General features: G+C 40.4%; 4 protein-coding genes and 1 pseudogene across 6 annotated transcripts; 4 read left to right on the top strand and 1 right to left on the bottom strand.

Annotated features, from left to right (window-relative positions):
* Nucleotides 1-16,732: 16,732 nt before the first annotated feature.
* FBXO45 (F-box protein 45) lies at nt 16,733-34,417 on the bottom strand. The gene is made up of 3 exons (XM_032406811.1): nt 33,772-34,417; nt 25,470-25,826; nt 16,733-21,449 (listed from the first exon to the last, which is right to left on the bottom strand). The coding sequence occupies exons 1-3, from the start codon at nt 34,090-34,092 to the stop codon at nt 21,264-21,266; spliced, it is 864 nt and encodes a 287-aa protein (XP_032262702.1). The 5' UTR covers nt 34,093-34,417; the 3' UTR covers nt 16,733-21,263.
* A 75-nt stretch (nt 34,418-34,492) lies between these two features.
* WDR53 (WD repeat domain 53) lies at nt 34,493-46,397 on the top strand. Its single transcript, XM_032406158.1, has 3 exons — nt 34,493-34,557; nt 40,591-41,086; nt 45,777-46,397. Exons 2-3 carry the CDS (start codon nt 40,607-40,609, stop codon nt 46,371-46,373), a joined length of 1,077 nt encoding a protein of 358 aa, XP_032262049.1. The 5' UTR covers nt 34,493-34,557; nt 40,591-40,606; the 3' UTR covers nt 46,374-46,397.
* Nucleotides 46,398-53,477: 7,080 nt separating this feature from the next.
* Nucleotides 53,478-54,195, top strand: LOC116633553 (annotated as a pseudogene).
* Nucleotides 54,196-68,302: 14,107 nt separating this feature from the next.
* Nucleotides 68,303-72,743, top strand: SMCO1 (single-pass membrane protein with coiled-coil domains 1). Its single transcript, XM_032406210.1, has 3 exons — nt 68,303-68,485; nt 71,711-71,860; nt 72,284-72,743. The coding sequence occupies exons 1-3, from the start codon at nt 68,436-68,438 to the stop codon at nt 72,726-72,728; spliced, it is 645 nt and encodes a 214-aa protein (XP_032262101.1). The 5' UTR covers nt 68,303-68,435; the 3' UTR covers nt 72,729-72,743.
* A 7,456-nt stretch (nt 72,744-80,199) lies between these two features.
* Nucleotides 80,200-123,713, top strand: RNF168 (ring finger protein 168). 3 transcript variants are annotated; one of them, XM_032406808.1, is made up of 7 exons: nt 80,201-80,539; nt 80,884-81,220; nt 99,865-99,941; nt 106,939-107,118; nt 109,114-109,235; nt 117,729-117,810; nt 120,112-123,713. In XM_032406808.1, the coding sequence occupies exons 2-7, from the start codon at nt 80,920-80,922 to the stop codon at nt 121,054-121,056; spliced, it is 1,707 nt and encodes a 568-aa protein (XP_032262699.1). In that variant the 5' UTR covers nt 80,201-80,539; nt 80,884-80,919; the 3' UTR covers nt 121,057-123,713. The 3 variants fall into 3 exon arrangements, with proteins under 3 accessions (XP_032262700.1, XP_032262699.1, XP_032262698.1); XM_032406807.1 differs by having other exon boundaries at nt 80,201-80,663; XM_032406809.1 differs by lacking the exon at nt 106,939-107,118 and having other exon boundaries at nt 80,200-81,220.
* The last annotated feature ends 5,437 nt before the right edge of the window (nt 123,714-129,150 follow it).

The following is a 129,150-nucleotide window of genomic DNA, read 5'->3' as shown; positions in this document are numbered from 1 at the left end:
GGAGAAGATATTCGCAAATGACATATCAGATAAAGGGCTAGTATCCAAAATCTATAAAGAACTTATCAAACTCAACAGTCAAAAAACAAAAAATCCAGTCAAGAAATGGGCAGAAGACATGAACAGACATTTCTCCAAAGAAGACATCCAAATGGCCAACAGACACATGAAAAAGTGCTCAACATCACTCAGCATCAGGGAAATACAAATCAAAACCTCAATGAGATACCACCTCGCACCAGTCAGAATGGCTAAAATGAACAACTCAGGCGAGGATGCAGAGAAAGGGGAACCCTCTTATACTGTTGGGAATGCAAGCTGGTGCAGCCACTCTGGAAAACAGAAGCTAAAAATAGAACTACCCTATTGACCCAGCAATTGCACTACTAGGTATTTATCCAAAGGATACAAAAATAGTGATTCGAAGGGGCACATACACCCAGTGTTTATAGCAGCAATGTCCACAATAGCCAAACTATGGAAAGAGCCCAGATATCCATCGACAGATGAATGGATAAAGAAGATGTGGTTTAAATATACAATGGAATATTACTCAGCCATCAGAAAAGAATGAAATCTTGCCACTTGCAACAACGTGGATGGCACTAGAGGGTATTATGCTAAGTGAGATAACTCAGAGAAAGACAAATACCATATGATTTCACTCATATGTGGAATTTAAGAAATGAAACAGATGAACATAGAGTAAGGAAAGGAAAAAGAAGATAAAAACAGAGAGGGAGGCAAGCCACAAGACTCCTAACTCTAGGGAACAGAGGGTTGTTGGAGGAGAGGTGGGTGGGGGGATGGATGGGGTAATTGAGTGATGGGCATTAAGAAGGGCACTTGATATAATGAGCACTGGGTGTTATATGCAATTGGTGAATCACTCAATTCTACCCCTGAAACTAATAATACAGCATATGTGTTAACTAAATTAAATTTAAATTAAACATTTTTTAAACAAAGAATCTAAATGCATGAAAGGAGGGTGAGGTTGGGGAACTCAAAATACCACGCTTTATTCAGAGGGGATTTGGACATGTTATTGATGTTGGGGATAGACTAAGTATTCGGAACTTCAGAACCCCCCAACCATGAGACCATGCTTCTCTGAAGGTTAAATTGCACGCTGAACTGTCAGGGGAAGGATTAACTACTACATTGGCGGTACCACCACAGCTCCAGTCCAGGGCTTCTGCTCTACAGTGTCTTTGTACGACTTAGAAGGCATGCTCATCCAGGGCGCCTGGGTGGCTCAGTTGGTTAAGCGACTGCCTTCGGCTCAGGTCATGATCCTGGAGTCCCGGGATCGAGTCCCGCATCGGGCTCCCTGCTCGGCAGGGAGTCTGCTTCTCCCTCTGACCCTCCCCCCTCTCATGTGCTCTCTCTCTCTCCTCTCATCCTCTCTCAAATAAATAAATAAAATCTTTAAAAAAAAAAAAAAGAAGGCATGCTCATCCAGCCAGACACAACCCCCCGGTAAAACAGGGGGTTTAGCCTTCACTCGTCCCCTCTGCAGTAACCCAGCACAACTGTATGGCATGGTGCTCAGCTTGGCAGAGGCTTTGGCCCCTGGGCCACGTGACTGGGAGCACCCAGCTGAGGGACCCAAAGTCTCAGGGACATTAGTCTGGGTCAAGAAGGGATAATATGCTGAGGAAAAAAGCAATGACTGGCCAAGTAGGCTGGCTCAGGGCTGTGTAGCCTCCCAAGAGCAGGGCAAGGATGAAGAAGCCCGAACATTGGTCTGATTTTAAATATAGATTAAGTATTAGATAATTATAATTAATTTTGCTAGGTATTATATTTTGATTTCAGCTCTGCTGGAAAACAGTCTTTTTTTTTCCTAAAGGTTTTATTTATTTATTTGAGAGGGCGAGCACATGCAGGGGTGGGGCAGAGAGAGAGGGAGAGGGAGAAGTAGACTCCCCACTGAGCAGGGATCCCGATCTCGATCCCAGGACTCTGGGATCATGACCTGAGCCGAAGGCAGACACTTAACTGACTGAGCCACCCAGGCGCCCTTGGAAAATATTCCTATGTTTTAAAGATATATACTGAAGTATTTAGGAGCAAAATGTCATGATGTCTTTAAATATACTTTTAAATATGTTAGCAAAAATTAATAAAGTGAGCTGAATGGGGAAAAAAATCTTCCCAGAAGACACTAGGCACACAGGAGGAGGAAAAGGCAATATGTCAAGGTTGTAGTAAACATCAGGGTAAACCCCAGGCTCTTTGGCAAGGAAAGAGCTCACTAAGGGCATTGTTCTCAACATTTCCTTCCCACTGAAGTTCCTGTCCTGACTCCCTTTAGGTTTGCGAGTTTCTGAGAAACTCATACTCTTATCAGGATCTTCCCGGGGTTGGGGTGGTCAGCCTGGAGACCCAGGCATCTGAAGGGCTGACCCATGGAGAGAGGGCAGGAAGGACGGCAAGAAGCAGATTTCAGCTTGATAAAAGGCCAAACGAAGCTGATTTCTTGGGGAAGCAGCCAAACTCCCATCTCTGGAAGGATCAAGCACAGGTTGGAAGACTTGAGAGGACTGGCCTTGACTTCTACAGTCCCTTTCAGCCTCACATGCCAGGACCCAGGGAAGGGCTGTGTGAGGCCAGAGGCGTCAGAAGAAGCAGAGCTGTAGGAAAGGAGGGGCCAGGGCGGGGCCAGGCACTGCCTGAGGGGGGGGGGGCGGGGGGCCTCGAGCTATTTCTCTGGTTTCCCTCCTGGACCCTGCCTCATAGCGCTGCTTCCTGTTTCTCACAATCTGGAGAAGCCAATTTCCTCAGTGGCTGATTTCATTTGATAAGGAAAGGGAGGGGAGTCCAAGCTAAGCCATCATGGGGCCTGTCCTTGAGCAGAAAAGGGAGTTCAGTCTTTCCAGTTCCTACTCCCATCCCATTGGGCCCCCCCCCAAGGAGGAAGAGTTAGGGGAGAAGTTGCAAGCCAAATTAGCACAAGGTTTGTTTTGAACTTTGCAAATACTGTATTTCAAGAATGGGGACCACCTGGGTGGCTCAGTCGGTGAAGCCTCTGCCTTCGGCTCAGGTCATGATCCCAGGGTCCTGGAATCGAGTCGTGAGTGCATCGGGCTCCCTGCTCAGTGGGGAGCCTGCTTCTCCCTCTGCCTCTACCCCTCCCCCCCCACTTGTGCACACCTGCTGGCTCTCTCACTCTCTCTCTCAAATAAAAAAATAAAATCTTAAAAAAAAAGAATGGGGACCAGCATATTTTCTAGCTCTGGTGAGGACAGAACAATACAGATCAGGTCAACAAAGTGGGCCCCAGGGCCATTTTGTGCTGGGCTTAGATGGGATATGATGAATAGAGGCTTTCCTTCCCTCAGAGCATTCAAAACCTTCAACTGCAGCCAAAGGGCAAAAATAAAATATGCAGACTCACCGTAAAACATACTTAATTCTGAGTTACCAGGAGAGGATATGGAATTTCCCTGGAAACACCTAACAAACAGACTATCTGCCACATTTTCTCTTATCCATCTGGTGTAGTTTAGGCTTAGGTGAGGGGCAGGGAAATGGTCTGAGACTAATGACTCTCTGGTGGTCTTGTCTAGACCAGAATTCTAGAGGTAGATAACCTTATTAGTCTCTCTTGGCCACGGGGCGGGGGGGGGGAAGAAACCCGTCCTCTCAGAGAAGGCTAGAAACCAAGTCCCTAGAAATAGTCCCACTCTGTTCTGTCCTGTCTTGCCTCTTGATAGCCCTGGAAACTTCAAGAATCCAATTTGTCCCAATACCTCATTCTGTGCCCATGAAACAGGAGCCAAAGAACTCTTGAGGAAGAAATAGTCATGATAAATGATGTTTTGAAAGATTTCTATTGTTTATAAAACCTCATCATATCATTATCTTACGTGACTATCTCAGTTCTGGGAGGCGGTTACAGACGGACAGCACTATTAACTTCATGCGCAGATGAGAGAACTAAGGCTCGAAGGTAAGTGATTGGCCAAAACCACACAGCAGGAAAATCAGCATGTGGTTTGTGGCCAAGTGCCACCAGGCCCGAGGTGATAAACTCCCATGTGCTTTCTACTCCCCACACCGTCTCCACTGTAACATGCCAGGGTAGAGATACTGTAGAAGCATCGGCACCGTGGGTTTGGGGGGGGAAAGCAGGGAGAAGTTTCTAGAGTCACATTCTTTTGGAATCCCTGCAAAACTGTCCCTCACCAATGTGCTTTGGTCCCCAGCCCCACACGTTCTGTTCCCCAGGATGCCTTCCCCACATGACATGTAGGAGCAGACCAAGCGACAGGCCAGACTGCAAGTGGGTGCCCACACTCATCCTGTCTCCGCAGAGGATCCAGCAAGTGAGTGGAGATGTGTAAGAGAGTGTCAGAGGCCTACGATTAGAGGTGATTAAAGTCTTGAAGAGAAATGTGATCCTTTTGGGGGGAGGCGAAGAGCTAGAGGAACCGGGGGCTTTGCCCTCCCACTCTCTGCATCTCTACTCCCAGAGTTACTGGGTGTCAATAAGGTGATTATGTAGATTGCTTAATAATCATAGCAGCGGGAAAATGGAGGAAATGAAAGGACAGGAGAAAGAAAGCTGGAGGAACTAGAACTTTCATGGGCAAAAGCAGAAGATAAAGAATTAGGAAAAGAAAAGAACAAAAAGTCAGGTCCTCAAAACTATTGAGAGCATCCTCCTCCCTCCAGAAGAAAAAACCCGTCAGCTTTACAGAAAACATGGTGTTTGTGGCTTAACCCACACAGGGTGTGTGTTTGGCTCTGAAGTGGAACTGAGGAACTAGTTAACTTTTTCCACTCTAGGGGTTTCCTCCTACAAGCTCCTCCCCACAGGGCCCCTCACACCTCCCCCTCCCCCTAGCACCTGAAGTGTGTCACTGCTGCCCCCTGCTGGGAGAACCCTGCTGGACACGGGGAAGAGGGATGCCTTTGGAGGGTGGCCCCTTTCCACATCCAGGGTCATTTAAAATACTCCAAGGGGTAGGGGCACCTGGGTGGCTCAGTCGTCAAGCATCTGCCTTCAGCTCAGGTCATGATCCCAGGGTCCTGGGATCGAGCCCCGCATCGAGCCCCGCATTGGGCTCCCTGCTCCACAGGAAGCCTGCTTCTCCCTCTCCCACTGCCCCTGCTTGTGTTCCCTCTCTTGCTGTCTCTCTCTCTGTCAAAAAATAAATAAAATCTTAAAAAATAAATAAATAAAATAAAATAAAATACTCCAAGGGGTAAGCAATAAAACACAGTATCTTAAATACAGAAACACACTAATGCAGAAAATGTCGAAATGTCTGGCTTATAATAAGCATACAGGCCTGTTAAAAGAGGTCAAGGCAGAACAAGGAGAGATCGCCCCCTGAGACCGAAGGATTTTAATGAGGTCTAAACCACCCATCTTCTCCCTCAGGCCTATCTGAAACATATTAACCTTCCTAAAGCACAGTGTTTATTGTGTGGGGGAAATGCCCAGATTTTATTTTCTAAATACCATTCCCTACTAAAAGAAACCAGGGCTTCTTGCTAAAACAATTAGACTCCAGGTCTGGAATGGGAAAGGTGCAAGATGAACCTAGGACACCTTGTTATGCCAAAAATTTATCCCATATGTGTTTAAAATGACACATATACAAGGTTATTTACTACAGCATATCTGTAATAAGGGAAGACAGGGAATAAGATAAATGACCATCAATAGGGACTGGGTAAATAAGTGATGGGTCATCCATACGATGGATACCATGCATTAGTGTGAAAGTTTGTGTGGGGATTTAGTGTGATGATTCTGGAATCAGACTGCCTAGCCTAGAGCCAGGCTCTGCTACTTTCTAGGTTTGTGACCTTGAGCAAGCTATTTAAACTCTTCATTGCCTTAGTTTCCCCATCTAGAAGAGGAATAATAACAGTGTATATCCCATAAGATTGTTCTAATGTTGCTGAAAATGAGGTCATCATAGATAAACCAGTAGAATTTTTATATAGTGTTAATAACCAATGAAAAATGTAATGGGAAACAAATTTCATTCTTAATTTAAAGAAACCAGACACCTTAGGTACCTCTAAGGAAGAATACCTCTTTCCTACTTGTAAGATTTTTATCCATTTGAAAGGAACTCTGCTGGTGGGGCACTCTGTCACCCTGCCCTTTACTCATTCTGCTCCTTGGAGGACAGGGTGACATTAAATAGCACATTTAGGAAGAATAATCTGGGCATGCCAGGCTCAGTTCTGTTTTTCTTCTTCTTGGGGAGCAAACTGCTGACAGTGTCCTATATATAGCTGTATCTATTAGATTATTTGCATACATCATTTGAGCGCCTACTAATATTTGTTGGCTTGATCTACTAAGCACTTGGTTATCTAACCTAAAGGCACATCCTCCAACCTGGTCTCTATCAGCAGTAAGGGTAATATTCTGGCCTCCCAGATACTACTCCTAAAAGATGGTGAGATATACCATGATCATGGATGAGAATACAAATTATCATAAAGATAACAGTTCTTCCCAAAGCTACTAGTTCAATATGTATATTGATTTATACTTTCTATATTTGTTTATTCATTTATGTATTTATTTTAAGTAGGCTCCATGCCCAGAATGGAGCCCAATGCAGGGCTTGAACTGACCCTGAGATCAAGACCTGAGCTGAGATCAAGAGTCGGACACTTAACTGACTAAGCCACACAGGCATCTCTCTATTTTCTACTTTTAATACAAATCACAACAGAACTTTCAGGTAACTTGGCAAGCGAGGTCTAACATTCATATGGAAGAGCAAAAGGGCTAAGAATAATCAAAACAATTTTTAAAAATTACAAGTTTGATGGAGTTGCTCTTTTAAAAATGATCGTAAGACTGATTATAAAGTAAGAATAACTAAGAGTGGATGGTTTAGCCTATGTGTAGATAAATAGACCAAAGAAATAGGACAGGGTCCCATGCATATATGGAAAATTGGTAAGCGCAGAGGGGGCATTGCAAGTCAATGGAAGAAAGCATAAACCCTTCAATAAGCAGCAATACATATTAATCACATCGTTTTAAATAACGAAACTACTTTCTCCATAATAAAAATATGTTCTAGGTAGATTAAAGACCTATATTAAAATTGTTTAAATCCTCTCCCTTTGTACTACAGAAAGAACAAAAAGCCTCAAAATACTTTTTATCAAAATACCTTTCAGAGCCCATGATGCAAACTCATCACAATGTTAACTAATACACGCTCTGGGTTAGAAAGCCTATATTTAATAAGCTCCCAGGGCCAAGGTGTATAGCAGAGAGATAAACCAGCTTTTCACCTGAATAACCATGCTGAGCCTCTCTCAGACAGCCTAGCAATAAATTGACTCTTCAGGGAGGGCTGCAAAGCCTCTGGTCTATAAATTCTCTGAATTATTAGGCTGTTTCTAACACATTTCTCATGCCAGGAAGGCTGACCCCTTAATCACAAAGCCAGCTTGGTCAGACGATCCTGATTCCTCCATATTCCTTCATAAACATGTGTGGCAACAGGAAGTCTGCAGTCCTTCTGCACACAGTGCGTGGTGTGTCCAGCTGTGCCTGGCCTGAGTGCACTTGCCCATGAAGTGGTCAGAATCTGGGGTACCACATACATCCCCTTACACCTGCAGGTTGAAACGTGCTTATATCGGGTATTATCTGTGGGTTTTGCCCTCCTCCCTGTGATAAACAGAAATAATGCTCATGAGAGTAATTGGTCCAAATATTTGATAAACAATTAGGCAATGTCTAGCAAAGGTGAAGCTGAACATCACCCATAACCCAAGAGTGCCATTTCTAGTAAAATATTCTAGAGAGATGATAGTATTTGTATAGAATATATCCCAGCTTTGTTTGTACTAATAAAAAGTGGGAAACAACCTAAATGGTCATCAACGGAAGAATAAATATATTGGAATATATTTGTAAAATGGAATACTATACAGTAATTTACAATGAATTAACAGTTCTACGTTCAAGTTTGGATAAGTCACAGGATATAACATTATAAAAGGACATAAGCGGTATTATATTTGTATAGTTTGTAAATATGCAAACTATAAGCATTCTTTATGGAATCATGCATATGTAGAAAACAAACATGGGAATGAGAACTGTCAGAATCTGGAGGGGAAGGGAAGGGAAAGGAATCAAATCACAGGCAAGGGCATGTAGGAGCTTCAACTATATCAGCTTTTTGTTTCTGGGAAAAAATTATCTGGAGCAAATATGGCAAAAATGTTAAGATTTGTTAAAGCTGCACGGCAGGCACAAGGGAGTTTGTTGTTATTCTCTTTACTCTTCTGTTTATTTCAAAGATGTCAAAATTATAAAGGAATAGTCACAAGGTAGAGAAACTTCAAGCACGTATCAGGAGCAGGGGATACCGAGGGGAACCAGTGCAGTCACAGAAGCCTAGGGAGGCAGTGAAATGGATTTCTTTTTTAAGATTTTATTTATTTATTTGACAGAGAGAGAAAGAGAGCACACAAGCAGGGGAAGCAGTAGAGGGAGAGGGAGAAGCGGCTTCCCGCTGAGCGGGGAGCCCGATGCGGGGCTGGATCCCAGGACTCCGGGATCATGACCTGAGCTGAAGGCAGACGCTTAACCGACTAAGCCACCCAGGTGCCCGAGCAAAATGGACTTAAAATTGGATGGAAGAGAGAAATCAACCTTATAATATTTCTGACATTTGGGACATGAATATCACCAGAGATTAAAAAAAAAAAAATTATTTGGAAGCCTTGGTAAAAAAAAAAAAAAACACCCAAATTACTATAGATTCTACAAATAGTTAAAAGAAACAAGGTTTTAGTGAGCTGATCATTTGACAAATTGATGAAATGCTCTTAATCACTTAGTGTTCAATGATTTGATGTTTAGCAAATTGAAAGATGTTTAAACAGTATTCATCCTTTAATAAATATCCTTTGCTCAGATGACACTTCCATGAGGGCTGCCTGGATTGAACCCCTTGCTTCCCCCAAAATGCCTTGTTCTTCCTTTGAAGTTCCACAGCATTCTCTCTGCACTTCCCTCGGGCCAGTATCATTTTCTGCCACATGTTTGTTACAGGTATTTGGACAGGTCTTGGCTTCCTTGCAGGGCCATGAGATCCCTGAGGGCAAAGTTTTATTGTCTCTGCCTGCCTGATAATGTGGCACCCATGGTAGGTCCTTAGTAAGTACCTGAACAGAGGAGAGGAGAGAGACCAAGAACTCTAACCGACGAAAGAATCAAGTAACCAAAAATGTCTGCTTTTTTTCCAGTGTGCAAAGTGAAGGATGTTTATAACAGTCCATGCCTTGAGTTTAGGCTACAAATTTCTGCTGTTTCAACATTTTGTCCTCTTGGGCCGTTTCCTTTGAGATGAACTTCTGCCAATTTCTACCTTCAGGCTCAGCCTGGGGTGCCAGCGAGGTGCTCTCAGAGGAAGCAAAGCCAGAAAATGTGATGAGAACTTTTCATGCCAGGCACGGACAGCGGCAGATGAGGAGTGCTTGGGCGGGGGGGACCAGGAGCCCAGCCAGCCTGCTATCAGGATGCTACACAGAAAAGCCACGGGTCACCAAGGCTGCTGACAGTCAGGACCAGACAAGAGGCCTCTGGCTGGCTTTTAGAGTCACCAGATTTAGCAAATAAAAATACAGGACACCCGGTGAAATTTGAATTTCAGATAAGCACCAAATAATTCTTTAGCATAATTGTTATCTCATGCAACTTTGGTGGGGGGCATGCTTAAACCTAAAAAATGATTTATCTGAAATTCAAATTTCACTGGGCATCTTGTGTTTTCTCTGGAAAGCCAGACATAGGCCAGGGATTGTGTAGTTATTGCTGATTATAATTAATAGGCAGACTAAGAGGGATTAGTTCGCAGAGGTGAGGAGGGAACCAGAGAGGAGGTAGTCCAGACCCTGAATGGGCCTTCGGGATAGGGACTATGTCTCCCAAGCCTGAAGAATAAAACATCTGTCAGTGTGTCCAGTCCCTCCAGGCAAGCCAGCCACCACCCCCGCTCACGTCTGCCTCTCGAAGAGCACCCCCCTGGTGATCTGTTGACTGCTTGTCTGCTTCCCCCTTGAATGGATAGTGACCAAGCTTTTGAGGCAGAGATCTGGGTTCAAATCCAGATTCTGAAATGTAAAGCTGTGTGACTTGAGCTGGTCACTTATCTGCTGAAAACATCCGTTTTTCTCTCCTATAACAGATTTGGGGACACAAATGGAGGGTGAGCTCTTGATTAATTATCTACACCAGAGGCTCTTAAATTTTTTTCTTACTGTTAGTCATGATCTGATGGAAAGAGATAAGAAAGCCTCAGTCATCATTTTCCACCAGTGGCTGCTGATAAGGCCCCGAACGAGAGAGGCACAGTGGGCAGGGCCTTGGGGTGCTCTTGTCACTTAGCAGATCTTGTGCTTCCTCTCAGGAGGGGCCCCTGCAGGGAAGAGCCCTGAACTCCTCATGGGGTCCGGAAGGAGGGCAGGCCACAGCAGGTTGTGCAATCAGGGGACACATCCAGGTTTGGGCAGGGAGGAGAGTCCTGAGGATGTAGCAGGTCCTCTTGAGCCCCCTCTGGGCAGATGTCTGGCTCCATCTTCCTATAAGAGCTCCTTTTCTATGTCAAAACCTGTAGCCTGGGGCGCCTGGCTGGCTCAGTCGGTTAAGCGTGTGCCTTTGGCTCAGGTCATGATCCCTGAATTCTGGGATCGAGCCGCATTGGGCTCCCTGCTCAGCGGGGAGTCTGCTTCTCCCCTGCCCCTCACCCCATTTGTTCTCTCTCTCAATCTCTCTCACGCGCACACATGTACTCTCTCTCAAATAAATAAAATTAAAAAAAAATTTTTTTAAGTTTTTATTTATTTGTCAGAGAGAGAGCACAAGCAGGGGGAGCAGCAGACAGAGGGATACAGGTCTGAAGTCTGCCGTCAGAAGAGGGGCCCTCAGTAGAAGCCAACCGGGCTGGTGCCCTGATCTCAGACTTCCAGTCTCCAGAACTGTGAGAAATACATTTCTGTCATTCATAAGCTACCCTGTTCATGGTATTTTGTTATCATAGCCCCCTCTGACTAAGACCCTGTCCTTTCCCTAAACTATTTCCTCAGTTTACCACATCACCAAACTCCCCTCTAGACTGTGACCCTCACTTCAGTGCAGTGCCCCCAAAGCAACTAAAATTAAACTCTGGGGTCTTCGGAAAAGAAACCAATGAAGTATGTAAGTATCATGCCCTCAAGAGAGGGCGTAACTTATTAACAATGCCATCACCCCCATTTTTAATGCTCAAAATGAGCAGCTTGTGAGCAGCAGGATGCTAATGACCCAAGATGAGCCAAACAAAGAGCAGATCACTGAACTGGCTTTCCTTTGAATTTCCAACCTCACCCTCCTTTACTCTCTCTCTTACACAGGGAACAGAAGCTTGAGGCAAGAAGCACAGTTTCTTTTTTCTAGGTCCAAAAGACCTGAGCTTTTTATTCCTGCCTTTGGCGTAGCAGACCAGCTCCTGCCGAAATGCAGCCCCTGCTGCCCAAGCGGTGTCTGTTCCTCCTCAGAGCTGAGTCTGGCCCCAAGAAGTGGGTCCTCTCCCTCCCTTTCAGCCTCCTTTGTCTTTTTGTATTCTTGGATTCCTTAAGAATGCTACTCTTTACATGGCCAAACTTTGAAATAAAACCACGCTTGTCAGTGTCTGTGGAGTACCCAGCCTCTCTTCTCTGTTACTGCCTCCCACCGACCACCTCCACCAGCCAAAGGGACTCAGACGGGGATCCCAGCAGCTTCCCAGGTGCTGTGTGAACCCGCTTCCACCCCTTGACCACAGCCGATGGGACTAGCAGTGGGAAGGGGCGTCCCTGTCTTCAGAATTTGATATTAGGACGAAGAGTCCAATCTTGTCCTGGGTTGATCTCTTAAAAGGAGGAGATGTATTGGCAACTATTTTTCCACAATGTGGACTGTGTAGAAGAGAAAGTTTAGGCAGAGTGCTGTCTCAGGGACAAGGAAGAGGTGATACTCCCAGACTCTTGATGACTTTCCATTGTCTTGTCCAAGTCTCTCGTGAAGTCCAACTATATTCTTGCCAATGACCTCTGTGAGATAGCCATGTATCTCTATAATTAACTCCTTTTGCTTAAACTACTTCAAGTTTCTGTTGCTTTAAATATTTTTTAAGTGTTTCCTATTCCCAATTTTAGGACCAAATGAGTTAGAAGTTGTTTTACACACACACACACACACACACACACACACCCTACAAAAAAAATTGCTTTTTTTCTCATAGTTGGTTCCTAATGATAGTTACCTACTGTAGACCAGCTCAGTAACAATATTGAGAAATGTACTGAATGCGTACTATGTTCCTGGCACTATTCTAAGCCGCTCAATGTGCCTTTCCTTCCATCCTCACAACATCCTTTAAAGGAAGTAGTACTATTCTACACATTTTACAGATAAGGAAACTGACGCACAGAGAAATCAAATGTCCTCCTCAAAGTAACACAACTAGTAAGTGGTAGTATTGGGTTTGAATCCAAGCAGTGTTGACTTAGTCACTATACTACGCACTTTCCAAACATTACCAATGCAACCTGACAAAAGACCTCCCAACAAATCTATCACACCCCTAAAATTGTTCCTGGCCCTTGTTCCAACAAACCACCAGACACACCATCAAAGTTGTCTCCACAGAGAAATATCAGGATCAGTAAAGAGAAAACTTACCAGGTGTACTAGTTTTCTAGGGTTGCTACAGCAAAAAAGTGGCTTTGACAACGATAATGTACCATCTCACCGTTCTGGAGGCCAGAAGTCCGAGACCGAAGTGTGGGCAGAACTGGTTCCTTCTGAGAGCCGTGAGAGAGGAGTCTGCTCCATGCCTCTTTCCTAGCATCTGGGGCTTGGCTGACAATCTTTGGCATTCCTTGGCTCCTACTGCATCATACCAGTCTCTGCCTCCCTCTTCACATGGTGTTCTCCCCATGTGCATGTCTATGTGCAAATATCCTCTTTTTATAAGGACACCAGTCACATTGGATTAGAGGCCCACCCTACTCCAGTATGACCTCAACTCATTACACCTGCAATGACTCTATTTCCAAATAAGGTCATATTTGGAAGTACTGGGGGTTAGGACTTCAACATATGAATTTGGGGGAGCCACAACTCAACCCATAAAACAAGGATTTATTATTTCTTTCCTGTTGCAATTTTTTTTAGTTGATGTAATTATTTAATGACACAGGAAAGTAATGTTATGTAACAAGCTGGTTACAAGTAGGGGGTAGAGGATGACTTCACTTCTGATAAAAAATTTTAAAGTTTGTATACAAAACATTGGATGGCTATGTACGAAGATATCGACAGTACTTACTACTGTTTTGTGATTAAATATTCTTCCCTTTATTTTTGTGTATTTTCCTGCTGCAATCTTTAGTGACTCTATCTCCTTTTTTTCAAAGTGGTAAAAAGTTTGATTCTAAGATGGACAAACCTCAGGTGCAGCTTTTCAGTTTTGGTTTAACACTCATATTTCATTGCTACTCTGATTCAGGAAGGATACCAACTACACTGTCCCTGAAAAAAGTCCTGATAAGGACACTGATCTCTCTCTCTTTTTTAGATTATTTTATTTTAAAGAGAGAGAGAGTGTGTGTGTGTGTGTGTGCACACGCACGAGCACGGGCAGGAGGAGCAGAGGGAGAGAGAGAGAGAGAATCTCAAGCAGATTTCACACCAAGCATGGAGCCCAACAGCACTCTCCATCCCACAACCCCTAGACCATGACCCAAGCCAAAACCAAGAGTTGGATGCCCAAGTGACTGCACCACCCAGACACCCCAAGGACACTGACCTCTTTTAAATGACTGCATAAATGTAGCTCACCAAGGGTCATAGAAGGAACAACAGAAGAGATATTAGATCCCTTCAGTACTAGTTCTGGCTCTGCCAGAGATTTGCTCTCAGCATATGGTTAGTTGGTTTTTGTTTTTGTTTTTGTTTTTCAGTATGTATTTTCCTGGTCATAAAACAGAGATTTTGCCTCTACTCTCAGGCTCCTCAAAAATCAGTCCTGACTGGTGATCTCCTAGTTCAAGGGAGAATTACCTGGGAACTTAAAACAAAACAAACTGATACTGATGCCTGAGTGCTTCCCCCATGCCATCAAATCTCATTTGCCTGGGTATCCTACTTTTTAAAAGCTTCCCAGGTATATAGTCTTTTGATTGTGATGGATGCATACAGATGTCAAAATTATCAAAGTGGGATGCCTGGGTGGCTCAGTTGGTTAAGGATACCAACTACACTGCCTTCGGCTCAGGTCATGATCCCAGGGTCCTGGGACCGAGTCCCGAATCGGGCACTTTGCTCAGCGGGGAGCCTGTTTCTCCCTCTGCCTGCCACGCCCCCTGCTTGTGCTCTCTCTCTCTGACAAAATCTTTTTTAGATTTTTAAATATTTTTAATCTTTTTAAAGATTTTATTTATTCGTCAGAGAGAGAGAGCACAAGCAGGGGAGGGGCAGAGGGAGAGGGAGAAGCAGGCTTCCCGCTGAGCAGGGAGCCCGATGCGGGACTCGATCCCAGGACCCTGGGATCATGAACTGAGCCAAAGGCAGACGCTTAACTGACTGAGCCACCCAGGTGTCCCAAATAAATAAAATCTTAAAAAAAACACAAAAACTTACCAAACTGTACACTTTAATATGTATAGCTTATTGTATGTCAATTATATCTCAACAAAGCTGTTTAAAAAATTAAAAGCCATTCAGGTGATTCTAGTGGGCATCCTAAAATGAACACCATTGAGCTGGGACAACCTCCTCAGTTGAGCAGATTAAGAAATGGCCCTAGACGGGAAGAAGTCGGCTTGGGCATCATGTCATGGCTGGCAGCACTGCCAGCACTTAGAACCTATGACTCCTGACTACTGCAGCGGTGTTCTCGCCTGAAAACCGAAATGATAGGACATTTACAAATTTAAAAGGGGGCATCAAAATTTTTGAAGGGCTAGGATTGTTTCTCAGAGATGTAGGGCACACAAGAGCTAAAACAGAAAACCCACCACCAGTCTTTACCTGATAGAGTCGCCATTTGGAGGGGCAGTGGGTTGTCTTTTCAGTGTCTTCTCACTCTGCCCACGGGGTTGTGGGGCTCTGTGGGGCTAGCAGAACCAGTGAGGAAAGCAACGTGTCAGCAGCTCCCGCTCCCTGTTGGCTGCCTCTCTAACTCCAGACTTCGTAATTCCCATTGCTTTTTCAGTATTTCCATCTCAGATTCAGTGTGTTCAAAATGGAACTCATCACCTTCTCCTCCAATCTATTCCTCCTTTTCAATTCCTTATCTTAATAGAATGCCACAATTCTCCCAGATATCCACACCAAAAAGAGAGCACGACATGGGGCCTGATCTCACGACCCTGAGATCATGACCTGAGCTGAAAGCAAGAGTCAGATACCTAACCGACTGAGCTACCCAGGCGCCCCGATTGTGAACAACTTTAAAACAGCCCATGTTTAGGGTGGCTCGGTGGCTCAGTCAGTTAAGCAGCTGTGCTCGGCTCAGGTCATGCTTCTCCCTCTCTGCCCCTCCCCCTTCTTCATGCTCACTCTTTCTCTCTCAAAATAAATAAAATCTTAAAAAAACAAACACCAGCCCATATTTTTGTTTTTCTCATCTGTACATCCCTAGGACCCAGCAAGACCCTGGTACATACATATAGGTGCATAAAATTATTTCATGAATTTGGACTTTCTTTTCTGTTTTTGTTCTTTCTAAATACTGAGTAGGCGACCAGCACCCAGGTGGGCAGGAAATCTCCACAGTTTCAGAAGCCATGGGTCACCTGTGGCCACATAAAACCAGAGTTGGTCTAGGGAGTCACTATTGCTTCCCCGTGGCTCCATAGGCACTTAAATTCACTATTCCTGTAAAACTGTGCTTGGAAGGCTAGATGCATCTGGCGGCTCCCCAAAACTGTGTATCTGTCTCTGCTACTCACATGCCGTTCAGCAAGCAGCCATCTGTCCACACCCTTTACTGCTCTAGGCCATTTGGTCATTAACTGTTATCACTCTGGCCTGTTGAAGGAGGAGAGAAATCACTGACCACTCACATTCCAGCCTTAAAGCATCTTTTCCTTCCTTAAAGGTAAAAGTGACCAACAAAGGGGCACAAATGAAAGACCTTTTAAACACTGTTTGGAAAATGTGAACAGGTTAGCTACACTACAATAAACAAAGATATCTGGCCTATTTCCATTACAATATGCCTCTAATTAATCTAACTTTAGATATTAGCATTAATAAATTACTTCAAGGAGCCTTTCTCAAGGGAGATAGGACCTCAAAACCTATTCCCATTACTCAATCTTATCTCTAATTTGTTTATAAAGGAAAAAAGGCAGCAGAAATAGAATTTTTTTGAAATACAATATAATTTACTAAATATCATACAATAGACAGACAGGACTCGATTTCCCTAAACTCTTTCTTATATGTTTTCTTGTCTAAAAAGCAACAGAAATTAAGGACTGTCAACAGGTAACCTAAGGAGAACTCCCTAAATGAGTCTTACTTCCTAAGTCACTCATCATGAAATCCTATATACACAAGCTAATTAACAACACTGTCCAATTCTGAAGGACTATTTCTTTTAAAGAACCATACACTGAAGAGGATAGAACATGCCCTAAATAATATTTTAATGACTACATTAAATAAAATGCAGATGGTTCTGAGGGGGGGAGGATCCAAAAAGGAAATTAGGACAACAGACAGTAAAGCTCTCCTTAAACAAAAAAGATAAATACAGAAATTCTATACCTACTTTTCTTTTTAGGAAATTAAAACCCTTTGTAAAATTTGAACCTGTTAAAAAAGGTTGATGAGTCAAGCAACTTTTAGCAACATGATCAACCAATTCTCATTTAAGCTTTTGGATCACAGGAGCAATTTGTTCAGCCACGCTTGCCTCTTGTAACTCTTGGCAAACATTATCAAACCTACCTGGGGTGGAGGTGATAGGAGAACAGGATCCTAGTGAATTACTATTCCCTGTTCACCTTCCATTCTAAACATGGGAAATGTGGATTCCATTATTAAAAGACATGCAGTTTATACATAAATTCCATCACCAAATTGGCTACTAAGCTACCCCAGTTTTCCTTTCCGACCAATAGACATAAAAGTTGTTTTAAATGTAATCAATCACAGGTGGTTAATGTTTTAACTTTTTATTAAGAAACTAAAGCAAAACAACAGAATTTCAAAAAAATTAAAATACAGAATTCTAATTTTAATTCTAAACAAATAGGAAATCTACACCAAAAACTAAATCAGTTTATCAGTATTTAAGAATAAAGGGGAATGGCTAAAATGCATTCACAGTCATTATTTCTTCCTTATTAGCCTCAGATTTATATCCCTTTCCTTAGTGCTTCCCTTCAACAGGATACAGAATTTCTTTCTCATCTATCTTTTGTTATAGTCTGTAACCTCAGAGCAGCTTTAGTCTGCCTACATAATTCTCTGTTCCTTCAGCAAATATGTGAGCACCTGCCTATTGGGCTTAGGTGATGTGGGCATAAAGATGAATCCATCAGAGATCCTGTCCTAAGATGTTTAGAGGAGATAAGACACCAACAAATAATAAATATAAATTTATATAAGGTATAAAGTAATATAGCATGAGTTAAGTATAAATATAAAAATAGGGAAATTTCAAGGAAGAAAAGATTACATTCAGCTAGAGAAATTAGGAATGCTTTATGAGGGTACTATTTGGATTGGTTATGGACTGTTCCTTCCAGGAGGGTTTCAGAGGGGTCCTGATGATGATGGTGTTGATTTCCAGAAAGGAATCTTTAAAACTCTTTACATTTCTAGTTCTTCAAAACTGTTTATTTTTTTTAAAAAGATCAAAAAATATTAGTATTATAGTCTATATAAACAGCAGTTTGGGGACTTAAATCAAAAGTTAATTGTAACACCTATTATATGGTTTAGGGCTGTTATTTTCGCAACTCTCTTTCCCAGGTCAAATCATATCTAAAAGGCAGAAGATGCCTAATCACTGAGCCATGACTTTTAAGTATTCAATTGGGCAAAACCTACTTGCTTCAGGTGCTTTATAAAATCTATAAACTTACATAAGAATGAAGATGAAATAAATGGCTTAATATTCAAGTAGATAATGAAAAAAATAATGGTAACTATGAAATAATGTATTAACCACAGAACTCCTTGTATGAAAAGTTTTAATGAATCATGAGCCATTGGCCATTACAGACTTTAAGCCTCAATATTTCTTTCCTATGTAGAACCAGGTAATTAAAACAGCCTATCTCAAGTATGACAGAAGACCATAGTATGAAGAATAATATTGTTTGTTTACACATCTGCATGCTTCCCTAAAGTTAAGAACCAAAGAGAATGCTCCGTTTCCCAAGTCAACAAAATAAATTCAATTACACATTTTCCTTTCCTGATCATAGTTTTAGTTGAAATACAACCAATACTACTTTGTCTTTCAGTAACACATTTTATCCATCATACAAGTATTTCCTATTATTTTCTCCTTTCTCTTCAATATGCTTGTGAGGTAGTGAAGGGAGGGAGCAAGGATTTTTTTTTTTAATTTTGCAGATGAGAAAACTTAAGGTGAATTTAAAACTCAACCTTAGCAGCATGCTGAAATCAGCCAGGAAGTTTAAAAAAATCCTTATGATCATGTCATATCCCAGACCAACATCAGAATTTTAGGGTATGGGACCCAAGCATCAATATTTTTCAAAATGCACATGACTCCAAAGCACAGCTAAGTTTGAGAACCACTTGTCTAGATGATTTATACTTAACCTTCAGGTGCAACTGTCTTCTACCTGAATGCTCTCTCAGCACCAATGAGAGAGATTCCTTTTCCTTAAACATTGTAACGGTTTAATATTCTCTGTACAACAACTAATGGTCTCCAGTAATAAAATATCAGGTTATAAATGAAGGCTCCTCATTCCCCTGATGCTCATTCTAAATATGAACCTCCATTTTATAAAATTTGCAAATAGCATATTAGAGAATTTAAGTCTTTGAGATAAGAATGGCTTGTTAAATATTTAAGCAATTATTTGATTCTAGGTTGAATGTGCAATAACCATGTGTTTCTGTTTTCCATTCAGCACCTTCAAAACTTTGTTACAAATGAATATTATACTAATAAGACAATATTATACTAATAAGACAAAACAGAAGTTATAAACAAAACTCTCAGCAAAAGCTCTTGGAATTGGCTATATCACTCCCTGAAAAAAAAACCAAGCACATAAGGGACTTTATTGTCTTATCATTTATCAACCTTCATCCTGAACCAGTTCTTTTCTTCAAATTTTAAACTTTGCCAAATTGAGTTGTTCTGCACCAAGAAAAATCAATTTCTATAGCAGCTACATTCTCTAACACATTTAACATATAATTTCACTCTGTACTATTATTAAATATGGTTTCCAGGTTTCTTCTTGACATGGATATTGAAAAGGATCTTTAACAGATTTCAACTGTAAGCAACATACCAAATACACAATAAATATTTGTAAACCTGTCAGGTGGCAAAAATAAATCTTTGTTCATGACTGAAATCCCCTGCTTCATAAGAGTATTGATAATCTTAACTCTCAAGGAGCAAGCCAAGAACTCCAGCCAGCTGCTTACTGTCTGTCCCTAATTTGATTAGATTTAAAACAAAATTACACACAGCAATAAGCTGAAAGGCAAAGAACCACCTGCCTTAGTCAATTCTTATCACAAAGATGCATCTGAAACCATACATTTATACTTTCATACAGAAAGATGATGTTTGTTTCTCTTATAACAAAAGAAAATCTCAGCTCGTGTATGTTATTATTAATTCAAGAGTATTAGTGAAATTAGATTTATTAGTCAAAAACTCAGATTAGGAATTAATGTCAAGCTCTTCTATAAGGAAACCTTCAAAATATTGCCAACCTGAAGTTTTCATTTTCAGCACAAGGTATTTTATTTCAAGTCCCATGGGGGCAATTATCTATAATGAGATTAAGAACATTCTTAACCTGGGTTCAGGCTGGCACTGTTTCAGATGGGTGAGTAAACATTTTCTTGATAACCCCAATGAAGAGTTTGAGGCTTAGATTTGTTGCCATGATGTAAACAATATGAAATTTAAAAAAAATTATAGTATCTACAGCATTATAAAGTTACAAAATAAAAGGACCATTAATTTTTTTCCAAAGGTCTGTGACTAACAGCTTTCATATTTGAGGCCTGTAAGAGCAAATGGCAATGTTCTATATTGTTATGAGACACTTTTTCAAAAGGCCAAAATATAAAACCAGATACTATAAGATGCACATTATTGTTATTACTACTGACCTATGTATGATTAGAAATAAAATTTGCCTTCCCTCAATCTTAAACCAGGACACTGAGGGGTCTTTACAATAATTTTGATTGTTAAAAGAAAAAATACCAGACTGTAATAGCTATGGAAACTGTAAACCAAATTAATGTAAAAATGAGCCAATTCAACACATCTCCTCTTAAAATCCTCTTCTTTGTAGTTACCTAATTTTCCCTAAATGTTATTCTAATTTTGTACCATGTAGTGGTTTTTAAGAAATTGAACTAGAACAAAGCAACCCCTTTGTCCTGTTTTGTTTTTTTTTTACAGTTTTTTTACACACTTATTATATATACAACTTTTAAAATAGCTGCACAATTTTACATCTCACTGTTAGAGAAGTGCAGTCCAGGCAGACCATGCTTCTCAATATATTAAAAATATTAAATAAAACCCAACCAGTTTCATACTTTTCTAATAGTCAAGCTGGCTGGAAAAAAGGGTCTGGAGAAAAAACAGGCAGTTGTAAAACAGTATCAGTCTTTCTTCACAAACACACTACTTAAAAATCTTGCTATTTCCTTATCTTATCCCTTTTATAGCATCTCTAAAATCTCACCTTAAAAGTTGGAAATGACACATTGCTAACTTAGAGACAAAATCTGTTGCAACATGCATATGTCAACTGCCCACTCAACCAACTGCAACCCTGAGGATTTTTCTGGCCCAGTACAAAGAGGAAACACTAAGATAATCTCTGCCATAGAGTTGCTTCTCCAGTTAACAATTTCGTGTGTTTTTCAGGATGTTTCTTGGGCATGCATGTATGACACTGTCACTTCATGATTCTACTTTCCACAAGCAGATATCTCCTCCATTCTGTCTTTCACCCCAAGAAAGCGACTGTCATCCATCCAAAGGTTTTCCAAGGTAAACCAAAGTCACTTCTGTGTTGCCATATACAGCAGAAACTGCTGGATATAAGCAGACCTTTGGAAGTCCTCTAAAGGCAACCCCCAGGAACTCATATCCACGTTCAAAAGCTAAAGTCTTATCTTCCATGTCCAAGATGACGCGAATTCTTTCTCCTATCTGCAAACACACAACAAAAGGAGGTTAGAAGGAAACTCACCAAGGGCATAGCTAGAAGAAATAAGATACAAATCAACAAGTTGAAAATATTAAGAATATAAAGAAATTATTAAGAAATTAAGAAAATATTAAGAATATAAAGTTATCTGGAAAAATGATCAGAGAAGTTTTCTGGTCAGGGAGAAACATCTAGAAGAAACAACATACATCAACTTCATAACAAGTGCTTGTTTTGCTAACATTTTTTTTAAGATGGGATCTACATTTGGGGCGCCTGGGTGGCTCAGTCGTTAAGCGTCTGCCTTCGGCTCAGGTCATGATCGCAGGGTCCTGGGATCGAGCCCCGCATCGGGCTCCCTGCTCCGCGGGAAGCCTGCTTCTCCCTCTCCCACTCCCCCTGCTTGTGTTCCTTCTCTCGCTGTGTCTCTCTCTGTCAAATAAATAAATAAAATCTTTAAAAAAAAAAAAAAAAAAAAGATGGGATCTACATTTAATAACAAAAATTTAAATGTTCCCCCTGAACAGGTCCCAGATTTTATTTACTCTTCATTTAAAGGCTTTTCTTAAGAAGTTTACTGCTAAAATCTGTAACTTGGTACATTTTACCAAAAAAAAAGCTATCTAACCTTTTCAAATTATTACACTATATTACAACAGAGTATTAGTCATATAAAGAAATATAATTTTGATATATGCTACAACATGGATGATCCTTGAAAACAGTATGCTTAGTGAAATAAGCCAGACACAAAAATATAAATATTGTATAATTCCACTTATATAAAGCACCTGCAATATTCAAATCATAGAGTCAGAAAATGGAATAGAGGTTACCAGAGGCTGGAGAAAAGGAGAGATGGAAAGTTATTGTTTAAAGAGCACAGAGTTTGTGTTGGGGAAGATGAAAAAGTCTTGGGTATAGATAGTGGTGATGGATATACACATTGTATTAATGCCATTGCATTGGACACTTACAAATAGTTAAAACAATAATGTTATGCATATCTTATCACAATAAAAAGTTACTGTAATAAAAAAACACTTACATAACCTTTAAAGTTCACAAGCAGTTCTACATATACTGTGGAACTTATATAATCATGAAGAGCCAAATCTGACTATAGATTCTAAAGAAGCAGAATAAGCTTATTAGTCATTTTATGGGCCACTGCTCTGAAACACCTGTTTGTTATAAAAACAGCAGCACTGATTGTTAAACTAAAGCAGAAGCACAATATATCCAGCTTTTTTCCCACATGGAAAAGTAAGCAAATAAGGATGTTTTATTTTTATACTATGAACCTACAAAAGGTTGTTTCATCTATACACTTGGAAGCAGAAAGTCCTAACATTTGCAATCAAAAATCAGAATTTAATACTTCCCAATTATATTAATTCCTGCTGTTGTTGTTTCTTTCCTTCATTGTATTTCCTGTCACGGACAACTACAAACATCTGCTTCTTTCTTCCCTTTGCCCAACTCACAGATTAACTTGCACCCCATTTTATGGACCTAAAAACATCATAATCACCATCACCACTATTGCCACCAACAAAACAAACAACAAACAATAGAAATGAAAAGTTAATATTTTGCTGGGTATTCATTTTGTGGTTTATTTGTATTATCTCACTTAATCCTCCCATCTATCCTAATATTTATCCTTATTTTAAAGAAGATGGAAACTAAGATGACAGAACCACTCCTGGTGAGATTTGCAAGTTTGCTTCACCTTTGATTGAGTGTACAGCATGCATACAGCACAGGGAGCAGAAAGCAGAAGTCTTACTAGCTTTAGGTGTCAGAGGGCAAAACTTGGGAAATGGCAGAACAACTGGAAACTTAGAGGAGGAACTCCATAAGCAACAGAACCACAAAAAGGATGAGCCCCAAAATCCAAGAATAAACTACCCAAATCATTGTGTGATCACTGTCTTACACAGACACAGGGGAAATTCCCACAGAATCAGGCTGGAAAAGTAGCAGCTAGAAGCCAACCCCCTTCCCCCAAAAAACTGACAAAGACCTAGCTGCTGTACACCATGGGGGAGACAGAGTTTACAGTTTGAAGAATCCAGGCAACTTAACTGCCTACTAGAACATCTACACTTTTCAGAAAAACAAAGTGATTTCTAGAAACAAAACATTCCAGCATTACTACTACATATTATCTATAATTTCCAATTTTCAATTTAAAAATGACTGGATATGAAAAGAAAAAGTACAACTCATACTCTGGGGAAAAAAAGCAGTCAATAGAAACTGATTCTAAGTATGCCTACATGTTGGATTTGGCAGACAAAGACTTCAAAGTAGTTATTACAAATATGTGCAAAGAATTAAAGCAAAATCTAAATTGATAAACGGACAGAGATTCTCAATAGAGAAATGGAAACTACAAAAAAGAACAAATGACAATTTTACAGCTGAAGAGTAAAATAACCAAAATTCACTAGCCTGGGTTAATAGAAGAATTGATAGGTAAGAAGAAAGAATCTGTGAACTTGAAGATGGAGCGATTATCTGATCCAAAAAACAAAGAGAAAAAAGTTTTTTTTTTTTAAGATTTTATTTATTTGACACAGAGAGAGAGAGAGAGGGAGTGAGAGCACAAGCAGGGGGAGCAGCAGACGGAGAGGGAGAAGCAGGCTTCCCGCTGAGCAGGGAGCCCGATGCGGGGCTCGATCCCAGGGTCCCGGGATCATGACCTGAGCCGAAGGCAGACGCTTAACGACTGAGCCACCCAGGAGCCCCAGAGAAAAAAGATTTTTTTAAACAAGAACATAGCTTCAGTGATAGAAAGACAATGACAACATCAAGCAGTCCAACAACTACAATAAATGTAAATGGGTTAAACACTCAAATCAAAAGGCAGAGATTATGAGACTGGGTTAGATAAAAAGACCCAATTATATGCCCTCTAGGAGACCCATTTTAAACACAAAGACAGATTGAAAGTAAAAGAAGAGAGAAAAAGAGATACCTTGCAATAGTAAGCATAAGAAAGTTGAAGTTGCTATATTAGCATCAGACAAGTACTGAAATCTCCAACTGTACTTGCTAATTTTCTATTCCTTCTTTCAGTTCTGTAAGTCTTTGCTTCATGTGTTTTGGAGCTCTGTTATTTAGGTGCATACATGTTTACACATATATCTCCCTACCTTGTTATGTCTCCCTACCTGATTAACTCTGTTATCATTATGAAATGACTCTAATAATATTCCTTGTCTTTAAGTCTATAATTCCTTAAAACTTCTAATTTCTTATCAGATTATTGTGTTTTAAACTCAGCTGACTCTATGGTAATCATATGACTTTTACAAATAGGAACTATAATTTTGACCACAGAATCAAGTGAGTATGGCATAAAGCTAAGATGAAAAGAATAAAAAAATGCAGTAGTTTGCCTGAATTTGCCTGTCTTATAGAAATCGCTGACACCTCCAGAGGCCTTGAATCCACAGATTAATGAATAGCAGAGGGTATGTGTGTGCATGTGCACGGTGCATTTGTGGGAGTAAGAAGTCTAGAAAAAGTCGATTTGGATGTGCCATGATATAGGAAAGATAACAATCTAGAGCACAAGCTGGGAAACTATGGTCGTTGGGCCAAATCTTGCCTGCAGACCATAAATAAGGCTTTACTGGAACACAGTTATGCTCACTCATTTATATATCATCTACGGCTGTTTTTGTACTATAACAACAAAATTGAATAGCTGTGACAGAGACCACATGGACCGCAAGGCCTAAAGTATTTACTACCCACCCTGTACAGAAAAAAGTTTGCCAACTCCCAATTTAGAGCAAAGACAGATTGCTCAAGGTCAAATATGTATCAGGAAACAAATATGGAAGTACTAAAAGATTATTAGAGTAGCAAAGAAAGGCCAGTTACACTATTTATTTTAAATTACCAAAAAGACATATAAAGCTGCTATATAAAACTTTGTAAATTTAAAACAAATCAAGGCATGATTTAACAAAGGCCCACAACTGAGAAAATACCCCGTTTCTCACCTGATATTTTGGTGCATTGTTGCACTGTGGAAAACTGCCATTGACTTCTCCATTATGTAGTAGATTATTGTCCACCAGATTCCAGCCCCAGCTCTGGTCATCACTACCCAGTAATGCCACATAACCTTGGCATTGCATGGGGGCCCGTTTTGTGGCAATTCCAATCACTGCCACAGTGCCCAGAGGGCCTTCCCACCACACTTCCCATGCATGGCGGCCCTCACTGAAACCAATCTTGGTCCTTGCACCATCAGTACTCTGAGCAATGGGGTTTCGATGTAAAGTAAAGCCATTTTTCTTAATGTAGACATTCCTGGAGCAGTCATTAGTGCTGAAGGCATGTTGGAAAGCACGTACCTGAAAAGATGAAAAACAGACCAAAGAAATAGAAATTTGATTTTTCTTAAACATTAAAAAGTACCCAAACTTTAGGGGCACCTGGGTGGCTCAGTCAGTTAAGCATCCAACTCTTTTTTTTTTTTTTTTTTAAATTTTTTTTTAAATTTTTTTTTAAGATTTTATTTATTTGCGAGAGAGACAATGAGAGACAGAGAGCATGAGAGGGAGGAGGGTCAGAGGGAGAAGCAGACTCCCCGCTGAGCAGGGAGCCTGATGTGGGACTCGATCCCGGGACCCCAGGATCATGACCTGAGCCGAAGGCAGTCGCTTAACCAACTGAGCCACCCAGGCTCCCATAAGCATCCAACTCTTGATCTCAGGGTCGTGAGGTTGAGCCCTGGGTTGGGCTCCATGCTGGGGGTGGAGACTATTTAGATTCTCTCTCTTCCCCTCCCTCTGCCCCTTCCCCACCCCACCCCTACTCGTGTGTGCTCTCTCCTAAAAAAAAAAAGTACCAAATTGTAGGCCTTTATGCTCCATGTTTTTAAACAATAAAGTGATAACTATAAGTTTAAGTCACATTGTTTCATTACTGATCTTCATTGATCAAAATTCTGAACTGTAGTATTTCTCTAAATCCATTTCTTAAAATATCAAAAGATATACACAAGAATCCTTATATTTTAGAGATAGTACTGAAATGTTTACAGATGACATGACCTCAGAATTGCTTTGAAATATCCAGGGCTGGAGTAGGAAAGTGGGTGGGGTAAACGTGAAACTAGACTGTCCATGAAGTAATCACTGGTAAAGCTTGGTGACAGGTTTGGGAGGTTCCTTAAACTATTTTCTCTAGTCTTGTTTATATTTAGTATTTTTATATCAAAAAGTTAAGGGATGTATAGTTTTCATGTTGGCAATGCTGCCATAAAAAATATTTTAATAGAGAACTTAGTCATAGCAGCTCTAAAGTTTATGAAAAATTTTAATAACCACAAATTATGTTAGATCCTCAGCTTCCTTGCTAGTTATTACTCAGACATTGAGACAGCACCACTCTCATTTTACCAAATCAAATAACTCCGTAGATAGCATCTAATTTCAAACACTAGAGTTTATAAAGAGATAGTCATTAAGAGCAGCCGCCATTGATAGGACAGATGAGTTGACCTTCACTAACCAGTTTTTTAAGCTTCCAAAATACAGTACTAAAATCTCTACTCTGTACAAATAGTAAACACTTCTCATGCTTTAATAATTTAAAGTTTTTGATTTGGGGGAGGGAGAAAAAATAAAGTGCTTGATTTGTATATTTTCTGAAAATTCCTTCTTTATTCAAACTACCTCAAAGAAGCCAACGGCTGGGGGCCTATTGCTTTAGTTAACCTGAGCCACCAACTCCAGAATCATAGATTTCAGCATTAGGAAGGGCCTCAAAGGGACCTAGTGCAACACAGGGTTGAGGACATGGACCTAAAAGTCAACATCTAGTTAGAGCAAGAACTCCAAAGAGAAGTCAGGTACCCCTTCATCCAGTGTTCAGTTATCATTAGCCAGTACCTCACTGCTTCACTGTTGCACTGCAGAGCACAGACAAAAACAAACAAACAAAACCCCTGCTTGATTTAGAAGGCTGTAATACTGAAGTATTTCTAAATTTTTTCCTATCTGTTCCTACTTTTAAGCACATAAAAAAATCAGAACATAAGATTAAATGGGGGAGTAAAATGTCCCCAAAATATTAAGTATTAAAAGACTCAAGAGGGTTTAACAACTAAAATATAAAATACTTTATAAAATCTTCATTAAAAAATATTTAACTAATACTTACCTATGTCTATTCCCCAATTCTTGTAAATACCAACTGTTTTTTCTCTATCCTTCTTCTCTTTGTCACAAAGATACTGTTGCCAGCCTCTTCTTCAAACTTCTGACTTCTTCCTATTACTCTGGACTGATCTTTCTTCACCTTACTCTTTTCTGGTGACCATCCTACTTCTGCCCCCTAAAACTCTCCAGAACTCAGTCCTCAACTCTCTACCTAAATCCTTTCCAGACCTATCTTTCTAAAAGAGCACCTCTATTACATTTCATCCCAGTTCAATAACCTTTGATGGTTCCATACTAACTACCATATCAACTGTGAATTATTCTTCCTGGCTTTCAAAGCCCTCTAGGTCTGGTTCTTCCTACTTCCCTTTCTAACTTCATGTCATTCTCCCTGTCTGTAATACACCTGCTTTCCTCCTCCAATATATCCTATATCCTCTAAGACCAGATCTAGTCTTGCCATCTCTATGAAGGTAGCCTTTTTTTTTTTTTTTAAATATTGTATTTATTTATTTGACAGAGAGAGACACAGTGAAAGAGAGAGCACAAGCAGGGGGACTGGGAGAGGGAGAAGCAGGCTTCCCGCCTAGCAGGGAGCCTGATGCGGGGCTCGATCCCAGGACCCTGAGATCACGACCTGAGCCGAAGGCAGACACTTAACGACTGAGCCACCCAGGCGCCCCTCTATGAAGGTAGTCTAACCAGAACCACCCAATCCCCAGTTTCTCTCTCCTAAATTCTTATCCATCATAGTTGGCACCAAACAACATTTAAGTCTGTATCCAACCCAGGATGCCTGGGTGGCTCAGTTGGTTAAGCATCTGCCTTTGGCTCAGGTCATGATGATCCCAGGGTCCTGGGATAGAGTCCCACATCCGGCTCCTTCCTCAGCGGGGAGCCTGCCTCTCCCTCTGCCTGCCGCTCCCCCTGCTGGTTCGCGCTCTCTCTCTCTCTCTGACAAATAAATGAATAAAATCTTAAATAAAAAAAAAAGTCTGTATCCAACCCAACCACTTGATGCTAGTAGAAAATATATTGAAAAACAACAAGAACAACAACAACAACAACACTAATCTTAACTAAACTGATCAAACTTCTCTCAGTCTGGAACAGAAGGGCATGTTAAGGAACACTATGGGAATGAAATCTGCAAAGTCCAGACTGAGGGAAACAAGGTAAACAACTTGGTTTCTTCAACAGGTTAAGTTGGCAGGAATGGGAGTTAGGGGAGATGGAGGCTGAATTTGTTGGCTAAAATAGCCTTAAGAGATATATCAACTGTTTGCCATGAGAACCTTATATAGATCTTGATTAAACTGAGAAATAAGACTATAACATTTGACATTTATGAAACAATTGGAAATTTGAACACTGTATCATTTACATTAAGGAATTATTGTTAATTTCTTTATACTTCATTGATATTGACATTGTGATTAAGTGTCCTTATCTTTTCAATAATTTTTTGATAATTTTTCTTTTATTTATATCCTTATCTTTAAGATAGTTTTTCATCTGAAAAATTCAGATGAAATGGAAAAATAGGGGTGCCTGGGTGCCTCAGTTGTTAGGCGTCTGCCTTCAGCTCGGGTCATGATCCCAGGGTCCTGGGATCGAGCCCCACATTGGGCTCCCTGCTCAGCGGCAAGCCTGGTTCTCCCTCTCCCACTTCCCCTGCTTGTGTTCCCTCTCTCGCTGTGTCTCTCACTGTGAAATAAATAAAAAATCTTAAAAAAAAAAAAAAAAGAAATGGAAAAATATGCAAATTAATAAATAAAAACAATCTATAGTTCCTGTCTCACAGTCTCATGCATAATCTAAATTTTACATTATATGGCAAAAATGGACAGGGAAAGAAACAACAAATGTTGGAGAGGTTGTGGAGAAACGGGAACCCTCTTACACTGTTGGTGGGAATGCAAGTTGGTACAGCCACTTTGGAAAACAGTGTGGAGGTTCCTCAAAAAGTTAAAAATAGAGCTACCCTATGACCCAGCAATTGCACTACTGGGTATTTACCCCAAAGACACAGATGTAGTGAAAACAAGGGCCATATGCACCCCAATGTTCATAGCAGCAATGTCCGCAATAGCCAAACTGTGGAAAGAGCCGAGATGCCCTTCAACAGATGAATGGATAAAGAAGATGTGGTCCATATATACGATGGAATATTACTCAGCCATCAGAAAGGATGAATACCCAACTTTTACATCAACATGGATGGGACTGGAGGAGATTATGCTAAGTGAAATAAGTCAAGCAGAGAAAGTCAATTATCATATGGTTTCACTTATTTGTGGAACATAAGGAATAGCATGGAGGACATTAGGAGAAGGAAGGGAAAAATGAGGGGGGGGGAATTGGAGGGACAGATGAACCATGAGAGACTATGGACTCTGAGAAACAAACAGGGTTTTAGAGGGGAGGGGGGAAAGGGGAGGGGTTAGCCTGGTGATGGGTATTAAGGAGGGGGCGTACTGCATGGAGCACTGGGTGTTATACGAAAACAATGGATCGTGGATCACCACATCAAAAACCAATGATGTACTGTATGGTGACTAACATAACATAATAAAATTTAAATAAATAAATAAATAAATTTTACATTATAACAAACAACTTTAAGACCTACTTTAGGATCTAGATCTAAAAATTAGAGAATATGTTATAGTTAGACGCTAAGTATGACTGAAATAATTGATGTTCCTTGATGACATATAAAATATGAACTTTTAAAAGGAAGACAAATCCTAAATAGACTGGCAACAATACTTTCCAGTTTTATGCTATCCCATGCCTGTTCCCATCCTCCTCTTAGTTACACAGCCTCCTTGGAAATCCTATCTAGACTTTCTTCTTCATCTCATTCACTCCCAGTCAGCTGTCCACCTATGTGAATTTGTTCTCTGCTATAGCTCTCCCAGACATCCTCTTCTCTCCTCTACATATTTGTTCAGGTCTTAAGTACCTCTGGCATAGGTACTAAGGCCTGCTCTGTCCAATTCATGTTATGGCCTAGTTTTTCTAAAGCACAACTCTTATTTGTCACTCCTCTGTTCAAACGTCTATGATTTACGATGGTAGAACAAAGCCCAAACTATACAATGAAGCCTATAAGCCAAGAACATCCATGATATATCTGGTTTCAACTTACCTTTACAATCATATTCCCCACTTCTTCAATTCAATCTCACTAGACCCTTTTATATCTTTAGCCTTTCCTCTACGCTCCAAACTCTTAACAGCTGCCCATCTGAAATCTCTCGGATGTCTCAAAAACACTGTAAATTCTACTCTACCAAAATTTTATTCACGGCTATTCCTCCTAAATCCAGCCCAGGTGATTCCCATTATATAAGTGCGATATCTAGCAGTCATTCTTAGCACCTCCCTCTCCCTCACCGCTATTTCAAATCTATTTGAAATCTATTGCCAAGTCCTGTAGATTTTACTTCCTAAATCTTTCCTAAATTTCTTCCCCATCTCCTACACTACCCACTTCCTAACTGATCTACCCATATTTCTAAGGTCCTCCTCCAATCTGTTCTCTATACCGAAGTCAGAAATAACCTCTTAAAAATGCAAAAAAAAAAAATCACACCACCAATCCCCACACTCCTAATCCCCTCTTGCTTACAATTCAAAATGGCTTCCCTATAGTTTGGCGTCAGTCCACCTCTTCCATCTTCTCTCAAACCTGTCTCACCTTTGCTCTCTATGATCCAGCCACACTGATGTGTTTTCTATCCGTCATACTCATCAAGTTCCCTCCTGGAAGGCTCTTTTCTCTCCCCTTGGCCTTACTGTTCAGGTTTTACTCCATGTACTATATCCTCGGAGAAAGCCTTCCTTGACCTCCCTACCTTGTTCAAATCCTCCATTACTGACATTCAGAGTACTGTGCACCTCTCCTTCATAGTACCTACCACAGATGCAATTTTATAACTGTGATTATTTGATTAATATCTATCCCCCGCCCCCCACTAAACTGTAAGCTCTATAAGCAAGGCATCCATTTGAATTTTGTGTCTGTTTTTATTTACCATTGCATTTGCAAAACTGAGCACAGTGCCTGGCACTCACATTTTTTAAAATAAAAATATATGCTGTACAAAGCCTTTGCTTTTCTCTTGTCTTGCATTTGCTCAGGGTATTTCTTCTTAGTAAAATGTTCAAATCCTCCCTATCTTTAAAATTCAGCTCAAATACAACCCTAACCTCAAACCTTCTCCAAGCCTCCACTCAACTTGTACATCTCTCCTTTCACTGAAATTCTAGTGTGTGTGAATATATATACTTCCAGTATATACTATTTATAATATCTCTAACAGGAGCAATTTCTATCATGTGTTAGTTATTTCTATACATTTTTCTTCTCCTCTACTTGACTGAGGACTTTCTACTAGGCTATCTGACTTCTTTTGAATTAATCTTTTTATTCTCAAGACATTCAAGAAAAGTTCTGCAACATCTGAATGAACATATGAGTAGTACAAGTTTACAATACCTATCATGCGTGTGGTAGAAAGACATATAAAGTGTAAAAAACCTAAGAAACCTAAAATATCTCTGGAAGGATACAAAAGAAACAGGTAACACAGGTTGCCTCCAAGAAGGGAAACTAAACTGGGTGGCTGGCAGACAAGGGCAAAAGGAAGACATTTTGCTGATATTATTTTACTTCTTCTGCATGTTGACTCACATGAACACATTACCTAACACATATTGTTATATGAATCTTTACTCATGTAAATGTATCTATTACAGACCAATTACAAAAAGTTCTTAGATGAAAATAAGTAAAAACAATAAACTTTATAAAAAAAATTAAAACTAAATAAAATGTATGAAGACTACCTGTTTTTAGGCAAAGCAGGACAAAACTGCAATGTTCTGCGCTCTACTACATAAATTACAACTAGTATCCACTGAGCATCCACCATGTACAAATACTGTCCTAGTAAATTAACATGTTACTTCACTTAATAGAAAATTTAATAACTGACATAGATAATGGCAATATTCCTTACCATATTAAACTAAAACCTCCTTTGTTACAGAAGAATAAATTTTACATCTATTTCACATGGAAAAATAAATTTACTTCTTACTCTGACTCCCCTCCTTGGCAGTCCAGTTTGAAAAAGGGTATCTACCCTTTTTAGTTATTAATGTATTTTTTTATGTTTACCACATTCTAGGGCAGACTTCATCCTCTCTCATATATGCTCCCAGTGACTGCTATACTGAATAGCTGTTATCCATCCAACTGAATTCAAGCTTCAGGCCTTTGTTTATATTGCCTGAAGAATTTTCTCAACCCTACCATTACCTGCTACTTGACAGTTTTATCTGTATATGAAGAAGGCAGGAATATGCCCAAGAATCTAGGAGGCAAAAAGGCAGCAAAACTGGAATCAGCACGTTAGATGACAAATGGAACAGAAGAGGCACACCACCAAGGTGGAACTATGAAAAAGCTGGCAGGAAAGTAGCCAATAATAGTGGCACAAGGCAGCATTGGGACGGTTAAGTGGTGCCCATGGGGGAAGTGGGGAATGTTCTATTAAAGCCTGTATCTTGAAAGTTAGCAGAATGTCTAGGACCACACTCACTTATAAGCCTGAAACATAATGGAGGGAATTAGAGAACTTAGGAGAAAATAGGGGGTAAAAAAAAAAAAAAAACAGTTAAAAATCAGAGCCTGGAAAAGGTGAGGTGAATGTGGGATGAGAGCAAAGATCTTAGAAACTAAGCCGGTGTTAAGGCAGCTGAGATGATCTAATAAAAAATAGGGTAAGAGTATTGAAAGGTACAATAACGGGGAGTGGGGGGTCTATCTTTTTGGGAGAAGACTGTGGAAAGTGGAATGAGTGGTGGAAACCAGGAATTGCAAACTATCTGGTCCTTTAAAAAGTGCATCTCGGAAGTGGGGTGGGTTAAGGAGCAGAACTTCAAAGAGAAGAGGATCTTTACGGAGGGGGGAGGTGAGGTAAGGTACTGACTGCAGCCGTGCAAAGGCGGGATGGTGAGGTGAGACGTCTGACTCAGAGCTTAGATGAGAAGCACTGAGACTGAGAGCGGCGCAGAGAAGCGGGACTGGGGGCAGCGGCGTGGCCCGGGGCTCCCTCACCTTAGCCTTGTAGCTGGGCAGGTTGCAGAGGATGTCCGTGCGCAGAGCCTCTTCGGCCAGGCTGCGGGCGCAAAGGCTCCGCCACACCTCGCTGTTCTCATCACCGTGCAGGCAGCGGTACCAGTGCTTGCACACCAGGGCGCAGTTCCTCAGCTCGGACAGCTCCAGGTAGGAGAACACCAATTCCAGCACCCGGCTGGGCAGCCGGCCCCCTGCCCCCGCGGATCCGGACCCGGAGCCCGAGCCGCCGACCGCGCCGCCGCCGCCGCTACAGCCAGCGCCGCCGGAGGCTGCCCCAGGCCCCGGGGCTGGCGCCGCCATCGCCTCACCAGCCGGCCCAAGGGCCGCCGCTGCCGCCGCCGCTTCCCCCCGTCTCTGCTGGGGAGGCCAAGCCTCGCCTTGAGACCGGAGCACCTCGCTCACCGCCCCTTTCACAGCCAACCACCGGCCCTCCACCACTCCCGCCCCTGCCCGGGGGCGTCCGCCGCGCGCCCCGCCTCACTGAGGGCAGACGCACGGGCCGCACGGGCGTCCCCCGCCCCTCCTCCCCGGCTCAGCGCGGGCGTCGGAACCGCCGGACTCGCACGGCCTCCCCGCGGCGCGCCCGTGGCTCCGCCATACTGGTTGAGGGCACGAAGCAAGGGCGCACGCCCAGCTCGCTCGCGGTTCCTCTCGGCCCCGGATGTGACTGTTTGGCTGAGGCGCCCCGCGCCCAACCCTACATGGGATTGGGCGCCCACGGGTGAGGTCATCACGAAGCGCCGAGGAGGGAAGCGGGAAGCGCAGGTATGAGGCTGGCCTCTGTGGCTTTGTGGCTGTCCTCTGGTGCCTTTTCCTCTTTTTGATCTAGTGCTCTCGCGTCGGCCTTCTCGGGCCCCTTTCCCTGTGAGGTTTCCCTGTGTCATGTCTCTGCTTCAGACTCCAACCTAACGCATGAAACTTCCCTCTCCTTGCTAGCCAGTTCCTAGCTCCGCCACCTTCGGCTTGAATTGGATCTTCTTCCTTTACTTTCGGCAGCTGAGGTCGTCTTCTCCTGGTCAGACCCTTTTGTTCTTTATTGGTAGTGGTACTTAATCAGAACATGTGTCCTAGCGTGTATTCGGCAAGTAAGGTCGTCATTTGAATCACCCCCACCCCCCGCCCAAATGTTTGGATAGCCTGAAAGTGCCGTGTAATTGCTGATTAAGTACTCCATTTTTTGGACAAAATGTAGCCTTTCCCAGTCTTTCCTACTAACCCGATTAGTGGGCGGATCAAGGCAGCGTGTTTTTATATAATTAGACATTCCAATAGGGAGAATGATGTGAAGGCTGTAATTATAGATGATTTCTTGGAAGAGAAAGAATTTAAGCATTATTTGGTCATACTGCATTTTCCTAGGTGGCCAAAAGTTTTCTGATAGCCTTTAAAGAATGCTTAGTGAGAGAAAATACTAACCATCATGTGAACAAGGCACTGGTAGGGTCCTTTACTCGGGTTTTATATAATTTTCAAAACAACTCTGAGATAATTATAGCGTTCACAGATTTCCGTAGTAGTTAACTCCACTGTCTTGCCTTTATGTAGTAAGAAATCTTCCCAGTAGTTCCCCTGCTGTGTATAATACATTTCTAGTTCTCCATTAAAAACAACAGCAATTATCTTCTCTACTCTCTGGTAAATGGTGTTTGGTTATTATTTGCTAGTTCCTTCTTCCCAGATGTTTTTTTCTCCCAGCTTAGTAACCCAGATTCTTTCCTTACTAGTGCTGATGCCACAGGCCTTCAATCATTTTGGTTGCTATCCAGCTTCTCCACATCAAGACCAACTTTGGAAAACCCAAACATGTGAAGAAAAGTTGACTTATACTTACTATAGTGATAATGATTACTACCTTATATTATTTGAATGGTAGTGTAATCTCAGGCTAGGGAGTTTTATTATTCATTTTTCAACTTTCAACTATAGGACATCCAAGGAAGGAGGTCTAGGTTTGTCTGGGAAGGCACTTAAATTTCTTTTAAATCTTTTTTTTTTTTTAAGTAGGCTCCATGCTCGGTGTGGAGCCCAATGCAAGGCTTGAACTCACCACGCTGAGATGAAGACATGAGCTGAGATCAAGAGTCGGATGCGTAACCGACTGAGCCACTCAGGTGCCCTGGAAAAGATTTTCTTTGTGACTAGGTCCTTTTCTTTCTACAGATCACCCTCCTGACCTTGCCCCTCCCCCTTGCACTTTGACTATTCAGAACTTCCATCTTTGCCCTCCACCCTTTCTAAAACTGCTCTCAAGATACCCCACCCTTCGCTGCCCACTCCATGATCTCATTAGGTTTTGAAGGAATCTATTATCTAATTAGAGTAATTCACAATAGGACATGATTAATTGCTGTGCTTTAGACATTACCCTTTAGACGTTACCTATGAGAAGAGAAGTTTGTTGACCTGATACCTGAATATGGAGATAATGGCACTTACCTATTTCTGGTAGGCTTTCCAGTCCCAGTAGGAGAAAAACAAGAAACAGTGGCTTGACAACTCATTTCTGAAAAATTGTTTTCATTTAACCCAGATTTAATTACATTTTTTTCCCACTGCCTTCTACCACAGTAGTCTGTTGTTTAATAGTTTTTGATGGTGGTCTTTGATGTTTTAAGTAATAACAATTTTAATTTTGTAGACTAAACATGTGATTTGGGGGGCTCTGGTTGACTCAATGATTAATAGTCTGCATGAGATAATAGGTCTCCATTTTTATTTTTCTGACTAGGTTGGTGATCAGTAAATATTATCCATGTGATGTAGAGATTAGAAGTTTAATTTGTTTAAGAGGTGAAGGTAGAGCTGACCTTGTTCTTGTGAGATTAATAGATACTACTGGTTCCATTATGGAAAATTTTATGGGAACAGTGTTGTTATTTATAATAGTTCCTTTAAGTACAAAATCCATTTATTGCCTAATTTCTCACACTTTGGGGTGAGCTTAACCAAATGTGTCTTTAAAATTGAATTAATCTTTTCCATTAAAAAAAATTATATTCAGAAGAAAATGCTAAAACTTTGTCTGCCAGTCAGCATTTACTTAGGTCCCCTGTGGGTAGATAATGTGATGGAGAAACAGAAGTACAAGAAACCCTATTTCATTCGTGTCTTAGATAAAACCTAAAATCCCAGTAGGGATCCAAAACCTGTATGCACACAAAATCCTAAAGCTGTAGAGGGCAGACTTCAGGACTTTAAAGTTGATTTCACTGTAGAAAAACTAAAACTAATGTAGGAAATAAGTGATCAGATCTCTAAAGAAAGGAGTTAAAATTATTTGTAACTTAAGTGGCTTTTTCAATGGTTACTACAAACTTCGTATTTTAAGGTAGTATATTATCTATATTATATGACAAGTCAGTAGTCACCACAGATGGCAGTCCCTAGGCCTAAATATTGTTAATACCTTTCATTTTAAATTGTGCTAAGTGTCCTTTTTTCTTGGTTTATCTTGAACATTTGGCAAAAGTTTTTTATGGTAGAAAATTAACTACTATTTCATTACTTGTCAGCAAAAATCCAACCACCAGAGTTCCCTGTCTTTACCTCTCTCTGAGTCATTTCCTCTCCAGACCTCTCCTTTAAAACTTACTTGCTTCGGTCTCTAATTAGTTTCCTCTGTATTCTAATTCAGTGCTTCTGCTGAAATAAAGTTATCTTTTTGTCTTTCCCATTTTGTCGTCTTTATGAAAATTGCTGTATATGATTTTGTGACCATGTTTCTGTTACTCCCCCACCCCTCTGTTACTTTGATTACCGAAAGATTAGAGGTTTTTTAGCAGTCTAGTTAGTTATTTTGTGTATGTGTAAGTGCCTAAAAATGGGAGGAAATAAGCTTTGTGTCGGGAATAGAAACTTTAGGCAGGTTGCCAGTATTTTAAATTATTTTTCAAAACAATATTAGGAAATTTATCTGTGCAATTGGATTGAATTCAGGTATCATATCTGAAAATATGAAAGCAACTATGGCAGTTTCTCACTAGAGAAATTCTCCCTTGGCTTGTGAAATGAAACATTAAATTTGTTCAGGTAGATTTGCTTGCTTCCTTTTGTCTGAACAGTTAGAGTTACATAAATTGCCCTTATTTCGTTTTTTTGCTTTACCCAACAGACAGTTGAGGCAGGGTAGAATTATGTGGCAATTTCATTGTATAAGTCTGGGATGCCTAGTATATCAGGAAATCTAAATTTTGTACATAAGTACAAAGTATGTAAGTATGTAAGTACAATAAGTACTGTTAAGTGTAAGTGGGTAATAAGGTAATTAAAAATGTGTGAGTAGGGGCGCCTGGGTGGCTCAGTCGTTAAGCGTCTGCCTTTGGCTTGGGTCACGATCCCAGGGTCCTGGGATTGCGCCCCGCGTCGGGCTCCCTGCTCGACAGGAAGCCTGCTTCTCCCTCTTCCGGGAAGCCTGCCTCTCCCTCTTCCACTCCCTCTGCTTGTGTTCCCTCTCTCACTGTCTCTCTGTCAAATAATAAATAAAATCTTTAAAAAAAAAAAATGTGAGTGGGGCGCCTGGGTGGCTCAGTCGTTAAGCGTCTGCCTTCGGCTCAGGTCATGATCCCAGGGTCCTGGAATCGAGCCCCGCATCGGGCTCTCTGTTCAGCGGGGAGCCTGCTTCTCCCTCTCCCACTCTGCTTGCTTGTGTTCCCTCTCTCACTGTCTCTCTCTGTCAAATAAATAAATAAAATCTTTAAAAAAAAAAAAAAAAAATGTGAGTGTGGGGTGCCTGGCTGACTTAGTCAGTAAAGCACGTGACTCTTGATCTCAGGGTTGTGAATTTGAGCCCCATGTTGGGTCTAGAGATAAATAAATAAACTTTAAAAAATAATAAAAATACCTGAGTACATTTAAAAGCTGTAATGAATTATTTGTGGCTTTTGGTTATTTTCTGCACTTTCAGAGAATACTAACAAGTTAAAAACTATTGTCAAGTGGAATTGTTAGAAAATTGTCTTCGTTATTTAAAAGTTTGGGATCCCTTTACATTGGATCCCATGTACAGATCCTAAGGGCTAGATGACTTTGATCAAATTATTTAACATTTCTGAAACTCAAGTTTTATCTTTAAAATGGAATAATACTAAACAGAAGGGTTGTGTTGAGAATAAAGTTAAATAATGTACTGAATTAGTCTCTGGTGGTAAAACCCAAGGATCTACATTTTTAACCAAATCCCTGGATGATTATTGGTGTAGTATTCTCAAATTTTAGTGTACATCAGCATCACCCAGAGGACTTCTTAAAACACATGGCTGGGCCCCAACCCCAGCATTTCTGATTCAGTTGGTCCAGGGTGGTATTGGGCAATTTATATTCATAAGTTCCTAGGTGATGCTGCTGGTCTGGAGGCCAAACTTGGAGCATCACTGGTGTAGATCTATGATGCCGCTTTGACCAGCCTAATAAAAATAGGAAAAGTGAGGGGCATCTGACTGGCTCAGTCAATGGAGCGTGCGACTTTTGATCTTAGGGTTGTGGGCTCTACACTTTGGGTGTAGAGATTACTTTAAAAAATAAATCTAAAAAAAAAATAGAGGGTGCCTGGGTGGCTCAGTCGTTAAGCGTCTGCCTTCGGCTCAGGTCATGAACCCAGTGCCCTGGGATCGAGTCCCGCATCAGGCTCCTTGCTCAGCAGGGAGCCTGCTTCTCCCTCTCCCTCTGTTGCTCCCCCTGCTCACTCTCTCTTGCCCACTCTCTCTCTCTCTAACAAATAAATAAATAAAATATTTTTTAAAAAAATAAAATAAAAAAATAAAAAATAAAAAAAATAGAGAAAGTGATAGTGGTAATATTTGTTGAACACTCATTATGTACCAAGCACTATTATATGTGCTTTACATATATTATTTAATTTTCTATGATCCTATAAAATGATGCTATTATTAATACCCCCCCCCATTTTATAGAGAAGGAAAATGAATCACAGAGAAGTTCAGTAACTTGCCCAAAGTCACCCAGCTAATAATAGGTAGTAAAGCTATTCAAACCCAGAGAATCTAGCTCCAGAGCTCTTTCTCTAAAACGTTCAGATAAAAGATATAACCTGATGATTGAGCAGCTCTTTTAAAAAGTATTATTCCTAATTTAAATATATAATGTTTATTCCCTTTTTTTAAGATTTTATTTATTTACTTCAGGGGGAGGTAGAGAATGGGGGGCAGAGGGCAGAGGGAGAAGCAGGCTCCGCTGGGCAGGGAGCCTGACATGGGGCTCGATCCCAGGACCCCAGGATCATGACCTGAGCCTAAGACAGACAACCAGCTGAGCCACCCAGGCGCCCCTATGTTTATTCTTATGTGGGCTTAACATCAAATGCTGGAAGACCAGGTTTGCCTGGGTCTGTGATTACAAAGAAAGCCTATTTATGGGGCTCCTGGGTGGTCAGCCGTTAAGTGTCTGTCTTCAGCTCGGGTCATGATCCCAGGGTCCTGGGATCCAGCCCCGCATTGGGCTCCCTGCTCAGTGGGAAGCCTGCTTCTCCCTCTCCCACTCCCCCTGCTTCTCCCTCTCCCACTCCTACTGCTTGTGTTCCTTCTCTTGCTGTGTCTCTCTCTGTCAGATAAATGAATAAAATCTTAAAAAAAAAACCCTATTTATGCATGTGCCAGCCAGGTACCCCACAATCCTGTGTCCAACTAAGCTTTTGTAGACTTGATCTTCAAATGTCTTTTTTAAAATTAAGTTTTTTTAGATATCTTTTAAAAATATTTAAATGAAATACTGCGTATTGCATTAGTCTGCTACCATCAGGTTCATAAATAAGAGATTATAGTTTTTCCCCCCTCCTCTTCACAGAGTCTCCTGGGCCATAATGGCAGTCAAGTGGACTGGTGGACATTCTTCTCCTATTCTCTGCCTGAATGCAAGTCAAGAAGGATTAGTGGCTTCTGGAGCAGAGAGCGGTGATCTCATGGCCTGGGGTGAAGATGGGACTCCTTTAGGACATACACGCTTCCAAGGGGCTGATGATGTTACCAGTGTCTTATTCTCTCCCTCCTGCCCCACCAAGCTCTATGCATCACATGGAGAAACCATTAGCTTACTGGATGTCAGATCCCTCAAAGGTTCCTTGGACCATTTTCATGTGAACGAAGAAGAAATCAATTGTCTCTCATTGAATGAAACTGAAAACCTGCTGGCTTCTGCTGATGACTCCGGGGCAATTAAAATCCTAGACTTGGAAAATAAGAAAGTTAGCAGATCACTGAAGAGACATTCCAATATCTGTTCCTCTGTAGCTTTTCGGCCTCAAAGGCCTCAGAGCCTGGTATCCTGTGGACTGGATATGCAGGTAATGCTTTGCAGAGAGTACTTGGGTAATTTCTAAATGAGTTTGGTAACGATCGGATTACTGATCAGGCTAAATATATCTTTGCATTTTCTGTTCTCTACTGACATGTCTTTTCTATGTATGAATCATAAGCCTTACTTCTACTGCATGTTTAATGCTAACTTGACAAAGCCTAGTAGGTTTCACTCACAAAGTAATCATTTATCCTTTAGCCTTCCTTTCTCTATGCTTAAAAGTGATAAACTCTGGAATTTGAATATTTCATTTTAATATCTTTTTAAACAAAAGAGCATGCTGAAGGCAGACGTTATCACCCACTCTCTACAAACTCTGTTTTGTTTTTGTGGGTTTTTGTTTGTTTGTTTGTTTTAATGAGGGACTGGGATTTTTTCTTACTTTAAAATTCTGTGGTACGTCAATTGAAGTATTGTGTATTGGTGATCAAGGTCAGAGCACTGCATTCAATGAGTTTTAAAAGGAACATCACAAATAGACCAAATTCAGAGGAAAGCCATCAGGAGAGTAGATATATCTAGAAACTCCATTTTGTGGGGGAAATGGAAGTGTTTAATTCTTGGTTTTCATGAGAGGAAAAAGCGGAATGTGCTAGTCTAAACAGAAGTCCTAGGGAAGCAGATTTTGGTTTTTTGTTTAAGATTTTATTTATTTGAGAGAGAGCGAGAGAGCACGAGCAATGGGGAGAGGGAGAAGCAGGCTCTCTGCCGAGCAGGGAGCCCAACATGGGACTCGATTCCAGGACCCTGGAATCATGACCCGAGCCAAAGGCAGACGCTTAACTGACTGAGCCACCCAGGCACCCCCAGACTTTGGCTTAATAAAGGAGAGCTTTCAGATAGCTTGAACTTTCCCATAGCAGATGTACTTGCTCTTAAAAGTAAATCTTGTGTCACTGGAGTGAGAATGATCATGGCTTCTCTTTGGTGAGCACTTAGTACTTGCCCGTGCTTTACATATATTAGTTTTCACTCTAGTCTCACCCTGATAGTTACTCTTTCTTTTTTAGAAATGAGACTGGGGTTTAAAATAAGTGTCCACATAGCTGCCTGAATTGAGATTCCGAACTTCAGTCTCTCTGGCTCCAAAGCCTGTATGTTTTTTCTCTGACGCCAGCAGTATCAAGCAGGAGATCATGAGGAATGTAGTAGAAAAGTTCTTGGTTTGGGAACAGGTGACTCCTAGAAAAAGAACCATTGTCTACTCATGACCTGTGTGCCCTGCACTGTTCTAGGCATTTAATCTACATTCTTAACTGTGTAAGTATCTTTCAAGAGTATGATTCCATTAATAGCATCAAAGATTTGTCTTTCTGCCCTTTTGGCCAGCAGTATTTACTACTCCCTTCTCTACCCTCTTCACCCCCTCATAAGTTAGAAATAAACGAGGCTGGTTGTTGTTGTTTTCATAATGACTGCTGTTACCCTCCCCCAGACTACTGGTATTTAGTAGGCAGAACCAGGGGCTGTCTTACAGCGCTGGGACAGTCCCGAAACAATAAAAAATTGTCTTACCAAAAATGTGTGTAGTTCCTCTACTGAGAATCATTCTACACTTGAGGTGCACAATGATCCTATGACTTGGAAACTCCTTTTCCACTCGTAGGTCTTGACCAAGCCCTTACAAACCTGCATTTTCTACCCTCGTGGTGATAACCTGCCTACTTGCTTGTGCAGAAAGACCTAACACATCCAGGTGGATATCTGTTTTAAGTAGACAGATTGTACAGTGTCTCTTTGACTAGTCATTCTTTTATCCTTAACCTATACCAGTCGTCAGTCACTGGTTCATTAACTTAGGCATGGTAGTAAACTTTATACTTCTCAGATTAGTAAGAAATGGGCATCCAGAATTTATCATTTTGCCTCCAGTTCTAGGAAAGATGATAGAGTGGCAGACAGCTGCTAGAGAACAGTATAGGATATAAATATTTTGTGAGAAGGAGATTTAGATTACTTAATTGATTTGACTCCCAAGACTTGCTAAAAATTCACTGTAGATTAATTTCTTTATTGGGTTGTGCTATAACAACAGTGGTAAGACAGCACAACTATGCCTTTAGGAAATTACTTTCCTTAACTGAAGTTGAAACTGTAATATCTTCCACAATTTACTTCTTAAAACCTGGTTATCCAGTATGATTCTAAACTTTAAGGGGACGCCTGGGTGGCTTAGTCGGTTAAGCGTCTGCCTTTGGCTCAGGTCATGATCCCAGGTCAGGTCCTGGAATCTAGTCCCACATCGGGCTCCCTGCTCGGCAGGGAGCCTGCTTCTCCCCCTGCTTGTGCTCTCTCTTTCTCTCTGACAAATAAATAAAATAAAATATTTTAAAAATAAAAAAATGAACTTTAAGAACAGCCAGCCTGTGGAAGGGTCCAAGAATGTAGGTATAGTAGTAGAAGGGAATTCTTATAAGGTTGATTTGGGGAGCGCTTTCTCTCTGAACAAATATTTTATCTCAAAGCAGGAATTGAATTATTGCCACACACAGTGTACCTATCTTTGTTATTACAGAAATTATACAAATTATATTCTTCAATCTAGATAGGTTTAAATAATTAAGCAAAGCACACTTGGAGGGGCAGGGACCTTAAAGTGATTTATTAAGACATTTGAGACTGCTTAATTTTTTTTTTAAGATTTTATTTATTTGAGAGAGAGAGAGTGCAAGCACGAATTGGGGGAGGGGCAGAGGGAGAAGGAGACTCCCCGCTGAGCAGGGAGGCCAATGCGGGGCCTGATCCCAGGACCCTGGGATCATGACCTGAGCCGAAGGCAGACGCATAACTGACTGAGACGCTTAACCAGGCACCCGAGACTGCTTAATTTTTGTTAAGTAGCTCTAAGATATGTGTGTAAAGTATAAGAATAAAATTAAATAAATACATCAGTGGCCATCACTCAAATATAGTTTTCTCTTGTAAAGACCTTTGGAAATTTAAGACCATCATATATTTCTGTGGCATACACATTGATTTTTTTTGCCCTTCCTTTCCACATCTGAAAATAAATGGTTCAAAGGTTAGTTATTCTTTCCGGAGTTTGAAAGATCACTAGTACCAACACTTAAGGATCAGGATGGTAGAAGAGGCTTTTTTTTCCTTGAAAATGATTCTTCTGTGTGGAAAGAAATGTTTTTGTAGTGAGAAAAATTCCTAAGCAGGGTCACTTGGATGTGATTGCATTCACTTCTGAACATTTGCCAGTTTTCCACTTTCTCCCCCTCTGACATATTTTAGGACCATATACCCCAAACTTTTGTATTCTTTTCTCAGTATCTCTTGCTTTCTTGCTTAGGGTGACACCGCTTGAACCAGGGGTTGAGAAATTGTAAAACACTGTAGAATCTTTGGCAGTTAGGAAGAGTAAAGTGGTATAGAGAATGTCCAGGCAGGAACAGTCTGGGAATCTTCAGTACTTGGAAATGATTCTTGGATTGGTAGAATCTGGGATGACTGTTAACACATTTAGATGATTTCAGTAAATACAAAAAAATGTTTAATCTGCTGAAAACACTTTGGGTATAGACATTAGCAAAGATGAATTGAATCTCAGGGCTCCTGGCTGGCTTAGCAGTGGAGTGTGCGACTCTTGATCTTGGGGTCATGAGTTCAAGCCCCACATTGGGCATGGAATCTACTTAAAATTTTTAAAAAAGAAGAATTAAATCTCAAACTGACAAGCTAGTAGTATATGTTAGTTAATAGCGTAGAAATTAAATATGGGAAAGAGAAGCAGGCTGGAATAGTTAGGAAAGCCTTCTTAGAGGGATAGAGACTTGAGGTAAGCCCCTAAAATGGGTAATTTAGGTAGTGTGAAAGGAAAGACAAAGCATTCCAGATTTCATTTATTTAATTGACAGGCTTTTTGACTTGAAACCGGCATAGACTAAAATTAATAAATTTCATAATCTTCAGGGCTCTTGAATGGCTTAGTTGGTTAAGCGTCTGCCTTCAGCTCAAGTCATGATCCCAAGGTCCTGGGATCAAGCCCCACATTGGACTCCCTGCTTTGCGGGGAGCCTGCTTCTTCCTCTCCCTCTGCTGCTCCCCCTGCTTGTGCTCTCTGTCAAATAAATAAATGAAATATTTAAAAATAAGATAAATTTCATAGTCTTCTATTTTACTTGCAGAGATGAGGGTACAATGACTTAAAGAAACTTAAGAATGTGGATTACACTTTAATGGGGTTGTTAATCAGAAGTTATTTAGGATCTTGTTTTCTAAATTCTACCTTACTGCCCATTGGCATCCTAGTTTTGGCACCAGGGTAGCATTCCACTGGCATATTGTGGTGCCATAGGAACTTTTAAAAATTTAATATTGTTGGGGCGCCTGGGTGGCTCAGTTGTTAAGCATCTACTTTCGGCTCAGGTCATGATCCCAGGGTCCTGGGATTGAGCCCTGCATCGGGCTCCCTGCTCGGTGGGAAGCCTGTTTCTCCCTCTCCCACTCCCCTTGCTTGTGTTCCCTTTCTCGCTGTGTCTCTCTCTGTCAAATAAATAAATAAATAAAATCTTTAAAAAAAAGAAAATAAAAATTCAATATTGCTGGAACTGTGTCATAGTAATTATTGTCAGACTACTTTGATGACTTTATTAGAAGTGGAGTAAGCATAATAGTTGAGCAAAATGGCTAAACCTCTGTTTGACTACGTAACTTTCTCTTATTTAAAGGTAATGCTGTGGAACCTTCAGAAAGCACGGCCACTCTGGATTACAAATTTGCAGGAAGATGAAACAGAAGAGATGGAAAGCCCACAATCACCTGGTCAGCTTTTAAACCCTGCTTTAGCCCACTCTGTGTCTGTGGCATCATGTGGCAATATTTTTAGCTGTGGTGCAGAAGATGGTAAGGTTCGAATCTTTAGGGTGATGGGAGTTAAGTGTGAACAAGAACTGGGATTTAAGGGCCATTCTTTGGGAGTATCCCAGGTCTGCTTTTTGCCAGAATCCTATTTGCTGCTTACTGGAGGGAATGATGGGAAGATAATGTTGTGGGATGTAAGCAGTGAAGTTGAAAAAAAACAGAAGAGTCCTACAAAACCTACTCACAGGAAGAAAACTAAAAGAGCAGCTTATACCAAGCAGGGTGGAAGCACTCATGCTCCAGTAGCAGATGAAGAAGAACATGGCAAAATTTTACCAAAGCTAAGTATTGAACATGGAGAAAAGGTGAACTGGCTCTTGAGTACAAGAATAAAGGGATACCAAAATATATTAGTAGCTGATCAAACTAGTTGTATATCTGTATATCCCTTAAAAGAATTTTAAATCCAATAAAATTATTTGAAAAACTGTAGCAACTTTTTATAGGTTAAAAAAAATCCTGATTCTTCATTCTTGTCATTCTTAATGTTTGTCATATGTGGAATAGTACTGTTCCATCATATAAATTATAAGGCATTTGGGTAATACTTTATATAGTAAATGACATATTAAAATTTGAGGGAAGAGAACTAATATTCACTGAGTAATGGCCATATACCAGCCATTTTACATGTTTCATTTCTTCTTCCAAATCCGTGATGTGGGTGATTTCCCTCATTTTATTGCCACAGTAATCGAGACTCAAAGATATTAAGTAACAAAGAATGAGGAAGATTGCAGGCATGATTACTTACCTGGAAAGGATTGTGGTTGTCTTGTCAAGCCTCCTACTTCAGGGAAGCCCACATGTGATCTATTCCAAATGTAGTCACCACATTAGTTATAACTGGTTATTTCCGATCCTAGGATGTCATAAGGAGCCTTACCAAGTTGGAAGAGGAAACCTGTTCTTGCTTGTTCTGTGTTAAGCCCAGAAGGCTTTGCTGACAATTACTTTTTGTTGTTTCTAAGAAAAGGGCTTCAGGGTCAAATCAGCTTTAGGATATTATGCAGTAGTCCAAGCTGTGGTGCTGATAGAACCAAGAATAGCCTGAAGTTATGAATAAGAAGTTCTGACTAAGAAGATAAAAAGTAGAGAAGAGATAGAAGAGGTAAAGAACATGGGGCGCCTGGGTGGCTCAGTTAGTTGAGCATCCGACTCTTGGTTTTGGCTCAGGTCATGATCTCGGTCGTGGGATCTAGCCCAGCATCGGACTCGGCTTAGCGCAGAGTCAGCTTGGGATTCTCCCTCTCCCTCTGTCCCTCCCCCTGCATGTGTACTCGTGCTCTCTCTCTCTCTCTTTCTCCCTTTCTCCCTCCCTCTCAAGTAAATAAATAAAATCTTTTTTAAAAAAAAAAGAATAGAAACCAAGATAGTATGTCAAGAGTAATTTCCTTTTCATCATGGCCTGGTTTGCTCTCTTCTCTACATGTTCTTTCTGCTTCTACTTATACTGCCTACTATTGTTTTTGGTTTTTGTTTTTTTTTAGAGCGAGAGCTTGAGGGCAAGCAGGGGGTGTGGGGGAGAGGGAGATTCTTAAGCAGACTCCATACCCAGTGTTGAGCCCAATGGAGGCTGGATCTCACAACCCTAAGATCATGACCTGAGCCGAAATCAACAGTCAGGCACTTAACCAACTGAGCCACGCAGGTGCCCCTATACTAACTACTCTTACATTCCAAGTTTTGAAGAGAATCTGGTTATCATTATCCTTGTTTGTGGAGAATTCTTTAATAAGTGTGATTTTAGTCTGAACACTTGTTCAGTGACAGAAACCAAATTCAAATTGGCTTAAGGGGGTAAAAAGTAGTTTTTTTGCTCACATACCTGAGAAGTCCAAGGATAATCCAGCATGTACTGCTGGGATAGATAAGCTGATAAGATGTGAGTCTACAGGTTCCCAACCTGTGGAAAGTCTTTCCTAGAGGTGGAGAGAGAGAATACTCAGTGATTTTGAGCCTTGAAACAACCTTACCTGAAAGAAATGTATTCCTAGAGCCTTTTTTTTTTAACTTGCAACTAAGAGTCCTGATCAATTAAGTGGGCCATCAATAAATATTGTTGAGTGATCTCACTTGGAATTTAAGGAAAGGACAATACCATCTTGGCCCTAAAAAATTCATTGGTAGGGGTACCTAGCTGGCTTAGTTGGTGAAGCATGCAACTCTTGATCTGGGGGTTGTGAGTTTGATCCACACGTTGGGCACATAGATTACTTTAAAAAAAAAATTATTATTGGCAAAGGACCTTGGCCTGAGTAATGACAGAAACAAGGTTCTAATTCCAGCACTGGGCAAGGCTCTCGTCCAATTTGGGCTTTAGTTTCCTTGAAAGTGAAGGGCTTGAATTAGAAATCCTCTAAGGTACCTTTCATGCCACTGTTAAATGAAATGAAAATACCATCATCATAATATTATGCTTATCCAATGATTCTAATATTAAAATATCAGGAAGAACTAATGCTCATGGCTAATCTCTGGCGGTTTTAGGGGGATCTTTTGAAAAATTACCCAAGTACAGCATCATTTGAGCTATTGAGTCTGAATAAATTTATGGGAATAAGGTAAGAAGTATTTAAACCAGAGTTGAAACATCAGCCCTAAACTTCTTTTGCTTGCTGATAACATACCCACTCAGACCGCTTAAGCAAAAGGGAAGTTTACTATTAGGGCATGGGGAGCAGAATTCTCTAGTTTACTAGAGCAGAAATGTAGCTTGGCTTCACTTGAGTCTTTAATGAGGTAAGCCATAAACAACCAAAGCAGCTGGGGCACCTGGGTGCCTCAGTCAGTCAGTCAAGCACCTGCCTTCAGCTCAGGTCATGATCTCAGGGTCCTGGGATCGAGCCCTGCATCAGGTTCCTGCCCAGCACGGAGTCTGCTTGTCCCTCTCCCTCTGCCCCTCACCCCTGCTCATGCTCTCTCTCTCTCTCTCTCACTCACTCTGCGCTTTCTCTCTCAAATAAAATTAAAAAAAAAAAGAAAGGGCAAGCTATGGACTGTAAATATTTGTCAAAGCTCAAAAAATCATACTTTTATGATTATAGAATTTTATTGTCACATCGGGGATTAGGGCTTCAGCATATGAATTTGGGGGGACACAAATAATGAGTGTAGATGAGGAGAGCATGAAGGGCTAATTGTGAAGAACCTAATGGGAAAAGGGGGGTAATGTTTACAGAAGAGCATATAAAATATAAACATCTAAAGGTTTTACATTATTTTTTCTTACTTGGTCTTCAAAACCTTTTATGTATTTTGTACTTACACTACATATAGATTTGGACTAGTCACATTGCAACTACTCAGTAGCTGCCTTTGCTAGTGGCTACTGTATTGGACCATGCAAGTTCCAGAAGACCTAAAATAATTATGATGGCTGGGGCACCTGGTGGCTCAGTCGGTTAAGTGTCTGCCTTCGGCTCAGGTCGTGATCCCGGAGTCCCGGGATCAAGTCCCACATCGGGCTCCCTGCTCAGTGGGGAGTCTGCTTCTCCCTCTGACCCTCACCCCACTTGTGCTCTCTCTCTTAAATAAATAAAAAAATTTTTTTTAAGATTTTATTTATTTGACAGAGAGACACAGGGGGAGAGGGAACACAAGCAGGGGGAGTGGGAGAGGGAGAAGCCGGCTTCCCGCAGAGCAGGGAGCCCAATGTGGGGCTCGATCCCAGGACCCCGGGATCATGACCTGAGCCGAAGGCAGCTGCTTAACGACTGAGCCACCCAGGCACCCCTTAAATAAATAAAATCTTAAAAAAAAAAAAATACATAATGGAAGCTGGATACAAAATACTGTATGATTCTATTTATAAGACTTTTTTTTTAAGAGTTTATTTATTTGAGAGAGAACACATGAGAGGGGGGAGGGTCAGAGGAAGAAGTAGAATCCCTGCTTAGCAGGGAGCCAGACACGGGGCTCAACCCCAGAACTCCAGGATCATGACCTGAGCCAAAGGCAGTTGCCTAACCAACTGAGCCACCCAGGCACCTCTATTTATAAGACATTTTAGAAAAGGCGAAGAAAGTAGACAAAGGTTATCAGAGGTCAGAGGTATGGTATAGGATTGATTGCAAAAAAGTGCAAGAGAACTTTTGAGGGTGATAGGGGTCATGTTCTGTGATCTTTATCATGATTGTGGTGGTGGTCACATGACTAAATATTTGTCAAAGCTCAAAAAATCATACTTTTATAATTATTGAATTTTATTGTATGCAAATTATATTCAAAATGTATTTTTTTAAAAAGGCTGCAGGCTATAAAGGTGCATTTTCTTTTTTTTTTTTAAGATTTTATTCATTTCTTTGAGAGCGCACAAGCAGGGGGAGCGGCAGGCAGAGGGAGAGAGAAAGCAGACTCCCAGCTGAGCAGGGAGCCTGACACGGGGCTCAATCCCAGGACCCTGGGATTGTAACCCGAGCCAAAGGCAGACGCTCAACTGACTGAGCTACCCAGGTGCCCCAAAAAGTGCATTTTCAAGACAAGTTTCTTAGGGCTCTTTCCAAACCTGTAACCACCAAAGCCCTTGTAAATAGAAAGTTTAGAGCTCTCACACCATTAATGTGTGTCTTGCTCTATCACTACTAATTTTTCACTTAAAATTAGGATTTTTTTCCCTTAGGTTTCACAATTCAAGTTAATGTTTTTTCTTCTTTTTTTTTGTTAAGATTTTATTTATTTATTTGACAGAGAGAGACCCAGCAAGAGAGGGAACACAAGCAGGGGGAATGGGAGGGGGAGAAGCCGGCTTCCTGTGGAGCAGGGAGCCCGATGCAGGACTCGATCCCAGGACCCTGAGATCATGACCTGAGCTGAAGGCAGACGCTTAACGACTGAGCCACCCAGGCGCCCCAAGTTAATGTTTTTTCTATCCTTTTTCTAATTTGAAAGTTATGATGTTAGAAATATTAATACAAGAGTTTAAACTGGGACTGTGTTCAACAGAAACACTTTGGTTGGTTATTCAGCAGACACCAGTCCCCCAGAGCCAATAGTCACTAAGTACAAGCATCAATAAACCCCCTCTCCAATGTTCTGTTATCAGTTCTCCAGTAACAGCAGTAGCAGAAGTTAACAGGAAGAATTTATCATGTCATAGAGTATCTTTGGCTGAAAAAAACTAATAAAATCTAAAAATGTTTTAGGGGTGCCTGGCTGGCTCAGTTGGAAGAGCATGTGACTGTTCTTGGGGCTATGAGTTCAAGCCCCATGTGGGATGTAGAGATTACAAAAGAGAGAGAAAGAAAAGAAAGAAGAAAAAGAAAAAGGAAGAGAGAAAAGAAGGAAGGAATGAAATAAAAGAAATGCTTTAAAATAAATACCAGGTATAAATAGTTTTTTTTTTTTACAAAATTCTGTAAATCTAAAATTTATAAAGTGAGAATGCACGAACCAAGGGATGCACGTAATTCAGTTAGAGAAATGTCTTATAACTGAGTCATTACTCTGCCCAAGGTAGTATCAACTTGCCAATGCAAAAGAACCTCCTCTAAAGCAGTTAGTGCCAAATTCATGTGAGAGGTAATTTAGCTTCAGCAAAACAGCACCAGCTATCACAATAAATTAATGTTGACAATTTAATTTTATTAGTTGTAATTTAGTTTGTATTTAATATGTATGTTTCTTTTCATTTTATAGTCACATAAGAGTTAAAAGAAGTTGATACCTAATGTTGCATTTGGACATATTTAAGCAACATTACACTAAAAGTAATTTCAATATAATAAGTAATTACTAATCCTAGAAGCCTAATATTTTTTTTCTTCTAAAAACGTACAGTACTCGGGGTGCCTGGGTGGCTCAGTTGTTAAGTGTCTGCCTTCAGCTCAGGTCATGACCCCAGGGTCCTGGGATCGAGCCCAGTGGGCACTCAGCGGGGGAGCCTGCTTCTCCCTCTCCTCTCCCTTTCCCTCTGCCTGCTGCTCCCCCTGCCTGTGCTCTCTCTCTCTCTTGCTATCTCTCTGTGTCTCTCTCTGTCAAATAAATAAAAAAATAAAATTAAAAAAAAACATACAGTACTCAAGCTTGAATGCATGAACATGTAAATAGAGTCCTGAAAATCTTCTTGACTGGCCTTTAGCATCTCCATGTGAGACTAGCACTAAGTGATGTTGCCGGAGAATGTGGGGAAATAGCAAGGGTGGAACCAGTAGTTTGCTGTGGAAGAGGATATTTTGGAGAAACATGGATTGCTCAAAATAAATTCTAAAATGGCCAGATAGGAAAACTAGTCACATAATCAGTAGGAGGTATTAGAGTCAAGAATGAAGCCCAAGTTTTTGGTTTCAGTGACTGGGTGGGTCCTAGGGCCATAAATCCACACAGGGAGCACAAGAAGCTGGGCAGGTTTGACTACTTAGACCTACCTTATCTGCCCAGACTGGTCCTTGCCATTCTGGTGTCATTACCATCAGCTCTCCAAAATGGCACAGAGCTGTTATTAGTCAGGAGTCTGGCTGCACTGGAGAGGCAGGGGTGATTTGGAGTATTACTGGACTCCTTAAGCCAGAGTGGGGACTAGGCAGACACTTCTCTTTCTCTTTGTTTCCCTTAAATCGCTTACTCCTAGCATTGCTTCTTTCTTAATAATACGCTCTAATTTTCTAATCGATGCTATTCATGAAGCATTACCTTTTTTGGTTCTTAGAATTTTCAATATTTTCCTTTCCTGCATTGCTCTGTAGAGATTCAGCGCCCCCTAGAGACATAGTTCATAACTTTCCTGGTGTTCACAGATTTTGGTAGCCTCAAATTAGTCAAATAACTGGATTAGTCCCTACCTGAACTTTTTTCTATTTTTTTCTTTTCTAAGTGAGTTGGACAATTATACATCTTTTTATCAACTAACTTTCTTTTTTCTTTCTTGTTAGTAAGGAATTCTTCATGGCTCTGAGTAACCATTTAGATACCAAAATTTAAAATTAAGTAGACCTCCATTTTGGAGATGGGGAAGGGAAAAAAATTAAAAGAAATAAAATTAATTTTTTGAATTTTCCAAAGTTTAAAAAACTATTTTCCAAAAATATTATTTTCCAGGGTTATAGAATCCTTGTTTGTATTTCTGAAATGTCATTCAGCTCTACTATCCTACCACATATTTTCATTGTCTATGACATTCCCATCAATGGATATGGCTGTTTCTTCAAAGGATGACTTTTCCTTCAAAGCTCTTGTCCTCTGAGACCAAGATGTCTTCATAATCTTAGCTGCAAATCAGATTCACCAATAAAGATTTGAAAAATATCTAGGTGCCCAAGTCCTATCCCTCAAAAACCCAATTCAGTACCATGAGAGATTCATTATGTTGCAGATCAACTCACCCTTCAAAAATACTAAATAATGTGGGGGGTGCCTGGCTGGCTCAGTGGGTGGAGCATGTGACTCTTGATTTCAGGGTTGTGAATTGAAGCCCCACACTGGGTGTAGAGATTAATTAAAAGTAAAATAATTAAAAAATACTAAATAATCTGAATGAAATATTTTTAAATTGATTTGTATACCTGTCAGAATGGCTAAAATAAAAAATAGTGACAACACCAAATGCTGGTAAGAAAGTGGGAGAAGCGTCATTTCCGGGCGGCACTGGACGGAGTGGCTAACGGCCTGCAGAGCAACACACCTAAGTTTTATTGTGACTACTGTGACACGTACCTCACCCATGACTCTCCTTCCGTGAGAAAGACACACTGCAGTGGTAGGAAACACAAAGAGAATGTGAAAGACTACTATCAGAAATGGATGGAAGAGCAGGCTCGGGCCTGATTGACAAAACAACCGCCGCACTTCAACAAGGGAAGATACCTCCTACTCCATTCTCTGCTCCTCCTCCTCCTCCCCCACCTCCCCCCAGTCTCCGGGCTACTCCTCGCCCTGGTATGATGCCAGCGCCCCATATGGAGGGCCCTCCCATGATGCCAATGATGGGCCCTCCTCCTCCTGGGATGATGCCAGTGGGACCTGCTCCTGCAATGAGGCCACCTATGGGAGGCCACATGCCAATGATGCCTGGGCCCCCAATGATGAGACCTCCTGCCCGTCCCATGATGGTGCCCACTTTGCCAGGAATGACCAGACAGATAAGGAGAGACAGGACCTCTTTCTATTCATTTTGTATTACTTGTTCTACTTCACCAGGAGATCATGGTGCTGTGACTCTGGGTGTTTTCTCACAGCAGGACAAGACTTGCTCCCCCTTCCTATCAAAGAGAGAATAGTTTTTGCCGGGGAGTAGTGGGACAAAAAAAAAAAAGGCAATTTTCATTTGTATTGTGAAATGTAAAAATAAAATTGTCAACTGTTTCAGTTAAAAAAAAAGAAAGTGGGAGAAATTAGATCTCTCATTTGTCACTGGTGGGAATGTAAAATGGTACAGCTACTCTGGAAAACAGTTGGGCATTTTCCTACCAAACAATATGCCAAAACCATATGACCCAGCAATTGCTCTCCTGGGCATTTAAACATATGTTCAGGGGTGCCTGGGTGGCTCAGTCATTAAGCGTCTGCCTTCAGCTCAGGTCATGGTCCCAGGGTCCTGGGATCGAGCCCTGCATCGGGCTCCCTGCTCTGCGGGAAGCCTGCTTCTCCCTCTCCCACTCCCCCTGCTTGTGTTCCTCTCTCGCTCTCTCTCTCTCTGTCAAATAAATAAATAAATAATCTTAAAAAAAAAAAAACATATGGTCACATAAAAACCTGTACATGAATGTTTATAGCAGCTTTATTCATGGATAGCCCCGAACTGGAATTAGCCCAGATTCCTTAAATAGGTAAATGGTTAAACAATCTGATATATCCATACTGTGGAATACTACTCAGAATAAAAAGGAACAAACTATTGATAAATACAGCAAACTGGATTTCATGTATTTTCAAATTAGTGTCATGAATTTGTAATATCCTCTTTTATTAGTCTTGTCATGAGGGCTTTTTTTTGCTTTTTTGTTTTTTTTAAGTAGGCTCCATGCCCAGCATGGAACCTACAGGGCTTGAACTCATGACCCTGAGATCAAGACCTGAGCGAGATCAAGAGTCAGATGCTCAACCAACTGAGACACCCAGGTGCCCCTTGTCAGGAGTTTTTATTAATATTAATAACCTTTTCAAAGAACCAATATTTGCCTTGGATAATACTATTATTTGTTTTCTGTTTAATTCCTGCTCCAATTATTATTTCCTTCATTCTGCAATCTTCAGGTTTAGTTTGCTCTTTTCCTAACACTTTGAGATGGACACTTAGCTCATTGATTTTTTAGCGCCCTCCCCAACCTTTAGCATATATGCATTTAAGGCTATACAATTTCTTCTAAGTATGGCTTTAGCTATATCCTGCTAGTTTTATGTGCCACACTTTCATTAGTGTTCTGATATAACATTTTATTTTTATTTTTTTGATATAAAATTTAAATTTTCATTGTGATTTATTCTTTGATACATGAATTATTTAGGAACAGGGCAAATATTGACACATTTCCCTCTGATATTGGAAACAAGAGATGAGAAAGATATCTCCACCATTATTTGTATTTGACATTCTACTGGAGGTCCTAGATAGTACAATATGGCAAGAAAAAAAAATAAAAGCCATAAGAATTAAAAAGAAGTAAAACAGTTATTTACAGACATGATTGTGTATTCAGAAAATCAAAGGAATCTAGAGACGAATTGCTAAAATTAAAAATGGGTTTAGTAAGTTTGCTGAATAAAAAGATAAATATACAAAAAAAATGGTAGTGTTCTTATATAACAGCAACAATAAAGGAAAAATTAAAAATACCATTTATGATAACATCAAGAAACATCAAATACTTACTAATAAATATAATGAAAAACATACAAAAACCCTACAGATAAAAACTGTAAAACATGATTGAGAAAAATTAAAGAAAATCTAAAAGAGGGTTTTATCATGTTCATGAATTAGAAGATTAAATAATATAAAGATGTCAGTGTAATTCTAATCAATCCCAGCTAGTACTGTTATAAAAATTAGGAAGATTGTTGTAAATATTATACGAAAATGCAAATGGTCTAGGGACGCCTTGATGGCTCAGTTAGTCAAGCGGCCAGCCCTTGATTTTGATTCAGGTCATGATCTCAGGGTCCTGGTATCGAGCCCCCTGTCAGGCTCCCCACTGAGTGAGGAGCCTGCTTGAGGATTCTCTCTCCCTCTCTCTCTCTATTTATTTATAAATAAATAAATCTTTAAAAAAATGCAAATGGTCTAGAATATAGAATAGCCCAGTTAAACTTGAAGAATGGAGGTGGAGGACTCACATTATATGATATGCTTATTATAAAGCTACAATAACTAAGAGTGTGGTATGGGCACAAGAATAGATAAATAGACCAATGGGGCAGAATAGAGAACAGAAATAGATATTTATGAACATGCAAACTTGATTAATGACAAACATGCACTGCAGAGCAGTGAGAAAAGGACAGTCTTTGCAATAAATGGGATTTGGTCAATTGTATGTCCATATGGAGAAGAAATGAATATTGATTCTTTACACTAATCCAAAGATTATTTCTAGGTGTGCTTCAGATCTAAATATGATAGGTAAAGTAATAAACCTTCTAAATTAAAAGAAAAAGATATTTTCATGACCTTGAAGTAGGAAAGATTTCAAATAGAAGACATCAAAATGAAAACTTTGATAAATTGGGCTACATTAAAATTAAGAACCTCTGTTCATCAAAACACATTGTTAAGAAGATAAAAAGGCAAGCCACAGAGTGGAATAAGATATGTGGGACACATATAACTGACAAAGGACTGAAATCTAGAATGAAAAAATAACTCAACTGATTAACTGATCAATTAATAAAAGAAAAAAGTCAGACAACCCAATAGAAAAATAGGCAAAAGATATCAATAGGCCAATAGACATACAAAAGGGCAATAAACATATGAAAAGGTGATCAACTGCATTGGAAACCAGAAAGTACAAGCTAAAACACACCCACCAGAATGGCTAACATTTAAAACGTTGACGGTATTAAGTGTTGAAACATGGAGTCACTGGAACTCACATACAACCGCACATGAGCATGAAAACAGGTACAACTATTTCGTAAAACTAATTGGCAGTATGTGTAACACTGACTATATGCATAGCCTATCCAGCAATTCCATTTCTAGATACATACCCAAAGGAATTCATATACCAAAAGACAGGTACAAGAATGTTTATAGCAGTATTATTTAAAATAGTTCCAAAATGGGGGCGCCTGGGTGGCTCAGTCGTTAAGCGTCTGCCTTCGGCTCAGGTCATGATCCCGGGGTCCTGGGATCGAGCCCCACATCCGGCTCCCTGCTCTGTGGGAGGCCTGCTTCTCCTTCTCCCACTCCCCCTGCTTGTGTTCCCTCTCTCGCTGTGTCTCTCTCTGTCAAATAAATAAATAAAATCTTTAAAAAAAAAAAGCTCCAAAATGAAAACTACTCTAATGTCCAACAATAGAATGTACAAGTAAATTGTGATATATTCAGTTATGGAATAACATACAGAAATAAAAAGTGAGCTAAATATTTCACTCAACATGCATGAGGGGTACCTGGCTAACTTAGTCAGTAGAACATGTGACTCTTGGTCTCAGGGTTGTGAGTTCAAGCCCCACGTTGGAGGTAGAGATTACTTAAAAATAAATAAATAAAAAAAAATTTTTTTTAAATCTTAAAAAACAAAAAACAAGCATGAATCTTACAAACATAATATTGGGCAAAAAGGAACCAGTCAAAAAATAATACATCTAGCCATGACAGAGTAACTGGTATCAGACTAAACCTCTTGTCGTACACAACTAGATAACTACAACAATGTGAAATAGTTATTTTTGTCGTCGTACCACAGGCAGCACAGGACAGTGATTACTGAGAGAAGGGGAAACAAATGAAGTGAGCCTTACAATTTCCCTAGCTTTCTTCCTGGTAGCATTTACCAAATATCAGCATAGGGAGGAGGATTCCAGGGTGCCTGGGTGGCTCGTCGGTTAAGCATTGGACTCTTGGTTTCCACTCAGTTCATGATCTCGGGGTCATGGGATCGAGCCCCATATCAGGCTCCATGCTCTGCATAGAGTCTGCTGGAGATTCTCTCCTTTTCCCTCTGTCTCTCCCCTCCCCTGCTTGCATGCACTCTCCCTCTCTCTCAAATAAATAGATAAATCTTAAAAAAATTTTTAAAAAAAGGAGAGGTGCCTGGGGGGCTCAGTCGTTAAGCATCTGGCAGTGGTTGCCTAGGGCTGGGGGCATGAAAGGAATGGAAAGTGACTGCTAGTGGTATGGGATTTCCTTTTGGGTGAATGAAAATGTTCTAAAATTAGATTTGGTGATGGTTGTACAAACTTTGTGAATATACTAAAATCCACTGAATTGTCACTTCACATGGGTGAACTTTTTAAAAAAAATCCTATAGACATTGAAAAATCAAGAAAATGTGACCTATACTCAGGAGAAAAATTAGTCAGGAGAAACAGAACTTTATATGACATATATGATAGAAGTAAATGGCATTTAAAGTCTGTTTTTAAAAAAGGTATTTTAATGTTGTCAGGATTTAAGGAAAACATAAATAAGGACAGAAATGAAAACTATAAAAAAACCGTTATGGACTAAATTGTTCCCCTAACATTCACAAATTCATATGGTGAAGCCTTAACTCCCAATATGACTATATATGGAAGTAGGGACTTTAAAGAGGTAATAAAGGTTGAATGAAGTCATAAGGGTGGGGCCCTAATCTATTATAACTCCTGTTCTTCCAAGAAGAGACACCAGGGAGGTGCATGAACAAGAGAAAAGGCTATGTGAGGAAGGCAGATAGAAATCTGCAAGCCATGGAGAGAGATTTCAGGAGAAATCAAACCTGTGACACCTTGATCTTGGACTTCCAGCCACCAAAACTACAAGAAAATGAAATGCCATCCAGCCCATATGTATTCTATCATGGTAGCTGATGTGGAAAACAGGCAGAAGGAACTGTAGATAAAATTAAATGTCCTTATAACTTGCACCCCATTGACAAATACTTGAGATAGGCAGAGTGTAACATTCTTCCACGAAACTCCCAACTGTCTTAATGTTAATGCTTTGCTGGAGGGAAAAACAACCTTAGTTTGACAATACCAAGGTCTCCAGGAACCTGTGAGTCTTCTTTAGCATGTGAAAGTCCTTTTGGAACTTCCCTTATCTTTACTTTTCCCCAACCCCAAAGTATATAATCAATAACTCCTCACAATCCCGAGTTGGCAGCAGCTCTTTCTGCCCATGAGTCCTGTCCCCATGATTTAATAAAACCACCTTTTTGGACCAAAGATGTCTCAAGAATTCTTTCTTGGCTGTTGGCTCCAGACCCCCACACTACTCCAAAAATCATATCGATAGCCACAAAAGACTAACACATATGGCTAAACCACAATTTATTTACCTACTCATCAATTGATGGACAACATTTGGGTTGTTTCCACTTTTTGGTTATTATGAATAATGCTGCTATGAACATTCATTACAAGTTTTTACAGTATGTATTTTTGATCAACCATGTTGGGTATAATTTACAGAATTAAAAATTTAAGTATATAGCTGAATTTTAACAAATGTTTACAACCATTTGTCGGCATAACTATCATAGAACCACTATCTCTCATGATAGATAAGTTTTGCCTATTTTCAGACTTCAAGAAAATAGAATCATACATCATAGCATCTTTTCTTGTCCTAAGCATAATGTTTTGGAAATTTGTATATTTTGTTGTATTTATCCATGGTAAATTAAATTTTAATGCTGAGTAATATTCTATTGTATGAATATACCACATTTTGTCAATCAATCCACCTATTGATGGAAACTTAGCATGTTTCTAGTTCAAGCTATTATAAATACAGCTGCTATAAATATTCATAATATAAATATATTGTGGATATACATTTCATTTCTCTAGGGACACATGCATATTAGTTTCTTAGGACTGCCATACCAAGGTACCATAAACTGGGTGGCTTAAGACATAAAAGAATATGTCTTAAGAATTTTCTGGAGACTAGAAGTCTGCAAACAAATTATCATCAGGGTCTGAAGCCTGTAGGAGAGAATCCTTCCTTACATCTTCCTAGTTTAAGAACCCTTGGCACTCCATGGTTTACAGCCTCTAGGAGTACAATCTACCTTTGTCATCACATGACAGTCTGCCCTTATGTGTGTCTCTCTGGGTCTCTTCTCTTCTTATAAAGACACTTATGGTCTGAACATGTCCCCCTAAAATTTATATGTTGAAACCTAACCCCAAAGGTATCAAGAGGTGGGGCCTTTGTAATGTGCTGAGGTCATGAGGATGGAGGCCTTGTGAATGGGATTAGTGCCTTACAAAAGAGACTCCAGAGAGATCCCTAGCCTCTTCCATCATGTGAAGATACAACAAGAAGGCACCAGCTACGAAACAGGAAGAGGGCCCTCACCAGAAGGCAACCATGCTGGTGCCTTGATCTTGGACTTCCCAGCCTCCAGAACTATGAAAAATAAATTCCTGTGTTTATAAGCTACCGGGTCTGTGATATTTTTTTATAGCAGCCTGAAAGAACTAAGACAATACTAAGTCATATTGGATTAAGGGCCCACCCTACTCCAATCTTATCTTTCTTATTTACGAATGTCTTTTTATTTCACCTTTAATTTTGAAGGATATTTTTGCTGATAGAGAATTGTAGGTTGGTAGCTTTTTTCCCTTTGTTTTCGTTTTAATTGTTTTCAAAGACAATCCAATTTCCCCTGCTTGTATTGTTTCTGATGAGAAATCAGCAGTGATGTTTATTTTTATTTCTCTGTATTTAATGCATCATTTTCTTTTCTTTTTTTTTTTTAAAGATTTTATTTATTTATTTGATAGAGAGAGTGAGAGAGCACAAGCAGGGGGAACAGTAGAGGGAGAGGGAGAAGCAGGCTCCCTGCCAAGCAGGGAGCTCGATGCGGGGCTCGATCCCAGGACCCTGGGATCATGACCTGAGCTGAAGGCAGACGCTTAACCATCTGAGCCACTCAGGCGCCCCTCATTTTTTTTTTCCTTTGGTGCTTTTAAGATGTTCTCTTCATCACTATCTTTCAACCGTTTGATTTTGATGTGCTTTGGTATGGTTTTCTTTTTTTTCCAGCTTTATTGACAAATAAAATTATAAGATATTTAAAGTGCACAGTGTGATGATTTGATATATGCACACATTGTAAAAGGATTCCACCCATGTAGTTAATTATCACATACATCACCTTACATATTTATCTTTTTCCAGTGAAAACATTTAATTTCTACTCTCTTAGCAAATTTCAATTATGCAACACAGTATTATCAAATACTGTCACCTTTGGTATGTTTTTATATATATATACACATACATACATACATTGCTTGGGCTTCTTTTAACTCTATGGAATTATATGTGTCATATGTCATATTTGGAAACATTTCTTTCATCAAATATTTTTTTCTACCTCCCTCCCTCTCTTTCCAGAACTCTAATATATACATATGTAAGAATTCTTGATATTGTCTCATAGTTTACTGAGGCTCTATTAATTATTTTTCACCCTTACTTCTCTGTGCTTCAGTTTAAAGAGTTTTTATTGCCCTGTCTTCAGATTCATTGATCTTTTTGTTACAGGATTTCTTTTCCTTTAGTGCCCACTGTTCTTGGTCATGCTGCTTTGAGAAATGAAAAGGTAGACCAGACAAAGTGGTGGGCAGTAAAGCAAGGTTTATTGAGTGATAGTAAAGCAAAGTTTGTTGAGTGATAATACAAAGCTCCCGAGGAGGATGGGGACCCGAGAGGGTTGCCACCGTCGTTTCTAAGTCTAGGGGTTTTTATGGGCTTGTTGGTGGGCTGTTTCAATCTGATTAACCCTTCATGAGCCTGTCATCCAATCAGATTTTTGTCATTCACCTATCATGTGGGAAAGGGTAGAGGGCTCTTTCCAGGGTGGTGTAAAATCTTTTTTTTTTTTTTTAAAGATTTTATTTATTTATTTGAGAGAGAGAATGAGAGAGAGAGAAAGAGCATGAGAGGGGGAGGGTCAGAGGGAGAAGCAGACTCCCTGCCGAGCGGGGAGCCCGATGCGGGACTCGATTGTGGGACTCCAGGATCATGACCTGAGCCGAAGGCAGTCGCTTAACCAACTGAGCCACCCAGGTGCCCTGGTGTAAAATCTTTTTAAGGGTGGTTTCCTCTTAGGGCATGTGCCCCTTGTCCCTGCCTGCCTTTCTTCCAACTATCCTTCATCATTTTCTTTCTCGTCTCTAGCTCATAATTCATCCAGTGCATTTTTAATTTCAGATGTTGCATATTTCAGTGCTAGAATTTCCATTTGTTCTTGTATTAGCCTACAAGGGCTGCCATAACAGAATACCAGAGACTGGATGGCTTAAAAACCACAAATAGTATTTGTCATATTTCTGGAGGCTGGAAGTCCAATATCAAAGTGTACATAGGTTTGGTTTCTCCCAAGGCCTCAGTCCTTGGCTTGCAGATGGCTGCCTTCTCACTGTATCTTCATCTGGCCTTTTCTCTTATGCATTCACATCCCTGGTATCTCCTTTTCTAATAAGGACGCTAGTCATATTGGATTAGGCCTCTACCCTTATGACCTCACATAACCTTAATTACCTTTTTAAAGTCCCTATTTCCGGGGCGCCTGGGTGGCTCAGTCAGTTAAGCATCTGCCTTTAGCTTGGGTTGTGATCCCAGAGTCCTGGGATCAAGCCCCATGTCGGGCTCCCTGCTCAGTGGGGAGTCTGCTTCTTTCTCTCCCTCTGCCTCTCCTCCTTGCTCTTGCTCTCTCTATCTCTCTCAAATAAATAAGTAAATTTTTTTTAAATAAAAAAATAAAAAATAAATACAGTCCCTATTTCCAAATGCAGTCACACTGGGTCTCAACATATGAATTTTGGGGGATACAATTCAGTCCATTGCACCACATAATGAGATATTATTCAGCAATAAAAAGGAATGAAATATAGATACATGCTATTATATGGATGAATCTTGGAAATATTATGCTAAGTAAAAGAAGCAGTCACAAAAAACTGTCTATTGTGTGATTCCACTTATATGAAATGTCCAGAACAAGAAAATCTATAGAGACAAAAAGTAGATAAATGGTTGCTAGTCCTTGGGCAGGGGGTGGAGGGATTAGGAGGGAATGGGGAGTGACAGCTGATGGGTACAAGGTTTCTTTTTGTAGTGATGTCAATGTTCAACATTGATTGTGGTGATGATTGCACAACTCTGGGAATATGCTTAAAACTCTTGAGCTGCACATTTAAAATGGGTCATTTATATGATATACAAATTATATCTCAATAAAGCTGTTAAAATACATACTGTATGATTCCATTTACAAAAAGGTAAAAAAAATAGGCAAGACTAACATATAATGAGACAGAGTAGTTGATGAGGCAGCAGAAGGCCAGCTGAGGACAAAGCATAAGCTGACACCCTGCAAACTGCCCCCCACCCCCCACTCCTGGGTGGGAAATGTGTGACATTCCTCCAGGAAGCTCCCAACTATCTGAATGTTTTTTTGCTTTTTTTTTTTAAAGATTTTATTTATTTATTTGACAGAGAGAGAGAACACAAGTAGGCAGAGTGGCAGGCAGAGAGAGAGGGAGAAGCAGGCTCCCCGCTGAGCAGGGAGCCCGATGTGGGGCTTGATCCCAGGACCCTGGGATCATGACCTGAACTGAAGGCAGACGCTTAACCCACTGAGCCACCCAGGCGCCCCTCCCAACTATCTTAATGTTAATGCCTTACAAGAGGGGAAAACCTTAACTTGACCATGGCAAGGCCTCCAGTCTCTTGTAGGTCCTCTTTAGCATATGAAAGTTCTTTTGAAAATCTCCCTTTTCCCTTACCCCCCCCAACTCCAAGTCACCCCCACAACCCCGGTGCAGCAGCTCTTTCCTGTCCTTTAATAAAACCACCATTTTGCACCAAAGACATCTCGAGAATTCTTTCTTGGCTGTCGGCTCCGGACCTCAGCCCACCAAACCTCACCGACATTACAAAACTACGGAAGTAGTTACCTTTTGGGAAGAGAGGGAGAGCAATCATTGGGAGGGCCCCTGAGGTCCGGGCCAATTCTGGCATGTTGGCAATATTTTATTTCTTGATATGGGCTAAAGTTACATGAGGGTGTTCACTTTGTGATAAGTCTGAAAGGAAAAGCACCATTTCCTCTCTATACTCAATACTTCTGACACCAAATGTATGGGATTTTCCACACCAAGAAATTCTCCAGTTCTTGGAAGACACTGGCGAGGTGTCCTACAACTTAATGCAATTCTAAAACTAACTCCCAAGATTTAGCGCAGACCCTGCAAGTTAGTCCCACAAGACTGTCCCTACTTCAGAAACCAATCAGAAGTCCCAAGTTGTCACAAGCACTTCTGACTGACTATAAATCAGAAGTTCCCATTATCCTCTCCTCAAACTTGATAATTTGTTAGAATGGCTCACAGAACCCAGGGAAACAGTTTAGTCATTATTACTGATTTATTACAAAAGATATATTAGGGGCACCTGGGTGGCTCAGTCGTTGGGCATCTGCCTTCGGCTCAGGTCGTGATCCCAGGGTCCTGGGATCGAGCCCCGCATCGGGCTCCCTGCTCAGCGGGAAGCCTGTTTCTCCCTCTCCCACTACCCCTGCTTGTGTTCCCTCTCTCTCTGTCAAATAAATAAATAAAGTCTTTAAAAAAATAAAAATAAATAAAAAATCAAATTCAGTAGTTAAAAAATAGTTTGGGGGCACCTGGGTGGCTCAGATGGTTAAGCATCTGCCTTCGGCTCAGGTCATGGTCCCGGGGTCCTGGGATCGAGCCCCACATCGGGCTCCCTGCTCGGCAGGAAGCCTGCTTCTCCCTCTCCCTCTACCCCTGCTTGTGTTCCCTCTCTCACTGTGTATCTCTCTGTCAAATAAGTAAATAAAATCTTTAAAAAAAAAAAAAAAAAGTTTGGAAAGCAATATGACAGGGGACCGGGAGGGTCTGGAAGATGAGCCTAGCAGATGAGATCAGGAAATAACAAAAGTTTGGACAGATAAAAGGCAATAGGCAATCGAGGATGGAGTGATCGGCAGGTATTGCTTAGGTCTACACAGACAAAAGGCAGTCAGTGGGGGGTACCTGGCTGGCTCAGTCAGTTAAGCGTCTGCCTTCAGCTCAGGTCATGACCTGAGACCCCAGAGCAGAACTTTTTACTCTTTGCCCTGCTTTAAACATTCTTCTGGGGACAGGGTTCCACAATGCCTTATTCTGAGTGAGCAGAAGACAGAGATACCAGGTTAAATCAGAGTGTCCACCATTCTCTCCTTCCTTCTCTGTTTTATTTCCTTGTCAAGGTTCTGGCCACTGACCTACCCATAAGAAAACGAATGAAGGGCTTCAGAAGAAACCTCAGCAAAGAGGAACTTGATATATAAAGTATCCTTCACTGAACTGTTAATGCCTTAAGAACAGAAGCCCAAGGGGTGCCTGAGTGGTTCAGTCAGTTAAGCATCCACCTTTGGCTCAGGTCAAGATCCCAGGGTCATGGGATCGAATCCCACATCGGGCTCCCTGCTCAGTGGGGAGTCTGCTTCTCCCTCTGCCTTCAGCTCCCCTTGCTTGTGTTCTTTCTCTCTCTCTGTCAAATAAATAAATTTTTAAAAAACAAAAGTACAGAAGCCCAAATAAAAAAGGCGTAATCAATAAGAAAAAGTTACTCCTTACAATAAGCACACTAGCAATGGAATTATTCTAGGGGAGGTTAATTTGGGACAGGTTTCTGGTTTTGGGGGTTTTTTTTCTTACCCTTTTAGCAGCCTCTCCCTATTTCCCCCACTCCCCACTGATGAGGGAGTAAAAGGCTAGCTGAAGACAAAGTATAAGCTGACACCCGGCAGCCTACCCCCACCCCCCACTCCTGGGTGGGACATGTGTGACATTCTTCCAGGAATCTCCCAACTATCTTAATGTTAATACCTTGCTAGAGGGGAAAACAACCTTAACCCGACAATGGCAAGGCCTCTGGTATCTTGTAGGTCGGTCCTCTTTGGCATATGAAAGTTGTTTTGAAAACCTCCCTTTTCCTTACCTCCCCCAACCCCATAGTATATTATCAGTCACTCCTCACAACACCGGTGCTGCAGCTCTTTCTGCCCATGGGTCCTGTCCCCGTGCTTTAATAAAACCACCATTTTGCACCAAAGACGTCTCAAAATTCTTTCTTGCTCATCAGCTCTGGACCTCACCCCACTGAACCTCACCTATATTTCAAAACCACATCACCCACCCCTGGCAACCACTTTTCTACTTTCTGTTTCTGAGTTTGACTTTTTATTCAGATTCCACATACGTGATACTCTGCAGTATTTGTTTTTCTCTGTTGGGCTTATTTCATTTAGCATAATGCCCTCAAGGTCCATCCATGTTGAAACAACAGCAGGATTTCCTTCTTTCTGGACAGTTAGGTTATTTCCATATCTTGGCTATTGTGAGTAATGCTGCAAGGAACATCAGAGTGCAGATACCTCTTCAACATCCTCTTTTCAATTTTTTTTTTTTAATATATCCCCTGAAATGGGATTGCTGGATCATATGATTTCCAGTTCTAATTTTTTGAGGAACTTTCATACTACTTTCCATTGTGAAAGGTTCTTTTCATCTGTCTGCTCTGCTGTCCTGGCTTGCTCTCTGTGGCTGGTTCCCCTCACGGTCATAAAAGGGTGATTGCTGCAGTACCAGGCATTACATGAAGATTCAACAATAGGAGGGATGAAGAGAGACCATTTCTACTATGTGTGTGTTTTTTTGTCACCAGAAAAGCTTTCTTCCCAGTCACAAAAGGACAAATAGTATACAATTCCACTTATATGAGGACCTAGAGGAGTTAAATTCATAGGGACAAAAAGTAGAATGGTAGTTTCCAGGACTGAGAGGGGAGAATGTGGAGTTGGTATTTAATGGGTATAGAATTTCAGCTGGGGAAGATGAAAATGTTCTGGAGAAGGATGGTGGTGATGGTTGGGCAACAGGGTAAATGTTCTTAATGCCACAGAACCGTACACTTAAAAATGGTAAAACGTGGCTGAGTTTTGTTTTGTTTTTTGTTTTAAGATTTTATTTATACAGGGGCACCTGAATGGCTCAGATGGTTAAGCATGTGCTTTCAGCTCAGGTCATGACCCCAGGGTCCTGGGATCGAGCCCCATGGTGGGCTCTCTGCTTCTCCCTCTCCCTCTGTTGCTCCCCCTGCTTGTGCTCTCTCTCTCTCTGTCAAACAAACAAATAAATAAATAAATATTAAGATCCTATTAAATGTTTTTTAATAAATAAAATTGTATTAAGATCTTATTAAATGTTGTTTTTTTCCTCACATGAATTTTTTGCTTAAGGCATATCCACCCATTGTTTCCTGACCACATCATGTACCTTGCTTTGTGATTTTGCGCACATTACTCCAGTTGGTAATACCCTTCTCTGTCTTCTCTGATAATCAGAGACTTACATTTCCTTTAAGGCTAAGCCCAACTCCTACCTTCAATGTTAGCATTTCTCAATTATCCAAGGCTTTAGTGACTTACTCTCTCATCTATGATTTCTATGGTCTGTACCTATTTGGCGCACAACATTTTATATACATTTTCTTTTTAAGTATATGTCCTGTCTTCCCAATTAGACTTTAAACACATTGAATTCAGGGGTCCTGTTTTATGTCTGTGTTTATTTCCTTATTTATGTATTTATATACATACGTATGTATGTATGTGTTTTTAGAGAGAGAGACAGCACAACAGAGAGAGGAGAATCTTAAGCAGCCTCCACACCCAGCACGGGGCTCAATCTCACGACCCCGAGATCATGACCTGAGCCGAAATCAAGAGTTGGACCTCTAACCGACTGAGCCACCCAGGCACCCCTGTCTGTTTTTATTTTCAATACTTAATCTAATACTAGAAACTCTCAATAAATATTTATTAGTTTCTAAGGATGGTTAGATTTTTAGCATTGATACAATACATCATAGAAGGTCTGGGGATCTCTTTAAACCTAATTTAGATTATAGTTGAATAATGAAGCTGTTAAAATTTGAGAGTAATATTTCCATCAAATTTAATCCCTGTATATAACCATATATACATTTATTGGAATACACAGAGCCACGTTTACATCTGATTGTTTTGCTATGTTGATGTACTATGGCTCATTTTACAAAAGCAAATATGTGCGTTCTAAGACACCTGTGCTCACAAGATGAGTTCTCTGGAACTATATTTGGATGTACAAGCTATTAAAAGCTTCTTGTACTGAGTGACCTTTCAGGCAGAATTAGATCAAATACTCATACTGCTGCTGCCTGTTGCTGAGTGGAAGACAGCAGAAAACCCTGGATTCAAACCTCCATTAGGTTTTTGTTTTCCTTGTTTGGTTTCCTTTCATTTTGCCTTAAGAAGATGAACAATGAGACCACAGCCCTGATATCCTTGAAGGAGGCAATGAAAAGGTTGCTAAGGGCTACAGGGAGGGAGCAAGCATTGCCTGCTTTTCTGGGAAGATGGGTAAGAGAAGAATAAAGAATAAAAATAGGCAAAGAACTATAGACATGCTAATTAGAATTCTGTCTCTGTTTAAAGTGGTTTAAGTCTTCCAGGTTAAAAATATATATAACTAAACAAGAAAGAAAAATTACTCCCAGGTGAATTCCATTCAATTAATGCATGTGCTATATTCTAGGTATACAAAATAAGTAAAATACGGTTTCTGTCCTCAAGGAGCTCAAAGCCTATACGGATAACAGAAGTATTCATAAATACTAGAATGTGATTGACCTTATGACCTTACGATGGTAATGTTCCTAAAGGGCTATGAGAACAGGAAGAAAGGATCGATTAATTTTGCCTTTTATACTAGGAAAAGGAACACTTCACAGAGAGACATTTAAGCTGGACCTTAAAGTATGAGTAAAAAGTTATGAGAAAGAAAAATATGGGAAGGAATTCTGGGGTGAGGAAAAGTACTTGGAAGCCACAGAAGCTTGGAATCGTGTGCTGTGTTCAGTCAGCTGCTAGATGTCGCAAGTGGTTAGTGACTAGGATATGAGAGGACGGGCAGAAGAAGGCAGCAAAGGGCTAAGGGCTTTATGTTTATCCTCCTGAGGATATCCAATTTCGCTCTAACTGTATCAATGGACAACATAGATAATCAGTTGAGTTACATGAACAGAATTGTGGTTTAGAGGCATATTTCTAGGGATGCCTGGGTGGCTCAGCTGGTTAAGCGTCTGCCTTCAGCTTAGGTCATGATCCCAGGGTCCTGGGATCAAGCCCCGTATTGGGCTCCCTGCTCAGCGGGAAGCCTACTTCTCCCTCTGCCTGACACTTCCCCTGCTTGTGCTTTCTTTCTCCCTCTCTCTCTCTCTTTCTCTAGTGCTCTCTCTCTCTCTGACAAATAAATAAATTTTTAAAAAATCTTAAAAAAAAAGAAGCATATTTCTAGAGGATGGATTAGAGGTAGCAGAAATTGAAAGCAAGGATTCAGTTAGGCTACTATAATCCTAGGTCAAAGTGAAAGATAGTTACTAACTGGTTTAGTGGTGATGGAGAGGAAGGGATAGTTTAGAGGCATTAATGGAGAGGAAGAAAAAAAAGCTAAAAATTATTCTGAGATTTCTAGTTCAAGCAATTGAATAGATGGTGATATCACTAACAAAACTGGGGGATTGTAGTAGAAAGCAGACTTGGATTTGCAGACATGTTGTTTAGGATTTATTTGGAATGGTGTGGGAATGCCTTTTGGTGAGAGGCTTCCCAAAAACTGTTAACCGTTGTGAACTTTTATACTGACTGACAAGCTAGAGTTTCTCTCTACAGAGTTCAACTTAGAGATGACCTATAAGCAATATAGTCTTAAAGGTGTCAAAGTGAATACCAACAGTATGCCAGATGACATTGTTTCGACATGCAAACGGAGACTGCTGCCATATTAGGTCCTGCAGGCTTACACTCCTACGAAACACCACACATTTCGTAGAGGGCCTTATCTATATGTAAATAAAATATCCAAAACAGTGAGAAAATTCCACCATAGTAATTTCTGATGATTGGGGTGTGGGGGGGATAGTTAGCAGGTTCAGTTTAGGACAGTTGAGTTTGACGTCTCCATCCAGGTGGAGATGCACAAAACACAGTTAAAGATAACAGGTCTAGAGCTTAGGAGAGATGTGGTACCTGAAGCTGAATTAGCCTTGAGATAAAGTGAGGACCAAGAAGAAAAGATGGCCAAGGACAGAACCTGGGCAACTCTGAGAGTATTCAGGTCACTGGGGACTTGGAAGCTCACGGAAGTGGTATGTGTATTTATCTATCACTTCTTTCATGAAAAACAATGTGGGGGTCTTCAGGCAAGTGAGTTGTGTTGTTTCAGTTCTCTGTGATTCAGTTTGACATAATTCTGGTGCCACAGCGCCCCCTGATGATTAAGGTTGTTCAGAGCTACCCCAAATGCCCATGTTGGGTTACACAGCTCAGCAACTCATTCACATCATGGATGTGGATCAGATGAGACGTTATTTTATTACTTTTGTCTAAGGCCTTTGCTAGGTATTAGGGGACAGGTATAAAGATGTCTCAGAAATAGTCTCTGATTCCCTCCCTCCAAAAGCTTACAATTTCATTCATGAAATGCTAACTCTAAAAATAAAGCTGGAGGTGGGGAGTGACAGGTAATGAAGGCAGTCCCTGTGAAAATTAAGTCGGCAGGGTGATCTCCAGGCAGAAAGGCTAGGGAATTCAAGCAAACAGTGGAAAGTGAGCTTATCCTGAAGGTAGGATAGGATTTGGGCAGTCAGAATAGAGAAATGCACCTTATTAAATACTGGTCCCAGCACTAGCTAGCTATGACATTAGGTTTCAATCTTTTGGAGACTCAATTTCTTTATCTGTAAAGTTTATTTATTTTTTTTTAGTAATCTCTACATCCATGTAGGGCTTGAACTCGTGACCCCGAGATCAAGAGTCTCATGCTCTTCTGACTGAGCCAGCCAGGCACCCCTCAATTTCTTTATCTGTAAAATGATAAAAATGACTGCTTCATTTCTTATGGTTGTTGTGAGAATCAAAGTAATGCTTGTATTTAAAGTACTTCTTTTCAGGGTGCCTGAGTGGCTCAGTCGTTAAGCACCTGCCTTCGGCTCAGGTCATGATCCCAGGGTCCTGGGATCGAGCCCTGCATCGGGCTCCCTGCTTGGTGGGAACCCTGCTTCTCCCTCCCCCACTCCCCCTGCTTGTGTTCCCTCTCTCACTGTGTCTCTCTCTGTCAAATAAATAAATAAACAATCTTAAAAAAAAAAAAAAAGTACTTCTTTTCTTAAAGTAGGCTCCATGCCCAATGTGGGGCTTGAACTCAAGACCCTGAGACTGAGAGTGGCAGGCTCCACTGACTCAGCCAGCCAGGCGCCCCTAAAATACTTTTGAAAATATAAAGTACAATACAAAAATCAAGACGTGGCAGATAATTCAAGTAATCAGACGATTAAAAGGTTTGGCAATATAAGGAATATAGGACGTAGGATGATGGTTAGAGAGAACGGCAAATAGGAACAACTGTTCATCATTTAAGTAGCTGCCCAAATTAATGGCAGTTATAAACAATGTATTAGAGCTTTACCTTAAGGCAAAACTAAGGTTTTGTCCCTTGTCCTAAAGTCCCGCTTGATTCTTTCATCCTATAGAGTAGACCACAAACTCCAAGCTTTAGAAGCACAGTTTAAAGAGCTGGACTGCACCAAGGATGGTCTGACCCAGAGATTTGAAGAGCATAGCAAGGCTCTGACAAGCCAGGCAGCCCAAGATGAGCTGTGGAGAGCAGTTCTGGCAACCAAGTGAGTATCCAGTGAGAAAGCGGTGGAATTTTGTGGCTTTGTGAGAGCTTGCAGTGGTCATTCTAAACTTGAACTTCAATGGATTGTGAAGAAATTATATTTTCGGAGGTCAATTCCTTCAAAAAAGATTAATTTGAGCACCCGTTGATACACCAGTCCTGCCATATACATCTCATCAGTGTCTCTTGTCTGACGGTGTCTTGCTAGCACAGAGATGGGTGACATAACTCCTCTGCTGTCGAGAAATGTGTAGTGTGAGGGGCCTGAGAACGAAGCTATCCCACGTAGTGCAGGCCCTATTCTAAAATATTTTCTAAAATACAACCGCTGGTTCTTCTCGTGGGTTTGTATCCTGATAGAATTAGCTTTATGTTTGTACATAAGGAGTTCTACTGATTAAGAAGCTCTCCACATTTTTTGTAGATTCACTTCAATGGAACTGAATATTTTATACAGCTACGTCATCGAAGTACTCATCTGCTTGCACACTCGTGTGCTTGAGAAGCTGCCAGACCTGGTGCGAGGTCTTCCCACCTTAGCCTCTGTCCTGAGACGAAAAGTCAAGAACCAGCGCGTTAGAGTCGTGTGGGAGTCTGTCCTGGAGGAGTGTGGGCTGCAAGAAGGAGATATCACAGCACTTTGTACCTTCTTTATCGCCCATGGTAACAAGGCAGAATACTATGGTGCTAAAGTGAGGCAGATGTATATCAGGGATGTCACTTTCCTGATCACTAACATGGTAAAGAACCAGGCTCTGCAGGATAGTTTGCTGAGGGCTGTGCAGGTCATTGGGAAGGGGAAAGCAGCGAGGGCCCCCGAAGAGCAAAAGTCATCCCTAAAAGAGTTGATACCATCAGTCAGAAGCTAACTTTGATGACCAAGAGATTCTACTTCTAGCAGTTTATCTTGCAAATGGAGAAAAGAAGATGTATGTACAATTTATCACAGGCTTATTTTTATAGCAAAAGTGGGGGGAGCCTTAAACAAACTATGATAAATTGATACAATGGATACTTTCTGTGTAGCAATATAAGAGAATGAAGAAGTTCTTTGTGTAACTGTAAAATGATAAGGAGTTATTACCAAGATGTATTATTTTAAAATATTTCCTATATATTGTTAAGTAGAAAAAAAAGGGCAAAAACAAACATACACACACACACACACACACACACACACACACATAAGCTAATATATCCATAAACTTCATAAGCTTCTTCTGGAGAGATACATTAGAAAGTAAGAACATTGGTTCTCTCAGGGAAAAAAATGAAGAGGCTAGGGGTCAAAGGTAGGAGGAATTCTTTTCACTGTTACTCCATTTTGTACATTTTGAATTTTGAACCATGTGAATGTACTATATACTAGAAGACAAAAAAACAATAAAAACACCTAATATATATTGTATGTTGTGCACTTTCTCTCCAGTACACTACCATAGTTATTTTACACTGGAAAGGGAACTCTTACACATTGACTATATATTAAAGTATCTATTGGGGCGCCTGACTGGCTCAGTTGATAAAGCACATGATTCTTGATCTCAGGGTTGTAGGTTTAAGCCCCATAATGGATATAGAAATTACTTAAAAATAAAATCTTAAAAAAATTTTATTGAACACCAAATGCCATGTACTAGGTGCTGTGAATAACAGAAACATTTAAAAATGTGGACCCTGTCTTCGGGGTAAAGGTTAAGTGCTTATGCATTATTTGGGCGGTACAAATTCAGATTAACCAAAATGAGGTAACATTCTGGAAGGAGTTAGGTAGAGGATTCGAAGTAATACAATATGATGTATTACCTTGCTGGCCCTCTTTGAAAATGAGCCATGACACAGCAGCTTGCTTGGTAGATAAATGCACTCAGTCTTGGAGCATCTGGCTGGCTCAGCTGGTAGAGCATTAGACTCTTGCTCTCAAGGTTGTAAGTTTGAGCCCCATGTTGGGTGTAGAGATTACTTAAAAATAAAATCTTGAGGGGCGCCTCAAGTCGGTTAAGCGGCTGCCTTCGGCTCAGGTCATGATCCCAGGATCCCGGGATTGAGCCCCGTGTTGGGCTCTCTGCTCAGCGGGGAGCCTGCTTCTCCCTCTGCTCCTCACCTTGCTCACTCTCTCTCACGCTCTCTCAAATAAACAAATAAATAATAAAAAATAAATAAAATCTTGAAAAAAATGCACTTTTTTTTCTTGTCCTCCCCAGACACACTGTTTGGAGAAACCATGCCTTGGAAGGAAGATGGAAAGGGAATTTCTCTGTCATGCTCACTTAGTCTACTGTTTTCAGTTGGCTGAAGTTTGTTCCCTGGGGAGTAACTGCCCCCCACCACTCTACTTCCAGGATGCATCACTTAAGTCCTCCCAGCAGCCAGTGGGAAGCCAGTGCCTGCCTTGCTCAGTGCAATGTTTCACTGGAGTCCAGAAGTGATAGAAAGAGCCAGAGATTCTAGAAATGCAACTGGTCAGCCCCAGGCAGAGCAAGGGACTGTGGGTCCAGAAAGTAAACAAGGCCAAGGAAATCTGAGGAAGCACATAAAATGTATCCATTACACAGACATAAATACCTGAACATATAAATTAAAATGTTAAGAGTTAAATAATAAGACTACAGTAAAAACCACTATCAGTAGGCAATACATGATTAGGTGAGTTCAGAGGAGGGTTATCACTGTGTGATTGAAGATTGAGGACCACTTCCTGGAGGAAGCACATTGAATTGATCCTTCAAGTAGGCAAAGCACCAAAGTAACTCATGAGTTAAGATTTCAAACTATGGCCTGAAAGCACAAGATCTGGATGCCAGCGACTAGATCATAGTTGAATGTTTGAAAGGATAATGGGGGGGCACCTGGGTGGCTCAGTTGTCGGGCGTCTGCCTTCGGCTCAGGTCATGATCTCAGGGTCCTGGGATCGAGCCCCACATCAGGCTCCCTGCTCGGCGGGAAGCCTGCTTCTCCCTCTCCCACTCCCCCTGCTTGTGTTCCCTCTCTCGCTGTGTCTCTCTCTGTCAAATAAATAAAATATTTTAAAAAAATAAAAATAAACAATAAAGGATAATGGGAGGGGGCTTCTGGGTGGCTCAGTCTGTTGGGTGTCCGTCTCTTGGTTTTAGCTCAGGTCATGATCTCGGGGTCATGGGATCCAGCCTCAAATCCGGCTCCACACTCAGCACAGAGTCTGCTTGAGTTTCTCTCCCTCTCCCTGTGCCCCTCTCCACTGCGCTCATGCTCTCCCTCTCTCTCAAATAAACCTTAAAAAAAAAAAAGAAAGAATAAAGGGGGGTTCCACAGGGAAAAGAAGGTTGGGACCATATTAGGGAGCTGAAATTTTAGGCTAAGGTGTTGATATCATGGACAAGTGGATTCACAACAACAGGTTTCTGAATTCACATTAAAACAAAATGAAAGCTCCCAAAACTCTCTACCAGGGCCCACACATCCTTGGTTTATCTCCATCTGAAACCATCTGGCCAACCTGAATGGTCTCAGCAAACCCAAAAGATCTTAAAGACTGTATTCACGCAGTGATTTTCTTCTCTTCCTCCACATCTATGTAACATTTCCTCAAAAACTCAGGCCTGAGTTTTTTTTCAGGTTGTTTTTTTCTTTTCTTTTCTTTTCTTTTCTTTTCTTTTCTTTTCTTTTCCTTTTCTTTTGGTTTTGTTGTTTAAAAATTTTTTCTTGGGCGCCTGGGTGGCTCAGTTGGTTAAGCGACTGCCTTCGGCTCAGGTCATGATCCTGGAGTCCCTGGATCGAGTCCCGTATCAGGCTCCCTGCCCGGCAGGGAGCCTGCTTCTCCCTATGACCCTCACCCCTCTCATGTGCTCTCTCTCTCTCTCTCTCAAATAAATAAATAAAATCTTTAAAAAAAAAAATTTTTTTTCTTATTGTGGTAAAATACATATAACAAAATTGAACACCTTAACAATTTTTAAGTGGACAGTTCAGTGTATTATATACATTCATAATATTGTGCAACCATTACTACCATCCATCTGAAAACAAACTCTGTACCCATTAAATAGTAACTTTCCCAGCCCCTGGCAACCATCATTCTATTTTCTGCCTCTTGGTTTGGTTCTTAAGTACTAGAGATCAGTCTATTTCGTTCCTGTGGTTTTTCTAGCCAAAACCTACTTTTCTTTTTTTTAAATTTTTAAGTAATCTTTACACCCAGTGTGGGGCCCAAGATCACATGAGATCAAGAGTCACATGCTCTACCAACTGAGCCAGCCAGGTGTCCCAAAACCTACTTTTTTCATAGAATTCAAAACGGTAGGATCAGGTGTCAGCACAAGAACTTAGTATCAAAGTGGAAAAACTTATTTCAGAATGCATAAAATGTTAAAATACTTTTTACCTCCTTTGTAATTTTGATTGTTCTAGATTGAAATTTAATAATACAGGAGTACACCATAAATGATGCACATGACAGCTAAGCCCCAGGATCGAGGCAGCCCTGTAGTTTGTTTTCCAAGCCCTATGAAACTGCTATAGAAATGAATGGATGGGGGCGCCTGGGTGGCTCAGTCATTAAGCATCTGCCTTCGGCTCAGGTCATGATCCCAAGATCCTGGGATCGAGCCCCACATTGGGCTCCCTGCTCGGCAGGAAGCCTGCTTCTCCCTCTCCCACTCCCCCTGCTTGTGTTCCTGCTCTCGCTGTGTCTCTCTCTGTCAAATAAATAAATAAAATCTTAAAAAAAAAAAAAACTCTCCACTGTGTAGGGATAGAGGGTACATACCTCAATATCATAAAAGCCATTTATGAAAAACCCACAGCGAATATCATTCTCAATAGGGAAAAACTAAGAGCTTTACCCCTATGGTCAGGAACACAGCAGGGATGTCCACTATCACCACTGCTGTTCAACATAGTATTAGAAGTCCTAGCCTCAACAATCAGACAACAAAAAGAAATAAAAGGCATCTGAATCGGCAAAGAAGTCAAACTCTCACTCTGCAGATGACATGATACTCTATGTGGAAAACCCAAAAGACTCCACCCCAAAATTGCTAGAACTCATACAGGAATTCAGCAAAGTGGCAAGATATAAAAATCAATTGCATTTCTATACACCAAAAATGAGACAGAAGAAAGAGAAATTAAGGAGTTTCTCTCCCATTTACAATTGCACCCAAAACCATAAGACACCTAGGAATAAACCTAACCAAAGAGGCAAAGGACCTGTACTCAGAAAAATATAGAACACTCATGAAAAAAATTGAGAAAGACAAAGAAATGAAAAAACATTCCATGAAAAAAAAAAACCATTCCATGATCATGGATTGGAAGAACAAATATTGTTAAAATGTGTATGCTACCTAGAGCAATCTACACATTCAATGCAATCCCTGTCAAAATACCATCAACTTTTTTCACAGAACTGGAACAAATAATCCTAAAATTTGTATGGAACCAGAAAAGACCCCGAATAGCCAGAGGAATGTTGAAAAAGAAAAGCAAAGCTGGCGGCATCACAATGCCGGACTTCCAGCTCTATTACAAAGCTGTCATCATCAAGGCAGTATGGTACTGGCACAAAAACAGACACATAGATCAATGGAACAGAATAGAGAGCCCAGAAATGGACCCTCAACTCAATGGTCAACTAATCTTCGACAAAGCAGGAAAGAATGTCCAATGGAAAAAAGACAGTCTCTTCAACAAATGGTGTTGGGAAAATTGGACAGCCACATGCAGAAGAATGAAACTGGACCATTTCCTTACACTATACACAAAAATAGACTCAAAATGGATGAAAGACCTCAATGTGAGACAGGAATCCATCAAAATCCTTGAGATGAACACAGGCAGCAACCTCTTCAACCTCGGCTACAGCAACTTCTTGCTAGACACGTCACCAAAGGCAAGGGAAACAAAAGCAAAAAATGAACGATTGGGACTTCATCAAGATAAAAAGCTTTTGCCAAGGAAAGGAAACAGTCAACAAAATCAAAAGACAACCAACAGAACGGGGGAAGATATTTGCAAATGACGTATCAGATAAAGGGCTAGTATCCAAAATCTGTAAAGAACTTATCAAACTCAACACCCAAAGAACAAATAATCCAATCAAGAAATGGGTAGAGGACATGAACAGACATTCTTTTTTTTTTTTTTTAAGATTTTATTTATTCATTTGAGACACAGAGATACTGAGAGAGAGAGCATGAGCAGGGGGAGAGGCAGAAGGAGAGGGAGAGGCAGGCTCCCCGCTGAGCAAGGAGCCCAGTGCAGGACTCAATCCCAGGACCCTGGGATCATGACCTGAGCTGAAGGCAGACGCTTAACCATCTGAGCCACCCAGGCGCCCCATGAACAGACATTTCTGCAAAGAAAATATCCAAATGGCTAACAGACACATGAAAAAGTGCACAACATCACTTGGTATCAGGGAAATACAGATCAAAACCTCAATGAGAAACTACCTCATACTGGTCAGAATGGCTAACCTTAACAAGTCAGGAAACGACAGACGTTGGCAAAGATGCGGAGAAAGTGGAACCCTCCTCACTGTTGGTGGGAATGCAAGCTGGTGCAGCCACTCTGGAAAACAGTATGGAGGTTCCTCAAAAGGTTAAAAATAGAACCACCCTAGGACCCAGCAATTGCACTACTGGGTATTTACCCCAAAGATACAAATGTAGTGATCTGAAGGGGCACCTGCACCCCAATGTTTATAGCAGCAATGTCCATAATAGCCAAACTATGGAAAGAGCCTAGATGTCCATCAACAGATGAATGGGTAAAGAAGATGTGGTAATATATATACAATGGAATATATATATAATGGAATGTTACGCAGCCATCAAAAATGAAATCTTGTCATTTGCAAGGACGTGGATAGAACTAGAGGGTATTATGCTAAGCAAAATAAGTCAATTAGAGAAAGACAATCATCATATAATCTCACTGATATGTGGAATTTAAGAAACAAGGCAGAGGATCATACAGGAAGAGAGGAAAAAATGAAAAAAGATGAAACCAGAGAGGGAGACAAACCATAAGAGACTCTAAATCTTAGGAAGCAAACTGAGGATTGCTGGAGGGGAGGGCAGTGGGGGAATGGGGTGGCTGGGTGATAGACACTGGGGACGGTATGTGTTGTAATGAGCACTGGGTATTATATAAGACTGATGAATCACAGACCTGTATCCCTGAAACAAATATTAAAAAAATTAATAACATGATTTAAAAAATAAAAATAAAGAAGAAATGAATGGATGGAAATTAAGATGGACACACTAATGCTTCAGCAAATCTTGACTTTAAACTGCACGAATTGTTCTCGTCCTCATTCTTGAGGCCTCCCCTCCCTTTCACTTGTTTTTCTGTAGAACCTTTTGTTCCAAGAACTGGGTGATGTAGATACTTAGTAATGAGACCTGGATGGCCCATGGCAGCGCTAGTCCTGAGACCACCTTGAAAACATAAGAAACGTGGGGACAGCACGTACCAGATTCCTGTCGAAACTGCCCAGATCCTGTAATGCCTACCGAATCCCTCAGCCTTTTGCCCTGGGCAGGCTTGCAGTCTTGGAGGCATCAGCCTGCTGCAGGCTCCTTCAGCCCGGCGAAGCAATAAACTATCTTCCTTCTTTATACCCAAGTTCTGTCTTTGCCTTACAAATTTCGGTCCCAGAACACAAAAAGTCAGTTTTGGACAACACTTAGAAGGGAAGGCAATCCTAAAACAACCTATCTCTAGGCCTCAGACTTCAGAAGGGGTGTGTCAGAGAAGGCAGTGGCAGTGCGTGTTAAAGTTTGCGAATTCTCTGGCCACATCCTTTCTAGGAGATCAACCTAGGAGATGCTTCCTAAGAACTCTAGAAAGCGACCTAAGAGGTTTGGTACAAGATAGCAGAAACAGAATAGTAGCCTGGGGACTAGAATTTTTATTTATTTATTTATTTATTTGAGAGAGAGAGAGAGAGAGAGAGAGAGAGCATATGAGAGGGAGGAGGGTCAGAGGGAGAAGCAGACTCCCTGCTGAGCAGGAAGCCTCATACGGGACTCGATCCCGGGACTCCAGGATCATGACCTGAGCCGAAGGCAGTCGCTTAACCAACTGAGCCACCCAGGCGCCCTAGCCTGGGGACTAGAATTTTAAGAAGAGGGAAGAATTTTTAAAATTTCCGTTTGGTCTTTAATTTGTCTCGAGGCTTCCCTTCTTCTGCCAGAGATCATCCTCACGACACTCAAGAGTTTCCGCAGCGAAAGGCACTGCAACGCAAGGGGAGGGCCCTCCACCGGGCAGGGAGCGGGCCGGGGCGGGGCGGGCGGCGCTCACAGGACCCGGAAGTCCCGCCCCGCCGAACGTCAGCTGTGTCGGCCCTTGGGTCGTTCTCTGGGTGGGAGGGGCCGTTTGGGTGGGCAGTTGTGTCGTCACTAGCCCTTGTCGGGTTGCTACGGCACCACTGCTAAGATTAGGTATTTTTGGCTGACCCAAGGAAGGGGACTGTGGGCTCAGAGCGCCGGTAAACGGCTCCAGGTGCACGAAAGCTGGAATGTGGGGGCTCGCGTGCTGCCGCCACAACAACGGTAAAACGGAAGTCCTGCTCCCGCGCAGCTCGGCGTCCGGGCGGAAACAGCATTCTTCTCGGAGCTAAGGCCCCGAAGCTTCGGGCCTGGGCGGCCTCGGGCTTGGCTGCCGGGAGCTAAGGGAGCACCCTCAGCTGGTAAGAGGGAGGAGGGGAACTTGGCGCGTACCTCCCGCCGCGCGGGAGAGCTGGAGCGCACTGCCAGCCTTGCCACAACGGTTGTGTTAATGCCTCGGAGCAGCCTAGGTCTCCCGACGGAAAGGTTCGTTTCCTTACCCGACATTTGTCTTAAACGTGGATAAATACGCCGCCTTCCAGGGTAGTCCTGTTTCCCTGGATCGCAGAGCGCCTTTTTGCTTCAAGACGTTATGTGATGCTCCAGTCTCTGAATTCTGATACGCTGCTGGGCATAATATTAAACACAAAGGTGTTTATTTCCTTTCTTCGTAGTTGGGTCGGAAATAAGATTCTCTCTCTTTCAGGTATTGATGTTGAGCATGCCTTTTTAGCATATTAAAATGGCTGTACCCAAAACCGCCATCCCCTCCTTGTCGGAATGCCAGTGCCGCATCTGTGTGGAAATCCTAATCGAGCCCGTAACACTGCCTTGTAACCACACGCTCTGTAATCCATGCTTCCAATCGACTGTCGAAAAGGCGAGTTTATGCTGTCCCTTCTGTCGCCGCCGGGTCTCTTCGTGGACCCGATACCATACCCGAAGAAATTCTCTTGTCAACATGGAACTGTGGGAATTAATCCAAAAACACTATCCAAAGGAATGCAAGCTTAGAGTTTCTGGGCAGGAATCAGAGGAAATCGGTGAGTAAAACCCAGCGTGCGTGTTGTCTGAAAAATCAAAATCCTTTAAAAAGTGAATCACCACTAATCCATTTTCGAAAAGGATAAAAAGCCGATTAATACTTGTCTAAATTTTTCTCGGGGATTTGGGTTTTATGGGCCCCAACATGTTGATTGAGGTCGATGGTAACATTTTGTTCATTGTTAGAATGCCCAGGCTGTGTTCAGTTGTTTGTTGGGTTGAAAATGACAACAAAGAAACAAACCCAGAAGAATGGCCCACATGGAGCCTTCAGTCATGTGAAAGTTATATAAATATTCACAGATAAGCAGTAGTCAGTCAGTAGAGCAACCCCAGAAGTACAAAAAGCATTGGATTCCTGTATTACTGAACTCCATAAAGAACTTTCAGTTCTTTTTTTTTAAAGATTTTATTTATTTATTTATTTATTTACACACACACACACACACACACACACACACAACACAGGCAGGGGGAGCAGCAGGCAGAGGGAGAGGAAGAAGCAGGCTCCCTGCAGAGCAGGGGGAGCCTGATGTGGGACTTGATCCCAGGACCCCGGGACCGTGACCCGAGCTGAAGGCAGTGGCTTATCCAACTGAGCCACCCAGAGGCCCCAGTTATTTCCTTAACTTACTTGATTACAGCACTACATCTCCATTCATTTAATTCTTCCCTTAAGCATGCAGTGAACCTCAACTAGCTTTCAGTGACCAGTTCCATCTAGTTCAGTTATTCTTATTTAAAGCCCTCCACCCTGTAGACTCAGCAGCTATTCACTGTGCCCCATACTGAACACTTGACTCTAGCACACTTAATGTGATCAATAAGCCACGCAGTGTTTCTTGTCTAGGCTTTGAATATGGTGCCTGTGCTCTGGTGTACCTGGCGTTTTTTGGGAATTACTTTTATTGTGCTAAATATATATAACATATTTGCCATTTAATGATGTTTTCAACAGTAGTTACACTTTATTAAAACTGCTTTATTGATATCTGCACATAGAATTGATACATTTAAAGTGTACAGTTCACTGGTTTTGGTATTTCACATTAGGTTTTTCAGAATTGTAAAATATATATAGCATAAATTTTTTTTTTTTTTAAGATTTATTTATTTGACAGAGAAATAGCGAGAGAAGGCACACAAGCAGGGGGAGTGGGAGAATGAGAAGCAGGCTTCCAGCTGAGCAGGGAGCCCGATGTGGGGCTCGATCCCAGGACCCCGGGATCATGACCTGAGCCGAAGGCAGACGCCCAACAACTGAGCCGTCCAGGCGCTCTTATATAGCATAAAATTTGCCATTTTAACCTTTTAAGTGCACAATTCAATGGCAGTAATTATATTCACAATGTACAACCATCATCACTATGTTTCCAAAACTTTTTTTTTTTTTTAAGATTTTATTTATTTACTTGAGAGAGAGCATACATGGGGGTGGGGGAGGGGGGGGGTGGGGAGAGGGAGAGGGAGAGGGAGAAGCAGAGTCCTCGCTGAGCAGGGATCCTGGTGCAGGACTCCATCCCAGGACCTTGGGATCATGACCTGAGCTGAAGGCAGACACTTAACTGACTGAGTCATCCAGGTGCCCCTCCAAAACTTTTTCATCACCCCAAATTCTTTAACCATTAGGCAGTGACTCTCCATTTTTCTCCTTTCCCATCCTTTCTTCGCAAGTGTCTGTTGACTTTGTGTCTGTGAAATTGCTTGTTCCAAATATTTCATACAAGTGTATTCATACATTATGTGATCTGTTGTGTCCGACTTCTTTCAGTTGATGTTTCCAAGGTTATACACGGTTGTAGCATGTATTAGTCCTTCATTCCTTTGTAGAGCTGAATAATGTTTTATTTTATGGATTGTATTATATTTTGTTTATATCTTCATCCATTGATGGACATTTGAGTTGTTTACATCTTTTGGCTATTTGAATAGTGCTGATATAAATATTCATGTATAAGTATTTGAACATTTCCTGTTCTTTTGTGTATGTACCTAGGAGTGGAAGTGCTGGATCGTATGGTAATTCTTTTTTTTTTTTTTAATAAAGGTAGAAAGGATAAATTCTTTTAAAAAGATTTTATTTATTTGTCAGAGCACAAGCAGGGAGAGCTGCAGGCAGAACAGGCAGAGCAGGCAGAGGGAGAAGCAGGCTCCCCGCTGAGCAAGGAGCCCAGTGCGGGACTCAATCCCAGGACTCTGGGATCATGACCTGAGCTGAAGGCAGATGCTTAACCGACTGAGCCACCCAGGCATTCCTCATATGGTAATTCTATGTTTAACTTTTTGAGGAACTGCCAGACTTTTCCACGGGGCTGTGCCATTCTGCATTCCCACCTGCAATGTATAATGGTTCCAGTTTCTCCACATCCTCACCAACACTTATCTTCTGGTTTTTTGGTGTTTTTTATTTTTATTTTTAAAATAGCCATCCTAGTAGGTGTGAAGTGGTATCTTAGTATCTGTGTCTTTTTTATTTATTTATTTATTTATTATTTTTAATTTATTTTTCTAGTGTCTGTGTCTTTTTAATTGTGGTAGAGCATGCATCACAAAATTTACCATTTCCACTGTTTTTAAGTGTACAGTTCAGTGGCATTAAGTACAGTCACACAGGTGTACAATCATCACCACCATCCTTCTCCAGAACTCTTTTCATCTTCCCAAACTGAAACTCCATACCCATTAAATAGTAACTCTCCAGTTCCTTCTCCCTCCAGCCCTTTTAACCACCATTCTACTTCCTGTTTCTATGAATTTGACCACTTTAGGTATCTCATATAAGCAGAATCATAGTATTTGTCCTTTTGTGTCTGGCTTAAGGTTCATCCATATTGTAGCATGTGTTAGAATTTCATTCCTTTCTGGGGTGCCTGGGTGGCTCAGTTGGTTAAGCATCCAGCCCTTGATCTCAGCTCAGGTCTTGATCTCAGGGTCATGAGTTCAAGCCCCTCGTTGGGCTCCATGCCCAGCATGGTGCCTACTTAAAAAAAAAAAGAATTTCGTTCTTTTCTATGGCTGAATAATATTCCATTGAATGTATTTACCACATTTTGTTTATTAGTGGACACTTGGGTTACTTATACCTTCTGGCTATTGTGAATAATGCTGCTGTGAACAGTGGTGTACAAGTATTTTTTTGAGTTCCTGTTTTCAACTTCTTTGAGTATGTACCCAGAAGGGAATTGCTGGATCATATGCTAATTCATTGGGGTTTTTTTGAGGGACTGCCGTACTCTTACATTACCACTAGCAATGTGCAAGGACTCCATTCTTCCATATCCTTGTCAGCACTTGTTACTTTCTTACTTTCTGGATTTTCCTTTGTTTTGTTTTGTTTTATTTTTTTATTTTTTTTTTTAAGATTTTATTTATCTGAGAGAAAGAGAGAGCGTGAGAGAGCACAAGCAGTGGGAGCAGCAGAGGGAGAGGGAGAAGCAGGCTTCCTGCTGAGCAGAGAGCCAGACATGGGGCTTGATCCCAGGACACTGGGATCATGACCTGAGCTGAAAGCAGGCGCTTAACCCACTGAGCCACCCAGGCGCCCCTGTTTTGTTTTTTTTAAATGGAGCCATCCTAGTAGGTATGAGATGATGTCTCATTGTGGTTTTGATTTGTATTTCCCTAATGACTAATGATGTTGAACATCTTTTCATGTGTTTTTTTGCCATTTGTATATTTTCTTTGGAGAAATGTTTATTCAAGTCTTTTTTTGCTCATTTTTTAATTGGGTTATTTGGTTTTTTGTTATTGTTGAGTTGTTGGTGTTCTTTATATATTCTAGATGTTAACTCCTTATCAGATATGATTTGAAATATTTTCTCCCATACCATAGGTTGACATTTCACTCTGCTGATTGTGTCCTTTGATGCACAGTAGTTTTTAAGTTTGATGTAGTCCTATTTGTCTATTTTTGCTTTTGTTGCTTGTGGTTTTGGTGTCATATCCAAGAAATCTTGGCTAAATTTCAATGTCATGAAGCTTTTTTCCTTTTTTCTTCTAGGAACTTTATAGGTCTTATATTTAGGTCTTCAATTCATTTTGAGTTAATTTTTTAAATATGGTATGGGGTAAGGGTCCAACTTCATTTTTTTACATGTAGATACCCAGTTTTCCCAGTGCCATTTGTTGATAAAATGGCTGTTTTAAAGTTTTTAGGTAGTAAATCTGATGTCTGAACCTCCTCAAAAATGGTTTCTATTAATTTATTTTGTTCCTTTGAATTGTCCATACTTTCTTGTTTCTTTGTATGCCTTGTGTTTTTTTTTTTTTTTTTTGAGAAAATTGGACATTTGACTGTAACAGTGTGGTGATACTATAAGTCAGTCTTCCCTTTCCCCAGAATTTACCTTTTTTTCTTTCCTTTTTTTCCTTAAAGATTTAATTTATTTATTTGTCAGAGAGAGCACACAAGTGGGGTGGGGGGAGTGGCAGGCAGAGGGAGAAGCAGGCTCCCCACTGAGCAAGGAGCCTGATGTGGGGCTCCATCCCAGGATCCTGGGATCATAACCAGAGCCAAAGGCAGACACTTAACGAACTGAGCCATCCAGGCATCCCAGTTTACCATTTTTTTTTTTTTTTTGATTGTTGAAGGCTGTGATAGTCCATTTGTTTACTAACTTTGCCAGACTATTTTTGTAAAGACTCTATGCCTTGTTGTGTGTGGTCATCTGTGTCTCTGTGCTTTAGCTTGTTTTCAGTTAGCATTTTGACAGATTTCCTTGCATGTCAGGAGCTAAAAAAAACAACAAAAAGAAACAAAAAAGCACCTTTTTGTCTGGGAACATTGGTTCAGTGCGGAGGCAGTCCTTCAGTTCTTAGCCAGACTTGCACTGAGCCTAGGGAATCAGCCCAAGGTGAAAGTTTGGGGGTCTTGTGTGTTTTTGGAGCTTGTGTCTTCCCTGGGTATGCTCCACCCCCTCCAGAACCGGTGTCCCATTCTCAGAATGTAGATATCCTTCAAGACTGCCACTACACTGAGGAGGAGGTGGGGCAAGAGTAAAAATGCCACAAAACTTTCCTACTATTTTGAAGTTGCCTTTTTCTTGATTTACTATTTTCTTGGTTGCTGTAAACCTTTGTTTTCCAAAGTTCTGGCAATGTTGGCTCTGATAGTTTCTGCTTGGTTTTTCTTATTTCTATGGAGGGATGAGAGCTTGGAGCTGTCTGCTCTGCCATTTTGCTGACAGCTCTCCATCAGCCTTCCTTAAGTGCTTATCACTAAAGTTTGTGTTATTTTCTCTTTTTTTTTAATAAAGATTTAATTTATTTATTTGAGAAAGGAAAAAAAAAACCACGAGAGTAGGGGAGGGGCAGAAGGAGAGGAAGAAGCGGGCTCCATCCCAGGATCCTGAGATCATGACCTGAGCTAAAGGCAGACGCTTAACCAACTGAGCCACCCAGGTCAGGTGCCCAAACTGGTGTTATGCTTGGACTTTTCCACATTCGGTTCTAAATAAACCTATTTTCTTTGCGGGAGATCTTTGGAGCTCTCAGTTCTTACGGTCTGCCTCTTCCCTGGGCAAAATCTGAGTCAGTGCTCTAGACCTAGAGGCAGAGACAATGGCTGGCTTCTCTCTTTATGAACAGGACAGTAGGCTGGCATAGTAGCCTCCAGTCTTCTTGGCTTGCCTGCCCTAGAAACTTTGCCCTATGAATGAGCTGTGATGAGGGCAATGGGGCCCTAGTATTCTCTACCTGCTGTGCCTAGGGTAATGCTTCCTTTCTGTGCATATGAAGTGGATGGAGGAAGGGAGCCCACAGTCTCAGGTCCACTTACCTGGAATTCAGCCTCTGCAACAGTGAGCTGGAAGGGATAAGACATGCTGGCAGTTTGTTCCTCCCAGAGGGATGCCATACCCCTATACCAGGAGCTGGGGAGACATGGAGCCCTGGCTTGGCCACCCCACTTGGAGTGGAGCCTCCATCTTGTTTAGCTTGGTAGTGGGGGGGAGGAAGGTTGTGGCTCAAGTGCCAAAGATTCTCATTTTTCTTACTGAGATTTAGTAAATTTGGGGGGAAATATTTCTTCATTTGCTGTATGTTCCTAGGACAGTTTCCAGGGATTTTTATATGACCAGTTATTTATACCATTCTCCAGTTGTAGTTGTTTTGTTGAAGAACTGGTCTACAGATCTCCTCACTTTAGTGTTCTGGATGTTAGTTCTCCTTGCTTTGTTTTTCATATAAATTGTATTTAAGTATAACATACATACAAAAGTGTACAAATCAGGGACTCCTGGGTGGCTCAGTCAGTTAAGTGTCCAACTCTTGATTTTGGCTCAGATCATGATCTCAGGGTTGTGAGATGGAACCTGCTTGGGATTCTCCCTCTGCCCCTCCCTCCCCTGCCCAAGTGCATGTGCACATGCTCGAGCACGCTCTCTTTCTCCCCACCTCCTCTCCCTCTTTAAAAAAAAAAAAAAGGTGTACAAATCATAAATCTGTAGTTCAGTGAGTTTTTGAAGTGAAAGTGTCTATATAACCAGCATTCAGGTCAAGACCCAGAACTTTACCAGAATGCCTAAGTTCTCCTTGTGGTCCAGTCTCTAGTCACTTGCCGTCCCGGTAACTCCTGTTCTGATGTGTAACACCACAGATTGCTTTTACCTGTTCTGAACCATTCATTCATTCATTCATTCATTCATTTATTTATATTTAAAGATTTTATTTATTTATTTGACAGAGAGAAAGAGAGAGAGAGCAGGAACACAAGCAGGGGGAGTGGGAGAGGGAGAAGCAGGCCTCCTGAGGAGCAGGGAGCCCGATGCGGGGCTCGATCCCAGGACCCTGGGATCATGACCTGAGCCGAAGGCAGACGCTTAACGACTGAGCCACCCAGGCGCCCGTTCTGAACCTTTTAAAAAATGGAGTCTTGTATCTTGTGTCTGACTTCTTTAGCTCACCATTATATTGGGAGATTGATCCATGATATATGTGATGCAGTTTGTTTTCATTGCTGTATAGTACTATGTTGTGTGGATATTAAATAGTGAAAGCAATGAAGAATTCTGTGTCCATTGATATTGGGCATTTTGGGCTGTTATGAATAGTGCTGTAACATTTTTATACTTGTATTTTGGTGAACATATGTCTCCATTTCTGTTGGATATATTCATATATCTAAGCGTGGAATTTGGGGGTCACAGAGTGTGAATAAAAAGTTAAATCCTGGGACTCCTGGGTGGCTCAATACGTTAGTGTCTGCCTTCGGCTCAGGTCATGATCCTAGGATCCTGGGATTGAGTCCCACGTCAGGCTCCCTGCTCTGCGGGAAGCCTGCTTCTCCCTCTGCCTGCCACTCCCCCTGCTTGTGCGTGCTCTCTTTCTCTGACAAGTAAATAAAATCTTTAAAAAAAAAGTTAAATCCTTTCCTGTGCTAGATGAGAATCCATCCTTTGATTAAATCTCTAGTTTTGTTTCCCCCAAAACCTGAGGGTAAGAATGTTAATGATGTTACTAGGCAACATTGTTTAATGGGAAATATGATCCCCAGCTGACAAATTGCCCCTCTATTGGAAGGAAATATAAATACTGATTGGGATATTGTGCTTTATGCTCCTCTGAGCATAGTGACCATTGTAACTGAGCATGTTCCTTGTGGGGAACCTGTGCCTTTATTGTTGCTGTAAGAAATGTTGGTTGTTGTAGAGCAAGAATTATCTGGCTTCCTTGCTCTCATGCTGTTAGATTAATGCCAAATGTGGTCCTGTGGTCATTTTCTGAGTTTAAATGTTTAGTACAGCCTAAGACTACCCCATGGTGGGTGTTACAGGTAGGGTAGGCCTTAGGAGATCTTGCCAAACAGTTTTCCAAAGTGGTTTTACCAATTTATACTCATACCAGTAGTGTATGAGAGTTGTAGCTGAACCACATTCTGGCAACACTTGGTTTCACTTTGTTTCTTTTTTTTTTTTTTTTAATTTTATTATGTTATGTTAGTCACCATACAATCCATCATTAGTTTTTGATGTAGTGATCCACGATCCATTGTTTTCGTATAACACCCAGTGCTCCATGCAGTACGTGCCCTCCTTAATACCCATCACCGGGCTAACCAACACCCCGCCCCCCCTCTAAAACCCCGTTTGTTTCTCAGGTCCATAGTCTCTCATGGTTCATCTCTCCCTCCCAATTCCCCCCGCCCATTTTTCCCTTCCTTCTCCTAATGTCCTCCATGTTATTCCTTATGTTTCACAAATAAGTGAAACCATATGATAATTGACTTTCTCTGCTTGACTTATTTCACTTAGCATAATCTCCTCCAGTCCCATCCATGTTGATGTAAAAGTTGGGTATTCATCCTTTCTGATGGCTGAGTAATATTCCATCGTATATATGGACCACATCTTCTTTATCCATTCATCTGTTGAAGGGCATCTCGGCTCTTTCCACAGTTTGGCTATTGCGGACATTGCTGCTATGAACATTGGGGTGCATATGGCCCTTGTTTTCACTACATCTGTGTCTTTGGGGTAAATACCCAGTAGTGCAATTGCTGGGTCATAGGGTAGCTCTATTTTTAACTTTTTGAGGAACCTCCACACTGTTTTCCAAAGTGGCTGTACCAACTTGCATTCCCACCAACAGTGTAAGAGGGTTCCCCTTTCTCCACAACCTCTCCAACATTTGTTGTTTCTTTCCCTGTCCATTTTTGCCATTCTAACTGGTGTAAGGTGGTATCTCAGTGTGGTTTTGATTTGGATTTCCCTGATGGCTAATGATGATGAACATTTTTTCATGTGTCTGTTAGCCATTTGTATGTCTTCTTCAGAGAAGTGTCTGTTCATCTCTTCTGCCCACTTTTTGACTTGATTATTTGTTTTTTGGGTGTTGAGTTTGAGAAGTTCTTTATAGATCTTGGATACCAGCCCTTTATCTGTAGTGTCATTTGCAAATATCTTCTCCCATTCTGTGGGTTGCCTCTTTGTTTTGTTGACTGTTTCCTTTGCTGTGCAGAAGCTTTTTATCTTGATGAAGTCCCAAAAGTTCATTTTTGCTTTTGTTTCACTAGCTTTTGGAGATGTATCTTGAAAGAAGTTGCTGTGGCCGATGTCAAAGAGGTTACTGCCTATGTTCTCCTCTAGGATTTTGATGGATTCCTGTCTCACATTGAGGTCTTTCATCCACTTTGAGTTTATCTTTGTGAATGGTGTTAGAGAATGGTCGAGTTTCATTCTTCTGCATGTGGCTGTCCAATTTTCCCTGTTTCTTTTTTTTTTTTAAGAAATTTTGGTAGTATACTTATTTTTTTCAGCATTTTATTATGAAAAAAATTTTTTTAAAAAATGTTAAACATACAGAAAAGTTGAAAGAATTTTATAGTGAACTCTCATATACCCATAACCAGATGTGACAATATTTTATTTTTATTTTTATTTATTTATTTTTAAAGATTTTATTTATTTATTTGTCAGAGAGAGAGTGAGAGAGCACAAGCAGGGGAAGCAGCAGGCAGAGCAGGCAGAGGGAGAAGCAGGACCCTGGGATCTTGACCTGAGCTGAAGGCAGACGCTTAGCTGACCGAGCCACCCAGGCGTCCCGACAGTATTTTCTTTTTTTCTTTTTTCTTTTCTTTTTTCTTTTCTTTTCTCTTCTCTTCTCTCCTCTCCTCTCCTCTCCTCTCCTCTCCTCTCTCCTCCCCTCCCCTCCCCTCCCCTCCCCTCCCCTCCCCTCCTCTCTTCTCTTCTTTTCCTCTTTTCTCTTATCTTATTTTATTTTTAAAATTTTATTTATTTATTTATTTGAGAGAGAGCACAAGCAGAGGGAGAGGGAGAAGCAGGCTCCCTGCTGAGCAGTGAGCCTGATGAGGGGCTCAATCCCAGAGTCCTGGGATCATGACATGAGCCAAAGGCAGACACTTAACTGAGTGAGCCACCCAGGTGTCCCGTGACAGTATTTTTTTTTTTTTTAAGATTTTATTTATTTATTTGACAGAGAGAGAGGCAGCTAGAGAGGGAACACAAGCAGGGGGAATGGGAGAGGGAGAAGCAGGCTTCCCGCGGAGCAGAGAGCCCGATGCGGGGCTCGATCCCAGGACCCCGGGATCTGGGTGGCAGTCGCTTAATGACTGAGCCACCCAGGCGCCCCCCCCCCCCCCCGTGACAGTATTTTATATTTGCTGTGTCACAGATCTTTCATCTGTCCATCTGTCAGTCTATCTTTTTTTTCATTTATTTCACTTTTCCTTTAAATAATGTAAGTACACATATTATGAGGGATCAGTGTTAGCTTATAACTCGTTTTAATGTAAATTTACATACAGTGAAATGCACAAATCTTAGTTGTACCTTCACTGAGTGTTCACATTTGTATAACCTTTTGTAACATGAACCCTTATAAAAATAAAGAATATTACCATCACCCTTGAAGGTACCCTCATTCCTTTCCAGTTAATCTCTACCCCTACCCTCCATAAGTCGACCAGTGTTTCTATTTTTTCCCACCATAGATTCATTTTGCCTTTTCCAGAATTTCATATACATGGAATTCTGTTAGTTTACTAGGGTTGACATAAAGTACCACAAACTAGGTGGCTTAACAGAAATTTATTTTCCCACAATTCTGGAGGCTAGAAGCCCAAAATCAAGGTGTCAACAGGGATGTGTTCTCTTAAAGGCTCTAGAGGAGAATCTGTTCCATGCCTCTTTCTTTCTTCTCTTCTCTTCTCTTCTCTTCTCTCTTCTCTTCTCTCATGACTTTCTCTTAGCTCGTGGGTGTTGCTGATAGTTCATGGTATTCCTTGGCTTGCAGCTGCATAACTCCAATCTCTGCCTCCGTAGTCACATGGCATTCTCCCTCTGTGTTTGTCTCTGCATGACTGTCTCAACTCTGTATCTCTCTCCTTTTTTATAAGGACACCATTAATACTGCATTAAGGGCCTACCCTACTCCAATATGAAGTCCGTTATGTCCACAACAACTGTTTCCCAGTAAGGTCCCATTCTTAATACAGGTATTAGGACTTCAACGTATCTTTTTGGGGGACACAATTCAACCTATAATAGTAATCATGCAGTGTATATCTTTAGCGTAAGATTCTTTTACTTAGTATAATGTTGGAGATTCATCTTGTGGGTATTAGTAGTTTATTTCTTTTTATTTTTAAGTATCATCTTACTGGTTGACTATATTATACTTTGTTGGCAGTTCTGCACTTCATGGTGTCTCAGCTGTTTCCAAGTTTGGGCTAACAGGAATAAAGTTGCTCTGAAGATTCTTGTAATAGTTTTTTGTTGTTGTTTTGTTTTTCTATAGTCATGTGTTTTCATTTTTTTCTTGGGCAAATACTTAGGAGTAGAATTGCTCGGAGTAGATACATGCTTGGTTGTATAAGAAACTATGTACTATCATTTTCCAAAATAGTTGTATTATTTTCTAATCCCAGCAACAGTGTTTGCAAATTCTGGTTTTTGCACATCTGTCTTAGTTTGGGCTGCTGTAACAAAGTATATAGACTGGGTGGCTTTAACATAGAAATTTATTTTTTCATAGTCCTAGCGGCTGGGAAGTGTAAGATCAAGATGCTGTCTGACTTATTCTTTGTGGATGCCCTCTTCCTGGTTATGTCTTCACCTGGTGGAAAGCTGGCTCACTCTCCGGCCTCTTGTAAAGGCACTAAAACCAGTCAGGAGGGCTCTCTACCCTTCTGACCTAATTACTTCCCAAAGCTTAACCTCCAAATACCATAGGGTTAGATTAGGGTTTCAACATAGAATTTGTCGGGGGGACACCTTCAGTTCATTTACAACATGCTCACCAACATTTGGTGTTATCTATTTAATTTTAACCATTCTGATTGATTTGTAGTCCAATCTCATTGTACTTTTAATTTGCATTTCCTGGTGACTGATGATGTTGAATCATTTATATATCTTCCATTATGAAGTGTCTGAATCTTTTACTTCTTGAGTTATCTTTGTGTATTATTATTTTTTAAAGATTTTATTTATTTACTTATTGTGCTTATTTTCTTAATGGTGTCTTGATGAGCTGAAAATTTTTTTCAAGATCTTTTTTTTTTTTTCTTGAGGTAATCTCTACACCCAACATGGGGTTCAGACTCACAGCCTCAGGATCAAGAGTCTCATGCTCCACTGACTGAGCCAGCCAGGTAGTCTTTTGAGCTGAAATTTTTATTTTTTATTTATTTTATTTATTTATTTTTGAAGATTTTATTTATTTGACAGAGAGAGACACAGCGAGAGAGGGAACACAAGCAGGGGGGTGGGAGTGGGAGAAGCAGGCTTCCCGCCAAAGCAGGGAGCCCGATGTGGGGCTCTATGCCAGGACCCTGGGACCATGACCTGAGCCAAAGGCAGACGCTTAACGACTGAGCCACCCAGGCGCCCCGAGCTGAAATTTTTAATTTTCATGAAGTCTAATTAATGAACTTTTCCTTTTATGGTTATGACTTTCTGTGTCCTAAAAAACTTTATCCTCTGTAGTAATATTAAAATATTTCTGGGGCACCTGGGTGGCTCAGTCAGTTAAGCATCCAGCTCTTGGTTTTGGCTCAGGTCATGATCTCATGGGTCATGGGATTGGGCCCCACATCAGGCTCTGGGCTCAGCAGGAAGTCTGCTTGGGATTCTCTCTCCCTCTTCCCATCCCCTACCCCACCACCCCCACGCACACACCTGCACTCTCTCTCAAATAAATAAATCTTTGAAAAAAGTATTTCTATGTTTTTTTCTAAAATCTTTATAAAGTTTTAGCTTTTGTTTAGGTTTATGGTCCATTTCAAATTTTTTGAATATTGTGTGAGATAGGGGTTGAGGTTAATTTTTTCCTATATGAATATCACTTATTCCTGTATCTTTATTGAAATGGCTTTCCTTACACAGTGTGGGTCTATTCTGTTCCATTGATTTGTTGATTTTAATGTTAAAATCACACTATTGATTGCTGTGGCTTTATAGAAAGTCTTGAAGTCACATAGTAATAGCTCTCCAACTTTATTATTATTTTTCATGTTTGTTTTGGGTATTCTAGGTCCTTTCTATTTTCATGTAGATTTTTTTCATCAACCTGTCATTTTCTAGCAAAAGCATAGTAGGGGTTGATTTGGGTTGTGTTGAATCTTTAGATCAATTTGGGGAGAATTGACATTGTAACAACATAGGGCCTTTGTACCTATGAAAATAGGCTCTCTCTCCATTCATTTAGGTCTTCAATTTCTCTCAGTAATATTTTATAGTTTTTTGTTGAGGACCAATTATACGTTGTTATATGTTGAATTGTGTTTTCTTAAAAAGATATGTTGAAGTCTAGCCTCTAATGCTTCAGACCTTATTTGGAAATAGGATCTTTACAGAGTTAGTCAAGTTTAGGTCATTGGTGTTGTGGGCCCTAATCCATTGTGACTGGTGTCCTCATTAAAGGGAAATTTGAGGGCGCCTGGGTGGCTCAGTTGGTTAAGCGACTGCCTTCGGCTCAGGTCATGATCCTGGAGTCCCAGGATCGAGTCCGGCATTGGACTCCCTGCTCAGCAGGGAGTCTGCTTCTCCCTCTGACCCTCCCCCTTCTCATGTGCTCTCTCTCTCTCATTCTCTCTCTCAAATAAATAAATAAAATCTTTAAAAAAAAAAAAAAAAGGGAAATTTGAGGGGCGCCTGGGTGGCTCAGTCGTTGGGCATCTGCCTTCAGCTCGGGTTGTGGTCCTGGGGTCCTGGGATCGGGCCCCGCATCGGGCTCCCTGCTCGGCGGGAACCCTGCTTCTCCCTCTCCCACTTCCCCTGCTTGTGTTCCCTCTCTCGCCGTCTCTCTCTCTCTGTCAAATAAATAAAATCTTTAAAAGGGGGGGGGGGATTTGAGCAGAGACAGACACACACAGAAGGAGGATGATATAAAAACCCACAGTGGGTTCCCTCTCTCGCTGTGTCTCTCTGTCAAATAAATAAATAAAATCTTAAAAAAAGGGCACCTGGGTGGCTCAGATGGTTAAGAGTCTGCCTTCGGCTCAGGTCATGATCTCAGGGTCCTGGGATGGAGTCCTGCATCGGGTTCCCTGCTCAGTGCAGAGCCTGCTTCTCCCTCTCCCTCTGCCACTCCCTCTGCTTGTGCTCTTCTGTCTATCTGTCTGTCAAATAAATAAATAAAATCTTTAAAAAAAAATAAAATCTTAAAAAAAATAAAATAAAATATGGATTTCCGGATTGTTTGTGAAGACAGAGGGTTCGAGTGATTCATCTACAAGCCAATGAATACCAAAGATTGCTGGTAAACCACCAGAAGCTAAGAAGAATCAAGGAACCCTACAGGCTTTAGAGGAAGATTAGATGACCAAATTTAATTGGGAGAAGAAAACTTTATTTCCATGATGATGCAAGCAGAATCAAATTGAGTGATGAAAGTAATTTTATAAACAACTTAATTGTTCAAGTTAGGTTTATTGTGATTTTTGGTTTTGGTCCAGTTTTGAACATTCAGTTCTTTGGTTAACTTGGATTTTTCTTTCAGAATAAAATAAAGAGTATGAGGATAAAATTCCTTTAATGAATCTTGGCTGCTCAGGAAGTACACTCACTGTAAGAGAGCAATATTAAGTACAGTGGGAAAATTTAATTTAATTCTCTATTGATTTATGTATTTGCAAATAACTCCTCCCAGTTTGTTGTTTGTTTTTAATTTTGTGATGTTTGATATCATATAGAAGTATTAAAAAACAAAATTTAGGGACGCCTGGGTGGCTCAGTCGGTGAAGCGTCTGCCTTCGGCTCAGGTCATGATCCCGGGGTCCTGGGATCTAGTCCCACATCAGGCTCCCTGCTCAGCGGGGAGCCTGCTTCTCCCTCTGCCTGCCTCTCCTTCTCTCTAACAAATAAATAAATAATAAAAAGAAACTGGGAAAAAAATCTGTAAAAAAAATAAAATAAAAAATAAAAAACAAAATTTAACCAAGTAAATTTGAAGATGTAATTGACTTCATTGAACGATTCATGAATTGGGCAGCATCTCACCCAGCAAGCAGTAGAGGGCTCCTCTGAGCTGCAGGGAAGGAAAGGCAGAGAAGAGCCATTTAAAAAATGATGGGGTGCCTGGGTGGCTCAGTTGGTTGAGAGTCTGGCTCATGATTTCGAATCTGGTCACAATCTTAGGGTTGTGGGATCGAGCCCCACATCAGGCTTGGCACTCAGCGTTGAGTTGGCTTGAGATTCTGCTTGAGATTCCCTCTGAACCTCTCCCCCCACACCCACCCACTCTCACTCTTAAATAAAAACAGATAAATATTTAAAATAAATTAAAAACACAAGTATTTTAAAACATTTAAAGCATAAAAACAAATAATAATTTATTAGCAAGGAATGCAGTGTTTAGGCAAGGTCGCCCTCCTAAGGGGAAGGGGCCTCTCAGGGTATTGCCTACAGGAAATTCCAGTTTGGGTGGTTAAAGGTTACATTTGAGGGGGATGAAGCTGAAGTTAGGTTAGATATTAAATCTTGGTTTACTGTTGTGAAACCTTAACTGTCTCCATTATAGCCCTATGGTTTTCTTTTTTCTTTTCTTTTTTAATGTTTATTCCAAAGCCATTTTAAATCTTTAAGTAAAAATCCAGTGTTGCCACCCAAAACATTAACAATGGGTGATTATCCAAGGTGGCTTTTGTTCTACAAAATGACCACAAAGAGCATGCTACTCTCTAAGGGGAAGGAAACAAGCCATCCTCCTGTAGTTTTCTTTTTCTTTTTTTTTTTTTTTAAGATTTTATTTATTTGACAGAGAAATCTCCCAATTTTAAATGCTGGCACTGAATGGGTCACATAACACATGTCTGCAGGCTTTACATGGCTTGCAGACCAGCAGTTTGCAAATTCGTAGAACTAAAAACAGTAATGTAACTCCGTAACAGGTAGCAATGAAGTATGCCAAATTCTTATTTTAGCTGTTGAGGATTCATTTGAGGCAATACAGTGGGAAATACAGGAGAGAGAAATATATGTCTCCTGAAAAAAATAGTAGGGGCTAGAAACGAAGCCCAGGAAGACAGGAGGGACAGCAGCACTTCAATGATAGCACTTCAAAAAAAGGAGGATAGGGTATGTGTAGAGAGGTAGTGTAATAACAGATGTGACAGCTCAGGGGGTGGCAAATTTTTCCCATAAAGGGCAAGATAATAAATATTTTATGCTTTGTGGGCAATGTAGTCTTTGTTGCAGTGACTCAACTCCTGCCATTGTAAGCACAAAACCAGCCATTGATATAGATGAGTGCCTCTGTTCCAATAACACTTCCTTTACAAAATATATGAAGGCCAAACTTGGCCTGGCTCTTGATTTCGGCTCAGGTCATGATCTCAGTGTCATGAGGCTGAACCCTGCCTGGGGCTCCACGCTCAGTGGAGAGTCAGCTTGAGAGCTCTCTCCCACTCCCTCTGCTTCTCTCCCAACTCGCTTTCTCTCTAAAATAAATAAATAAATAAATGAATAAATAAAATCTTTAAAAAAGAGGTTTGAGTGGTAAATTTTCTGTTATATGCATTTTACCACCATAAAAACAACAATCAAAACTTGTGTTAAAAAGAAAACTACAGGGGGCGCCTGGGTGGCTCAGTCGTTAAGCGGCTGCCTTCAGCTCAGGTCATGATCCCAGGGTCCTGGGATCGAGCCCCGCATCGGGCTCCCTGCTCTGCGGGAAGCCTGCTTCTCCCTCTCCCACTCCCCCTGCTTGTGTTCCCTCTCTCGCTGTGTCTCTCTCTCTCTGTCAAATAAATAAATAAAATCTTAAAAAAATAAAATAAAATACAGATTTCCGGATTGTTTTGAAAAAATTAGAAAATATGGCAAGGACGACCCAAGTTTCCCCGGGGCAGTAGTCAGCTGGAGTTGAGTAGTAGCCGCCCCTGTAAAAGAGCAGTTGTGTTCTCTTTTTCTAGATTTAACTCGAGATGATTTTTTTCCCCTCTTTGTGGCTTAGTGTTTCTTTAATCCTGTAGATTCGTTTGAAATGTCCGATGATCCTTGGTTTTACTTTCACATTTAAAAATGAGGCCCTTCAAAAAAATAAATAAAAATAAGGGCCTAGAATAACGCTCCTTGTACATATATTGGCAGTGGTGACTGGCAGACATTGTTTGAGGTTATGCTTGGCCATTATGCTTCGCCACCGTACGTGCCACATTTTAGAGGGCTTTGCTCTGGGTCACTACCTCTCATATTAGCTCTCTTGGCCCTGTCCAGACAATTCAGTTTCTTTAAAAAATAACTTTTGAGGGGCTCCTGGGTGACTCAGTGGGTTAAACATCTGATTCTTGATTTCTGCTCAGGTCATGATCTCAGGGTTGTGGGATTCAGCCCCTGGTCAGGCTCCACTCCCAACAGGAAATCTGCTTCTCTCCCTTTGCCCGTCCCCTGCTCACGCAAGTTCTCATGCTCTCTCTCAAATAAATACATAAATAAAATTTTAAAAATAACTTTTGAGTGTGCATATATGCACTTATACACACATTTAGGAAGAAATGCCTACCAGCCAAGTATTCTGATTTAACAGATCATGAACTTTTAATTCCCTGTCCCACACTTACTCACTGTGGTCTCTATTGTGCCTTGTATTTTTGAGTCTGAGCTGCTCTTCCAGTATACGGGGCAGATCTCCTGACTCACTTTCCTTTCCAAAGGTTGCATTTTTCTTCATTCTGATGTATAAGTTGTCTCTTTTACATCACCATCCCATTTTCTAGAAATTTGTTAAAGTTTCCTCTTTACTGATTGACCCTTCCCTAATCTCTTTGCTGTTGTAAGATTACTTTTTAAAAATACCTTTAATACTGTTATTTTAATAGATTCTAGAACAAGAGTTAAGTATATGTATTCATGTGCCATTCTGAACCAGAAAACCTCTGGACTTTCTTTTTCTTTTCTTTTTTTTTTTTAAGTTTATAATCTCTACACCCAACATGGAGCTCAAACTCATGACTCCAAGGCGCCTGGGTGGCTCAGTTGGTTGAGTGACTGGCTTCAGCTCAGGTCATAATCCCAGGGTCCTGGGGCAGGGTCCTGCGGAGCAGGGAGCCTGTTTCTCCCTCTGCATCTCTCTCTCTCTCATGAATAGATAAATAAAATCTTAAAAAAAAAAACTCACGACCCCAACATCAAGAGTTACACACTCCACTGACTGAGTCAGCCAGGCACCCCTGGACTTTCTTTTAAAATGAAATTCCAGGAGTGCCTGGGTGGCTCAGTTGGTTAAGGGTCTGCCTTCGGCTCAGGTCATGATCCCGGGGTCCTGGGATTGAGCCCCTTGTTGGGCTCCCTGCTCAGGGGAGAGTCATCTTCTCCCTCTGCCCCTCCCCCACTTGTGTGCGTGCTCGCTGTCTCAAATAAATAAATCTTTAAAAAATAAAATAAAGTGGAATTTCATAGGGGCTCATGGCTGGCACAGTCAGTAGAACATGCGACTCTTGATCTCGGGGTTGTAAGTTTGAGCTATATGTTGGGTGTAGAGTTACTTAAAATTATTTTTAAAATAAAATCTTTAGAAAAAAAAATAAAATGGCACTCCACAGAGAAGGTATTGCTATAGCTATTAATAATTGTACATTTATTCTAATTTCACGTTTTCATATTAATACAGGTTTAATGAAAAACCAAAGCTAGCCATAAAATTCTGTGTTGCCTATAATATTATTTTCTTTCTTGATCTGAAACAGTTGATGACTGTCAGCCAGTTCGCTTATTAAGTAGACCCGGGGAATTGAGAAGAGAATATGAGGAGGAGATAAGCAAGGTAGGTACTAAGTAGTTATTCTTTTTTGGAAGAATTCTCTTGTGCTTTCAGTTTCATATTTTACATACAGTTTTGTGTTTGTTTAAAAAAATATTTTATTCATTTTTAGAGACAGTGTATGCATGTGCCATGGTGGGGGAAGGGGCAGAGGGAAAGAGAGAGAGAGACTCTTAAGCAGGCTCCATGCTCAGCACTCAGTGTGGTGCCCCATGAGGGGCTTGAGCCCATAACCCTTAGATCATGACCTGAGCCAAAATCGTTTAACTGACTGAGCACCCAGGTGCCCCATATATGCCTGTATAAATAATATATATTGAAATATAAATTTTAATGTACTTTACAAAGGCTCTGTTTTTTACATTTTTTTTTCTTTTTCTTTTTTTTTTTTTGAAAGATTTTATTTATTTGACAGAGAGATAGCGAGAGCAGGAACACAAGCGGGGGGAGTGGGAGAGGGAGAAGCAGGCTTCCCGCTGAGCAGGGAGCCCGATGTGGGGCTCGATCCCAGGACCCTGGGATCATGACCTGAGCCGAAGGCAGACGCGAAACGACTGAGCCACCCAGGCGCCCCTGTTTTTTACATTTGTTCACAGTAGTTACTAGCTTTATTTATATATAATTTGTGCTCTTATGTGATAGATTTTTTTTCATTTTCCCTTCCCATTTTTATTAATTTATTTGTATATTTTTTAAATGTGTAGAATATTAACATGCACCCCAAAGTAAAAATAACATAAAAAGTTATTCTCAGAGTGGATACTCCCTCCTGTACCTTATCCACCCTGTGTCCACCACACTGTAGATAACTAATTTTATCACTGTGTAGTTTATCCTTCCTTTGGTGTTTTTTGTAAAGACAAATAGATATATAACTGCTCTTGTTTATTGAATATTGCATACTATATATTCTTTTGAACTTTGCTTTTTTTACTTGGTAATATCCCCTGGAAATCACTCCATATTATTCAAGAGAGGGTAAGATAGTAAGATAGTTTCCAGTATTTTCTAATTACAAATAATACTGCAATACTGTGCATATAGATCTTCAGGGTAAATTTCTAGACGTGAGATTGCCAAGTTTCAGGTAAATGACATGTAGATTTGTTAGAACTGCCAAATTCCCCTTTATAGGGGTACCATTTTGCATTTTCTTTTTTTTTTTTAAGATTTTATTATTTATTTGAGAGAGAGAGAGGGATAGAGCACAAGCAGGGGAAGCAGCAGAGAGAGAGGGAGAAGCAGGCTCCCCGCCGAGCAGGGAGCCCGATGCGGGGCTCGATCCCAGGACCCTGGGATCATGACCTGAGCCGAAGGCAGACGCTTAACCGACTGAGCCACCCAGGTGCCCCCCATTTTGCATTTTCAATGAGAATGCCTGTTTCAAAACACCCTTGCCAACAGAGTACTGTCAGGCTTTTAAATTTTTGCTAATCTGATGGGTGAGAAATGGTATTGGCATAGTTTTTCTTTTAAAAAAATACTTTGTTGAGGTAGAATTTATCTATAGTAAATTTCAGTATAGGAAAATTTACTAATTCTAGATAATACAGTTTTTTTAAAGAAAAAATTTTTTAATGATTTTATTTATTTATTTATTTGAGAGAGAGAGAGAAACAGCATGAGAGGGGAGAAGGGTCAGAGGGAGAAGCAGGCTCCCAGCTGAGCCAGGAACCCTATGTGGGACTCGATCCCAGGACTCCAGGTTCATGACCCGAGCCGAAGGCAGTCACTCAACCAGCTGAGCCACCCAGGCGCCCGGTATACAGTTTGGTAACTTTGTTTAACCCAAGGTCACAAAAGTTTCTTCCAAAATTTGTTTTAGTTCTTGTGTTTAGATCTGTAATCCATTCAGTTAGTTTTTGAGTATGACATGAGGTAGGAGTTGAGATTGATTTTTTTTTTTTTCCTCATACAAATATTCCCTTATTCTACCCCCATGTATTGTAACGAGCATCTTTTCCCCAGTAAATTGTCTGTGAACCTTTTAGAATATCAAGTGACCCTAAGTCTGGGTCAGTTTCCTCCACGGGTGTTAGATTATGTTAGCTCCAGGCTTAAAACCAGGAGGAGCAGTTTGTCTGATTATGTTCACTCTCCAGTTCCTTTGGTGGTTGCTTATTATATAATTTCCAGGTTTTAAAATTGTATTCTGTTGGAAGATGTCTTCCACCAGTGTTTTATTCCAGCATTACTAGAAGCTGGAAGTCCTATCTGTGCAGATTTACTTGCTATTTTTCTTATTATGAGGAAAATTATATTTTCATATAATTAAGGGACATTTTTATAATTTTTGCGGGGTGAATTGTCCGTGTCTTTTGCCAATTTTTCTACATCATTTTTGTCTTCTCAACTGTTAAAACTACTAACTGGTTATTATTTCTGTATGTGGATGTAATTGAGTTTTGCTTATTTTATATCTTGCTAGCTTGTGAATTTTTTATTGAGTTAGTTTTTGATAGTGATTCTTAAGCATTTAATTATGAAAGATTTTTTTCATTTCCCTGAAGCTTTGAGCTTAAAGGATGGAAAAAGGGTGATAGATTATGGGTGTCTTATTCCATTGGGGCTGCTATAACAAAAATACCATAAACTGGTTGGCTTAAACAAAAAACATTTATTTCTCACAGTTCTGGATCTGGAAAGTACAAGATTGAGGCACAGGCAGATCTGCTGTTGGATGATGGCGTGCTTCCTGGCTTGTAGACAGCTGCCTATTCGTTATGTCCTCACATAGGAGAGAAAGATTATTTCTCTCATGTTTCTTCCTTATAAGGATGCTAATCCCTTTCATAGGGGCTTCACCCTTATAACCCAGTTACCTCCCAAAGGCCCTTACCTCCACATATTGTCACATCAGGGATTAGGGCTTCAGCATATGAATTTTGGGGGACACAAATAATGAGTGTAGATGAGGAGAGCATGAAGGGCTAATTGTGAAGAACCTAATGAGAAAAGAGGGGGGTAGTGTTTACAGAAGAGCATATAAAGTATAAACATCTAAAGGCTTTACATTATTTTTTCTTACTGGGTCTTCAAAACCTTTTGTGTATTTCGTACTTAATACTACATATAGATTTGGACTAGTCACAGTTCAACTACTCAATAGCTGCCTTTGCTAGTGGCTACTGTATTGGACCATGCAAGTTCCAGAAGACCTAAAATAATAATTATGATGGCCGGAGCACCTGGTGGCTCAGTTGGTTAAGTGTCTGCCTTTGGCTCAGGTCATTATCCCGGAGTCCTGGGATCGAGTCCCGCATCGGGCTCCCTGATCAGTGGGGAGTCTGCTTCTCCCTCTCCCTCTACTCTTCGCCCCGCTGTGCTCTCTCTCTCTCTCTCAAATAAATAAGTAAAATCTTAAAAAATAAATAAATAGTTATGATGGTTAACTTAATTGTCAACATATGGTCTAAGCAGTGTCCTTAAGTAAGGTTTTATTTTATTTTTTTTAAGATTTATTTATTTGAGAGAGAGAAAACATGAGCAGGAGGGGCAGAGGGAGAGGGAGAAAGAATCTCAAGCAGAGTCCACACTGAGCTTGGAGCCTGACGTGGGGCTCAAGCTCACAACCCTGAGATCACGACCTGAGCTGAAACCAAGAGTTGGATGCTTAACTGACTGCACCACTCAGGTGCCCCCTTAAGTAAGGGTTTTTTTTTTTTTTAAGATTGATTTATTTGTCAGAGCGAGAGAGCACAAGCAGGGGGAGCGGCAGGCAGAGGGAGAAGCGGGCTCCTTTGTCTAGCAAGGAGCCCTATGCAGGACTCGATCCCAGGACCCTGGGATCATGACCTGAATCGAAGGCAGACGCCCAACCGACTGAGCCACCCAGGCGTCCCTTAAGTAAAGGTTTTAAAGGAATAATCTAGTCCTTACAACAGTGTAGTGAGAACAGGTTCTATAAAGATGCTTTTGACTAGAAGTAAAAGAAAACCCAACTTAAACTACCTTAAATAAGAACATTGTAATTAACTGGAATTCCAAAGGTAGTAGGGGCTTCAGGGTTGGTTTCATTCAGAGCTCTAGCTCCATTTCTTTGCTAACTTCTGTCAGGTACTTTAGTTCAGGCTAATAGCAAAATGGCTGCACAGTTTTGAACCTCAGGTGCATATACAACATGCAAAGGAAGGAACAGCAGTCTTTTCCTATGACTTTCTTTTAAGAGCAAGAAAACTTTGTCTTTACTTTTGCAAAGCAAAGGAAACAGTCAACAAAACCAAAAGACAACTGACAGAATGGGAGAAGATATTTGCAAATGACCTATCAGATAAAGGGCTAGTATCCAAAATCTATAAAGAACTCATCAAACTCAACACCAAAAGAACAAAGAATCCAATCAAGAAATGGGCAGAAGACATGAACAGACATTTTTCCAAAGAAGACATCCAAACGGCCAACAGACACATGAAAAAGTGTTCAATATCGCTCGGCATCAGGGAAATCCAAATCAAAACCTCAATGAGATACCACCTCACACCAGTCAGAATGGCTAAAATTAACAAGTCAGGAAATGACAGATGTTGGCGGGGATGCGGAGAAAGGGGAACCCTCCTACACTGTTGGTGGGAATGCAAGCTGGTGCAGCCACTCTGGAAAACAGTATGGAGGTTCCTCAAAAAGTTGAAAATAGAGCTACCATACGATCCAGCAATTGCACTACTGGGTATTTACCCCAAAGATACAAAAGTAGGGACCCGAAAGGCTACGTGCACCCCGATGTTTATAGCAGCAATGTCCACAATAGCCAAACTGTGGAAAGAGCCAAGATGTCCATCAACAGATGAATGGATAAAGAAGATGTGGTATATATATACAATGGAATATTATGCAGCCATCAAAAGGAGTAAGATCTTGCCATTTGCAACGACGTGGATGGAACTGGAGGGTATTATGCTGAGCGAAATAAGTCAAACAGAGAAAGACATGTATCATATGACCTCACTGATATGAGGAATTCTTAATCTCAGGAAACAACTGAGGGTTGCTGGAGTGGGGGGTGGGGTGGGAGGGATGGGGTGACTGGGTGATGGACACTGGGGAGGGTATGTGTTCTGGTAAGCGCTGTGAATTGTGCAAGACTGTTGAATCTCAGATCTGTACCTCTGAAACAAATAATGCAATATATGTTAAGAAAGAAAAAAAGAAGAAGAAGAATATAGCAGGAGGGGAAGAATGAAGGGGGGGAAATTGGAGGGGGAGAAGAACCATGAGAGACGATGGACTCTGGAAAACAAACTGAGGGTTCTAGAGGGGAGGGGGTTGGGAGGATGGGTTAGCCTGGTGATGGGTATTGAGGAGGGCACGTTCTGCATGGAGCACTGGGTGTTATGCACAAACAAGGAATCATGGAACACTATATCTAAAACTAATGATGTAATGTATGGGGATTAACATAACAATAAAAAAAATTAAAAAAAGAAAACTTTGTCTTTATTTTATTTATTTTATTTTTTTAAAGATTTTATTTATTTATTTGACAGAGAGAGACACAGCAAGAGCAGGAACACAAGCAGGGGGAGTGGGAGAGGGAGAAGCAGGCTTCCTGCCAAGCAGGGAGCCCGATGCGGGGCTCGATCCCAGGACCCTGGGATCATGACCTGAGCCAAAGGCAGACGCTTAACGACTGAGCCACCCACGCACCCCGAAAACTTTGTCTTTAACAAACTTTCCCTTATGTCTCCTACACTTGAACTGGATCAAGGACTTATTCTTGAGTCAAATCCTTTGGATTTCTTTTTTCTTTTTTTTTTTTTTAAGATTTTATTTATTCATTTGAGAGAGAGAGAGCTCATAAGAGGGGGGAGGGTCAGAGGGAGAAGCAGACTCCCTATTGAGCAGGGAGCCCGATGTGGGACTCGATCCCGGGACTCCAGGATCATGACCTGAGCCGAAGGCAGTCGCTTAACCAACTGAGCCACCCAGGCGCCCAAATCCTTTGGATTTCTAAAATGGTTTTTGTATTATTTCTTTCAGGAAGTATAGTTTAAATGACCACAAGCATGGCCTTAAGTCTTAGAATTTGAGTTTGAGTCTCCACTCTGCCAATTAATGATCTAAGAAAGTTACTTGCTTTTCAAAAAGAAAGTTACTTGCTTTTCTGTGTCTGTTTCCTCATCTGTAAATCACATAATCACCATTGTGGCTGCTGCTTCAGCAGCCACTCCACTCCTGCCAACTAGGCCTGAGGGATTCTTCCTAACTTCAGGGTTAGACCCTGATTAGTCTCAGTTTTTATCATTCCATCCCCTTTGTTAGCGTTTGGTTCAGAAATCTGGGCCTAAGTTAGTAAGCACATAGCATTGAGTTAACCAGGGAAAGGTATTACCTAGAGACATTTCCACAAATATTATAACAGTGTAATTGAAAGTTTGGTAGGACTGCGGTGAAGAGGGATGGTGGTTTGATCAAGATTTCCATTGGGCTGATTAGGGAAGGCTTCCTTGAAGAGACATCTTGAACTGTTTGGCAGGAATTTGCCTTCAGATTTGTACTCCATTTGAAACATTTTAATTCTTGCCAATTTGTTCTTTTTTATTACTTTTACCATTCTTCTTGAGAAATATTGCAAGTAAGGGGTGCCTGGGTGGCTCAGTCGGTGAAGCGTCTGCCTTCGACTCAGGTCATGATCTCCACGTCCTGGGATCGAGCCCTGTCTCGGGGTCCTGATCAGCAGGGAGTCTGCTTCTCTCTCTCTCTCTCTCTCTCTCCCTCTGCCTCTCCCCACTGCTTGTTCTCTCTCTCAAATAAGTAAATAAACTCCTAAAAAAAAAAAAAAAAGAAATATTGCAAGTATAGGGTCACCTGGGAGGCTCAGTTGGGTAAGTGTCTGACTCTTGATCTCAGCTCAGGCCTTGGCGTCAGGGTCATGAGTTCAAGCCCTGTGTTGGGCTCCACACTGGACATAGGGCCTACTTTAAAAAAAAAAAAAAAAAAAAAAGGAATGTTGCAAGTGTATTAAAAAAGTTCAGAGAAGTGTTCTTTATTAATCATTTTTAAGGTAGAGGCAGAGCGACGAGCCAGTGAGGAAGAAGAAAACAAAGCCAGTGAAGAATACATACAGAGATTATTAGCAGAGGAGGAAGAGGAGGAAAAACGACAGGCAGAAAAAAGGCGAAGAGAGATGGAAGAACAAGTGAAAAGTGATGAAGAACTAGCAAGGAAGCTAAGCATTAATATTGTAAGTTTTAGGAGAGAACTTTGAAGTATTAATGTTCCTATTGCTTTAGACTATGTGGTTTTCTTTCTTTCTTTCTTTCTTTTTTTTTTTTTAAAGGATTTACTTATTTTAAAGAGAGCATGAGCTGGAGGGGCAGAGGGAGAGGGAGAGAGAATCTCAAACAGACCCCCCCACCCCAAGCGCGGAGATCACAACCTGAGTTGAAACCAAGTCAGCCACTTAACCAGCTGCGCTTCCCGACTATGTGGTTTTTAAAGATCTGAGGAAGTGTTCACCATGACAAGAAGCAATTTCTGACATATTTGCTCTACTTAAAACAAATTTTTTTTTGCATATTGTTAAATTTTTTGCATGTTACATATTTGTTCTATGTTAGTAAATTCAGAGTACGTAGGAAAGCTATTCAAAGTGAAAGCTTCCTCTCTCCCCTCCCACTTCTGTATTCTCATTCCTGTTCCATTACATTAGTCTCTTTCCCCAAAATTTAGCACTATTAACAGTGCTAACTTCTATATTTTATATTTTCTTACCTAAAAAGAATGTATCAATCACACTGTTTTTTCCTTGCCTTTTTAAACTTGATATATCTTAGAGATTGTTCCTGTAAATACATATAGTCTTATCTAATTCATTTTAAGAATGGCATAATATTCCATTGTATGGATGCAAATCACTTTTTGGAAGTGAAGCACATTAAATTTTTAAGTAATACACTAGACTTGGATTTTATTATCTTGCTGTAGTTAAATTACTACATGAATAGAAGAAAGGATGATAAAACCATACTTTAAGACTTGAGGGTACAATGGGACCCAGTGATTTGGAAGAACCTGGCAGAATCACCTGGGGTTCTTTTAAAATACAAATTCCCATACCTGTTCTAAATCTACTGCATCAGATTCTCTGGGGATGGGATTTAGGGAATACTATTCCCAGAGGCATCTAGGGAAGCCTGGTGTACATTGAGGTTTGAGAGCCTCTAAAAATAATTCCTCTGCTTTTAAACAACAAATACCTTAAAATATACTTACCCAAACAAAGTATATCCAGAATTGGGATTTTTTTTTTTTTTGAGAGGCCTACTATTCATAATAGTGTACCCAAGTTTTAGATTATATGCCCCCCCTCCTTTTTTTTTAGAGGGAGAGAGAGAGAATCCCAGGCAGGCTCCATGCCCAGCACAGAGCCTAACATGGGCCTGGAGATCATGACCTCAGCCAAAGTCAAGTCAGAAGCTTAACCAACTGAGCCACCTAGGCACCCCTGCCCTCTTTAATATATGTATATCTTCTTTTTAAAATTTTAGTAGAATAGTTTTGAAAAGGTACACAATCAGGAAATTAAAGACATTGATCAATAGAAAAACAAATGACATAGGTAAGAAAATACATCAAAGAGGAGAATTTGGGGTCATCTTTACCTGTCAAACCTTCTTGTTTTTAACAGGAATTAAAAGAGTAGATCTATTGATATTTTATAAGAATTCTGGGTTTACTTGAGAAAGTTTGGTGGTCCAGGGCCAAATGTCTACCATCACTAAGTATATTAATTTTTCCAGTAGTGTAGTGAGAAGCTTGTGAGACTGGGATAGCAAGTAAATATTTATGATATTGGTATGCTCTTAAATCCCTAAATTAAATTATTTTTACATAAAATTACCTTTTATTCCAGGTATATCCACAACTCTTTGAATTTTCCCCTATAGATTAAGGTAGTTATATGAAGCCATTCATTAGAAAAATGATTATTAGTATCATCATGCCCTTTGTGCTTTATAATACAAAGTAAAAATGTAATTAATGTAGACCAACTTGGATGGACATAATCCTATTTATACTAATTTTTGCATGGTCAGTGTTATTCAAAGGATGTGTAAAATTTAAATGTGAGCATAATTCCTGAAAAATTTCGTTGTGGATTCTGAATTAGTCAAAATAATAGCCTATTTTATTATGATTTTTTTTAATAATGTCTGTTACACTTTTTCTGTTGAAGAACAATTTCTGTGATGGAAGTGTCTTGGCTTCTCCCTTGAATTCCAGAAACTCTGATACAGTCACAACCAAGTCTCAGAAGAAAAGTAAGAACAAACAAACAAACACTGGAGATATTCATAAGTAAGTGAACATGAATATGTATGTATGTATGTATGTATTTAGAGGGAGAGAGAGAAAGACAGAGCGTGTGCACAGACAGGGGGTTGGGGAGGGCCAGTGGGAGAGGGAGAGAGAGAATCTTAAGCAGACTCCATGCCCAGAATGGAGCCCAGTGTGCGGCTTGATCTCACAACCCTGAGATCATGACCTGAGCCAAAATCAAGAGTCAGATGCTTAACTGACTGAGCCACCCAGGTGCCCCTATCAGTTATTTATTGATCACTTACTGTATGCTGGTGTTTTTGCTTATATAGTCCGCTGATGGTTAAAATTTGGTCCATGAACTTTGCATGAAAACTCTCCAGATGGTCTGAGATGGTCTCAGATTGATGTGAAGTGAAAATAAGGGTGCTAGCTTAGATGCCTGGTTATCCTGAAGAGAGATATGAAGTCTTGTTTTGTTTTAAGAGAGAGGGAGAAAGAGTGGGGAAGGGGAGGCAGGGGGAGAGGGAGAGAATCCCACGCAGGCACCAACGCCCAGCGCAGAGCCTGATGCAGGGCTCAGTCTCACAACCCTGAGATCATGACTGAGCCAAAATCAAGAATCAGATGCTTAGCCAACTGAACCACCTAGGTGTCCCTGAAGTCTTTTTTTATCTTGATGCCTCAGGATTTTCATGTTCCCATTTTCTCAGAATTAACCATTTGGATTCCTTTTTCTCTTGGTTTAGATTCACATGAGAAAAGCTAGTCCCATACAAGGTCATCCTCACTGAAAGAGTTTATAACTTGGCATCTAGGTCATTCCCCTGCCCTTTTTTCCCTCAGTTTATGCACTATATTTCTTCTCTACTATACAAAAAACATGAGTCAGGTAGTCAGTAGTGATTTAGTAGTGGTGTGGATTTAGTCTCCTCACAATGCCCCTCCAGGAGCAGGTAGAGTTGATGATTTTATTAGTATATGAGCTTTCCCGTACTGATTAACAGTTGGAAAAGTTTAAGAACCACAATCTAGAGTTTAAAAATAGGGGCAGCTGGCTGGCTCAGTTGGTAGGTCATGCAACTCTTAATCTCAGGGTCATGAGTTCAAGTCCCACGTTGGGTGTGGAGCCTATTTTAAAAATAAATTAGTAAAAATATGTAAGGGGTTTTGGCTCAGTTGAATAAATATGTGCGGGTAATTTACCTCCTTCCAAAACTCATAGAAATTTTCATTTTGGAGCAGGGAGATGGAGATTTGGGGGGGCAGTCAAATGAGGAGATTGCTATTAAAAGAGAAAAATAGATGTCTCAGTATCAGTATTGTTAATGCTGATGTTATGCAAAGTAGAAATCAAGAGAAAAACCATTAAGAGAAAAGCAGAGATATTTCATATTGATGTAATATTGTTCTGCTTAAAGGATGTAACTGTCACGAATCTTCACGTACCTAAATATATACTTTGAAATATATAAAGATAAAAATTTACTAGAAATACAATTTATTTAAAAGCAGAAATTGAAGAAATTGAGAAACTCGTAGATTAAAGTTAAAGCGAAGTTAAAAACAGATAACGTCTAATCTCTAGAACATATAAGAATTCTTATATAACTTAAAAGACAACCCAGTTTCAAAATGAGCAAAGGACATGAATAGACATTTCTCCAATGATGTATGTATGGCCAATAAGCACATGAAAAAGATGCCCAATATTAGTAGTCATTATGGAAATGGAAATCAAAACTACAATTAGATACCACTTCATATTCACTAGGATGTCTGTAATCCAAAAAGAGGAAAATAAGTGTTGGCAAGGATCGGAGAAATTGGAATCTTGTACGATTACTGTTGAGGATATAAAATGGTGCAATTTGATAGTTCCTCAGAAGGTTAAACAGAATTACCATATGACCCAGCAATTCCATTCCTACCTATCTACTCAAAAGAATTGAAAACCGGAATTCTAACAAATATTTGTACATAGATGTTTCTGTCAGCACTTCAGACAGCCAAAGGATGGACAAATGCAAATGTCCATTGAAGGATGAATGGATAAACAAAATGTGGTATAATCCATACAACAGAATATTACTCAGCTCTAAAAAGGAGTGACATACTGATACATGCTGTAACGTAAATGAACCTCAGAAACATGATAAGTGAAGTAAGCCAGACAAAAAGGGGCTGCCTTTTATACAGTTTTATTTATATGAAATAGCTAGAGTAGGTACATGTGTAAAGACAGAAAGCAGGTTTGTAGTTGCCTGTGGCTGGGGAGTGGTGGGAATGGGGAGCTACTGCTTAACACATGCATGGTTTCCTTTGGGGATGATGAAAACATTTTGGAACTGAGTAGAGGTGATGGGGTTTTACAACTTCATAAACATACTAAGATGCCACTGAACTGTACATTTTTAAATGGTTAATTTTGTGTCATAGGATTTCATCTCAAATTTAAAATGATTAACAAAAAGACCACTCAGGTGTTTGAAAATTAAGAAAAACTGCTAAGTAATTCATTGGTTAAAGAAATCTTGATGGAAATAATAGAACTGAAAGTATTATACATCAAAACTTTTGGAAGGTAGCTAAAGTGGTATTTAGAAAACCTTAAATGACATATCAGAAAAAGGGAGAAACAGGACACCTGGGTGGCTCAGTCAGTTAAGTGTCTGCCTTCAGCTCGGGTCATGATCCCAGGGTCCTGGGATCCAGTCCCGCCATCGGGCTCCTTGCTCAGCAGGGGGACCTGCTTCTCCCTCTGCCTGACGCTCCCCCTGCTTGTACTCTCTCTCTCTGACAATAAATAAAATATTTAAAAAAAAGAAAGAAAAAGGGAGAAAGGCTGAAAATAAATTATTTATTCCTTCCTTCCTTCCTTCCTTCATTTATTTATTTATTTTAGAGACAGAGGGAGGAACAGAGGGGGAGGGAGAGGGAGGGGAAAGAATCTCAGGCTGACTCTGAGCTAAGCGCAAAGCCCAGTGCAAGGCTCTGTCTCATGATCCTGAGATCATGACCTGAGCCTAAACCAAGAGTCAGACACTTAACTGACTAAGCCATTCAGGTGCCCCAAGAATATATTTAAAATGACAATTCCAGGAATACATTGCTGGCTTAATATTAGATGATGATTTAATGTTAACCTATTAACTATTAACCATTTAAATATCAAAAGCATGAGAATGAGAATTCTTAATAAAGTGGGAATAGGAAGAAACTTACCTGTTAAAGGATATCTACTAGGAAGTTTATACCAGATATCATACTTTATGGTAGTAAATGGAAATCATTCCTGTTAAGGAAAATACAAAGGTGGCCTGCTGTTTACCACTTCTGTTCAGTGTTGTGCTAGAGATTTCAGTCTGCACAGTAAGACAATAAAAGGAAACAAAAGGTAATGAGCTTGGAAAAGAAACCATTGTTATTAGAGGTGGAATATAGCAAATACATTGAAAATCTGAGAGGTCAGAGATACACTTTTAAAATCAATTAAGAGTTTAGCAAGTTTGGTGGATGCAAAATCTACAAAAAGTCTGTTGGAAATGTAACTTAAGATTCAGTTTATTATAGCATTAGAAAATAAGTGCTTAGAAATAAATTTACTGGAAAATCTATAAGACCTTATGGAGAATATTATAAAATTTTATCATATTAAAGAAGTATGCAGGATTCGTGGATTGGAAGATACCTAATATTACAGTGATGCTAACTGTCAGATCTCCCCAAACTGATCAACAGATTCAGTGCAATTGAAATCACAATCCTAACCTTTTTAAAAATTTTTTATTGTTATGTTAATCACCATACATTACATCATTAGTTTTTGATGTAGTGTTCCATGATTCATTGTTTGTGCATAACACCCAGTGCTCCATGCAGAACGTGCCCTCTTTAATACCCATCACCAGGCTAACCCATCCTCCCACCTCCCTCCCCTCTAGAACCTTCAGTTTGTTTTTCAGAGTCCATCGTCTCTCATGGTTCGTCTCCCCCCAATCCTAACCTTTTTTTAAACTTGACATACTGAATTAAAAATTTATATGGAAGAGAAAGGGCTTTCAGATACTGCCAAAGAGAGATAAAATGTGTGGTGGAGAGTTGGATGCTTTAAAATGTACAAGTAAATATATGTGGTATTTGCACAGGGATGGATAAACAAAATAATTGAGGCAATGTAATAGTTTAGAAATACAGCAATTTATGCAGCCTCCGTGAGGGCTTTGGTGTTTATAAAATATGTCCACAAATTCTTTGATACTACTCCCTTAAAAAGACAGAGCCCGGGGCGCCTGGGTGGCTCAATCGTTAAGCGTCTGCCTTCAGCTCAGGTCATGATCCCAGGGTCCTGGGATCGAGCCCCACATGGGGCTCCATGCTCCGCAGGAAGCCTGCTTCTCCCTCTCTTACTCCCACCGCTTGTGTTCCCTCTCCCACTGTGTCTGTCTCTGTGAAATAAATAAATAAAATCTTAAAAAAAAAAAAAAAAAAAAAAAAGACAGAGCCCAATTCTCCACCCCTTGAATGTGGGCTGGACTTAAGTATACAAATAGAATTACCCAAAGAGACATTGTACATTTGGGGGACTAAGTTCTAAAAGACACTGTGACTTTTCTCTTTTGGATTACTTGCTGTGGAAAATTTGGCTGCCCTGTTGTGAGCAGCCCTATGGAGAGGCCCGCATGGTAAGGAACTGGGGCCTTCTGCCAACAGCCAGTAAAGAAGTGGGACCTCCAGAATAACCTTTGTGAGTGAGCTTTCTTGGAAGGTGATCCTCTAGCCCCAGTCAAGCCTTTAGATGACTGACCAACATTTTCACTAGACCCTAATGAGAGATCCTGAGCTAGAACCACCCAGCTAAGCTGCTCTTGGATTCCTGACCCTCAGTAGCAGTGAGATAATGTTTGTTGTTTTAAGCCACTAAGTTTTGGGGTACTTTTGAGTAACCAGTACAGTAGTTGTCATTGCTCATGTTGGGAGCAATGGGAAAAGGATGAATTTGTCAATAAATGCTGCTGGGACAATGGACTGTATGAGGAAAGAATGAGCTTGGATCTCTACTCATACTATATATAACAATTAAGGCGAATGAAAGATCTTATTAAAAAGACAAACTATAAAACTTTAGAAAGATAATGAAGGAGATTATCTTTGGGGAAGGATATTTTATTTTTGGAAGATTTTATTTATTTGCCAGAGCGTGAGCGTGTGCACAAGCAGGGGGAGCAGCAGGGAGAGCGAGAAGCAGACTCCCCGCTGAGCAAGGAGCCTGATGTGGGACTGGATCCCAGGACCCTGGGATCATGACCTGAGCTGAAGGCAGATCCTTAACCGACTGAGTCACCCAGGTGTCCTGGGGAAGGATATTTTAAAGAGCAAAAAATAATTAGATTATAAGATTAAGAATGTTTTTATCAAAATACCTTTAGAGGATAAAATGATGATCTATAAGAAGATATTTTAACTTGGGGCGCCTTGGTGATTCAGTAGGTTAAGCATCTGACTCTTGATTTCAGCTCAGGTCTTGATCTCATGAGTGAGTTCAGGCCCATGTTGGGCTCCACGATGGGTATGGAACCTACTTACAAAAAAAAAAAAAGAAGAAGAAAAAGAAATTTTAACTTACTTAACTGGAAAAAGGTAATGTACTATTACAGAAATACCCACCTCTGAGTAAGAAAAAGATCAGTAGAAAAATAGGTAAAAAATTTTGACTTCATAGAAAACGAAACCTGAAAGTTAATATATATTTGAGAAGATATTGAACCTTATTAGTAATTAAGGAAACACAAATTAAAATCACAGTGAGGTAGCATTTCAAGCTCATCCTATTGGAAAAATTAAGCTTTCTGGCAATATTAAGTGTCGTAGACGATAAGGAGCACTTACATATTAGGTGGAAATGTAAAAGGTTGATACTCTAGGACTCTGGGGTGTAGATGCCAAAGAAACCCTAGAAGATATGTACAGGAATGTTCCCAGCAGTGCTATTCATAATAGCAAAGAGCCGAAGCAGCCAGATGTCCCCAAGTAGAACTGATTACTATCCAACAGTCAAAATGAATCTAGCTGAGGACAACATGCATGAATCATGAAAATGGGTGAAGAAAAAAAGTTGGTAGAATACATGTAGTATGATTCTGTATATGTAAAGGTCAAAATGCAGTACTAAGCAATTCATGTTTAGGGATTCAAATGTGTGATAAAACTATTTTAAAAGTAAGAAAAAACGCTGGATAGTCATTGTCTCTGAGGTGGGGGACAAAGAGGAGGCCCCATAAAGGATTTTAAAATCAGTGATCCCCCCCACTTAAACCATTGATAAGTTTTGGGTTTTTATGATAATATAAAGATTTAAAACTTTTAAAAATGGTAACATACATATATTAAAGTGCACTAATCTTAAGTGTAGTTTTGGTGAATTTTTACCTATGTATAAACCATCCTCCAGATTAAGCTACAGAATATTTTCAAAAGGTTCACTGGTGCCCTTTCCCAGTCAGTATCCCTCTCCCTGAACCACTATGTATTGTGATTCTTACATATGTTTTGTAACTCTTCTCTTTTTTTTTTTTTTTTTTTTTTTAAAGATTTTATTTATTTATTTGAGAGAGAGAGAATGAGACAGAGAGAGCACATGAGAGGGGGGAGGGTCAGAGGGAGAAGCAGACTCCCCGCCGAGCAGGGAGCCCGATGCGGGACTCGATCCAGGGACTCCAGGATCATGACCCGAGCCGAAGGCAGTCGCCTAACCAACTGAGCCACCCAGGCGCCCCTGTAACTCTTCTCTTGTAAACTATTTGTTTTCATGCTGTAGACCGAGACATACTCTCTTAGATCTTTAAGACTTAAGTGAAAAAAGGAAGTCACAGAATATGATTGTTTTAAAAAAGAGATAGTGCGTATTATATAGAAATCATATTTTTAAAACAATTGGTTACGTATGAGGAAGCAAATTGGAATGGAAAGGGATGATGGTATATATGTCCTATATTTCTGTTTACTTTTTTAGGATGAGCATGTATTCATACATTACCCAGTTATCATAAAGAATATTCAGGACAGTTCATAAATCTTTCCTGATTATGTTGAATAAGTATCTAGTCACGTTTTCTCTGCTTATGGATTTCAAAAAAAAACTATTATGCTATAGTAATTCTTTTTTAGTAACTAATATCCAACTTTGGCAGAAGGGATTCTTCAGCTTTGGGAAACAAAATGAGACTAGGTGCGCCTAGGTGGCTCAGTCGGTTAAGCATCCAACTCTTGATTTGACTCAGGTCATGGTCTTAGAGTCGTGGGATCGAGCCACATGTCCCACAGGTCAGGCTCTGTTGGGCATGGAGCCTGCTTAAGATTCTCTCTCTCCCTCTGTCTCTGCCCTTACCCTCGTGCACACACGTGCGCGCGCGCTCTCAAAAATAAATAAATAAATAAATAAAAAGGGACTAACCCTGGGCTCCTGTTTTCTCTTATCAATTGAAAAGGTAGTTCTTGTACTTAGAAGTTTGCAGAGTAAGTATTTAGATTGAATCAACTAAATGTGTGGTTTAGATACTCTAATCTATAAGGGATATTATTTGTTCTTTGCTCTTTATATGACATCTTTGTCTAGAGTTTTATTTTTCCACATACTACTCGTTGGTACTTTGGACACAGTGGAACTTATGGTTTTACATATTATTTGCAATCAGACATTTTTCTGTTGTTCTCTTTAATTATAAAAACAACAGCTAGATACTCCTTGAAAATCACCCAAAGTTACCACCACTTGAAGACAGCCAACATTTTAGGACATTTCTGCCATTTTTAAGCATAGTTACATATGGTTTAGATTTTTTTACAGTTTTTTAAATATACCTACCATCTCATAACCTGTCCTTTTATTCCCATTTTTTTACAGCATTTTTCATCAGAGTACAAACTTCCATGTTTTCAGTGGCAAACAGCCTATTAGAGATGCTTGGAAGTTTAGAGATGCCCTTACACTCATGTATTGATGTATCTGTATTTCTCTAGGCAGATAGTTGATATAAAATATGTATCTAAGAAAATCTGTATACCAAAGTGGTAGAGAATCTGAGTGCTTTCCCAATAGTAGACATTAAAAATGTAGTAAACAGCCAGAATTCGTGGCATTAAAAAGAAACATCTCCTTTCTCCTGATTTAAAATGTCATTTCCATTACTTTTAGAAAGACTTTATAGTCTTGCGTTGTTTCGATGCTAATCTACCTTTTGAAATTTTTTTTGAAAATTAAGAAATATTTAGATTTGACTTTTACTTCCTTTTCTGCTGTTTTTCACTAAAATATAGTACTCAGCCTTTTAAGTTTTGCTTGGGAATTAGGCCAAAATACCTGAGACAAGGAGATAAAATACATTCTTTCTGATCAGTCAGCCAAACAGCAGACCAGACAACCTTTACATAAGTAGGTAATCTGGCTTATTATGTTGGTTACATGCCACTTGTCTGTCAAACCATTCAAACTTTGGTAAACCCTTTTTTTTTTTTTTTTTTTTTTTGGGTAAGGTATTTGTCACCTAAATCTCAGTTTGGGTCAACATCACAGTTTGAAATTGTACAAGAAAGGAGGAAGGACTCCACGTCTAAGGTATGTGGATGCTAAAGATGTTCTCAGTTTGGCAAGTTTACTAATGCTATAGATTGCTAATACTTGTAGTTTCCTAACTTTTTTTTTTTTTAGTCACTCTGGTATATGGAATACCCTTTCTTGGTCATCTTAGGCTCACCTAGACTAGGAGTCAAGAAACTTCTCTAAAGGGCCAGATAATAAATATTTTGTGGCCCTGTGGTCTCTGTCACAACTATTCAACTCTGCTGTTTTCGTGTGAAAGCATCCATAGACATTACATAAACTAATAGACTTCTCTTTGATCAAGTAAAACTATTTATAAAAGCAAGCAGCAGGCTGAATTTGGTTCGTGGGCCATGGTTTGTGGATCCCTGGCTTAGACAATCAAACTCGCAAAACCAAATAGGCTACCCCTGGTCCCAGCTTCAGTTTAAGGGAGAATTAGAGGATGAGAAACAAAGCATGCTAGTAGGGTAGTGTCAGGCATGTCTGTGCAGCAAGAGTCTTCACTGTAGAGCTCCTAAGTGACAGCCTGGGAATGAGACAATGCAGAGAATGTGGTAACCACCCTGGCTTAGAAGCCCTGTGCTCCATAGAGAGTCCGTTATTTATTGTAACAACCAGTGGGTGTAGCTTCTTGGGGTCCTGGGAAGGAACACAGCAGGTCGGAAGAGTTATAAGTCACAGAAGCCCCAAGATTTGGTTTCCCATTGGGTACTTAGAGATCACTCATAGTTCTCCTAGTATAGATGCAATTCACCAGTAAGGTCATTTTTACCATAAGCTATGTGGCCTAGTAACACAGGTCACTAGGTTTCCAGGAGAATAGAACTAGGAAATGTGAGCTGACACCAAGGTTGATTTCCTACAGAGAAGTTTTGTTAACCCTTTACTAGGAGGTTCCTAAATTTTTTTAAAACTCAGCTAGGTAGTTTAAAACCTATCATTTAATTGGCATTTACCATGTGCCAGATAATGTATGTATTATTTTCTTCAGTCTCCAAGCACCAACTCTGTAAGGTAAGGTATTCATTCTTGGGCCCATTTTACAGTTAGGAATTAACTAAGGCACATGCAGATAAGAGACTTGTGCAGAGTTCCTTAAGTAGAGATGCTGGAGGGAGGATTCAAGTCCAGATGGTCTGGCTCATACTAGAACTGAGGATGGAAGAGGTTTTGTAGGGTGGGGATATTTGTCCTACCCTGGTGTTCATATTCACAGCAAAACTAGATAAGTAACCTGGAATTTATCCAGTCCAAACTGGACTGGTTCATAAGAAATGCTATAAGGAATGATAAAGACAAAGCAAAGTAGATAAAAGAACAGATTTAAGGTCTCTAACAACAAGGAGTAATTTTTGTTCTGAGTCAGATTTTCACCAAAGCCTTTCTTAAGGCTTTTCTATGATCAGAATGAATCCTAGGTCTTCACTTACCTAAGACCTATAAGTGAAAAGAAAAACATACTGGCAAAAGCAAGGGTTCTTTTTTTTTTTCCTTTCATTTTCCTTTCCTTTCCTTCTTCTTTCTTCTTTCTTTCTCTTTTTTTTAAAGCAAGTGTTCTTAACCTAAGGTCTAGGACTGTGGTTAGAATCCAGAGAGTACATATGAACTTAAATGGAGGAAAAGGTTTATCTTTACTTTCACCTAACCTCTCATTCCTTTAATTATGAATGTAGACATCGAGCCATAATACTGTTAGCAAAAGCTGTGCCTTTGGTCATCAGTGGAAAGCACAGGTTTTTATCATGTTATGTTTGTGGCAGGTTTCTTGAAATACCATTGTTACTCATCCTACTTCAGCATTACAAGTTATTAGACTTGCCCCAATAGATCTTATTATTTAATGTATTAATAGATGCACATTACATTAGGAATGATATAATTGTGTTGCAATATAAATTATTCCCTTTGTAATCCCATTTATTTATTTTTATATTTTAAAGTATTCAGAAGAGGTCTGTAAGCTTCACCAAAATGCTGAAAGGTGGAGAGTCCGTGGCACAAAAAGGGACTAAAAACCTCTGGGCTAGAGGTATAAGGTGAAAGAGAGGTCAGGTCCCGGTGAAAGCTTATTGACCATACACAGAATCTAGTTTGTGGGTTTTAATCTGTAGGTTTTCATGGGAATGAAAATGAAGGAATGCCTTAATCTAAATTGGCACACAGAATAAAAATACTATTACGAGTTAATATGTGTTATTAGTAGTGATGCTACCCTGTAGTGAACACTTAGCTAGAGTATCACGATATTAGACTTCTAGATTATGACTTGATGTTTTTCCTGTGGTTCACTCCGTCTTTTTCTGTTTTCTACAGGAAACTGACAGTAGTGTTGTAAAGAGCCCTGCATGGCAAGATACAGAAATTGAGGAAGATATGCCAACACTTTCTCGGCAAATATGCGTGGAAATTCAAGAACAGGGTGAAAAGTCTTCAGAGTCACCCATGCCTCAGTTTTGTGCCGATGGTGGAGAATGGTGCCTTGAAGGGGAAGTCAAAGTGAGACCAACGAATCATGATAAAGAGCTAAATGTCCTAAATCATGAGGGACCTGAAGGCAGAGTTCCCTGCTCTGGGGAAGCTGCAGTTAAGCCTTATGACAAAACAGAGAGTGGGTGCACTGTATCAGGTATGACACAGATAATTGGAAGTAATACAGTTGAGACAGAAATTGAAGAGTCTTATCTATCGATCAGTAAAGATATTTCCAAAAGAAAAAACCCGGAATCTTTGTCTGAAGCAGTCAGGGATCCATGCGTTTCTGCAAAAAGAAGGAAAACGTTCCCCGAAGCTTCCTCAGATCAAGAGGAAACAGAAATCAACTTTACCCAAAAACTGATAGATTTGGAACACTTACTTTTTGAGAGACATAAACAAGAAGAACAGGATAGGTTATTAGCGTTACAGCTTCAGAAAGAAGTAGATAAAGAACAAAAGAAGCCAAACCGGCAAAAAGGATCCCCAGATGAGTATCATTTACGTCCTACATCTTCACCTCCAGACAAATTGTTTAATGGACAGAGGAAGAATTCCAAAGATAGGAACTTCAAAAAACAGACTGATACAGAGCATTCAAAATCTCAGAGAGGCTCAAAAAATGAAAATTGGCAGCCGTCTTTTAAGATCCAGTTGAAACATTCAGTTAATGGGAGAAAGGTGCCAAATTCTTCTAGAGATAATTGTAATGTATCTAAAAGTTCCCTACAGCCTAGTAAGTCACAGAAAAGTATTTTTCAGATGTTTCAGAGATATACAAAGTAATGCATGGGGAGAAGGAGTGTTTTATAATCTAGTAAAGCTGGATTATGAAGCTCTCTTTTCTGTCATAGACTTTATAATGGTCACACTCATCATCTATAAAGGACTGTGTGATTACAAGGGAGGACTATATAAATGTGTTTCTGCCAAACTCAGTGGTAAGCAGGAGTCCCAATCCTTTGCTTTTTTAATAATTATGATGTACTAAGTTTGACAATCCTTACGGATATAAAAATGCCTTGGTGAACTCCCAAGAAATCTTCAGGTGCCATTCTGTTTCCCAAAAATGCATGTTTTACAGCCTTTGCTTCCCTTCTTGTCCTAACTAGTAATCAAAGCAAGATGGTACTATACGGAGTAGTTAGGAACCAAGGCAGGGTGAGTTTTCTTGCCACTTTCCCATATATTTGCAGAGCACTTGAAATGCATCTTCCATAACACTAAAGTAATCTAGTTTTCATCTCCACTTTAATTATTTTAACCATTATAGCATTTTCTTCAATTTAAAATGGTTTATGATCAATGCGTAATCAGAAAAATCAGAGTTTCCTGGAAAATTAGGAATCAGTTGACAGAAAGGAAACTAGGCTCTTGATGCAAAAGGAGTTAAGAGTTGGGGTGCAGCTCTGTGGGGGCAGGTTGACCATTTGGAAGTGTTGGAACTGAGTGAGTGATCAGAAACTGGGCCTGGGATGGAGTAGCCGGTGGAGTTTGGTAGAGGGTTCTCCCTCCTCCTTTCTTTGCTAAATGACATGGAAAACATTTGGGTTTTACAGCTTTTCACATCATAGTATCTGCTATCAAAATCAAAATCAAATGCTAAATTGCCTGAAATTTAGGGATTTCACATTTCTATTAATCTGCTATTCCAGGAAAAAAAAATGGGACTTTACTGTAGGAGAGTTAAATATCATAATATCTTTTGTTGTGGGACCTGAGACATAACCATGTGTTTATTTCCTTATATTATCATTTGTATTGATGCTGACTTTTATATGTGTTTATGGGCAGAAAAAGAGAGTGTGATGCTTGGGTTTTGCCGTCTTACCCCTGAAAGTTAAATCAGAAGGCAGTGATTTCATTTTGTGAAATTTAACTTGGAGACTATTAATCTTTTTTTCATTAATATAAACAATTTTAAGCAAATAGCAGTTTTAACAGCATTTCTGCTGATCTCTAGTTGTCCATCCTTTTAAAGTAAAAATAAAACGTTCTAGAGCTAGTTCTAGCTTAAATTTGTCAATATTTTTGTACATTATTAAGATTTTTTTTCCTCCAAATTTTGTAACTGAAATTCTGTTAATCTTTGCATAGTTAATGGCATCTATTCCCATATTGATCGGGTAATTATGGGTAGAATTCTGATGCTAATTTAACATTTAGTTTGCCCTTTCTCAAAAAAAAAAAAAGTGATTGCCCTCTGAGTAATGATTGTGCTGGAATGAAGTCTAGTCAGAAACTAACCAAATTTCTCCAAAATACCACTAATATCTGTCTTGTCATCAAACCAGTATTTTTCTAAGAGCAATTTCACTTAACATTTTAGGGTGGACACTGTTAGAACTCCTCAGAAGTTGTATAATTAAATTTTACTGGAATAGTCCATGACCAAAAAGGGGAAAAAATAGTGTGACATATATAGGATTTATACATTTAACCACTTATTTGTCTGTGAAGAAGTCTTCCTGACCTTAAGATAAATTTTAATTTCTCTATTAGTTTTTCTGATAGCCCTACCTTATATGCCTTTTCGTTAGAAACTAATAAATGTTTTGTGTCAGTCATTAGAGTATATTGCTACTTTTTCCTCTCATTTTTGTGGAGGGATAGGAGAGTGTTTAACTTCTCAGGGAGCACTAGAACAGTGCAGAGGTTGAGAATCTGAAAATTAAAATAATAAAAATTAAAATGGTCTATTACATGTATTTTACCACAATTAAAAAATAAAAATTAACTACATAAAAATAAAAAGTTCTGCATAACAAAAACTACTACCATAATGGAAAATTGGAAGACATGGCAAATGGCGGGAGGGTTGGCGGGGAGTAGATGCAGTTCATCACAAAGAGCTCATTTCCTTTATGCAAAGTATCTGCTGATACATTATGAAAACAACTAATAACTCGAAAGGAAAATTAGAAATGTTCCCAAGAAACATAGTTCCCAGGAAAGGAAATACAAATGTCTCTTAAATATGTGAAAAGATGCAAAATGTCACTTACACTAATGTTTATACATTTTTCTACCCTTCACATTAGTTAAGATAAAGGTGTTTTTTTGTTTTGCTTTTGTGTATGTATGTGTGTTTAAATCTTGGCAAGAGTGTGGGGAAATAGGCACTGTTATCTGTTGGTTGGTATCAGCAGAAAATTTAAAATCCCAATTCCGAATTTGGCAATTCTATTTCTAGGAATTTCCTAAAGCTGTTTTTACATGTGTGTAGAATGACATGTATAAAATATTTTTGTATGGCACTGTTTATAATAATAAGCTTAGAAACAACCTTAATGTCACATCAGTAGATAATAAATGATGGTACAATGAAATACTATGTAGCAATTAACAGCAAAACCACTTTACTGGTATGAAAAGATATATACATGTATTTACATAAAATGTCTAGAAAGAGAAGCAATAAACGTTGCCATCAGGGAGAGAAACCGTGGGGCTGGGAGATGGGGGGAAGAATGACTTTTCAGTCTGTGTTCTTTTCTACGTTTTGAATTTTCAATCATACTGAATACATCATCTAGTCAAAATTTAAATGTTTTTTAAATGTTGCAAGATAGGAGCGCCTGGGTGGCTCAGTTGGTTGAGTGACAGACTCTTGATTTCGGCTGGGGTCATGATCTCAGGGTCCTGGAATTGAGCCCCGCATCCAGCTCTTTGCTCAGCAGGGAGTTGGCTTGGGTCTCTCCCTCTGCCCCTTTCCCGCTTGCACGTGTGCGTGCTCTCTCTCTCTCAAATCAATAAATAAATCTTTTTTTTTTTTTTTTTTAAGATTTTATTTATTTATTTGAGAGAGAGAGCATGAGGGGGGGAGGGTCAGAGGAAGAAGCAGACTCCCTGCCGAGCAGGGAGCCCGATGCGGGACTCGATCCTGGGACTCCAGGATCATGACCTGAGCCGAAGGCAGTCGCTTAACCAACTGAGCCACCCAGGCGCCCAATAAATAAATCTTTTTTTAAAAAATGTTGCAAGATAGGGGCACCTGGCTGGCTCGGTTGGAAGAGTATATGGGACTCAATCTCAGGGTCTTGAGTTTGAGCACCATGTTGAATATTAGGGATTACTAAAAAAATAAACTTAAAAAATATATATTGCAAGATAAAGGGAGCTTATCAATCTTAGTCTGCACCACTCTGAAGGGTATTTTTTGCCTTTACATTTTAAAAATAATTCAGGAGGATTTTTTCAGTGGAAAAAAATAGAGTATTGTGAGTTGATTTGAATGTATTTAGCTTTAAGGTACTATTTTTAACTTATTTGAAAAGCAAGACTTATGCTTTCCAGGTAGCTTTGCAGCAGGCCTGCATTCCTGCTGAGAGCAATGAGAAGAGCCAGATAGACATGTAAAATTGCCAGGGCACCTGGGTGGCTCAGTCCGTTAAGCTTCTGCCTTGGGTTCAGGTCATGATCTCAGGGTCCTGGGATCGAGTCCCACATCAGGCTTTCTGCTCAGCAGCGAGTCTGCTTCTCACTCACTCTCTGTGGTCTCTCTTGCTTTGGCTTAGTTGGTTAAGCGACTGCCTTCAGCTCGGGTCATGATCCCAGGGTCCTGGGATTGAGCCCTGCATTGGGCTCCCTGCTCAGTGGGAAGCCTGCTTCTCCTTCTCCCACTCCCCCTGCTTGTGTTACCTCTCTTGCTGTCTCTCTCTCTGTTGATTAAATAAATACATAAAATCTTTAAAAAAAAGAAAAAAGAAAGAAATGTAAAATTGCCTACTGAAAAGCATCAGAGAGCTACTGAAACAATGAGGACTAAATTCAGGGTTAAGATTCGAGAGAAGGGAGACTTAATGAGAAGTGAACTGATATTTGCAACCAAAAAGTGGTTTTGCTGGTAGCATGTGCCTGTTGTGAATGCAGGACAAGAATCAGGGCTGCTGCTAGTGAACAGAAACTGGCAGAGCTCTTGGCCTTCTGATGAAGCTGGAATAACAATACTGGAGACTTGAGGGTCATCAGACACAAGGCCAACTTTCCCATCAAGGTAATTGACGAGTTTTGAAATTGCTCAGGGCAGAGGCTCAAAGACTGAAAACCTCTGAAAAGCAGAGTTGTCATCAGGCTCACGCTGCTGATGAGACAAAAGCATTCATGACCTACTGAGGGAAGGGAGCCTGTTGAGCACACCAGGACCTCAACTGGAAGCCCTAGCACAGGGGTCTGTAAAGTACATCCCAGGGGCCAAATCTGCATGTTGCCTGTTGTTGTAGGACTTGTGGGCTAAGAATGGTTTTTGTTTGGTTCGTAAGTAGGCTCCACACCCAGTGTGGAGCCCAGCGCAGGGCTTGAACTCATGACCCCGAACCTGAGCTGAGATCAAGAGTTGGACACTTAATGGACCAAACCACCCAGGTGCCCCTAGAATTCCCTTCTTAATTTGGTCTCCACCTATATGACCTTAGGTGAACTGCTTACCTTTCATTACCTCACTTTCTTAATTTGTGAATGGGAATCCTAATGTAACCAACCTAGTTGCTATCAAGAGGTAAGCACCTGGCACAGGCCTTGATTCAAAAAAAGAACTGGAATAAGTGATGGTTCCTTCCCCCTGGCTCTTCTCTGACCTCACTACTCCACCACTACAACTTGGCTTTTGTAGTTCCAGGTTGCCACAATCAGGCTCTGTCCCTGGAACGAGTTCAATTCAGAAGGCTTTCTGTCAGCAGGGGATCATACACTGAGTCTCCATTTTTTGTATCATTCCTCTCCATCTCTTAAGTCCCATAAGAAGTTTGGGTGTCCGCCTTTTACTGCAGGTTACACTGACCACAGACTTTCCTGAGTACCAGGATGAGGATGAGAATCCCACTCCTTGCTCAGGTTTATACTAGACAAATGTGTATTGATCAGGGTCCAGTTAAGAAAACAAAAACCACAATATTTCAACAGAGGGTATAGAGTGTAGGGAATTGGTTAGACAGGTGTTAGAACAAAGGGAAGGAACACTGAGATAACCCAAAGACGATAACTGCAGGAAGTGTCTACTGCCTTCAAAGCTGGGAAACAGAAGAGTTTGGGTTACTAGAATGAGGCACTTAGGAGGTGGGGGAGGGGGAATGTGGAGTTGGTGTTCAGACCTTTGAGAAAGAAACCTCTTAAGTGCTACTGGTGCTCTGAAAGGGTCAAGTGAGTCTAGTTCTAGAAAAGTTGGATTTGGAAATTGAGTCAACTGCCACTGCTGGGGTAACACTGATAGGAACAGTAAAAAACAAGACTCCCCTTTCCCTCTTTCCTCCTACTACTTATAATAGAACTGAGCAGGAAGCTTGCTGATGGAGGAGGCTGGGAGAGTCTGGGAAAGTGTCCTTCATAGCATTGCAGACTTTGGGATGGCAGGCTCGGAACTGAGAAGAAGGTGTGGTTCCCCTCACATTGATTTCTTTCAGTGGATTCTGGGACTAAGATGTCTTGAAATTTCTAAGGCAAAACCACAGAAAGCTCTTACCCTGACAAAATGGAGTAATATGTGTGGGAAAATGCTTAAACACAAACGTGCAGAAGTAAAACTTTGTTAAGGATCTATGGAAGTAAACTGGAGAACCTTCCCAACTGGTCAGTTTCTATTGCCCTCATGATATCTGAGTGTCCCCATCTCGATCAGAGTTGATCATTCAGAGTAAGTTTTGTGTGCATCACACCACACAGACTAACATCACCTAAAGCCACCGTTGTCCTGACTCCCCACCAGCTTCCCAGTTCCTTACCTACGGGGACACCAAGAACCCCTCTCTAAAATTTCTTTTTGGAAAATTAAGGCCTCCAGCATGATCACTGAATTCCCAGAGCTCCTAGGAGTGTATTTCTGGGTACATCTCAGAGATACTAGAGTTAGAACACCTGGATAAAATTTAAAGGAGGCCATTTGAGTAATTGAAGTAGATCATAATGAAGTAATTCTCCAGAGTAAACCTAGATTACAAAAAAATCAGATGGCAGAGAAATTGTATAATTTTAGCAAGAGGCACTAAGAGAATACTAGATCGATTTGGTTTTAACGTGTGAGAGAATTGTTCCAAAGAGCTAGAAGTGCTGTAATTTATACAACCGTATTCTAAATTTACTGAATTAAAAAGTGTTCAAAACCTCAGCATTTCAAGAATAATTGCCTGTTTGCAAATGCATCTTGTAAACAAAAAAATTTACTTGATTCCTTCTATTGGCAAATGCTTAGCAAACTGCCTAAAGCTTTTATTTGCATAAAGCTAAAAATTATATTAATTTAACTGACTTATTTTTAGAAAAAGATTTTGGGGGGGTTGCTGATAAGAACAGGTCACAAACCAAAAAATAGATAAGTGGCCTAATTACCTAAGTCTTTGGGGGAGGGGGAGAAGTAGCAATTTTAATGCTGCATAATGGCAAAAGATACAAAAAAAAAAAGAGAACTGAACCCAACTTTTCTTTGGCTTAAAAAACTCTTTGAGTATCATGTATTTTTCTGAAACCGTTATTCTAAGTTTGGTGGCTTTTGCATTAAATTGTTTATTTTTATTTTTTTATCTTTTTTTTTTAAAGATTTTATTTATTTATTTGACAGAGAGAGACAGTGAGAGAGGGAACACAAGCAGGGGGAGTGGGAGAGGGAGAAGCAGGCTTCCCGCTGAGCAGGGAGCCCGATGCGGGGCTCAATCCAGGACCCTGGGATCATGACCTGAGCCGAAGGCAGGCGCTTAACGACTGAGCCAGCTTTTTTTTTTTATCTTTTTAAAAGATTTTATTTATTTGAGAGAGAGGTGAAAGAGAGAGCACGAGAGGGGGGCAGAGGGACGTAAGTAGAGGGAGAAGCAGACTCCCCACTGAGCTGGGAACCGGATGTGGGGCTTGATCCCAGGACGCTGGGATCGTGACCTGAGCCAAAGGCAGATGCTTAACTGAGCCACCAGGCACCCCATTAAATTGTTTTTAAATGTCAAAAAGTTATTTTGGTGGGGGAAGAGAAAAACAATTATTTTGTCATTTTACCTTAATTTTATGGAATGTGGTTTGTGTTTTTCTCCAGAGTCTTAAGAGCAGTTACTATAGAAAACACTTATTTTGAATGAGGTTGAGGTGAGTTTTTTTATTTTAGGCATTTAAAATGCCCTAAGAACAGTATTTATTTTTTCTGTTTGCACTCTTATTTTTCTATTGTGTTATTGGGCTTCTCGATTTCTAGGGGCTCTTTATGTATTGGGAAGATTGGCCCTTTCTTTGTAATAAGTTACAAAAAAATTTCCCAATGGGAATAAAAGAGTCCCCACACTCAGAGAAAGATGGATTGTTCTATAGCCATGGTAACAAGTAACCTTACCAGAACAGGTTATAAGCCTGTCTAATCAATCAATGACAACTTGGTTCATTGAACACACCTCTGAAAACCAACCAATCAGTGACAGCCTTATGCTTTGAAAGTCAACTAATCATTGGTGGTCTCCTGCCAGTAAACACTTTCCAACATAATCAATACTATCACATTCCCCTATATGTGGTTGACAGTTTGCTTTGTGAAATGCTGATCACCTGACCACCAACATACCTGTCCATTTCTAAAGTAATAAACTCAGATTTGAGGTCTTAGTTATTGAGTGTTAATCTTATATTTTGACACCAATTTGTCATTTGACTTAGTAAGCTTTCTTTTTTGCCACGCTGAAATTTATCTTTATATAATTTGATTTTTCAATCATTTATAAAAACAAATACTGATTTTTTTTGTTAAAAGGATTTTCTCCACAGCTATAAAGGAGTTACCCTTCCTCCCCCCCCCAATTAAGTGTGTGTGTGTGTTTTACATTTCAATTTTTGACTCATTGGATGTTTAACCTGGTGTAGGGAGTAAGTATGGTCCAACTTTTTTTCCCCCCTTGTTTATTCAGTTTTCCCATCACT

Source organism: Phoca vitulina, unplaced genomic scaffold (assembly GCF_004348235.1).
Source record: "Phoca vitulina isolate PV1807 unplaced genomic scaffold, GSC_HSeal_1.0 scaffold8, whole genome shotgun sequence".
NCBI classification, from domain to species: Eukaryota; Metazoa; Chordata; class Mammalia; order Carnivora; family Phocidae; genus Phoca; species Phoca vitulina.
Note: the sequence above shows the minus strand (reverse complement) of the source record. Positions and strands in the feature narration are given on the sequence as shown.

Coding starts and splice junctions, on each gene's coding strand:
- FBXO45 (XM_032406811.1), bottom strand. CDS start 34,092: ATGGCGGCGCCAGCCCCGGGGCCTGGGGCAGCCTCCGGCGGCGCTGGC. Junction 25,827..33,771: donor TGCCCAGCTACAAGGCTAAG/GTGAGGGAGCCC, acceptor TCATCTTTTCAG/GTACGTGCTTTCCAACATGC. Junction 21,450..25,469: donor ACAATGCACCAAAATATCAG/GTGAGAAACGGG, acceptor GTGTGTTTGCAG/ATAGGAGAAAGAATTCGCGT.
- WDR53 (XM_032406158.1), top strand. CDS start 40,607: ATGGCAGTCAAGTGGACTGGTGGACATTCTTCTCCTATTCTCTGCCTG. Junction 41,087..45,776: donor CCTGTGGACTGGATATGCAG/GTAATGCTTTGC, acceptor TCTTATTTAAAG/GTAATGCTGTGGAACCTTCA.
- SMCO1 (XM_032406210.1), top strand. CDS start 68,436: ATGAACAATGAGACCACAGCCCTGATATCCTTGAAGGAGGCAATGAAA. Junction 68,486..71,710: donor TTGAAGGAGGCAATGAAAAG/GTTGCTAAGGGC, acceptor TTCATCCTATAG/AGTAGACCACAAACTCCAAG. Junction 71,861..72,283: donor AGAGCAGTTCTGGCAACCAA/GTGAGTATCCAG, acceptor CATTTTTTGTAG/ATTCACTTCAATGGAACTGA.
- RNF168 (XM_032406808.1), top strand. CDS start 80,920: ATGGCTGTACCCAAAACCGCCATCCCCTCCTTGTCGGAATGCCAGTGC. Junction 99,942..106,938: donor ATGAGGAGGAGATAAGCAAG/GTAGGTACTAAG, acceptor ATCATTTTTAAG/GTAGAGGCAGAGCGACGAGC. Junction 107,119..109,113: donor GGAAGCTAAGCATTAATATT/GTAAGTTTTAGG, acceptor TTTCTGTTGAAG/AACAATTTCTGTGATGGAAG.